General features: G+C 57.7%; 2 protein-coding genes across 12 annotated transcripts; both read left to right on the top strand.

The window, feature by feature from the left end:
• Positions 1-32,202: 32,202 nt before the first annotated feature.
• ALMS1 (ALMS1 centrosome and basal body associated protein) lies at positions 32,203-89,704 on the top strand. 2 transcript variants are annotated; one of them, XM_086890984.1, is made up of 19 exons: positions 32,203-32,519; positions 46,904-47,036; positions 55,752-55,854; positions 56,772-59,022; positions 60,518-60,677; positions 61,395-62,816; positions 63,335-63,465; positions 67,559-69,848; positions 70,639-70,764; positions 71,712-71,873; positions 73,924-75,215; positions 79,083-79,197; positions 80,107-80,445; positions 82,088-82,311; positions 82,765-83,023; positions 83,258-83,321; positions 83,646-83,712; positions 85,119-85,218; positions 89,262-89,704. In XM_086890984.1, coding segments are annotated over exons 1-19 (9,291 nt in total). In that variant the 5' UTR covers positions 32,203-32,468; the 3' UTR covers positions 89,264-89,704. The 2 variants fall into 2 exon arrangements, with proteins under 2 accessions (XP_086747110.1, XP_086747111.1); XM_086890985.1 differs by lacking the exon at positions 83,646-83,712.
• Positions 89,705-97,735: 8,031 nt separating this feature from the next.
• Positions 97,736-129,009, top strand: ADAM33 (ADAM metallopeptidase domain 33). 10 transcript variants are annotated; one of them, XM_086890991.1, is made up of 24 exons: positions 97,736-97,855; positions 100,326-100,408; positions 106,738-106,814; positions 110,481-110,556; positions 110,986-111,062; positions 112,513-112,699; positions 113,477-113,542; positions 113,633-113,704; positions 114,276-114,442; positions 114,525-114,609; positions 115,255-115,397; positions 117,787-117,964; positions 119,317-119,406; positions 119,969-120,164; positions 120,596-120,704; positions 121,186-121,390; positions 122,299-122,376; positions 123,456-123,564; positions 123,881-124,031; positions 125,123-125,213; positions 126,515-126,760; positions 127,029-127,192; positions 127,468-127,485; positions 127,897-129,009. In XM_086890991.1, the coding sequence occupies exons 1-24, from the start codon at positions 97,738-97,740 to the stop codon at positions 127,946-127,948; spliced, it is 2,838 nt and encodes a 945-aa protein (XP_086747117.1). In that variant the 5' UTR covers positions 97,736-97,737; the 3' UTR covers positions 127,949-129,009. The 10 variants fall into 10 exon arrangements, with proteins under 10 accessions (XP_086747117.1, XP_086747113.1, XP_086747115.1 ...); XM_086890987.1 differs by having other exon boundaries at positions 126,512-126,760; XM_086890989.1 differs by having other exon boundaries at positions 125,120-125,213.
• The last annotated feature ends 9,301 nt before the right edge of the window (positions 129,010-138,310 follow it).

Here is a 138,310-nt window from a genome sequence, read left to right as displayed (position 1 = left end):
ATCCTGCACCGTCTTCCAGGGGAAGCTTTCAGAGCTCCCAGGGCTCGGGAGGGATCCTGAGCTTCCAGCCCGAGCATCCCCGGGAGCCGCGCTGGGCCCTGCCGGAGGGGTCGGGATCCCAGCGCTGCTTTGGAGCTGCTTTGGAGCTGCTTTGGAGCTGCTTTGGAGCTGCTTTGGAGCTGCTCCTGGGCAGGCAGGGATGCTCTGGGGAGAGGATTGTCCCTGGCCCCCGGCACGGCTCGGCTGGGGAGGGGAATGCTCTGGGCGTTTTGGCTGCTCAAACCCCTCTGTGAAGGATTCACACAAACCTTTGGGGTGCAAACCTGCTGCCCTCAGCTCAGAGCAGCTCAGGTGACCTCGGTGTGCAGGAGGGAGGCTCGGCGTGCAAAGGAGCTGGGAAAGAGGAGGGGGCCTCTCCCTGGCCTCCCTAAATGTCTCCAGGTGCTCACAGCTCCAGCTGGAAGGCCAGATGTGCTGGGCTGTGTCCCAGATGTGCTGGGCTGTGCCCCAGATGTGCTGGGCCGTGCCCCAGATGTGCTGGGCCGTGCCCCAGCTGTGCTGGGCTGTGTCCCCGTGCCCAGGGCTGTGCCCCAGATGTGCTGGGCTGTGTCCCAGATGTGCTGGGCCGTGCCCCAGCTGTGCTGGGCTGTGTCCCCGTGCCCAGGGCTGTGTCCCAGATGTGCTGGGCCGTGCCCCAGATGTGCTGGGCCATGCCCCAGATGTGCTGGGCTGCGTCCCAGATGTGCTGGGCTGTGTCCCAGATGTGCTGGGCTGTGTCCCCGTGCTCAGGGCTGTGTCCCAGATGTGCTGGGCCGTGTCCCAGATGTGCTGGGCCGTGCCCCAGCTGTGCTGGGCTGTGTCCCAGATGTGCTGGGCCGTGCCCCAGCTGTGCTGGGCTGTGCCCCCGTGCCCAGGGCCGTGCCAGGCCAGGCCCCAGCTGGCAGCAGCAGGTGAAGGGCCCTGCTCCTGAGCTATTCCTGGCACCAGGATGAGTCACGGCGTCACCTTGGGCAGATCCCTGGGATTTGTCTCGCAGCACCTCCCCTCACTGGGGGCAGCTGCTGCCTCTGCACACAGCAGAGCCCTGGCACAGAGGCCAGGAGGCAACAAAGCCCCCTGGGCACTCAGGGAGAGTCAGGGAATGAGCCCTGAGGGCCAGGCTGGAAATAAAAGAGGGGCTGGAGAGACCAGGCAATGATCAGAGTGTGGAAATGCTCACATTTCCACTCCTTTATTCCCCATTTGTTTCCTCAGGGGAGATGGGGCAGCCCAGAGCAGTGGCCAGACCCCGGGTTTCAGTAAATCAAAGGCAAAACTTCACCCTGCAGTGCTCGGTGACCCTGGAATTTGAAGCTTGGAGACATCATGGGGAGCAGGATGCCCGGGTTTCAGTAAATCAAAGGCAAAACTTCACCCTGCAGTGCTCGGTGACCCTGGAATTTGAAGCTTGGAGACATCATGGGGAGCAGGATGTCCAGAGCGATGTTCCCCTGTGGCCACTGAGCACAGCTCAGTGCTGGATCAGCAGCACGGGGGGCTCCCTGCCACAGCCACAGCCACAGCCACAGCACAGCCACAGCTACAGCCACAGCCACAGCCACAGCCACAGCACAGCCACAGCACAGCCACAGCTACAGCACAGCCACAGCACAGCCACAGCCACAGCCACAGCCACAGCACAGCCACAGCCACAGCCACAGCACAGCCACAGCCACAGCCACAGCACAGCCACAGCCACAGCACAGCCACAGCCACAGCCACAGCCACAGCACAGCCACAGCACAGCCACAGCCACAGCCACAGCACAGCCACAGCACAGCCACAGCCACAGCCACAGCCACAGCACAGCCACAGCACAGCCACAGCCACAGCCACAGCACAGCCACAGCCACAGCCACAGCACAGCCACAGCCACAGCCACAGCACAGCACAGCCACAGCCACAGCACAGCCACAGCACAGCCACAGCACAGCCACAGCACAGCCACAGCCACAGCACAGCCACAGCCACAGCCACAGCCACAGCACAGCCACAGCCACAGCCACAGCCACAGCACAGCCACAGCCACAGCACAGCCACAGCACAGCCACAGCACAGCCACAGCCACAGCACAGCCACAGCACAGCCACAGCCACAGCACAGCCACAGCCACAGCCACAGCACAGCCACAGCACAGCCACAGCCACAGCCACAGCCACAGCACAGCCACAGCACAGCCACAGCCACAGCACAGCCACAGCCACAGCACAGCCACAGCCACAGCACAGCCACAGCACAGCCACAGCACAGCCACAGCACAGCCACAGCCACAGCCACAGCACAGCCACAGCCACAGCCACAGCACAGCCACAGCACAGCCACAGCCACAGCACAGCCACAGCCACAGCACAGCCACAGCACAGCCACAGCACAGCCACAGCCACAGCACAGCCACAGCCACAGCCACAGCCACAGCCACAGCCACAGCACAGCCACAGCCACAGCCACAGCCACAGCACAGCCACAGCACAGCCACAGCACAGCCACAGCCACAGCCACAGCACAGCCACAGCCACAGCCACAGCACAGCCACAGCACAGCCACAGCCACAGCCACAGCCACAGCCACAGCCACAGCCACAGCACAGCCACAGCACAGCCACAGCACAGCCACAGCCACAGCACAGCCACAGCACAGCCACAGCCACAGCCACAGCCACAGCCACAGCACAGCCACAGCCACAGCACAGCCACAGCCACAGCACAGCCACAGCCACAGCACAGCCACAGCACAGCCACAGCCACAGCACAGCCACAGCCACAGCCACAGCACAGCCACAGCACAGCCACAGCCACAGCCACAGCCACAGCCACAGCACAGCCACAGCCACAGCCACAGCCACAGCCACAGCCACAGCCACAGCACAGCCACAGCACAGCCACAGCCACAGCCACAGCCACAGCACAGCCACAGCCACAGCCACAGCACAGCCACAGCCACAGCCACAGCACAGCCACAGCCACAGCCACAGCCACAGCACAGCCACAGCCACAGCCACAGCCACAGCACAGCCACAGCCACAGCACAGCCACAGCCACAGCCACAGCACAGCCACAGGCACAGCACAGCCACAGCACAGCCACAGCCACAGCACAGCCACAGCCACAGCACAGCCACAGCCACAGCCACAGCCACAGCACAGCCACAGCCACAGCCACAGCCACAGCACAGCCACAGCCACAGCCACAGCCACAGCACAGCCACAGCACAGCCACAGCCACAGCACAGCCACAGCCACAGCCACAGCCACAGCCACAGCCACAGCCACAGCCACAGCCACAGCACAGCACAGCCACAGCCACAGCACAGCCACAGCCACAGCCACAGCCACAGCACAGCCACAGCACAGCCACAGCCACAGCCACAGCCACAGCACAGCCACAGCCACAGCCACAGCACAGCCACAGCACAGACACAGCCACAGCACAGCCACAGCACAGCCACAGCCACAGCCACAGCACAGCCACAGCCACAGCACAGCCACAGCCACAGCACAGCCACAGCCACAGCCACAGCCACAGCACAGCCACAGCACAGCCACAGCACAGCCACAGCCACAGCACAGCCACAGCCACAGCCACAGCCACAGCCACAGCACAGCCACAGCACAGCCACAGCACAGCCACAGCCACAGCACAGCCACAGCACAGCCACAGCCACAGCCACAGCCACAGCCACAGCACAGCCACAGCACAGCCACAGCACAGCCACAGCCACAGCCACAGCCACAGCACAGCCACAGCCACAGCACAGCCACAGCACAGCCACAGCCACAGCCACAGCACAGCCACAGCCACAGCACAGCCACAGCCACAGCACAGCCACAGCCACAGCCACAGCACAGCCACAGCCACAGCACAGCCACAGCCACAGCCACAGCCACAGCACAGCCACAGCCACAGCACAGCCACAGCCACAGCCACAGCCACAGCCACAGCACAGCCACAGCACAGCCACAGCCACAGCCACAGCCACAGCCACAGCACAGCCACAGCCACAGCACAGCCACAGCCACAGCCACAGCCACAGCCACAGCCACAGCACAGCCACAGCCACAGCCACAGCACAGCCACAGCCACAGCCACAGCACAGCCACAGCACAGCCACAGCCACAGCACAGCCACAGCCACAGCACAGCCACAGCACAGCCACAGCCACAGCACAGCCACAGCCACAGCCACAGCCACAGCCACAGCCACAGCCACAGCACAGCCACAGCACAGCCACAGCCACAGCACAGCCACAGCCACAGCCACAGCCACAGCACAGCCACAGCACAGCCACAGCCACAGCACAGCCACAGCCACAGCCACAGCCACAGCACAGCCCAGCCACAGCACAGCCACAGCACAGCCACAGCACAGCCACAGCCACAGCACAGCCACAGCCACAGCCACAGCACAGCCACAGCACAGCCACAGCCACAGCACAGCCACAGCCACAGCACAGCCACAGCACAGCCACAGCCACAGCACAGCCACAGCCACAGCACAGCCACAGCACAGCCACAGCCACAGCACAGCCACAGCCACAGCCACAGCCACAGCCACAGCCACAGCCACAGCACAGCCACAGCCACAGCACAGCCACAGCCACAGCCACAGCACAGCCACAGCCACAGCACAGCCACAGCACAGCACAGCCACAGCCACAGCCACAGCCACAGCACAGCCACAGCCACAGCACAGCCACAGCACAGCCACAGCACAGCCACAGCCACAGCACAGCCACAGCACAGCCACAGCCACAGCACAGCCACAGCACAGCCACAGCACAGCCACAGCCACAGCCACAGCCACAGCACAGCCACAGCCACAGCCACAGCCACAGCCACAGCCACAGCCACAGCCACAGCCACAGCACAGCCACAGCACAGCCACAGCCACAGCCACAGCACAGCCACAGCCACAGCACAGCCACAGCACAGCCACAGCACAGCCACAGCCACAGCCACAGCACAGCCACAGCACAGCCACAGCCACAGCACAGCCACAGCACAGCCACAGCCACAGCCACAGCACAGCCACAGCCACAGCCACAGCCACAGCCACAGCCACAGCCACAGCACAGCCACAGCCACAGCCACAGCACAGCCACAGCACAGCCACAGCACAGCCACAGCCACAGCCACAGCCACAGCCACAGCACAGCCACAGCCACAGCCACAGCACAGCCACAGCCACAGCACAGCCACAGCACAGCCACAGCACAGCCACAGCACAGCCACAGCCACAGCACAGCCACAGCCACAGCCACAGCACAGCCACAGCCACAGCCACAGCCACAGCACAGCCACAGCCACAGCACAGCCACAGCACAGCCACAGCACAGCCACAGCCACAGCCACAGCCACAGCACAGCCACAGCACAGCCACAGCCACAGCCACAGCCACAGCCACAGCACAGCACAGCCACAGCCACAGCACAGCCACAGCACAGCCACAGCCACAGCACAGCACAGCCACAGCCACAGCCACAGCCACAGCACAGCCACAGTCCAGCCACAGCCACAGCCACAGCCACAGCCACAGCACAGCACAGCCACAGCCACAGCCACAGCCACAGCACAGCCACAGCCACAGCCACAGCCACAGCACAGCCACAGCACAGCCACAGCACAGCCACAGCACAGCCACAGCCACAGCACAGCCACAGCACAGCCACAGCCACAGCACAGCCACAGCACAGCCACAGCACAGCCACAGCCACAGCCACAGCACAGCCACAGCCACAGCCACAGCCACAGCCACAGCCACAGCACAGCCACAGCACAGCCACAGCACAGCCACAGCACAGCCACAGCCACAGCCACAGCACAGCCACAGCCACAGCACAGCCACAGCACAGCCACAGCCACAGCACAGCCACAGCCACAGCACAGCCACAGCACAGCCACAGCCACAGCCACAGCCACAGCACAGCCACAGCACAGCCACAGCCACAGCACAGCCACAGCCACAGCCACAGCCACAGCACAGCCACAACCACAGCCACAGCCACAGCCACAGCACAGCCACAGCACAGCCACAGCCACAGCCACAGCACAGCCACAGCCACAGCACAGCCACAGCACAGCCACAGCACAGCCACAGCCACAGCCACAGCACAGCCACAGCCACAGCACAGCCACAGCCACAGCACAGCACAGCCACAGCACAGCCACAGCACAGCCACAGCCACAGCCACAGCCACAGCCACAGCACAGCCACAGCACAGCCACAGCACAGCCACAGCCACAGCACAGCCACAGCCACAGCACAGCCACAGCCACAGCCACAGCCACAGCACAGCCACAGCACAGCCACAGCCACAGCACAGCCACAGCCACAGCCACAGCACAGCCACAGCACAGCCACAGCCACAGCACAGCCACAGCCACAGCCACAGCCACAGCACAGCCACAGCCACAGCACAGCCACAGCACAGCCACAGCACAGCCACAGCCACAGCCACAGCCACAGCACAGCCACAGCACAGCACAGCCACAGCACAGCCACAGCCACAGCCACAGCACAGCCACAGCCACAGCCACAGCCCTGTCACAGTCACAGCCCTGTCACAGCCCTGTCACAGCCACGGGGCAGCTCTCACAACCCCCTCATCCTCCGAGCTGCTCCTGACACACTGGCACTGGTTCAGCTCCCCAGAGGGAAACCAGCCCTGGTTGTGTGGCACACAAACCTTCAGCTGCAAAGGTCCTGCCTAAAGTCCCCTCCTCCCCTGGATGAAAGCTTTCATCCTGGAAGCCTGATATAAATAGAGGCTCCTGTGAAAAAGCTTTTTATGCTGTGTTTTTCTGTGATAAAACCCGAAGCAGTTTGAAGTGACCCTCCAGGACCGGGAGGAGAGCGGCTGTGGAGGTGACACCACGCATGAGGTAATGGGAAAACGTGACCAGGGCTGGAGCCAAGCCCTGGATCAGGTGCTGGCACCGCATTTCCCGAGCCAGAAGGGCTCCTGGCTGCCGAGGATTGCCTTCCTGGGGGGAACTGTGGCGTCACCAGGAGCAGGGAGGAAATCCGTGCCGTGTCCAGGGGCACCGGGCTCAGGCTCTGCCCGGCTTTGGGCTCTCTCTGCCCCCTCCCCAGGGTGCTGCAGGAGCCTTTGGAGCCTCAGGGGTCTGGAAAGGGCTGGGGCAGCTCCTTCCTTCCTTCCTTCCTTCCTTCCTTCCTTCCTTCCTTCCTTCCTTCCTTCCTTCCTTCCTTCCTTCCTTCCTTCCTTCCTTCCTTCCTTCCTTCCTTCCTTCCTTCCTTCCTTCCTTCCTTCCTTCCTTCCTTCCTTCCTTCCTTCCTTCCTTCCTTCCTTCCTTCCTTCCTTCCTTCCTTCCTTCCTTCCTTCCTTCCTTCCTTCCTTCCTTCCTTCCTTCCTTCCTTCCTTCCTTCCTTCCTTCTCCCCATTCATCTCCCTTTTCCCATTCCCCATCTCCCATCTCCCGTCTCCCTTTTCCCATTTCCCTTTTCCCACCTCCCTTTTCCCATTTCCCTTTTCCCACCTCCCTTTTCCCATCTCCCATTTCCCATTCCCCATCCCCCTTTTCCCATTTCCCTTTTCCCACCTCCCTTTTCCCATCTCCCATTTCCCATTCCCCATCCCCCTTCTCCCTTTTCCCATCTCCCTTTTCCCATTCCCCATCTCCCATTCCCCATCTCCCTTCTCCCTTTTCCCCATCTCCCTTTTCCCATTCCCCTTTTCCCATTCCCCATCTCCCTTTTCCCATCTCCCATTCCCCATCTCCCTTTTCCCATCTCCCTTTTCCCACCTCCCTTTTCCCATTCCCCATCTCCCTTCTCCCATTCCCCATCTCCCATCTCCTTTTTCCCATCTCCCATTTCCCACCTCCCTTTTCCCTTTTCCCATTTCCCACCTCCCTTTTCCCATCTCCCTTTTCCCATTCCCCATCTCCCATCTCCCTTTTCCCATCTCCCTTTTCCCATTCCCCTTTTCCCATTCCCCATCTCCTTTTTCCCATTTCCCATTTCCCATTCCCTGCTCCCAGCTGGGGTTTCCCCACGGAGATCCATCCCCATCTCCTGTCTTTGCCGGCTTTCTGCCCTGGATTTCCCCTCTGGATTCTGGCTTTGGCTCTGCGCTGTTATCCGGCAGTTTTTGGCAGGGGCTGGACGCTCCCGGGAGTCCCGGCCGTGTTTGAGGGAGAAGCTGCCCTGGAAAAGAGAAGGATCCTCTCCCCGCTCCCTCTCCACCAGCCGGGCAGGAGCTGGGGAAGGTCTGGGAACAGCTTTTCCCTCTGGAACACGAGGGCAAGGGCAGAGACGGGCTGGTGTGAGATTGGAATTCATTTTCCGGAGGGATGGGCTGAGGTTGGTTGGTGGCAGCGCTGCCCGGGCAGCCCACGGGCAGCTGGGGAATGGAAATTCCAGATGTGCTCCCCCAGCCCCGAGCTGGCTCGGGCACCTGGCAGCAGCCGGCGCCCCACATCTGGAGCTCCTCAGGGATCTGCCCACGCCTTCCCCTGGGAGCCCTCTCCCTTCCCTGGGCCGGGAGATGATGTTTCAGGTGCAGGAATCCCCGTTCCTGCGCCTTTGGAGCTCCAGAAGAGCTCCAGGCACGGGTGAGCGCTGGGTCCTGGGGCTGGGTCCCCTCCTGGGGACCCTGCTCGGGGACAGAGCCGCAAAATCCCCTGCTGGGAACACCGAGCCCTCCCGAGGCTTCTCCCGCGGGTGAGAAAGCTCCGCTGGCTCCCCAGTATTCCAGAAGATGCTCCTGGAATTCCAGAGTGGTTTTTGAGCCCGGAGCCGAGGGCAGGAGAGCGACCCGCAGCACTTCCAGCCCTGGCGTCCCTCCCGGGGCTCAGGCTGGCGCTGCCCAGGGCAGGAGCAGCCGATGGAATCGGGGATTTTAGAGGAGCCCCCTGAAGTGCTGCTGGAGTTGGGGTGTCCGAGGGGCCCTGCAGCACCCACGGCTCCCCAGGCGCTGCCGCAGCAGCCCCAGCTCCCCTCCCACCCCCGGCCCCAATGAACCAAAGCCAAGCCCAGAGCCCGCACCCGTCAGCAGCTCCCGGAGCCCCCTGTGCCCTCCCCGGGATGGAGGAGAGAACAGCAGCACCCCAGGATGGAGGAAGGAGCAGCTCCCGGAGCTCCCGGTGCCCTCCCCGGGATGGAGGAGAGAACAGCAGCACCCCAGGATGGAGGAAGGAGCAGCTCCCGGAGCTCCCGGTGCCCTCCCCGGGATGGAGGAGAGAACAGCAGGAGCTCCCGGTGCCCTCCCCGGGATGGAGGAGAGAACAGCTCCCGGAGCTCCCGGTGCTCTCCCCGGGGTGGAGGAGAGAACAGCAGCACCCCGGGATGGGGAAGGAGCAGCTCCCGGAGCCCCCTGTGCCCTCCCCGGGGTGGGGAAGGAGCAGCAGCACCCCGAGTTCTCTCTGCCAGCTCTCCAGGATGGGGAAGGAGCAGCAGCACCCCGAGTTCTCTCTGCCAGCTCTCCAGGATGGGGAAGGAGCAGCAGCCCCAGCTCCCGGAGCTGCCCAGGATCTCCCAGGTCTGGGTGTCTCAGCAGCGATTCCTGCTGGGGTGGCCACGGGGAGCAGGGATGGGACACCGAGAATCCCTGAATGGATTGGGCTGGGGAGGGACCCCAAAGCCCCCCCAGGGCCCCCCCAGCCATGGCAGGGACAGCTCCCCCTGTCCCAGATCCAATCCCGGGGCCCAGCCTGGCCTGGGACACTGCAGGGATCCAGGGGCAGCCCCAGCTGCTCTGGGAATTGCAGCCCAGGCAGGAATTCCTTGCCAAGATCCCATCCATCCCTGCCCTCGGGCACTGTGGATCTCATCTCCTTGCCCTTCCTCTCCCTCTCCCGTCTCTCCATCCATCTCCCCTTCCAGGACTTCCAGGAGAGCTCCGAGCTCCGCATTTCCATGGAAACCCGAGCGGTGCCGCCTGCCTGGGTTCCTGCTCCTGGTGCCCCAGAGGATGCTCCAGGGGCTCAGGACGGCCCTGGGCAGGCGGGGCAGGGGCTCCGGGGCTCTTCCCCAGGGAGGATTTGCTCAGCAGATTGAAGCAGCTCGTGTGGCTCTGTGAAACCCCTGCCCAAAGGGGATCTTCGTTTTTAATTACCGGGCACGAGGCTGGAATTTCAGAGGCGGTGCCAGGGTCAGGCTCGATGGTTATCTCCATCCTGCACCTCCACATTCCCCGGCTGCTCCTCTGGCCACCACAGCCCTCCCTGCCCTTCCACCCTTCTCCTGCACCCCTTTTCCCCCCAGGCTGCCGGGTTTGGGGTGAGAGCCCCGAGATGCGGCTGCTGCCCGCAGCTCTGGGCCGGCACCCAGGGCAGGAGAGGCAAAGCACCCAAAAACAGGAGAGAGTCAGAAATCATCTCTGCTGCCCCCCAAAGAGCCAAACCGCAGCCCAGCCTGAAGGCAAGGCTGATTCCGGCAGCTCTGGCAGCAGCCGCAGGGAGCAGGAGTGGGGTTTCTGTTCTCTCCTTCCCCACACGCCCTAAACACGGTATTTTTAGTCTGCTTTGCACACAGCAGTCAGGCCACGAGGATTCACCGGGCTCAGCTCGGGGCTGAGGCCAGGGCTCCCAGGAACGCCAGGATTTGGCTCTGACACAGTCAGAGAAGCAGGAGAGAACCATTTTCTTACCTTCTTCCTAAAATTCATGCCATATTTAAAAATCTCCTTTTTATCCTAGGGGTTTGTGTGCCTTGATATAATGACTGGGAAGCTGCAAACATTCCCGTGGCTTTCAGTTTGAATGAAATGATTCATTGAGCCCCAAATAGGTCTTTCTTCATTTATCTCACGCTGCTTTTAATCACCTCTAAACAAATTGTGCATATTTTTAAATAAAACATGTTTTACACCAAATTACTGGACCGCTTTATTTAGAAAAAGCCTGGAGCAAAACACTGAACTTGAATTTTTTTCGTTTTCAGCTGAAGCTCCCCAACGAGCCCTGAGCATCGTTAGGATGGAAATTATCTGCAGGGCACCCCAGGGCTGGGCTGGGTGACACTGGAGGGGCTGGGTGACACTCGGGAGGGGCTGGGTGACACTCGGGAGGGGCTGGGTGACACTCGGGAGGGGCTGGGTGACACTCGGGAGGGGTTGGGTGTCACTGGAGGGGCTGGGTGACACTGGAGGGGCTGGGTGACACTGGAGGGGTTTGGTGACACTGGAGGGGCTGGGTGACACTCGGGAGGGGCTGGGTGACACTGGAGGGGCTGGGTGTCACTGAGGAGGGGCTGGGTGACACTGGAGGGGCTGGGTGACACTCGGGAGGGGCTGGGTGACACTGGATGGGCTGGGTGTCACTGGAGGGGCTGGGTGACACTTGGGAGGGGCTGGGTGACACTGGAGGGGCTGGGTGTCACAGGAGGGGCTGGGTGACACTGGAGGGGCTGGGTGACACTCGGGAGGGGCTGGGTGACACTGGAGGGGCTGGGTGTCACAGGAGGGGCTGGGTGACACTGGAGGGGCTGGGTGACACTGGAGGGGCTGGGTGACACTCGGGAGGGGCTGGGTGACACTGGAGGGGCTGGGTGACACTCAGGAGGGGCTGGGTGACACTGGAGGGGCTGGGTGTCACTGAGGAGGGGCTGGGTGACACTGGAGGGGCTGGGTGACACTGGAGGGGTTTGGTGACACTGGAGGGGCTGGGTGACACTCGGGAGGGGCTGGGTGACACTGGAGGGGCTGGGTGACACTAGGGAGGGGCTGGGTGTCACTGAGGAGGGGCTGGGTGACACTGGAGGGGCTGGGTGACACTGAGGAGGGGCTGGGTGACACTGGAGGGGCTGGGTGACACTGGAGGGGCTGGGTGACACTGGAGGGGCTGGGTGACACTGGAGGGGCTGGGTGACACTGGAGGGGCTCGGTGTCACTCGGGAGGGGTTGGGTGACACTCGGGAGGGGCTGGGTGACACTGGAGGGGCTGGGTGACACTGGAGGGGCTGGGTGACACTGGAGGGGCTGGGTTCCCTCTGCAGCTCCTCCTGCTCCGGCCTGGGCTGGGATTTGGGGGACACAGGGGAGCTGGGGAGCCCTCGGGACCCCTGGAGAGGAGGGGACAGTGTGGGGATGGCACAGGAGGAGTGTGGGGACACTGGGGCTGTGTGGGGACACTGGGGGTGTGTGGGGACACTGAGGGTGTGTGGGGATGGCACAGGAGGAGTGTGGGGACACTGGGGGGGTGTGTGGGGACACTGGGGGGGTGTGTGGGGACACTGGGGGTGTGTGGGGACACTGGGGGTGTGTGTGGGGACACTGGGGGTGTGTGGGGACACTGGGGGTGTGTGGGGATGGCACAGAAGGAGTGTGGGGACACTGGGGGTGTGTGGGGACACTGGGGGTGTGGGGGGATGGCACAGAAGGAGTGTGGGGACACTGGGGGTGTGTGGGGACACTGGGGGTGTGTGGGGACACCGATGGCTGTGGGGGGACACTGGGGGTGTGTGGGGACACTGGGGGTGTGTGGGGACACTGGGGGTGTGTGGGGACACCGGGGGTGTATGGGGACAGTGAGGGTGTGTGGGGACACTGGGGCTGTGTGGGGACACCGATGGCTCATTCAGGCCCCCCCGGAATGGACACCCCTGGGTCGGGACAGGCACAGGAGCCGGGCTGGGGACAGGGAGGAGCCGCTCCCTCACCTGGGATGGGAAAAGCCTCCAGGTGGATTTGGTTTGTCCCCACCCCCTGCCCGGGCACCCATCCCGTTCCCACAGCCGATCTTCCAGGGGGATGGCTGCGAGCAGGCAGGGAGCTCCTGCAGAGACCGAGGAGCTTGGGCCAGGTCCTGCAGGGTGCTGAGAACATCCCCAGGTCCTGCAGGGTGCTCAGAACATCCCCAGGTCCTGCAGGGTGCTCAGGACATCCCCAGGTCCTGCAGGGTGCTCAGGACATCCCCAGGTCCTGCAGGGTGCTGAGAACATCCCCAGGTCCTGCAGGGTGCTGAGAACATCCCCAGGTCCTGCAGGGTGCTGAGAACATCCCCAGGTCCTGCAGGGAGCTCAGAAGATCCCCATGCAGCACTGGGGGCTGGGGCAGAGGGGCTGGGAAGGCCCTGGGGGTGCTCTGACAGCTTCTGGACAATGAGCCCACGTGGGCAAGGGGCCACTGGAGGCCGCTGGTCCCTGGGCTGTGCCAGCTCTGGGGTGGCAGCAGGACCAGGGCAGTGCCCGTCCCCTGTGCTGGGGCACCTCCAGTGCTGGGACAGCTCTGGAGATCCCTGGAGGGGCTGGAGCGTGGCCAAGGAAGGGAACAGAGCTGGGAATGGGCTGGAGAATTGCTGAGGGAGCTGGGAAAGGCTGGAGAATTCCTGAGGGAGCTGGGAAGGGGCTGGAGAATTGCTGAGGGAGCTGGGAAGGGGCTGGAGAATTGCTGAGGGAGCTGGGAAGGGGCTGGAGAATTGCTGAGGGGCTGGGAAGGGGCTGGAGAATTGCTGAGGGAGCTGGGAAGGGGCTGGAGAATTGCTGAGGGAGCTGGGAAGGGGCTCAGGCTGGAGCAAAGGAGGCTCAGGGGGAATTTCTGGCTCTGCACAAGTCCCTGGCAGGAGGGGACAGCCGGGGGGGATTTGGGAACAGGGCCAGGAGGAGAGGGAACGGGCTCAGGCTGGGATTCTGGGATTCAGTTAAGTTCTGGGATTCTGTGTCTGTGCACACATGGGCTGCCCAGGGGTGTTCAGGTCATTCCATGCTCCCTGAGCCCTTGGTGCTTTCCTGCACCTGCAGTGGTGTCCGTGGCCCCCTCAGCTCCTGCTCCCTCTGGTCTCCAGCAGGGAATGCACACCCGGCCCAGCCCCCTCTGAAATCAATTATCCAAAAGCTTTTCATTTGTGGGAGTTATTTGCTTCCTTGACCAGCTCATTGCTCCTTCTCAGGAAAGCTTCCAAGAATGTGGAGAGACTCTCCAGAATCGTTAATCAGAGCAGCAGGGAGATTTATTAACTCTGCTCTCCGTGCAATAAACCCATCAGGCTCCAAAGGCAGCCCTGTGCCATCAATTCCTCCTCTGAATTTAAAGGCAGCTCCAAGCAGCCAGCCCTGATTTATTGTTGGTGGCTGCAGAGCTGTGATCCTGACCCAGCTCCAGAATCCAGGAGTGAAATGAGAGCAGTCCTTTTTTTCAGCGTTAATTACCTTAATGAAAGCCAATGATGTCCATGCCAAAGGCTGGGAGCGCAGGGAGATCCATGGAACTCTTCAGGTGAGCTGCTGGGGAGTGTTGGGATGTGACTGGGAAAGCCCTGAGCTGTGGTGGGGGATGTGAATGAGCACAAATGAAATCTGTTCTGGGCAGCAGAATGTGCCCCCTCGCTCAGCTGGGAGAGGGGAACAGCTTCAGCCCCAGCTGGAAATGCCACAGGGCTTTTCTTACCCCAGAGCACCACGGCTGAAGGATGTGGTGGATCTGTGCTCAGCTGGACTGGGGTGAGGGACCTGGAGCAGGACACGACCCCATCGCTGTCCCTGGCTGCTCCAGCAGCTCCTGCTGCACTCACACACGCTCTGCCCCTTGGGGCTGCAGCCAGGGAAGGGTTCTGCTGGAACCTGCCAGCCCCTCCAGCCCCTCCAGCCCCTCCAGCCTCTCCAGCCCCTCCAGCCCCACCAGCCCTGTGAGACCTTCCAGCCCTTCCAGCCCTGTGAGACCTTCCAGCCTCTCCAGCCCCTCCAGCCCCTCCAGCCCCTCCAGCCCTGCCCCTCGTCCCCAGGCACCACAGCCAAGGGCTTTGGAACCCCCCAGGGTGGGGAGTCCCTGTCCTGGGCAGCTGGGCCAGGGCTGGACAAACCTTTCCATGGGGAAATTCCTGCTGCTGTCCACCCTGAGCTCCCCTGAGGCCGTTCCCTCTCCTCCTGTCCCTGTTCCCTGGCAGCAGATCCCAAATCCCCCCCGGCTGTCCCCTCCTGCCAGGGACTTGTGCAGAGCCAGAAATTCCCCCTGAGCCTCCTTTGCTCCAGCCTGAGCCCCTTCCCAGCTCCCTCAGGAATTCTCCAGCCCCTTCCCAGCTCCCTCAGCAATTCTCCAGCCCCTTCCCAGCTCCCTCAGCAATTCTCCAGCCCCTTCCCAGCTCCCTCAGCAATTCTCCAGCCCCTTCCCAGCTCCCTCAGCAATTCTCCAGCCCCTTCCCAGCTCCCTCAGGGATTCTCCAGCCTTTCCCAGCTCCAGGGCTCTCCCATCCCAGGTGCCCTCCAGGACTCTCTGGGCACAGCTGGAGTGACCAGCCCTGACCAAACCCCGCAGGAGTCAGAAGGAATTGTCCTGGTCCCTTTCTCTGTGCCCAGAGCTCTCCTGGATGATCCCCAGGGAATCCTGGGCAGCCCCACAGGGACAGAGCAGGGTTGGCCCCTCTGACAAACAGAAATAAACTGAATTAGCAGAAGCACAAAGTGCTGCCAGGCCAGGGCAGAGTCTCCACAGAAAGCCCTGGAGAGGGATTTGGTGCTGATTTTAGGGCAGCTGTGCTGTGAGGTTCCTCTGTGAGCTCTTTTCCCCAGGAGAGGGATGTGAGGGCTGGGGATGCTGCGGGAAGCAGGGCAGGGCACGGTGCCTGTGCTGATGTGACAGCCAGGCATGACAGGCTCAGCTCACGCTGGTTCCTCCTGCCCTGCTCCAGTTCACCACTAAAAATAAACAGCAGAAGGAGCTGAGTCTGCTTCAAGGAATTCTGGGGCAATAGATAAATAAAAATAAAAAAAGGTGTTCCTGAGGGGAGACACTTCTAAAGCTTGATCATCTTTTTCAGTGCTGGGCCTTTAAACCCCTGCCCAGGAAAAAAAACATCAAATCAATGATTCTCTGTGAAAAACAAACATTTCCTTCCTTTACAGACAGGAAAAATACCCAGAAATGAGGATTCAGTCAGAGATGTGTTCAGGTAACACAGAGGTGACTGCCCAGACTGCTGGGTCTGCACATAAAGAGAAGGATTTTATTTCCTATTTTGTATGAAATGTTTTCTGCTTTCAGGTCCTGGAGCAGTGCTCGCCCTCAGCCCTGGCTGCTGTGATTCCCAGAATCTGGGTTAGGCAGTTCCCCTGTGCCAAACAGGAGCTATATTTTAACTGGGAAACCCTCTGGAAGCGCTGGGTCGTGTCTCTCCCACGCTCTGGCTCCATCCCAGCTCCTTTTCCAGGGAATGGTGGCCAGGCACTGCCCCATCCGTCTGCTGCTCCTGATCCCCGGGCACCGGGCAGGGCTGGGGGGCTGGGAACGGCCAGCGGCACCTGCAGCTTCTCCTGCAGGGATTTCAGCTCTGGGATCACCCTCCCAGCAGGGCAGGACAGCGGGAATGCGTCGGGAGTGGGTCGGGATTGTCTCCTGCCCTGGCCATGCCCCAGGGGAAGAGACCTGGTTCAGCATCCTCACCCCACTCTGGCCACCCCTGGAGAGGGAATCAGGGGGTGGCACAGCCTGGGGGGATCAGGGAATGATTTGGGGGGATCAGGGGATGCTTTGGGGGGGAAGGACCACGTTTAGCATCCTCACCCCACTCTGGTCACCCCTGGAGAGGGAATCCGGGGGTGGCACAGCCTGGGGGGATCAGGGAATGATTTGGGGGGGAAGGACCTGGTTCAGCATCCTCACCCCACACTGGTCACTCCTGGAGAGGGAATCAGGGGGTGGCACAGCCTGGGGGGATCAGGGAATGATTTGGGGGGATCAGGGAATGATTTGGGGGGGAAGGGACCTGAATCCCATCCCACCCCTGCAGGGACAGCTCCCAGTGCCCCAGGGGGCTCCAGGCCCCATGTCCAGCCCTGGACAGGCTGGGGGTGCAGGGACAGCCCCAGCTGCTCTGGGGGGCTCCAGGCCCCATGTCCAGCCCTGGACAGGCCGGGGGTGCAGGGGTCAGAGCATGGACATGCCAGGGGTGCAGGGGTCAGAGCATGGACAGGCTGGGGGTGCAGGGGTCAGAGCATGGACAGGCTGGGGGTGCAGGGGTCAGAGCATGGACAGGCTGGGGGTGCAGGGGTCAGAACATGGACAGGCTGGGGGTGCAGGGGTCAGAGCATGGACAGGCTGGGGGTGCAGGGGTCAGAGCATGGACAGGCTGGGGGTGCAGGGGTCAGAGCATGGACAGGCTGGGGGTGCAGGGGTCAGAGCATGGACAGGCTGGGGGTGCAGGGACAGCCCCAGCTGCTCTGGGCCAAAGCCAGCAAGGTTTTCCGATGCAGAGGAGCACGGTGAGAGTCAATTCATGAATTGGAGAAGTGTCCCAGAGGGGACTGCAGGGTGAAAATCCCCAGCCAGGGGGATGGGGGCTTGTCTGGAACTGGGCTGGGTGATGCTCAGCGTCCCTTCCAGCCCTGTGTGACTGCACACACACACAGCCTGTGCACAGTTCTGCGTCCTCGGTGACTGACTGGGGAAATTCTCCTTCCCTCTTTTCCCAGTGGAACACATAAAGTTCACTTCTCAGGAAATACCCTGAATTTCCTGGATTTCCTGATTTATCCAAGGCATAATCCCTGTGTCCTCAGGGTTTGAGTATGCTCATGACTATTTACCCTCAGCTCTGAAACAACCAGTTCTGATACAGAACATTTAAATATTTTCTATTTTAACCTCCACATGGCATTTTCTTTTTTTTCCCCCCCATTTTTAGACTTCACCTTCAAACCCTGGCAGTAAAAGCTGTAAAGGCCAGGTGTAGGAGACCCTTTCTGGGGACGGTCTGAGACATGGCAAAGACCTCTACAATCGAGTTGGGTGTTAGGAGTTTATTTCAGGGCGTGGGATAGAGACAGAGCCTGCTCTGAGCCAGCAGCTGGAGCTCAAAGCAGGCTCAGAGGGAACAATACAAATGGGGGTAAAATACGAATCCAGGAGCTCAAGTTAAGATTGCTAAGAAAGAGAGGAACAGAACAGAAGTGAGAGAGCTGGGAAAAAAGAGAGAGACCAAGAGAGCTGAGACAGCCAAGAGAGACTGAGAGAGATAAGAGATAAGAGAACCAAGAGGACTAAGAGTGTTAAGAGAAACCAAGAGAAGCAAGAGTTAAGAGAGACCAAGAGAGCCAACTCTCCTTTACAATTACTTATATAATCTATACATTTGAATATTCTATTCCTAACCAATCTTCCTAAGTACACTAATACAGGAACATTTGTGTGTGACCTATAGAAATCACTGCTTTTGCACATTTTCAGTTATCTCAGGGTCCTTCAGGCCTTTCCTCATGAGGCTGGGGAGAGGGGTCTCAGTTTTATTGGGGGACAGAATGTGTTCTGGCACACCAGCCTGGTTCCTTTGAATTATTCAAACCCTGCTTTCATTTGTATTTCTTCCTTAGCCTTTCTGGCTACAGAGTCATATTTACAATTCCTTTCTAATTCTGCCTTCCCAACAGGCTCCTGAGCTCGGTGCCAGCCTGGCTTTGCTGCTGGGCACTGCCAGGACTGGCAGAGATGGCTCAGCAGGGACCTCAGAGCCATCCCAGCCTCAGCCCTGCCAGGGCCACCTTCCACTGGAACATTCCAGAGCTCTCCAGGTGGATTTTCCTGGGACAGGCGTCTCCACCTTTCCGAGCACTCCAAAGCATTTTCTAATTTGGCAAAACAACTTTTATTTATTTATTTATTTTCTGCTCCCCCTGATTCCTGGAAAACCAGAGAGCTGTTTTATCAGAAACTTCACACAAAAGCTCAGGTGCAGAGGAACATTTGTCCCAGAAAATTCTTGTCCAAACAGTTCCAGTTTGGCAAAAGTTCTGAGCAGCTGAAGGGAGGTGCTGGAGAAGGGAAAAGCCAGGATGCCTCAAGGAGCAGCAGGAGCAGGAGGCAGCAGATTGTCCATGGGGGCACAGCAAAACTGCTTCACATCCAGGAAACTTCTCTGGAAAACCTTCCCTTCTGCACCAGCACTGGGGCTTTGCAGGGCCTGAGGGGCTCCAGGAGAGCTGGGAATGTTCCCCTGGAGAAGGGCAAAATGCAGGGAATGCTGAGAGTCCCTGCAGGGGCTCCAGGAGAGCTGGAGAGGGACTGGGGCCAAGGGCTGCAGGGCCAGGAGCCAGGGAATGGCTTCCAGTGGGAAAGGGGAGATTGGGCTGGGATCTTGGCAAGGAATTCCTGCCTGGGCTGCAATTCCCAGATTTGCTGTGGATCCCTGGGAATGCCCAGGGTCGGGCTGGACACTGGGATTGGATCTGGGACAGTGGCAGGGCTGGCTGCAGGGGATTCAGGTGGCTGTGCCCAGCGATCCTGGCTGATCCTGGCTCTCCCCAGCTCTGGATGTGACTCCTGAGCTCTGCAGGGAGCAGTTCTGGCTCAGGGGTCCCAAACCCCCTCCTGCCCACCCCACACTGCTCAGGGGTGCTCCCTGCACTCTGTTCCCAGGGATCTGAATTCCCTGCAGCCCTGCCAGCTTCCCTGCCTGTGGAATGTGCAGCAATGACAGGAGATTGGATGTGAATTCCCATCCCATGCCTCACATGGCTGTTCTGGGCTTTAATCAATACTTACAAACCACTTAAAAAGCCACATATAGGAGCTGTTATGTAAGCAGGAGTTATTATTATTAAAAAAACATTCTGAGCGAGTTATCAGTCTGACAGATGGAATTATCAGCGGAATTATATTTTTATCAATCAGCTCCCGTTTCCTTTCCTCTCATCTTTCTTTTATCACCCTTCAGCTCGAGGCTGGCAGCCCAGCACGGAGTGTTTGAAGGCCGGGGTGGGAACTCTGGGATGCAGCTGGGGCAGGAATGGGCAGGAAGGGTTTGGAAGGAGGAGGGCAGAGCCCTGGAGATCACTGCAGAAGGATCTGGCTCTGGGCTCAGAGCAACACGGGGAGCTGGGGATGTGGGGAGGAAACCTGCCAGGGGAAACATCCCCCCTTCCCAGAGGGAATTCCCTTCAGGAGCACTGGGAGCTGCTGGAGAAGGGTGATCTCCTCTCTTATCTTCTGGAGACACTGGAGAGTTAATGGAGCTACCCTGGAAATGTTACCTGAGGGATGGGCAGGAAAAGCCAGCTCAGGCTCCCAGTCCTGGCTCTGGGCTCCAGGAGAACCCAACCCTGCAATGCCCAGGGACTCTGCAGAGAGGAGCTGGAATTTGTGAGGGTGAACTGCCAGAGGGCAGGGCTGGATGGGATTTGGGCAGGAATTGTTCCTGGCAGGGTGGGCAGGCCCTGGCACAGGTGCCCAGAGCAGCTGGGGCAGCCCCTGGATCCCTGGCAGTGCCCAAGGCCAGGCTGGACACTGGGGCTGGAGCTCCTGGGACAGTGGGAGCTGTCCCTGCCATGGCTGGGGGGCACTGGGGGGATTTGGGGTCCCTCCCAAGCCAGGCCATTCCCTGCTGCAATAATTAGGAACAGCTCCCAGAGGAGCCCTGGATTCTCCCACCGTGGGAATTGCAGAGGAAGCTGCTCCCAAGAAGTTGGTTTGGTGGTGATGCAAAACCTCCCAGGACTGTCCAAGAGCCAGAGCCCCTGGAGAGGCTCCTGTCCCCATCCCAGGCTGGAGCTGCCCCCAGTCCTTGGTGGATAACTCAGAGGAACAAACCCCTCCTCCTCCCCTCGGACTCAGCTCAGCACTTTGCTCCTGCCTGGGACCTTCACAGCCACAAGACATAAATATTGCTTTTGACTCTTGGATTTCTCTGGAGTTAATCTGTATCCAAAATGTGAAACATTTCTGGGGTATGTATCCTATAAACAGGGAATAATGGAATGGTTTGGGATGGAGGGGACCTCAAATCCCAGCTCCCCCTGTCCAGCCTGGCCTTGGGCACTGCAGGGATCCAGGGACAGCCCCAGCTGGAATTCCTTCCCAATATCCTGTCCAAACCTTCCCTCTTCCAGTTTAAAGTCATTACCCCTTCAAGAGAGAATCAAATAAACAATCCATGTAGGAAACATCTAGGGGTAACACAGTTGTAACTTCTGTGCAAGGAAATCCCATTTCCCTCTTCCCTGCACTGGGAATGTCCAGCTGGGACCAGAGGCTCCTCCAAAACCCCTCCCTGCTTTCTGCTGCTGTCCTTCCAGACCCCTGTGAATCCCTTCCCACCTTCGTTATTGGCTCCACCTTTGCTTTTAATTGCTCTGTTAATTCATGATGCAGTCACAGACTGAAATAGATAACCTGCTTGGCAGCCTGGCTTCCTAAAATAATCAAGTTCATTAATATGATTAAGAGCAAAACCTTTCACGGCTTCAGGTACTCAGGACTAAATTGAAGAATGAGCATTGAAAGCAAGGGTAGGTTTCATTTTTACAGAGTACAAAAACTCAGTTAATTTTAAAGGTTTCTGTCCCAAAATAGCCCTGTACTGTACTTTAATAGTAAAGCAATAAAAAAACCTTTGCATGAAGTGAGAAAGAAACACAATGTAAAATATTACAAGTTCCCAGACACCCAGGGCATGACTAATACTGGCATGAGGATTCTCAGACTGGTCAGACACCAAGAAATAATAAGAGGATGCTCATGCAATTAACACGGGGCCATGGTTTGTGATTTGTGGGATTTCAGTTTCCAGGCTAAATTTAAACCCTTAATTTACCTAAATTAAAATTTCTCCGTCTGCTTCCAGCCTTTTCTCAGCCAAGTCTGAAAATGAGCTCCAGTTGCACGTTATTGCTCTTACTTTGGAGGTTTTTAATTATAACTTCAGTAATTTGAGGATGATCAGAGGCAGGCACTCGTTAGGCTGGGCAGGATTTGGGGAGGGCAGGGCTTGGTCAATCCCCCAGCGGTGCCAGTGCCAGGAGAGGGATTTATTTCTGTTATTTATGTGGAAATGATAGAAAGGGTGTTTTTTGTGGTGCTTGTGCTGAAGGGAGGGCCCTGCAGCCCCGCTCGCAGCCGGGCCAGGCTGCGCAGAGCAGAAAAGCGCAGTCGGTGTCTCAGAGCAGATGGGACAGGACAGATGGAGCAGGGAGGGGACAGCGAGGGGAGCAGCTCCTCTCGCCGGGATCCCTGCGGGAATGGCAGCAAAACTCGGGAGAGGAAGGGCAGGAAGGGGCTGGGAGCAGCACTGGAGGGAAGGGAGGGAGCTGGAGCTGCTGGGGAATGCAGGAGCTGGAGGGGAGCTCCAGGAGCAGCTTCTGCCAACCTCTGCCAACCCTCCAGCGTGCCAGCTGCTCCCAGAGTCCAGCCTGGGACACTGCCAGGATCCAGGGATCCACAGCAAACCTGGGAATTGCAGCCCAGGCAGGAATTCCTTGCCAAGATCCCAGCCCAATCTCCCCTTTCCCACTGGAAGCCATTCCCTGGCTCCTGGCCCTGCAGCCCTTGGCCCCAGTCCCTCTCCAGCTCTCCTGGAGCCCCTGCAGGGACTCTCAGCATTCCCTGCATTTTGCCCTTCTCCAGGGGAACATTCCCAGCTCTCCCAGCCTGGCTCCAGAGCAGAGGGGCTCCAGCCCTGGAGCAGCTCCGGGGCCTCCTCTGGACTCTCTCCAGCAGCTCCACGTCCTCCTGCTCTTGGCCCCGGGGCTGGGGCAGCTCTGCAGGTGGGGCCTGACCTGAGGGGCTCCAGGACACAATTCTCACCTTTCCTTTGGGATCAGCCCAGCCTGGGGGTTCTGGGTCCCAGCACACGTGGCCAGGGCAGCTCCAGCTCTCTTCCAGCTCAGAAAGGGGACAGGAAATCCTCTGAGGTCCACACTGGAGGGGTCTGCCCTGCAGGAGCCACCTGAGAAATAGGAAGACTCCAGAGAAGGACAAGACTTGGAGGTTGGTGTCACTTCTGGAATTGACTCACAGGTCAGGGAAGGTGAGGATGAAGCACTGGTTCTGAGTTTAACTTTTTAAACATTTTATTCATTGAACTTTCACGAGGGACTCTGGAATGAGCATTTCTTTGGAAGGGATGGGCACTGGAAGAACCCTGGACAGGCTTGGTACATCCATCCTTGGGGGTATTCAGAACCTCACTGCACAAAGCCCTGAGCAGTCTGATCCAGGTGGATTTGCCAGGTCCTGGAAGTCCTCAGTGTGGGCAGGGGCTGTTCAGTGAGCTCAGGGACCTTGGAGGGGAGACAGAGGAGGCTGGGGAGGAACGGAGGTGTCAGGGGGGTCAGAGTGGAGGGGTTTGGCCATGAGAGAACCTCAGGTGTGACTGAGGAGGAATTGTCAGTCATGGACGGGGCGTGGGGCAGAGCAGGGAGGGATGGAAGGGAGAGCAGAGGAGAGTGTGAGGAACGTGAGGAGAGAGTGGGGAGCACCAGGAAACTCTCACATCAGGAGGAGAGCGAGGGGGAGGGCGGGGAGGGGTCTCCACACACGCTGCCCATCAGTTCCTGGGAGCTGCGGGCAAGGTCCCGTCCTCAGCAAGGAAAGGCACCTGGAGGAGCCAGCAGCGCCTCGGGCAGGCAGCAGAGCTTGGGATGGAGTGGATCCCTCAAAAGAATGAATAGATAATGGATGAAGTCACCCTTCCCCTTCATTGTTGAGATTCATCTGCCCAAAGATAGACTTTCCTTGCACAGACACCTCCATTCCAGCAAGTCACGTTGGGCTCCCTTTGAAGTCAACAGAGAAGAACAGCAAGTTTGAGGACATGCTTCATCTCCTCCCAAAATAGAGACTCGAACAGATTAGCTGACTCATGCCCTAAAAGACTCTGATTTCCCCCACAGATTACAGAGAGAGCTCACACACCTGGCTTTGCATTAGTCTGTGCTGAGGGAACTGAACTTTCCACAACTCCTGCTGCCAGTGCAGCCCGAGCTCTGCACGGGCCCTGGGGAGGGGCTGGAGATGGGGCTGGGCTGGCACTGGGACACTGGGACACAGCTGGGATGGCACTGGGACATGGGGCTGGCACTGGGACACTGGGACACTGGGCTGGGGTGGCACTGGGACACGGGGCTGGGGTGACACTGGGACACAGCTGGGATGGCACTGGGACACTGGGACACTGGGCTGGGGTGACAGGGGTGGCACTGGGACACTGCTGAAGGACAGGGATGGCACTGGGACACTGGGACACGGGGCTGGGGTGACACTGGGACACAGCTGGGCTGGCACTGGGACACTGGGCTGGGCTGGCACTGGGACACTGGGACACGGGGCTGGGGTGACACTGGGACACTGGACTGGGGTGACACTGGGACACAGCTGGGCTGGCACTGGGACACAGGGTCACTGGACTGGGGTGACACTGGGACACGGGGCTGGGCTGGGCTGGCACTGGGACACTGGGACACAGCTGGGCTGGCACTGGGACACGGGGACACGGGGCTGGGGTGGCACTGGGACACAGCTGGGCTGGCACTGGGACACTGGGACACAGCTGGGCTGGCACTGGGACACAGCTGGGCTGGCACTGGGACACTGGGACACAGCTGGGATGGCACTGGGACACTGGGACACGGGGCTGGGCTGGCACTGGGACACTGGGCTGGCACTGGGACACTGGGACACGAGGCTGGGGTAATACTGGGACACAGCTGGGCTGGCACTGGGACACTGCTGAAGGACAGGGGTGGCACTGGGACACTGCTGAAGGACAGGGGTGGCACTGGGACACTGCTGAGGTGACACAGATGGCACTGGGACACTCAGCTGAGGTGACAGAGATGGCACTGGGACACTGCTGAGGTGACACAGATGGCACTGGGACACTGCTGAGGTGACAGGGGTGGCACTGGGACACTGCTGAGGTGACACAGATGGCACTGGGACACTGCTGAAGGACAGGGGTGGCACTGGGACACTGCTGAAGGACAGGGGTGGCACTGGGACACTGCTGAGGTGACAGGGGTGGCACTGGGACACTGCTGAGGTGACACAGATGGCACTGGGACACTGCTGAGGTGACAGGGCAGTCAGAGGGAGGAGACACCAAAGGGAGGACACCGGGCAGAGGGGATGGCTGAGCACAGAAGCCCTGCTGTTGTGACATTGTGACACTGGGCACACGCTGCCTGTGGGCTGCTGGCCACTGAGCAAAGGGAGCAGCTGGCCCCAAACTCAGGGGAAAGAGCACAGAGTGTGGCCTGGAGCCCTGACCCCAGAGTGCCAGCAGGGCACAGCGGGGATGGAGTGAAGGAGACATTGGAAATGTCTCAGTGTTCTGGGTATTAAACAGATAGAAGAGATGTAAAACAGCTCTAAAGCAGATATAAAAGATATAAAGGAGGTATAAAGCAGATGTAAAGCAGATATAAAACAGATATAATTCAGATTCCGTGGCCTCCCCAGCCCCAGAGCCGATGTTGCTGCAGGTTGGGTCAGGGAGAGCAGATGTGGGCAGTCCTGGCACACCTGGGTCTGAGGCACCTGGAATGCACCAGTACAAATAAAGAACCATGGAATGGTTTGGGTTGGAAGGGGCATTAGGGATCATCCCATCCCCACCCCAGCCATGGCAGGGACAGCTCCCACTGTCCCAGGAGCTCCAGCCCCAGTGTCCAGCCTGGCCTTGGGCACTGCCAGGGGTCCAGGGGCTGCTCTGGGCTCCTGTGCCAGCCCTGCCCACCCTGCCAGGGCACCGGGGGCCGTGGGTGTGTGTGGGGCAGCTGGGGCAGCACAGAGAGCAGGGCTCAGTGTGTGATGGAGCAGCAGCTGGTGGCGTGGCACAGACAGAAAATGTTCTGCAGGAGCTGCACTGCACCTGAGGCTGAGAGAAAATCTCCAGTTCCCAGCGCTGCCATTTTTCATCTCCACGAAATTCAGTTATTTTCTTGTTTAAACTTAGCACAGAACTCAGGGAACGCAGCGTTTCAGCTTGACAAGTGGTTTATTCAGGAGCTGATTTACCAATTCAAAGGCTACTCCCTACAGACTCCTACCAGAAATGTTCACTTGTAAACCTCTGATTTAATTAAAGACTTAGACCTTCAAACATTATCGCAGCTGGAAAATCCATAATTAGCTCTACATTTTTTGAAGGAACTTTCCCCTGATTTGCCTGAAAACCTGAGGAAGGGCTTCATACATCCATCATAATTCCCCACCACTTTCAGCTGAGGCATTAGAGACGCTGTGTGGGCAGATTTAATCGGTTCCTTCTCACTTCCTGGGGAGGAGAGGGGTTGCATAAGACGTGAGTCAAGCCACGGGTCCCGAAGCTGTGCCTGTGGCAGGGGCTGTGCAGGGTGTCAGGCCAGGGAACATCTCAGAGCAGCCCCCAGCCCGCTGCAGGGTCACTGCAGGAGCCCCCAGCCCTCTGCAGGGTCACTGGAGCAGCCCCCAGCCCTCTGCAGGGTCACTGGAGCAGCCCCCAGCCCTCTGCAGGGTCACTGGAGGGGCTCCCAGCCCTCTGCAGGGTCACTGGAGGGGCTCCCAGCAGCTGCAGGGTCACTGGAGGGGCTCCCAGCCCTCTGCAGGGTCACTGGAGGGGCTCCCAGCCCTCTGCAGGGTCACTGGAGCAGCCCCCAGCCCTCTGCAGGGTCACTGGAGGGGCTCCCAGTCCTCTGCAGGGTCACTGGAGCAGCCCCCAGCCGCTGCAGGGTCACTGCAGGAGCTCCAGTGCTCCCCTTCTGTCTGAGCCCGGGGCTCAGGCTGGAGCTGGAGCTCCTTCTCCCGTCCTGAGCCTTCCACACTCCCAGCTGCCCCTGGAGATTGCTGTCCCTGAGGGCACAGCTCCATCTGGGGACCTCTTGCTCCCTGTCTGGGGCTCCCTGGTTGTCCCCAGTCCCCTCCTGGAAGTGTTTTACCCCAGCTCCAGACCCTTCCAGTGCAGCCCTTCCATGGCTGCACATGGAATAAAATATTTAACAACTCACAGCACTCACAGGAAGAGCCCCAAGCTTTCTCCAGAGGCAGGTTCCCAGCACCTGGGTGTGTTCAGCCCAGTTTTGGGCAGGGTACCTAAAGCAGGAGTGTGGTTCCCCTGGGTGCTCTCTGGGCTCACTGGGAGGAGCTGTGTCCCCTCTCTGCACCTTCCTGAGTCACCTTCCCCATGAACACACAGCTGGGGCTGCCCCTGCACCCCTGGCAGTGCCCAAGGCCAGGCTGGACAGGGCTGGGAGCTCCTGGGACAGTGGAGGTGTCCCTGCCGTGGCACTGGGTGGTTTTTAAGGTCTTTTCCACCCCAAACCATTCCACGATCCCATCCCTTGCTCTGGACTGTGAGGCAGCCACCATCACCACTTAAACATCCCAGTCTGAGCTTTGGTGAGGGATGCTGAGCCCAAGTCCCTCAGATCATTCTATCCCATTAAATTGTTTTCCTGCTCTAATCCTGAGCTGCTCTTTTTGGCTCAGAAACCACAGCTAAGCCCAGATCCCGTTTATCCCTCAATCTGATTTAGCCAGAGCCAGCCAATAAAGCCTGCAGCTCTGGGATTTCAGCAGGCACCTTGCTGGTGCTCTGCCAGGGGACAGATCTGTCCCCAGCCCTGCTGGGAGTGCTGTCCCAGCCCGTGCTGTCCCTCTGCAGCTGCTCCCTCCCCATTCACGCTGTGCTTCATCCCCCTGGAGCCTGCGCTCTGCTCAGGAGCTCTGCCTCGTCATCACCATCCTTCTCCTAATTCCTGCTTCCATGTCCTGCAGCCTCACACTGAACTCCTTCCCTGGCACTAATAATACCCATTCCAGCTCCTCTTTTAGCTGGGAACTCCCACTGCCCTTCCCTAATGGAATCACCTGCCTCATCCCTCTCTGGTGTGTCAGCGCCTGCCGTCTCCTCGCTGCCCACCCTGCTGACACACTTTATCCTCACTCACTGCTTCCTCTTCGTTTCTGTCTGCAGCTGGCTCTGGACAGTGCCCAGCTCTCTCCCATTTCTGTCTGCAGCTGGCTCTGGACAGTGCCCAGCTCTCTCTGTTTTCTGTCTGCAGCTGGCTCTGGACAGTGCCCAGCTCTCTCCCATTTCTGTCTGCAGCTGGCTCTGGACAGTGCCCAGCTCTCTCTGTTTTCTGTCTGCAGCTGGCTCTGGACAGTGCCCAGCTCTCTCTGTTTTCTGTCTGCAGCTGGCTCTGGAGCTTGCCCAGCTCTCTCCCATTTCTGACTGCAGCTGGCTCTGGAGAGTGCCCAGCTCTCTCCCATTTCTGTCTGCAGCTCTGGACAGTGCCCAGCTCTCTCCCATTTCTGTCTGCAGCTGGCTCTGGACAGTGCCCAGCTCTCTCCCATTTCTGACTGCAGCTGGCTCTGGACAGTGCCCAGCTCTCTCCCATTTCTGTCTGCAGCTGGCTCTGGACAGTGCCCAGCTCTCTCCCATTTCTGTCTGCAGCTGGCTCTGGACAGTGCCCAGCTCTCTCCCATGGAACCACAATCCTCTCTTCAATCACAAACCAGGGAACAAAGGCTCAGGCAGCTCTCGGTGTTCTTAAGTTACCTGATGCTGGAATACACAGACACCAAAGCAGCTGAGGTTGATTTTCCAGAGCAGCTGAGGAATCCTGGTGATCAGATCCCAGTAATGATGAGTTCCCAGCTACCTTGGAGCACAGAAATCCTCACGTGGAAAACTTGGCAATTAACATGTCACTGGCACCAGCCATGGCCTGATCCTCCAACATTCCTTTTTCCAGGTATTTGTAGTCACGATTGTATTTCATATTCTCCCCTGCAATTAGCACATTAATCAGCCCCTGTATTTTAACATATTACATGTCACCTTTAACAGCCCCTGAGGCTGCCAGAGTTTTGGGGGAAGGCAGATTCTTCTCTCTCCAAGAATCTCCCCCAGCGATGGCCTTTCCAAAAATTCCTCTGCCATTTTCATTTCCAGTGACATTTTACTGGAAAGGATCTGAGCACATTCCATCTCAGCCTGAGTAAGTCTCTGGATATTGTTAGTCAATTAATAAAAATGTGAACGGCTTCCTGAGTGATGTGTGAGCGATAAACATTCAGCAAACCCTTCCTCCTCCCCTCCCTGCCTGTGAATTGCGCTGCTAAAAATAAAGGGGATGACAGAATTTGGGGCTTGGGTGACGAGAGCAGCCCTGCAGTGACTTGCAGCGGGGAGCAGCAGCTGGCAGGTTCCTCACAGCTGACATTTGGAGCTGTTCTCAGCACTGCAGCCGCTGCAACCGGGGGGAAACCTCATGGAAATCATCATCATCATCTTCCTCGGACCTGCAGGGATACAAAGCACGGGATTGCTGCTTCTCCCAGCGGGATTTGCTTTTTGGCTGCTGCCTCTCGTGTCCTGTCTCACCCTGTCCCCCCACCCCGTGGAGCTGTCTCCTTTAAATGAGGAGGGGATGATTTTTAAGGATGTGGATAAACAAGCACCGGGACAGGCTGAGCTGGACACATTTAATTGGATTTGTAACAGGAGATGGGTTCGAATATCGAGCTGCATTTTCTTGACAGCTTTTTAATTATTTTAAGGAATGTTTTCCTTGCTGTACTTGAGCGTTCACATTTATCTAGTGCTGAAAAATCCCACCCAAATCACTGCAGAGCCAGGGCAGACTCTGCCTGTTGGGAGAGCTTCTGCTGGATACCCTGCAGAGAACTGCTCCGAGCAGAGAAATAACCCAGGAGACAGGAAATGTTGTGGAAATACCTTTATTTTCCAGTTCCTTCAGCTTCCCTGCTCGCAGAGGATGGAAATTGGGTTATTTATTGTCTGGTTATTTATTGTCTGGGCTGCAGAGAGCGGGGCAGCCTGGAGCTGGTCCATGTGGACAGCTGGGCACTTCGTTAATGCCTCACCAGGAAAGTTTAATTGCTGCTGAGCCAGAGCTCAGTGACCGGGAGAGATGAACTGGGGCTCTGCCACTGGAACCTGGCTCGGGGAGCCCACGGCTCTGGGACTGCTGTCCCTGTCTGGGGGACAGTGTCACAGCACTGCCAGTGTCACAGCCCTGCCAGTGTCACAGCCCTGGCACTGTCACAGCCCTGGCAGTGTCACAGCACTGCCAGTGTCACAGCCCTGCCAGTGTCACATCCCTGCCAGTGTCACAGCCCATGGCTCTGGGACTGCTGTCCCTGTCTGGGGGACAGTGTCACAGCCCTGGCACTGTCACAGCCCTGCCAGTGTCACAGCCCATGGCTCTGGGACTGCTGTCCCTGTCATGGTCACAGCCCATGGCTCTGGGACTGCTGTCCCTGTCTGGGGGTCTGTCACAGCCCTGCCAGTGTCACAGCCCTGCCAGTGTCACAGCCCTGCCAGTGTCACAGCCCATGTCCCTGTCCCTGTTTGGGCAGCACTGGCAGTGTCACAGCCCATGGCTCTGGGACTGCTGTCCCTGTCATGGTCACAGCCCATGGCAGTGTCACAGTACTGTCAGTATCACAGCCCTGTAAGTGTCACAGCCCATGTCCCCTGTCCCTGTTTGGGCAGCACTGGCAGTGTCACAGCCCATGGCTCTGGGACTGCTGTCCCTGTCATGGTCACAGCCCATGGCTCTGGGACTGCTGTCCCTGTCTGGGGGACAGTGTCACAGCCCTGGCAGTGTCACAGCCCATGTCCCCTGTCCCTGTCTGGCAGCACTGGCAGTGTCACAGCCCATGGCTCTGGGACTGCTGTCCCTGTCTGGGGGACAGTGTCACAGCCCCGGCAGTGTCACAGCCCATGTCCCTGTCCCTGTTTGGGACAGCACTGGCAGCGTCACAGCACTGGCAGTGTCACAGCCCATGTCCCTGTCCCTGTCTGGCAGCACTGGCAGTGTCACAGCCCTGTCAGTGTCACAGCACTGGCAGTGTCACAGCCCATGTCCCTGTCCAGCAGTGTCAGGTCACAGAGCTGCTGCCTCAGCTGCCACCTGCTCTGCAGTCTCAGGGGAGCCAGATGCCGTAGGAAAATAAGGAAAATCCTGTTTTTAACGGGAAATTCCTCCTTTGCCCTTGCTGCCAGCAGCTGAAATATGGAATGTTGATCTGTGCTTGGACTGAGTGCCTCAGGGAGAGCGTTATCATGGAATCATGGAATGGCTTGGGTTGGGAGGGACCTTCAAAACCATCCAGATCCAGCCCCCTTTTCAGGGACAGGGACACAGGGCATGGCTGTGTCAGGGAGGGCAGAGCTGCTCCTTCCCTCATGGCACTGCAGGGAACTGAGGCAGGATCGCAGGGATCAGCAAGGCCGGAGCAGCTCATGGATCAGGAGGAGATGCAGGACCCACACCCAGATCTAAAGGTGTCCATGGAGAGCTTCACCTCATCTTCTCCACCTGCCCAGGCTGTGGAGCATCTTCCCAAACTCTGAGTGTGTCCTCCCAGTCCAGCTGGGAAAACGGTTCCTGACGGAGCACCAGAGACCCTGCTCCCACTGGAAAGCTTGGGAGTGAGCAGAATGCAATTCCCAGCAGGAAAATCCCATCTCATGTCCTGCTGACACCAGGACTGCCTCAAAATGCCTGGTGTGGGATCTCAGTGTCCATCATCAACCTCAAAATGCCTGGTGTGGGATCTCAGTGTCCATCATGGATCTCAAAGTGCCTGGTGTGGGATTTCGGTGTCCATCATGGATCTCAAAATGCCTGGTGTGGGATCTCAGTGTCCATCATCAACCTCAAAATGCCTGGTGTGGGATTTCGGTGTCCATCATGGATCTCAAAGTGCCTGGTGTGGGATTTTGGTGTCCATCATCGATCTCAAAATGCCTGGTGTGGGATCTCAGTGTCCATCATCGATCTCAAAGTGCCTGGTGTGGGATTTCGGTGTCCATCATTAATCTCAAAGTGCCTGGTGTGGGATCTCAGTGTCCATCATCACCAAGGGGCTCCAGGAGAGCGGGAGAGGGACCTGGGACAAGGGATGGGGTCACAGGAGAAGGGGAAATGGTTTCCCAGTGCCAGAGGGCAGGGAAAGGACAAGGGGACAAACACCAGGCAGGTGTTGTTCACAGCAGGGGTGACGGGATGCTGGCAGGGGGTTTGCAGTGCCCATCCCAGAGGTGCCCAAGGAAGGGCTGGACGTGGCACCCTGCTCAGGGCTGGGGACAGGGTGGGAGCTGGGCACAGCCGGGACTCCATGGCCTGGAAGGGCTTTTCCAACCCCAGTGATGATCCTGCCGGATCGGATCTTGAGGGAAACCTTTCGTGGCACAGGTTACCGGCTGTGGCTGTCCCTGGACCCGGCCAGTGTCCCGGGCCAGGTTCGGCTGGGCTCGGCTCGGCTGGGCTGGGCTGGGCTGGGCTGGGCTGGGCTCGGCTCGGCTCGGCTGTGCTCGGCTGGGCTCGGCTCCGCTCGGCTCGGCTCCGCTCGGCTCCCCTCGGCTCCGCTCGGTCTCACTGCACGCCCCGCGGCCCCGCCCCTGGCTCAGCCCCGCCCCTGACTCGACCCCGCCCCGGCTCAGCCCCGCCCCCTCCTCCATCCGGGTACTTCCCTTGCCCGCCAAAACCCCCGCGCGCGCTCTCGGAGCCCCGCCCCTCAGCTCCCAGCCTGCCAATCACCGCGCGGAAGGAGGAGCTCGCGCAGCGGTCACGCCCCCTCGCTGACCAATCACGAAGCGGGGAGGGGGCGGTCCCCGCGCATGCGCGCGCGGGGCGAGCGCGAGTCCGAGTGCGAGTCCCTGGCGACGGCGCGGCCCCGGCAGAGAGCGGGACGGGAACGCGGGGACACACGGACACACACGGGGACACACGGACACTGCGGCCCCGTCCCGTCCCGCCGCCATGGAGCACAGCCGGCAGGAGGAGGAGGAGGAGGCAGAGGAGCGGGCTGAGGTGAGCACGGGGTGGGGGGAGCTCGGGGTGGGGCGCGTGGGAACAGCCGCTCACCGTCCGGAGCGGTTGTGTGTGTCCCTGTGTGTCCCTGTGTGTGTCCCTGTCCGTGTGTCCCTGTGTGTGTGTGTGTGTGTGTGTCCCTGTGTGTGTGTGTGTGCACTGTGTGTGTGTGTGTGTGTGTGTGTGCACTGTGTGTGTGTGTCCCTGTGTGTCCCTGTGTGTGTGTGTGTGTGTGTGTGCACTGTGTGTGTGTGTCCCTGTGTGTGTGTGTGTGTGTGCACTGTGTGTGTGTGTCCCTGTGTGTCCCTGTGTGTGTGTGTGTGTCCCTGTCCGTGTGTCCCTGTGTGCGTGTGTATCTCCCTGTGTGTGTGTGCGTGTCCCTGTGTGTGCGTGTCCCTGTGTGTGTGTGTGTGTGTGTGCACTGTGTGTGTGTGTCCCTGTGTGTCCCTGTGTGTGTGTGCGTGTCCCTGTGTGTGCGTGTCCCTGTGTGTGTGTGTTCCTGTGTGTCCCTGTGTCCATGTGTCCGCATGGCCCCGTGTGTGTCCCTGTGTCCCACGCCATCACTCCGCTGCTCCTTATCCTGCTGGGACTGGCACAGCAGGCCCGGTGTCCCCTCCTGTCCCTGCAGAGGCTCTCAGTGGTGTCCCCTCCTGTCCCTGCAGAGACTCTCAGTGGTGTCCCCTCCTGTCCCTGCAGAGACTCAGTGGTGTCCCCTCCTGTCCCTGCAGGGGCTCTCAGTGGTGTCCCCTCCTGTCCCTGCAGGGGCTCTCAGTGGTGTCCCCTCCTGTCCCTGCAGAGACTCAGTGGTGTCCCCTCCTGTCCCTGCAGGGGCTCTCAGTGGTGTCCCCTCCTGTCCCTGCAGAGGCTCTCAGTGGTGTCCCCTCCTGTCCCCGCAGGGGCTCTCAGTGGTGTCCCCTCCTGTCCCCGCAGGGGCTCTCAGTGGTGTCCCCTCCTGTCCCTGCAGAGGCTCTCAGTGGTGTCCCCTCCTGTCCCTGCAGGGGCTCTCAGTGGTGTCCCCTCCTGTCCCTGCAGAGGCTCTCAGTGGTGTCCCCTCCTGTCCCCGCAGGGGCTCTCAGTGGTGTCCCCTCCTGTCCCCTGTGCTCCCCAGCAGGGCCCAGGCTGGCCAGGTCCCTCCATGCCCCGCTCCCCCCGGGAGAGAGGAGCCAGTGACTCTGGATTCCTCCTCCTCCTCTCCTGGGAAAAGGCCGCGAGTTCTGTTATTGTGCTAATTATAGTTTAATAATTATGGATTAATCAGTTCCCTTGGGGCCCTACTCTGCCCTGCAGACAGGTGAGTGCACTGACCCTGCAGGGAAATCAGGGACAGAGGGGCTGGAGTCATGGAATCACAGCATGCTTTCCTTGGAAGGGACCCTCAGGATCACCCAGTGCCACCCTGCCATGGCAGGGACAGCTCCTCCTGTCCAGGCTGGCCTTGGGCACTGCCAGGGGTCCAGGGCCACCTGTGCCAGGGCCTGCCCACCTGCCAGGGAAGGATTTATTCCCAATGTCTGACCTAAACCTCCCAGCTTTTAATTTAAAGCCGTTCCCCCTTGTCCTTTCAGTATCTGGCAGTGTAAAAAGTTGTTCTTTTTTAAAGTCACCTTTAAGTACTGGGAGGTGTCCCTGGAGCTCTCCTTTCTGCAGGCTGGAGTGGCTGTGAGGAAGGATCACACCCAGTGCACTCCTGTCCATGCTGGAGACAGGGGTGAGATCCTGGATGTGCAGAAATCCGTGTCCTGCTGGGCTGGTCCCTTGTGAGAGCGTTGGGCACATCCTGCCTGTGCTGCTGCAGTTCTGGTGATCGCTGTCCCTCTGCTCTCAGAGTGAAAAGCTCCAGGGTGGAGGCGGCTCCAGAGCCAGGAAGGAGCCCAGAGGTGCAGCAGCCATGTGGAAAACAGAGATAGAAACCTTGATTAATCCATAATTATTAAACCTTACCAACTTCTAGAAACATTCCCTGGGAGGAAGGACGGGCTGGTAGAGGCTCAGTCTTACCAGGACAAATGACAAAACCTGGCACAAAGGGTGGAAACAGCCTTGGGAATAACTGGGACACCCTCAAGGCAATCCTGACTGGTGGCTGTGGGAGCTCACTCCTAATGCAGTTTCCATAGACCTGCCCTGTGTTTTCAGGAAAGAAAACTTGCACAGGACAGCAGGGCTGGATCTTGCACTGCTGCTTGTTCTTCCACATGTTTAAACAGAAAGGATTTTCCTTTGAGTGCTGATTTCCAGGTGAGTTCCCCAGGCACGCTGATCCCAAGCTGTGATGTACAGCAGTGAATTTTCCTCCTGCTTCTTGTGTCTCCTTCATTCTGCTCAGCACAGGTCAGGTTATTTGGCTCCTGTTTGGGTCCTTTGCTGGTTCCTGCTGGCCCTGGCTTCCCTCTGTGTTTGTTTTGCCCCAGGGTGTGAGCGCTGCTCTGACAACCCGAGCTGAGCTCTGGGAATGGCTCTGGAGCTGAGCTCTGGGAATATCCCTGGAGCTGAGCTCTGGGAATGGCCCTGGGAATGGCCCTGGGGCTGAGCTCTGGGAATGGCTCTGGGAATGGCTCTGGGAATATCCCTGGGGCTGAGCTCTGGGAATGGCTCTGGGAATATCCCTGGAGCTGAGCTCTGGGAATATCCCTGGAGCTGAGCTCTGGGAATGGCTCTGGGAATGGCCCTGGAGCTGAGCTCTGGGAATGGCCCTGGGAATATCCCTGGAGCTGAGCTCTGGGAATGGCCCTGGAGCTGAGCTCTGGGAATGGCCCTGGGAATATCCCTGGAGCTGAGCTCTGGGAATATCCCTGGGGCTGAGCTCTGGGAATATCCCTGGAGCTGAGCTCTGGGAATGGCTCTGGGAATATCCCTGGAGCTGAGCTCTGGGAATGGCTCTGGGAATGGCTCTGGGAATATCCCTGGAGCTGAGCTCTGGGAATGGCCCTGGGAATATCCCTGGAGCTGAGCTCTGGGAATGGCTCTGGAGCTGAGCTCTGGGAATGGCTCTGGGAATATCCCTGGAGCTGAGCTCTGGGAATGGCTCTGGGAATATCCCTGGGAATGGCTCTGGGAATGGCTCTGGGAATATCCCTGGAGCTGAGCTCTGGGAATGGCTCTGGGAATATCCCTGGGAATGGCTCTGGGAATGGCTCTGGGAATATCCCTGGGAATGGCCCTGGGAATATCCCTGGAGCTGAGCTCTGGGAATGGCTCTGGAGCTGAGCTCTGGGAATGGCTCTGGGAATATCCCTGGAGCTGAGCTCTGGGAATATCCCTGGAGCTGAGCTCTGGGAATGGCTCTGGGAATGGCCCTGGAGCTGAGCTCTGGGAATATCCCTGGAGCTGAGCTCTGGGAATGGCTCTGGGAATGGCCCTGGAGCTGAGCTCTGGGAATGGCTCTGGGAATATCCCTGGAGCTGAGCTCTGGGAATGGCTCTGGGAATGGCCCTGGGAATATCCCTGGAGCTGAGCTCTGGGAATATCCCTGGAGCTGAGCTCTGGGAATGGCTCTGGAGCTGAGCTCTGGGAATGGCTCTGGGAATATCCCTGGAGCTGAGCTCTGGGAAGGAGCTGAGCTCTGGGAATATCCCTGGAGCTGAGCTCTGGGAATATCCCTGGAGCTGAGCTCTGGGAATATCCCTGGAGCTGAGCTCTGGGAATGGCTCTGGAGCTGAGCTCTGGGAATGGCTCTGGAGCTGAGCTCTGGGAATGGCTCTGGAGCTGAGCTCTGGGAATGGCTCTGGAGCTGAGCTCTGGGAATGGCTCTGGAGCTGAGCTCTGGGAATGGCTCTGGGAATATCCCTGGAGCTGAGCTCTGGGAAGGAGCTGAGCTCTGGGAATGGCTCTGGGAATATCCCTGGAGCCAAGCTCTGCTCCCTGGAGCTGCTCCCTGGGGCTGCAGGTGCAGACCCAGCAGGCAGGAGCAGTTTCTGCTGCCCCAGGAGCCCTGCCCTGGCACCTCTGCCCTGTCCTGTTCCATTCTGAGCTGATTTCAGCTCATTCCACAGAATCCCCTCTGCTGCTGACTGAGGCTGGAGCGTCCCAGGGGAGCCAAGGCTGGAGCCCAGCAGGGACCAGGGGCCCCCTGAGCTGCAGTGCCCTGCTCAGCTGTCCTGGCCTCTGCTGGGGTGTCACACCTTGGCACAGAAACCAGCACGGATTTCTGCTGGATTGGGGTTCAAATGGGCTTAAAAATCTTCTGCTCAGCACTTCCCTCAAGGTTTTGCTGAGTGAGGAGAGGCTGGGAATGATGTCCCAGCCAAGGTAATTACCCAGGCTCTGGTAAATTAAAGGTGTTCTGGGCATCAGAGTGTAACAGTGGGGAGGAATTCCATAGCCCACAGAGCTTCTTGCTGTTTATACCACTTCTAACATCAGCTTTATCAGCTTTGTCCATTTCCTCTTTCAGCTGATTTTTGATGCTGAGGATGATTTAAGCCCTGCCCTACCAGGTTCTTGATTCTGCATTTAACCAGTGGGACATTTGAGGCCCAGAAGGATCAGGTTTATGGTTTTCATTCTTAAATGCTGCAGATTGATGGTTATGTTCCAGAGTGTCCAGAATTCCTTGAAATTCTGGGTTTTTTTGGTTAAAGTTAAGTAGGAATAGCAAGCTAAGGTACCCACTGACAGAGGTACCTTTTATTTCAGTGGTGGAAATGATACAGGAATGAGCATTTCCTTAAACCCTGGGGGCAGTGGGGTGCAAAGTGCAGCTCCTGTATGATTTAAACAAAGAATAAATGACGAAGCAGGGGACAGTCAGTGCTTTTTCAGTGGCCCAAAGCTGAGTGTGAAGGAGTGGTAGCTCCTGACTCCAGACAATAACTCAGAAATGCTGTTAAATGCTGGAGCTGGGATTTGGGCAGCAGGCAGGTGAGGGAGCTTTGCACAGGAATGAAACTCTGATGGCAGAGCTGCCCTGGGTGACTCTAAATTTGGTTTGCAGTAGCCAGGAGGAGGCTGATGCTGGGGAAGTTCCTGGGTTTGGTGTTCAGCCGTGGCTGCTGCAGGGCTGTGAACTCTGAGTGCTTTTATTTGGGAATTGGGATTTATTTCCCACAAAAGCTTGAACCAGCTGATCTCTCATGGTCCCTTCTGAGTGAGCTGCTCCAGGAAACCCAAAGTCATCAGTTCAGGATGAACAGAAAGAGGAATTCTGGACAGAAGTGGGGTAACCCCAGGTGCTGTGAGATGTTCCTGCCTGCCCTGTGTGCCTGGGGAGGAGTTTGGGGTGAGGATGGAGGCTCAGGACAGGAGCTGCTGGGATAAACTGGGCAGAGCCCAGTGCACAGAGCTGGGCAGTCTGGGGGGGCTGGGATGGTCCCACTAAAGGACCCTCGATGCTCTTTGGAAGGTGGTGATGGGCAGGAGATGTGTCTGTGGGTCCTGCAGGACAGGAGATGTGTCTGTGAGTCCTGCAGGACAGGAGATGTGTCTGTGGGTCCTGCAGGACAGGAGATGTGTCTGTGACAGGAGATGTGTCTGTGACAGGAGATGTGTCTGTGAGTCCTGCAGGACAGGAGATGTGTCTGTGGGTCCTGCAGGACAGGAGATGTGTCTGTGGGTCCTGCAGGACAGGAGATGTGTCTGTGAGTCCTGCAGGACAGGAGATGTGTCTGTGAGTCCTGCAGGACAGGAGATGTGTCTGTGAGTCCTGCAGGACAGGAGATGTGTCTGTGAGTCCTGCAGGACAGGAGATGTGTCTGTGAGTCCTGCAGGACAGGAGATGTGTCTGTGGGTCCTGCAGGACAGGAGATGTGTCTGTGAGTCCTGCAGGACAGGAGATGTGTCTGTGGGTCCTGCAGGACAGGAGATGTGTCTGTGAGTCCTGCAGGACAGGAGATGTGTCTGTGACAGGAGATGTGTCTGTGGGTCCTGCAGGACAGGAGATGTGTCTGTGGGTCCTGCAGGAGGACAGATGTGTGAGCACCCAGCCCTGTGAGCACCCAGCTCCCCATTTCTGCAGCTCATCCCTGCCTGTTTGTTTGTTGTTCAGGACTGGTGGCTGCTCTGCTGGCTCTCATCTCCTGTGGGCCTTGGGCAGCCCCAGGATTGTTGCACAAATTGAAGCAGTTCAGGGTTTAGCAGCTCTGCTGGTGCCTTGGTGGCAGCAGGGAAGGGTTTGGGTGTGGAAAGCTCTGCTGGTGCCTTCATGGCAGGAATGGTTTGGGTTGGAAAGCTCTGCTGGTGCCTTCATGGCAGGAATGGTTTGGGTTGGAAAGCTCTGCTGGTGCCTTCATGGCAGGAATGGTTTGGGTTGGAAAGCTCTGCTGGTGCCTTCATGGCAGCAGGGAAAGGTTTGGGTCTGGAAAGCTCTGCTGGTGCCTTCATGGCAGGAATGGTTTGGGTTGGAAAGCTCTGCTGGTGCCTTGGTGGCAGGAAGGGAAGGTTTGGGTGTGGAAAGCTCTGCTGGTGCCTTCATGGCAGGAAAGGTTTGGGTTGGAAAGCTCTGCTGGTGCCTTCATGGCAGGAATGGTTTGGGTGTGGAAAGCTCTGCTGGTGCCTTCATGGCAGGAAAGGTTTGGGTTGGAAAGCTCTGCTGGTGCCTTGGTGGCAGCAGGGAAGGGTTTGGGTGTGGAAAGCTCTGCTGGTGCCTTCATGGCAGCAGGGAAAGGTTTGGGTGTGGAAAGCTCTCTGTCACACCAGTCCTGGCTGGAGAAAGGAGGTCCAGCTCTGTGTTTCTCACACCAGCCAGCACCAAATCCCTGTTCCATTTCTCTGACTCTTTGAAATGTGTGTTAGTTCCTGGCACGTTCACAGATGAGGGATGTTCCCAGCTCTAGTGCTGAGCTGTGTGCAGACAGTGGGAGTTTTCATTCATTTCACTAGCTGGTCCTAAATGCTAATGATTTTTATCTAATTTGTGCCACCGGGCTTCTGGCCAAAAAAAAAAAAAAGAGATGTAAAACTGGATTGTGCAGTTTAATGAGACTTTGATGATTTTATGAACACCTTTTTGCAGATGTGTCAGGGCTGACAGGGTCTGCAGAGCCACGATGGGTGACATGGTTGGGTTGCAGTCACATCTGCTGGCATGAGGGGAATTGTGTCTGAAGGGAATTGTGTCTGCAGGACCCCTGAAGGGAATTGTGTCTGTGCACAGCCTCTGAAGGGAATTGTGTCTGTGCAGGACCCCTGAAGGGAATTGTGTCTGTGTGTGGCCTCTGAAAGGCTTTGGCCTCCTCTTCCTCCCTGCACATTCCCTGCTGGAAGCTGCTCCAGGAGGGAGCAGGACACAGCCCTGGGGCTGCCAGAGGGATTCCTGCAGTCCCCGGGGGCAGAGCAGCGGATCCCTGCTATTCCAGGGGGATCCAGGGGGATCCCTGCTGTTCCAGGGGGATCCCTGCCGTTCCAGGGGGATCCAGGGGGATCCCTGCTGTTCCAGGGGGATCCCTGCTATTCCAGGGGGATCCAGGTGGATCCCTGCCCTCTCCAGGTGGATCCCTGCCATTCCAGCTGGATTCCTGCCCTTTCCAGGTGGATCCCTGCCCTCTCCAGCTGGATCCCTGCCCTCTCCAGGTGGATCCCTGCCCTCTCCAGCTGGATCCCTGCTCTCTCCAGCTGGATCCCTGCCCTCTCCAGGTGGATCCCTGCCATTCCAGCTGGATCCCTGCCATTCCAGGTGCATTCCTGTCTGTCCCTGCCCAGCAGCAGCAGCTGCTGACTCCCAGTGGCACCGGGCTCTCACTGCACCCCGGGCCAGGGAGAAAGGCAGGACAGGCTGGAGATCTTCCCTGAGCAGCTTCCAGAGCTGGCAATCCTGCCACGCTCACTCTGGACACCGAGGCATGCCCAGCTCTGAACTCTGGCAGTGTCCCACCTCACACACGGCAGGGCAGCAGGGAGCAGCCTCCCTGGGCCAGGGGAGCTGAGCCTGGCTGTTAGAGCTTGTTCCAAAATGGGATGGGCTGCCCAGGGAGTGCTGCAGCTCAGCCCTGGCAGTGTTCACAGCCTGGGATGGGGATGGGCTGGGCTGGGATGGGATGGGGATGGGGATGAGGATGGGATGGGATGAGGATGGGATGGGATCAGGATGGGATGGGATGGGATGAGGATGGGCTGCTCAGGGAGTGCTGCAGCTCAGCCCTGGCAGTATTCACAGCCTGGCTGTCAGCAGAGCTTGTACCAAAAGCTCAGCCTGGGATGGGATGGGAACTGGGATGGGATGGGATCCATGGGCTGGGCTGGGCTGGGCTGGGCTGGCCTGATCTGATCTGATCTGATCTGATCTGATCTGCCCAGGGAGTGCTGCAGCTCAGCCCTGGCAGTGTTCACAGCCTGGGATGGGGATGGGATGGGGATGGGATGCCATGCCATGCCCAGGGAGTGCTGCAGCTCAGCCCTGGCAGTGTTCACAGCCTGGGATGGGGATGGGATGGGATGGGGATGGGCTGGGATGGGATGGGGATGGGATGCCATGCCATGCCCAGGGAGTGCTGCAGCTCAGCCCTGGCAGCGTTCACAGCCTGGGATGGGATCTGGGATGGGATGGGATCCATGGGATGGGCTGGGCTGGGCTGGGCTGAGCTGATCTGATCTGCCCAGGGAGTGCTGCAGCTCAGCCCTGGCAGTGTTCACAGCCTGGTGGGTCTGTGCTCCAGGGCTGGCTCTGCCACTGCTGCCCTGTGCTTGGGCTCGAGGCGTGGGGAGAAGTCAGGGTGTGTTTCTGATGTCCTGGGAAGATCAGCTAGCTGGCACTGGTTATCTGGGGAGATCTCTTTCCCTTGTCTCCCTGCATTTCTACTTTGTTCTCCTGTGTTCTGTTGTGGGAGATTTCCAGTGCTCTGTGGGGCACAATAACACGGGGAGAGCTAACCTGGATGTTGAAAGTACTTCAGAACCCAGTAACATTGATATTTCTATCCATGAACTGCAGCATGAGTTCAGAGCTGCTTTTCCAGCTCTTTAATTCATGGCACTGTGTGGTGTGGGGGTGGCTGGAGTTGTTCAGCTTTATTTTTGTCTATGTATTTAGCAGCAGAACCCATGTATTGGATTTCAGGAAGAAAAACGTTGTTAACTTTTCTTTATTTGATTTAAATGATGAGGGAGCCCTCAGAGATGATTACACTCATTTAGTAAATCTTTCCTTCTGCCTCATTCTGTGCCCTGGTACAGCCAGTGCTGTCCTGGGGCAGTTCCTTTCCCTTTCCTGTGGAAGGAGGATCAGAGCTGGAGAAGGCAGCAGGGTGCTGCTGCTCCCTGGGAAGGAGGGATTGATCCTGTGTGTTTTATCCCTGGGGAGCTGCCCCTGTGAGCCTGGGCTGCTGCTGGGGGAGGGCACAGCTCAGGCTGGGCATGGCAGGAGGAAAGGGATGAGCTTTCCCGAGGGTTGTGCTGGAATCCCATCCCAGAGGTGTCCAGGGAACGCCTGGATGTGGCACTCAGGGCTCTGGGCTGGGACTCCATGGGCTGGGAGGGATTTTCCAGCCTCAGGGATTCCAGGATTCCACAATTCTCCTACTGCAGTGTCTCAAGCGTGGCTGGCTCTTGATCCTCTTCAGAGCATCCCTTTTGGATAATTTGGATTAATTCCTTTGTGTAAAACTCCACATTTCGCTTCCCTTGGAGGAAACTTTGCAAGAGTAAACTCCAAAGGAGTCTTGGCTTTTTCCTGGGATAACTTTATGGAATATATTGGTGAATCTGGTGAATCCCAGAATGGTTTGGGTGCCATGGCAGGGACAGCTCCCACTGTCCCAGATCCAATCCCACTGTCCCATCCTGGCCCTGGGCATTCCCAGGGATCCAGGGGCAGCCCCAGCTGCTCTGGGAATTGCAGCCCAGGAATTGCAGGAATTCCTTGCCAAGATCCCAGCCCAATCTCCCCTTTCCCAGTGGAGCCATTCCCTGGCTGGTTTTTCAGGACTGGGGCCTTCCTGGGAGAATCAGTCACTGATGGTGGCATTTTCTTTCACATGCAGTTTCTGGCTGTAACTCCACAGGTGTTTTCTGTGGGCTGTGGTGCAGCAGACAATTCCTGACCAATTATAAATATATTCCTTTCTCTCTCTATTTCTTTTCATCTCCCTTCCACCACCCAGCCCCAAACCAAGCCCTGTTCCTCTGCCAGCCCCAGGAACAGCTCTGGAGTTTAGGGGTGCTTGGATAAGAAATGGTGACAAACTGAGGTGGAAATGGGAATTAACAAACCTGGATGGAGTTGGAGTGTTCTCAGTTATCCTGTTTTCTCCTTCCTTGAACAAAAAGGCATTTTCCTGCTGAGATCTGTGAGCTGCATGCTGCAGGCCCCCTGAATTCTGTGTGAGCAGGAATTAACTCCGTGAATCCCTCGTGTGTGCAGAGCCCTGCAGGTCCCTGGGGCTCCAGCACGGCTGTGGCAGTGACAGATCAGCTCAGGCCAGGTCCTGCAGCAGGCAGGAGGTTCCTGGTTCTGTTCCACACCTCATTTCACCTGCTCCTTCAAACTGGAGAGCCCCTGGCTCGTGCCTGTTCTGTCTCTCACGGTGTGTGGGCAGACAGAAATGGGAGTGTGGGGTGTGCCATGGGAGATGTGTGTCCTGGTGGGCCTGGGGACATCTGGGGACATGAGAAATGTGTGTCCTGGTGGGCTTGGGGACATCTGGGGACATGAGAAATGTGTGTCCTGGTGGGCCTGGGGACATCTGGGGACATGAGAAATGTGTGTCCTGGTGGGATTGACATGAGAGATGTGTGTCCTGGTGGGTTTGGGGACATGAGAAATGTGTGTCCTGGTGGGCCTGGGGACATTTGGGGACATGAGAAATGTGTGTCCTGGTGGGATTGACATGAGAAATGTGTGTCCTGGTGGGTTTGACATGAGAAATGTGTGTCCTGGTGGGATCAGGGACATCCTGGTGGGATCAGGGACATGAGAAATGTGTGTCCTGGTGGGCCTGGGGACATTTGGGGACATGAGAAATGTGTGTCCTGGTGGGCCTGGGGACAGCTCTGCTGCTCTGTGTCCCTGCAGCCACTCAGCCCTGTGCTCCATCCCGCTGCAGTGCTGCTGCAGTGCTGCTGCAGTGCTGCTGCAGTGCTGCTGCAGTGCTGCTGCAGTGCTGCTGCAGTGCTGCTGCTGCTGCACTGCTGCTGCACTGCTGCTGCCTGCATCCCCTCCTGCTGCTCCTGCTGATGGGCTGCTCCAGCCCTGGGGAGCCCTTTGGGATGGGGCTGTGCTCTCAAGCTGCTGGGAGATTGCTGGGTGGAGAGGTGGCACCATAACTCATTAATAATAACTCATTAATTAGCATTTCCTCACCACTTGCTCCTGGAGAAACCTGCACGGGGCTGGCTCTGCGTTCCCAGAACAAGGCTGGTCCAACCTGGTCTGGGTTCTGTGGGAACTGAATGGGTTTGGGAAGCTGGAAGTGCACAGGGAGTGTTTGGGAGGAGGGAGAGTTTCTGGGGAAGAAATTGCCTTCAAGTAGAATCTCAGCTCTTTATCTTCTGTAATCTCATTCCATCCCCATTTGCCCAAGATTGGCTCAGATGAAATTCCCTCTCCCAGGAATATTCTTGCAGTTGATAGTGAATTATCACTATTATTTTTCATTCTATAATGAAATGCTTTGGTAAAAAGGTTGAAATACAGTTCTATGGGCAGAAGAAACCTGTTCAGATAAACCTGGGGTTTATGACAGTTTTCAACACCAGGTGCATTGAAACACAGAAAAAGGAGCAAGGGAGATGGGTGGAGATTCATTTGTGATGGCTGTAGTTGATTTTATAGATGTTATGTATTAAAAAGAAAATTGCATGAGTAAATGGTCAAGAGTGAGCTGACCATGCTGAAGTTCCAGTGTGGAGGAGCAGTCTTAAAATGGATTTTGTTTTTATTTGCTTTTATTTGCATGCCCTGGCTTTGTAGGGTGTCAGGATGCAGAGGTTAGCTCGTGTGGGAGGGAATATTCACCTGGCAGGAGAGCAGCCTGAAATGCTGAATTTAAATTCCATGGCCATTGGAGCAGCTCTGTGTTCTGCACTTTTCTCATTCATTCTGGGAAATCCTTTTCAGTCTGTGACCCTTTGCCTCTGCTGTTCCCACCTCACTTCCCACTTCATCCTCCCTGATATTCCCCAGTGCCTGTCTCCAGGTTTTTCTGGGCTGCCAGCTCCATTCCTGCTGGGTTTGTGTGTCCCAGGATGAGCCCTGGGTGGGAAGAGCTGCTCTGAGTCCTCAGGCTTGGGCTGATGGAGGGGAGCAATTCCCTGAGCTCAGGGGCAGCTGCCCTGCTCCCTGCTCCAGGAGAAGGTGATCCAGCTGCTTTTCCAGCCAGGAATTCAATCCAATTCCAGCCAGGAATTCCCTCTCCAATTCCAGGCAGGAATTCCCTCTTCAATTCCAGGCAGGAATTCCCACTTCAATTCCAGGCAGGAATTCAATTCCAGGCAGGAATTCCCTCTCTTCAATTCCAGGCAGGAATTCCCTCTCTTCAATTCCAGGCAGGAATTCCCTCTTCAATCCCAGGCAGGAATTCCCATTTCAATTCCAGCCAGGAATTCCCTCTTCAATCCCAGGCAGGAATTCCCTCTTCAATCCCAGGCAGGAATTCAATCCAATTCCAGGCAGGAATTCCCTCTTCAATTCCAGGCAGGAATTCAATCCAATTCCAAGCAGGAATTCCCTCTTCAACTCCAGGCAGGAATTCCCTCTCTTCAATTCCAGGCAGGAATTCCCTCTTCAATCCCAGGCAGGAATTCCCATTTCAATTCCAGCCAGGAATTCCCTCTTCAATTCCAGGCAGGAATTCCCTCTTCAATCCCAGGCAGGAATTCAATCCCACTTCAATCCCTGCCCTCAGGAGTGGCAGATACTGCTCCATTGTAATAGACAAATCAGCCTGGGCTTCTTGGAAGATATTTGCATAAGATGCCTTTAAAATAATCTATTTTAAATCATTAATAGAAGTAAAATCCCGTTTTAATGAAATAAGAGATAAACATGAGAAATAAATGTAAAAGATGTCTCTGGAAACCCCCACGGGCCCTGGCTGTAAAGCAGGCAGGGTGAGTGGTGATTGTGATGGAGGGGCTGAATTTAGAGTTTATTCCAAAACTGATTTTCATGGATTTGGGCATGGGCAGCTCTGTCCCTCGGGAGGGATGGGCTGCTGTGCACAGGATGATGCTCCCAGGTTTTGGGAGCTGAAGTGGGAAAGGAGCCTGCCTGTTTCGGTGCAGTTTGGGACTCTGTGTGCCCAGGTACGTGGGGCTGGAGCCCAGCTTCTCCAGTTGGGAATGGCCTGAGTATTCCATGGATTTCTCTGTCCATGAAGCAAATGAACACCCTGAAATACAGAGCAATAATCTGTGTTTTTAACCAGCAAATGATCCCTTGTAGCCCAGTGCCAGCACTTCCTGAGCTGCAGCAGCACAACCCAGGAGTCCAGTGGGATGTCCCTGGGATGTCCCTGGGATGTCCCTGGGATGTTCCTGGGATGTCCCTGGGAGCAGTGGGATGTTCCTGGGATGTTCCTGGGATATCCCTGGGATGTCCCTGGGAGCAGTGGGATGTTCCTGGGATGTCTCTGGGAGCAGAGGGATTTCCCTGAGATGTCCCTGGGAGCAGTGGGATATTCCTGGGATATTCCTGGGATGTCCCTGGGAGCAGTGGGATTTCCCTGGGAGCAGTGGGATATTCCTGGGATGTCCCTGGGAGCAGTGGGATGTTCCTGGGATGTCCCTGGGAGCAGTGGGGTGTTCCTGGGGTACTCCTGGGATGTCCCTGGGAGCAGTGGGATGTTCCTGGGATATCCCTGGGATGTCCCTAGGAGCAGTGGGATGTTCCTGGGATATCCCTGGGATGTCTCTGGAAGCAGTGGGATGTCTCTGGGATATTCCTGGGAGCAGTGGGATGTCCCTGGATTTCCCTGGGATGATCCTGGGAGCAGTGGGGTGTCTGGGATATTCCTGGCATGTCCCTGGGAGCAGTGGGATGTTCCTGGGATGTCCCTGGGAGCAGCCATCCCTCAGGACACTGCTGCTGCAGCGTGTATACTGAGCTGGTGTGGCTTGGGGTGAGGGTTAATTAGTGACTGCAATTAAAAGGAGGTGCTTTATGTGCAATCCAGAGCTTGCACCGTGGTGCAGTGGCAGAGATCTGCTGGATGTGCTGCCAAATACTGAATTGCTCTGGGAATTCCCTCAGCTGGCAGGTGTCAAAGGCTGAGCGTTATCAGCCTGCTCTAAATTAAAAACCATTGGATTTCTATGTGGTTGTGCAAAAGTCCTGCTGAGGAAGGGAACTGCAGCACCTTGGGAGCGTCTCCAGGGGCAGGAGAGCCCCGGCAGGGTCAGTTCAGTGGGAGCTTTCTGTGTTTATTATCAGTCTGTGATCCTTTCCCGTTCCAGGCCGAGTGTTTGGAGGCAGAATTGCTTTGTTCCATCTCTCAGGGCTGCTTTTATTCCCGCAGGGCTCGTGGCTGTGCCTGGCAGCCCAGGTGGAGAGCGGCTGCACGGACCTGGCCGAGTTCCCCACGCTGGAGGAAGGGCTGCTGTCCCCAGCTGAGGCTTCTCCTGCAGCTCCAGCCCCTGCCTCGCCGCTGGGTGAGTCCAAAGCTCTTGGAATGCAGTTAGGGAAAATGGTGTGACCCAAAAAATGTACCCTAAAAATGTAGAACTGTGAGTTTCTTTCCCTTTTCTTGTTCTCCCCAGTTCCCCTTGTTGGTTGTGTGAATTGCCCCCACCCTTTTCCCCTCTCCTCAAAAAGGAGTGCTCATCCATCCTCTTCCTCCTTCCCTGCTGCCACCTCACCCCGAAGGATCCCAAGGAATAAAGCTGTGGCTGCCATCTCAGCAAGGGAAAGAGCAGCTCGATTTTAGGGTTTTCTTTGGCAATTTAATCTGTGTCCCTGTGTCCCTGGTGCTGCAGGGCACACAGGGTGGAGGGACATCAGAAATGACAGCACAGAGCCATTGCTACACAATCCACATTTTACTGCTCCCCTGCCCTGGGCTGGACCTTGCTTGGGTGAGAAATGAGGTTTTCAGAGTGGATTTGGTGTGGTTTTGTGGTCAGAGCCCCCCTGGAGATGAGCTGAAGGGTTTGTGTGGCTCCCTGGATCTTCTGAGGGTGAAGGGGGTCCCTTTGTCCCGGGGAAAGCTCTGCTCTTGTTTTCCTGTGGAGCTAAGGACAGCCCTGAGTGCAGCTTGCACCCCTGGCAGTGCCCAAGGCCGGGCTGGAGCCCCTGGGGCAGGGAAATGTGTCCCTGCCATGGATGGGGGTGGGATGAACTGTCCTTAAAATCCCTCCCACCCAAACCATTCCCCTGCTTTTATTGCTCTCTGCTGCTTTGGCTGCAGTTTCTGACACTGCTGCTGAGACTTTCCAGTTCTGACAGCCCACTGCAGCCAGCTCAGTGCCTCTGCTGCCCCTTTTCACATCCAACACTCACAGGTGGCTTTGAGAAATTCCAGGTTTAATATTTCACCTTGGTGCTTCCTCGCTTCCATTCATTCTCCCGTGGAGTCAGAGTACCTGGTAAAGCTGCGCCCAAAGCTTGGTAAAGCTCCACCCAAAGCTTGGTAAAACTGCCCCTGGTAAAGCTGCGCCCAAAGCTTGGTAAAGCTGCACCTGGTAAAGCTGCCCCTGGTAAAGCTGCACCTGGTAAAGCTGCACCCGAAGCTTGGTAAAGCTGCACCTGGTAAAGCTGCACCTGGTAAAGCTCCACCCAAAGCTTGGTAAAGCTGCCCCTGGTAAAGCTGCCCCTGGTAAAGCTGCACCTGGTAAAGCTCCACCCAAAGCTTGGTAAAGCTGCACCTGGTAAAGCTGCACCTGGTAAAGCTCCACCCAAAGCTTGGTAAAGCTGCACCTGGTAAAGCTGCACCTGGTAAAGCTGCACCCAAAGCTTGGTAAAGCTGCACCTGGTAAAGCTGCACCTGGTAAAGCTCCACCCAAAGCTTGGTAAAACTGCACCTGGTAAAGCTCCACCCAAAGCTTGGTAAAACTGCACCTGGTAAAGCTGCACCTGGTAAAGCTGCACCTGGTAAAGCTGCACCTGGTAAAGCTGCACCTGGTAAAGCTCCACCCAAAGCTTGGTAAAGCTGCACCTGGTAAAGCTGCACCTGGTAAAGCTCCACCCGAAGCTTGGTAAAGCTGCACCCAAAGCTTGGTAAAGCTGCACCTGGTAAAGCTCCACCCAAAGCTTGGTAAAGCTGCACCCAAAGCTTGGTAAAACTGCACCTGGTAGAGCTCCACCCAAAGCTTGGTAAAGCCCCCCCTGGTAAAGCCCCACCTGGTAAAGCTCCACCTGGTAAAGCCCCCCCTCGTAAAGCCCCCCCTCGTAAAGCCCCACCTGGTAAAGCCCCACCTGGTAAAGCCCCACCTGGTAAAGCCCCACCTGGTAAAGCCCCCCCTGGTAAAGCCCCCCCTGGTAAAGCCCCACCCTGCTCCCCAGCCCAGGGGTTCTTGCCCCGCTGCCCCTGCAGAGGCAGGAGTTCCCTGCCCATCAGGACATTCCTTTTGTGACTCAGTTTCCCGGGGTGAGGATGATGCTGGTGGATGAAGGTGCCTCTAAAGCTGCTGTCCCTCCACCAGTCTGTTCTTCCCAAACAAACAAACAAACTGGAGAGGCCAATAACATAATTGTGTATTTTAAAATAAACCCTCTGTGCTTGGAGTTAACTGCCTGTGCAGTTTGCCATTCCCTGTGTCAGCTCTTGCCTGTGGGTAGCTGCTTTTTGGGGTTTTGTTTGGAGTTTCAAACACCCCTAAGGGCATGGAGTTGAACTTGCCTTGGGAACTGCCCCAGATCCATCTCGTAGCAGCTCCTGAGGGGTTTAGGAATTTAACCCTTTTTTTAAATGTGAAGCTCCTGCTCATTTCCATCAGTTTTTGGGATGGTTTTGATGATGCTTTGCTGCATCCTTGGTGAAGGAGTTTGTAAGAGGAGAAGGAACATCTTGGGTGGGCTGTGGTTCCCCCCAGGCCCCCTGAGGCTCAGTCCCTCGCAGGGTGGGGGTCACCCCGATGGCTGCAGCTGTCCCTGGTGTCTCCTGTCCCATTCACTGCAGGGATTCAGATGGCTTTTGGCAATGTGTGGCTCAGGGGGTTTGTGTTTGAGCCCCTTGCCTGTGGTGTCACACACAGGAGAGGAGAGAGGACAGAGGAGTTCCTGCTCAGTGCTCCAGCACCGACAGCCTGGGCTCAGTCACAGCACCAGGAGCTGCTGCCTGCTGGCTCCAGAGCTGATTCTGGGGTGGTCTTGAGGAGCTCTTCCCCTTCAGGAGATGTTAAAAGCTGTGTGTGCATCACAGGGAGCTGCTGGACAGGGAATAAATCCCGTTTCTGTAGGGAAGTGAGGATCAGGACAGATCTCAGGACATGGGAGGTTGGCTGTGCCTTGTCCCACACTCTCTGGGCAGGATTCTTGTGTTCCCTGCATTTCACAGCCCTTCTCCCCATCGCTGCTATTTGCAGAAGCCATTAAATCAAGAAAAACTTCTTGATATTTGTCAAGCTTTATGTTGCCAGTGCAGCTGGAATTGAGGAGCGAGCAGAAGGCTGAGTGATGTGATCAGGGCTGGGAGAGGCCTCTCCTCTGCAGGTTTCTCTGCTGCTCTCTGGAGATGAGCTTGCTGTGAATCCCCAGGTACAGCAGGAGAGCTGAGAGGGAAGGAAGCCAGAGCTGCAATATTCATTTATTTCTTCTCCTCCTCCTCAAAAAGTGTCTTGGATTTCATGTCAGGAGGGGAGGGATGACAATGACAGTTGGACTGAAGTGCTCTGTGGAACAGCTTGACAGAGCCGAGGCTTTGTTTGTGTTTTGCCTTCCTTTTTTATCCCCCCCAAATGGCAGCTTGACTGTGGCATTCAGACTTGTCAGCAGGCTGGGGGAAACAGGAACAGGCCCAGCTCTGCCTGCTCAGAGAGCTGCACTGAGGAGACTTCTGACCTTCAGAGTGACAGCAGGAAAAATCCCAGCTCTGACACGAGGAGCTGCAGAGAGCGGTGCTGAAATCACTGCAGCTTCCAGCCCAGACACCTGCTCCAGGCCTGAGCCTTCCTGAGCCTCCTCAGTGTGCCCCACATCCATCCTGAGTGTCTCAAATGTGCCTCTGGATCCTTCCTGAACCTCCTCAGTGTGACCAGATTCATCCTGAGTGTCCCAAATGTGCCTCTGGATCCATCCTGAGCCTCCTCAGTGTCACCAGATCCTTCCTGAGCCTCCTCAGTGTCACCAGATTCATCCTGGGCCTCCTCAGTGTCACCAGATCCTTCCTGAGTGTCCCAAATGTGCCTCTGGATCCTTCCTGAGCCTCCTCAGTGTGACCAGATCCATCCTGAGCCTCCTCAGTGTCACCAGATTCATCCTGAGTGTCCCAAATGTGCCTCTGGATCCATCCTGAGCCTCCTCAGTGTGCCCCAGATTCATCCTGAGCCTCCTCAGTGTGACCAGATCCTTCCTGAGTGTCCCAAATGTGCCTCTGGATCCTTCCTGAGCCTCCTCAGTGTCACCAGATTCATCCTGAGTCTCCAAATGTGACCCAGATCCTTCCTGAGCCTCCAAATGTGACCCAGATCCTTCCTGAGCCTCCAAATGTACCTCAGATCCATCCTGAACCTCCAAAATGTGCCTCAGATCCTTCCTGAGCCTCCTCAGTGTGCCCCAGATCCTTCCTGAGCCTCCCAGCTCTGCCCCAGGTCCTTCCTGAGCCTCCAAATGTGCCCCAGATCCTTCCTGAGCCCCCAAATGTCTCTGATTTCTGTCCCCAGGGGAGAGCAGGGAGAGCTTTGTGTGCTGTGAGAAGTGGGGAAGCCACAGGAGGCAGAGCCTGGGACAGGGCTGCCTTGGGGTCATACAAGAATTAATTATTATTAATATTATGTAATAATTGTTACATATTTCTAGAATTGCTGAATGAGGTTTCCAGCCCTGGGAAAATGTCTCTTATTGGGCTCCTTGTGGTGCCTCTCCTCTGCAGGGAGCGAGCATTTCCGTGCTGCATTTCCATGCTGCATTTCTGTGCATTTCCATGCATTTCTGTGCATTTCCATGCATTTCCATGCTGCATTTCTGTGCATTTCCATGCTGCATTTCTGTGCATTTCCATGGCTGCATTTCCATGCTGCATTTCCATGGCTGCATTTCCATGGCTGCATTTCCATGGCTGCATTTCCATGGCTGCATTTCCATGGCTGCATTTCCGTGCATTTCCATGGCTGCATTTCCATGGCTGCATTTCCATGGCTGCATTTCCATGGCTGCATTTCCATGGCTGCATTTCCATGGCTGCATTTCCATGGCTGCAGCAAATCCCAACTTTTCTGCCTCTTCCCTTCCTTCTCCTGTCCCTTCTTCCCCTCACTCTCCTCTCCTGGCCCTGTTCATCTGCTGCTTCCAGGCAGAGCTCACCCCCAGTCCGGAGGGGAATCCCTGGGAAGGAGGGAGCTGTGAGCCCCAGGCAGATCCCGGGAATCCCTGGGAAGGTGGGAGCTGTGAGCCCAGGCTGATCCCTGGAATCCCTGGGAAAGGTCAGAGCTGTGAGCCCAGGGAGATCCCGGGAATCCCTGGGAAGGTGGGAGCTGTGAGCTCAGCAGATTCCTGGAATCCCTGGGGAATGTGGGAGCTGAGAGCCCCAGGGAGATCCCTGCCAAAACTGGAGCACTCCTGGGTGAAGCCAGGGATCAGGGAATGGATCCCAGCTGGGATCAGGGAATGGATCCCAGTTGGGATCAGGGAATGGATCCCAGCTGGGATCAGGGAATGGATCCCAGTGTGGGAGCAGGGAATGGATCCCAGTTGGGATCAGGGGATGGATCCCAGCTGGGATCAGGGAATGGATCCCAGTGTGGGAACAGGGGATGGATCCCAGCTGGGATCAGGGAATGGATCCCAGTTGGGATCAGGGAATGGATCCCAGTGTGGGAGCAGGGGGTGGATCCCAGTTGGGAGCAGGGGGTGGATCCCAGTTGGGAGCAGGGGGTGGATCCCAGCTGGGAGCAGGGAATGGATCCCAGCTGGGAGCAGGGGGTGGATCCCAGTTGGGAGCAGGGAATGGATCCCAGCTGGGATCAGGGAATGGATCCCAGTTGGGATCAGGGAATGGATCCCAGCTGGGATCAGGGAATGGATCCCAGCTGGAGGGCACAGCCCCACAGGTGTTTGGTGTGCAAGGTCTGATCCTGAATTGGGCAGAGCTTTTCCCTGTCCAGCTGCAGCCCCTGTGCTGAACCTGCCCTGCAGAGGGGTCAGGCTCGGGCTGGTGCTTTGGGTCGGGAATGTGGAGCTGGGAATGGATGAGCTGGGAATGGATGGGTCAGGAATGGTTTGGGAATGTTGAGCTGGGAATGGTTTGGGTCAGGAATGGTTTGGGTCAGGAATGGTTTGGGTCGGGAATGGTTTGGGTCGGGAATGGTTTGGGTCAGGAATGGTTTGGGTCAGGAATGGTTTGGGTCGGGAATGTTGAGCTGGGAATGGTTTGGGTTGGGAGTGGTTTGGGTCAGGAATGGTTTGGATTGGGAATGTGGAGGTGGGAATGGTTTGGGTCAGGAATGGTTTGGGTTGGGAATGTTGAGCTGGGAATGGATGGGTTGGGAATGGTTTGGGTCAGGAATGGTTTGGGAATGTTGAACTGGGAAAGGTTTGGGTCAGGAATAGTTTGGGAATGTTGAACTGGGAAAGGTTTGGGTCAGGAATGTTGAGCTGGGAATGGATGGGTTGGGAATGGTTTGGGTCAGGAATGGTTTGGGAATGTTGAGCTGGGAATGGATGGGTTGGGAATGGTTTGGGTCAGGAATAGTTTGGGAATGTTGAGCTGGGAAAGGTTTGGGCTGGAGGAGCTCCAAGCCCATCCATTCCCACCCATCCATGGCAGGGCCACCTCCCGCTGTCCTGGGCTGCTCCAGGCCCCGGAGCCCAGCCTGGCCTGGGACACCTCCCTCCCTTCCCTGGCCTCTCTTGAAGGTCTGTGCTCTGAGGGTTTGCTTGTTTGGCAAATACCTGCCTCATCCTTGAGCTTCTGTGCAGGAGCTTTGGGATTTCTGGAAACTTCTGGATCTCTGGAGTTCCACGTGGGGCAGGGAATGAATGGCTCAGTGCAGAGTTCCCTGTTCTGCCTCTGCTTGCACAATGTTCAGTCACTTCTTCATCTCTTTGAGTTTCTTAATACCAATGTAGTGGCACTTAGGTTTTTGTTGATATAATAGACAAGCGCTGATTTATCAGGCAAATGTTGTGATTTGTGGGGGGTGTGTGTCTGGATATGCACATTTACTTTATTCATCTGTGTACACAAAAGATTGGCAACATCTGTTTTTGACAGCTTTTTTTTTTCCCAATTATTTTCTGTTCCCCCCCTCAGTCCTCTTTGTTTCTTCACTTCCAAAGCACACCCAGGGTTTGGATTTTTTGGTGTGGAAAAACCTTTTCTTTAATCACTCCTGCTTTTCAATTTAGCTTGAAAATACATTTTCACTCCAAGTGGAGAAGTTAATCTGAAATCAGAAAGGATTGTTTTCCTCTTCTCTTGCATGACTGAAAGGGAGGTGCCAGTTCTGCCACATGAAGTGTCCTGATGGCAGCTGATGAGTCTGATTTGATAACTGCAATTAATATTTGTTCACTAATGCCATTTTAAATAGAAAACAAGGTTTGGGAGGGGGGAATGTCCATCTAACAGAGCTGATAGAGTTCAGATTCTTAATGTTTCTTAAAAAACACTGGTTTGCATCTTTAATGCAATTCTGTATCCAAATGCCAAGTGGAACAGTGAAAAATTCTGAGAGAATGTGCACTGAGCAGGCCAAATGCACTGGAAATGCTGTGTGCTCCCAGTTAATGGTCAGGAACTGGGAATGTGGAGTCCAGGCCCCCAGTTAATGGTCAGGAACTGGGAATGTGGAGTCCAGGCCCCCAGTTAATGGTCAGGAACTGGGAATGTGGAGTCCAGGCTCCCAGTTAATGGTCAGGAACTGGGAATGTGGAGTCCAGGCCCCCAGTTAATGGTCAGGAACTGGGAATGTGGAGTCCAGGCTCCCAGTTAATGGTCAGGAACTGGGAATGTGGAGTCCAGGCTCCCAGTTAATGGTCAGGAACTGGGAATGTGGAGTCCAGGCTCCCAGTTAATGGTCAGGAACTGGGAATGTGGAGTCCAGGCTCCCAGTTAATGGTCAGGAACTGGGAATGTGGAGTCCAGGCTCCCAGTTAATGGTCAGGAACTGGGAATGTGGAGTCCAGGCTCCCAGTTAATGGTCAGGAACTGGGAATGTGGAGTCCAGGCTCCCAGTTAATGGTCAGGAACTGGGAATGTGGAGTCCAGGCTCCCAGTTAATGGTCAGGAACTGGGAATGTGGAGTCCAGGCTCCCAGTTAATGGTCAGGAACTGGGAATGTGGAGTCCAGGCTCCCAGTTAATGGTCAGGAACTGGGAATCAGCCCAGCCTCCTCCTGATTTAAAATCAGGATTCAGAGTCTGATTAAATCCCATCCCTGCCCTGGTCTCATCCCTGCTCCAATCCCATCCCTGCTCCAATACCATCCCTGCCCCAATTCCCCAATCCCTGCCCCAATTCCCCAATCCCATCCCTGCCCCAGTCAGAATCCCTGCCCCAGTCCCATCCCTGCCCCATCAGAGGTGCTCGGTTGAGGGCTGGGATCTCTGGGAATGCAGGGCTGGGATCACTGGGAATGCAGGGCTGGGATCTCTGGGAATGCAGGGCTGGGATCACTGGGAATGGGATCATTGGGAATGCAGGGCTGGGATCTCTGGGAATGCAGGGCTGGGATCATTGGGAATGCAGGGCTGGGATCATTGGGAATGGGATCATTGGGAATGCAGGGCTGGGATCATTGGGAATGCAGAGCTGGGATCACTGGGAATGCAGAGCTGGGATCATTGGGAATGGGATCTCTGGGAATGCAGAGCTGGGATCACTGGGAATGCAGGGCTGGGATCATTTGGAATGGGATCTTTGGGAATGCAGGGCTGGGATCATTGGGAATGCAGGGCTGGGATCATTGGGAATGGGATCATTGGGAATGCAGGGCTGGGATCATTGGGAATGCAGAGCTGGGATCACTGGGAATGCAGGGCTGGGATCATTGGGAATGGGATCATTGGGAATGCAGGGCTGGGATCTTTGGGAATGCAGGGCTGGGATCATTGGGAATGGGATCACTGGGAATGCAGGGCTGGGATCACTGGGAATGCAGGGCTGGGATCATTGGGAATAGGATCTCTGGGAATGCAGAGCTGGAATCTTTGGGAATGCAGGGCTGTGCTGCCAGCTCTCACTGCCCTGCTGCTGTTTTTCCCTGTCCCAGATCTCCAGGAGAGCCGCTTCTCCCCGTGCCTGCCCCTGCTGCTGAGCCCGGCGCGGGCCGAGACGTTCCTGCAGGGATCCCAGATGGATTTCCTTCCCTTGAGGTGGGACGGGGTTTCTGGGCCCAGAAATTGGGATTTGGGTGTGTGTGGAGGGACAGAACCTCGGGATTTTGCCTTTGGAAGAGTCTGAGCAAGGGAAAACCAGGAGCAGGCTTTTCTGAGCTTGTCATGCTGAGGTGCCCCAGGAAAACGGGAAAATGAGGAGCTCCACCCTCTTCAACATCTCTGGAGCTTTGAAAAATGAAATTTTGGGGACACAAATCAGGTTTCTGTATTTACAGGAGTAAAATGTCCATGGACAGTGTTGTGGTTTCTGTATGCTGGAGCAATATGTGGAATTTACAATACAAATTTGGGGTTAAAATGCATAAAAAAAGAGCTGTTTCACTAAAAGGCTTTGTCACCTGCATTTCCAGGTGCTCTGCTTGCATGGAATAACATTTATTAGGGTTTGATGGGGTGTTTAATATAAAGGAACTATTAATTAATCAATCCCCAATATGAGTATTAGAGCTTTATAGGAATTTGTTGCTTATCTGAGATCTGGCTGCTTTTATATCCTTTAAAAGAATAATTATTATAATGATATAATGAGCAGATGATTTATATTAAAAAGTCATAGACAAGCTGAGATGTGTAAGTACATACTGCATATTTAATTTATTTAACTAATAACAGTTATTAGTGTGTGAAGTGAAAAATGTTTCAGTCCTAAAGAGATGGAAAAATATTGCTATAGTAAGTAGAAATTGATATTATTGTGATATCATTTTTGAGCTTTATAGGAGAGTTTTGATATTTCTTTGTTCCCTTTGCCCCTTCAGGGGATGCATTTATGGGTATTTGTGTGAATATTGCTGACCCCCAGCTGTCACCTGAAGTTCTTTTGCCTCTGGTTTAAGCCAGAGATGTTGAAATAAGAGAAATGATCAGAAATGCACTTTTCTTGCCCTTTCCAGAGGAATCCCGGATGTTTCTGGAGCATCCCTGGAGCAATCAGAGCCTTTCCACATCCCTGGAAGCGCAGCCCTGAGGGGCCCAGCCCTTCCCACTCCATCCCAGCGTTCCCAGGCCGCGGGACACGCGGATCCCGGAGCCGCTTCCCAGAGCTCCCTGTCTGGGGAGGTGCTGGCCAGGGGGGACGCTGGCACCGAGCAGGAGGCACCGGGGCCCCGGAGCAGGGGACACCCAGCACAGCCAGCTCCAGAGGAGGGGCTGGGAAAGGGGCTGGAGCAGCCCTGGAGCACGGCTGGGGAGGATGGACACCCCTCTGGACACCCCTCTGGACACCCCTCTGGACACCCCTCTGGACACCCCTCTGGACACCCCTCTGGACACCCCTCTGGACACCCCTCTGGACACTCTGGACACCCCTCTGGACACCCCTCTGGACACTCTGGACACCCCTCTGGACACTCTGGACACCCCTCTGGACACTCTGGACACTCCTCTGGACACTCCTCCCAGGACAGCGATGGCCCAGCTGCTGCCTCTGAGCTGTCAGAGCGGGACAAGGAGTCCCCAGGGCAGGAGGAGGAATCCTCATCCTCAGGAAACTCCTCCTATAAAACCGCACTGACCAAATTCTCAGAGAAAAGTGAAAGGGGGACGTGGCAGGAAAAGGTAAAAGTGCTTGGGAGTGGAGTCCTGGAGAAGCAGGAAAAAGGAAAGAAGGTGCCTGAGCTTGGTTTGTTGAATAATTTCTCTGATGGCTGGAGGAAAGAGCGTTCTGGAAGGTGGGGAGCTGAGGGTGCTCCTTGTGCAGCAGCCCCTGAGGCAGGCCAGGGGCCGGGGCAGGAAGGGGGGCTGCAGCTGCCCGCCGGCCCCAGGGGCTGGGGGCTCACGGCTGCTCCCGAGGAGCTGCTCCCAGCAATCCTGAGCCAGCCCCAAGCGAGGCTGGGCACAGAGGAGCCGGCTGTGCCCCCCAGCCAGCCCCAGGACACGGCTGGGGGCACCTCAGGGCACGGCCCGGGGGGAGCAGAGCCCGCCGCAGGCAGCCATGAGCTGACCGGCTCCGAGCTCTCCATAGAGAGGGGACACAAAGTCACAGAGATCTCCCCTTCCTTCAGCCTGGGAGCTGAGGGCTCCTTCTCCCTGCACCTGGCTCGTCCCAACTTCCAGTCCACCCCTGGGCTGTTCCTGGGGAGAACCGGGAGGGCGGAAGGACGCGGAGGCCCGGCCATCCCTGCGGCCCTCCAGGCCTCTCTTTCCCGTTCAGAGGAGGAGGCCTCGGGGGAGTCCCCTGCCCCTGGAGCAGGGAAGGACGATCCTGCCCAGAGTGCAGTGGAAGAGAGCTGTGGGCATTTGGAGTCCTTGAGGCTGGAATCCCCCGGCTGTGGCAGGATGCAGTCCTGCCCGGCGCTGGGTTTCCTGGAGAAGGTGGGAGCCTGGCACGTGAGCCAGCCAGAGCACGTTCCTGACAGCTCAGGGGTCCCAGGGGCGCTTCCCCCTGCGAGGAAAGCCTCCAGCACGCTTCCCAGGGCTGCAAGCTGTATTTTAGCAGGACAGAAGAGCCTTGGGGATCCCAAGGACTGTGCTGCTCCCTCCTCCAGTGGGGCAGGTTCTCTGGGCAGCTGGCATGTCTCTCATGAAAGCCTCCTGCTCGGTCCAGCTCGGGGCAGATCCCACTCTGACGCCTCCCTGAGCTCCTGCAGGGAGAGCAGAGCCTCAGTCAGAGCCAGCCCAGCCTGCAGGGAGAGCAGAACCTCGGTCAGAACCAGCCCAGCCTGCAGGGAGAGCAGAACCTCGGTCAGAACCTCGGTCAGAACCAGCCCAGCCTGCAGTGAGGAGCCTCCAGGACACCCCAGCCCCACCGTGGGACGCTCCCAGAGCTCCTCCATGGGCTCCCTGGCACGGGGGGCTGGAGCTGGGCACGGTGACACCAGGCGAAGCTCAGCCCCAGATGTGTTTGTGTGCGGCCTTGCTCAGCTCCTTACAAAGCACGAGGATTGTGAGGAAAAGGAAAATCAGTCTTTCAACCTGAATATTCCCACTGGACACGATACCATGGAGGACTTTGGAGCCGTTTCCTTGGAGAGTTTGGATTTTCCTGTGGGTTCTGGGGAGCCTCAGGGGGCCCCGGGCTGTGGTTTGGGCTCCCTGGTGCTGCCCAGGCCCTGCCCCAGTGCAGGAGAGAACAGCTCCGTCCCCCCTGGAGCAGCGCTGCAGACTCCTGAGAAAGAAGAGTTGAATATTGAGGAAAGGATCCCGGTAAGTTCTGTTCTAATTTAACTCTGCTTCCAGAGTTACCCACTTTTCCCCAGAGTTACCCTTTTTTTTTCAGTTATACTTTTTTTTTTTTCCAGAGTTTTCCATCGTTTTTCACTTTTCCATTCCAGTTCTTCCATTTTCACTTTTCCATTTCCCCCCACTGCCCTTTTAGGGGAGGATCTAATCACTACAAGGCAAAACAAATGGTTTTACCCAGGGTTGTGCTACAGTGAATTTCATCCCTGATATTGGTTCAGCTTATCTGAAACAGAGGTGGAAAAATAACTTCTGGTAATATTTAACATGGACAGGAAAGGGCTGGGGGTGGGAAAGGTGTCTTGTCTATCCCAGGGGTGTCAGGGGAGCAGCAGGAAAGGGAAGGGAGGGCTGGGGGCTCTCTCAGATCAGGCTCTCATTATCCAAGGGTGAGGCTCAGGCTCAGTGCTGAGTGAGGAGAGCTGAACTCCACCCCCAGCTCTGCACGAGGGGCAAACTCAGCTCCTTGGAAATGAAATTTCTCCTTTTCTGGGATTTTCTCGTTCTGCTCTTTCACGTTGTTCCAGTTTCTGAGGCCTCAGTTGTGAATTCTTGATGTGTTCCTCATAAAGGACCTTCAGAGGCTCTTCACTCCCCCCTTCCCATCCCGTGTGGCTATTCCCAATTTCCTGGGGGCTGGGGGGCTGGGGGCCATGGAGAGCACTGTGCATTAATAGCAAATGAGATGCAGATTTATGGTACTGACAAACAAATTATCCTCTGAGTAAGAGGCTGCTCCTCTCACAGGATGACTCCATAATCACCAGGTCTTTGGGAATGTGCTCTGGGAGCTCTTTTCACTCCGTTGTCTTTGCAAACCCGTGGTGAAACAAATATAAATATTGGAGGGAGGGTGTTTGAAATGAAATTCATGAGACAGAGAGATGACTTCTGTTCCTGGCTATAATTACACATTCTCCAGCCTAGTTCTGAGGAATTCTGCTCCCATAAATCACTGGAAGGTAAAGGAGATCAGGTCACTTATCTGGCTGTTAATGTGGAGGTTTATAACAAAATCGTGGGAGATGGAGTTGGCTGGGATGTGTAAGGTAATTTATTTAATTTTCCTGGCTAGTTTAGGACACAGTGTGGATGAGTTGAAATCAATTTGCTCTATAGGTGATGAAGTCAAGGAAAATGATGGATTTTTTTTCCTGCATATAATACCTGTGTGTAAACCAGCTCTGATAAAAGTCCTCCCGACTGTTTGCCTGGCAGGCTTGAACAAACCTGTCCTCAAAAATGAGGAGATTCCCGGCTGCTGCCTTGAATTCCCAAGCCTTGCAGTGTTTTCTGGGCAGCTTGGGGAGGGAGAAGGTTTTTAAACCAAACCTTTGTGTTCTCCTTCCAGCTGGGAAATGGAATTTTCAGCAGGTGAGGCTGAAGCTGAGGGAGTTTCACTCCTGCAGTGCCCAGGGTCCATCCCTTCCCTAAGCCTTGGTTATTCCGTGTTTTCCAGATCTACCTGCGGAACCTGGGCATCGAGCAGTCCCCTGGCAGCATCCTGGCGCCCTTCGTGCCCCGGAGGCCCCTGTGGGAGCTGGAGTTCTCCCCCTCGGAGCTCAGGAGCCTGCAGGATCCTCTGGGCTGCCCGGCCAGGGTCCCTCCGCAGGCACAGGGTACGGGCAGGGCACAGAGCTCACCCTCGGGGCTGTCCTGGCATCCACCTTCCCCATCCCCAGCAGGAGATGTGGGCACTGGGAGTGTTCAGACCTGGGGGATCGGGGCTGTGGGCACTGCAGGGCACTGCAGGGCACTGCAGGGCACGCTGGCTTTGTTCCCTGCGTTTCTCTTTTCCCAAGAGTCCTTCAGAAGGAAACGGTTCAATTCCCTTGAGATTGAGGGAATGGGACTGGACCTCTCCTTCCTGGGAGAGGAATAATTCTTGGTTCCTTTTGCATTCTGGGATTTGTTCAGTGTGTTTTTATAACTGACCAGATCTGTTCCTAAATCCATCCACCCATCATCATCCTCAGCCAAGCTGGTGTGGCTTCCTAACACCCGACTGTGCCAGAGCTCCAGGAGCCTGGACACTGCTCCCAGGGCTGCAGGGTGGGACTCTGCAGGGCCAGGGGTCGGATGGATCACCCCATCCAACTCAGGATATTCCATAATTCCTCAATAAGTTTTGTATTTTCTTTGATATTTATGTGAAGTACTCCTGAGATTTCTTTCAGGAGACAATTCTCACAGAAATCTTAGCCCAAGTCTCATCCTAAGAACATCACCTTAAATATTTTCCAGTATTTGAATTTTTCCTATCGTTTCTGTGCCCTGGAGCACAGCAGGGATGTTTCTGGAGCCTGCAGGTGACTGAGTGTTGTGTTCCTTTGCAGGTACTCTGCTGCCAGCCTTCCAGATGTCCGAGGCCGGCTTTGGCAGGGTGACATCCCCGGGGAGCGTGTCCCTCGCCGGGGGCTCTCAGGCGGTGCTGTCCCCCCGGGAGCTGTCCGGGGAGCACCCGGAGAGCCAGGGCAGCGTGCCGTGTCCCCAGCCGGGGCTGGCTGTCCCCGTGTCCCCAGCCCGGGGTGCGGAGGGTTCCCCGGGATCTGCTGGAGCGGAGCAGGCCGTGCCCAGCCGCTCCTCGGGCAGGGACAGTGCCCGGGATGGGGGGACAGGTGCTCGGGTTCCCTTTGCTGGCCGGGAGCCCGGGAGCCCGCAGGGATGGGCGGCTGGGGCTTTGTCTGGAGCTGGGAATGGAGTGGAATTAGACAGAGGGTCCCAGAGCTGCAGCGGGGGGAGTGAGAGCGGCCAGGGGTGGGGAGGAGATTCCCCGATGGGCTCCGGGGCCCTGCGGGAGCTGCTGGCACGGGCCGAGGGTCTGGCTGCGGGCTGGGGCCGGCCTGCCTTCCCCTCAGCTTCCCGCAGGGAATCCGGGGAGGCTCCCCCGGCACTGCCCGGGAGGGAGCCCGATCCCGGGGACCCCAGGGTGGGGAAGGAGCGGATCCCTGAGCCCGTCACCCAGAGGGGTGTGCGGGGAGAGGGGCTGGGGTCCCATCCTCCGGGTCCTGGCAGCTGCCACCGGGGACGGGGAGATCCCTCCAGCCTGCAGCACCGGGAAGGGCTGAGGGGAGCGGCCCAGCGGCCCGGGCCGGGCAGGGCAGAGCCAGAGGGGTGCAGCGCTGTGCCCAGGAGCCAGGCTGGCCTGGTGGGGCTGGCACAGAGCGGAGCCGGCAGCGGCCTGAGCTCGGCCCCACAGCCGGGCCCGCCTCCCCCGCAGCCCCCGGGCACCATCCCCGCTGTCCCGGGCGGCTCCCGGGGCTCTGTGGGCCGGGCCGGAGGGGCGGAGGGGACACGGGGCAGCAGCAGCAGCGAGGACAGCAGCAGTGGGGATTCACTGGGTGCCCGTGTCAGGAGCCTCCTGGGCAGCACCGGGGGGCACCTGGGCAGCACCAGGGGACAGCCAGGCACGTTCCAGAGGGCTCTGGAGGACAGCAGCAGTGGGGATTCACTCAGTGCCCGCGTCCGGAGCCTCCTGGGCAGCACCGGGGGACACCTGGGCAGCACCGGGGGACAGCCAGGCACGTTCCAGGGAGCCCTCCAGGACAGCAGCAGTGGGGATTCGCTCGGTGCCCGCGTCCGGAGCCTCCTGGGCAGCTCCCGGGCACAGCCAGGCACATTCCAGGGAGCTCTGGAGAACAGCAGCAGTGGGGATTCACTCAGTGCCCGTGTCCGGAGCCTCCTGGGGCCGGCAGCCCCGGGCACCGCCGCCCACCAGATCCTCAGGGACGCCGAGGAGCAGGAGAGGAAAATCCGAGGTGAGAACGTGGCTCGGGTGGGTTTGGCACAGCCCAAATTGTGGGATCGTATCAGGGTGTGATGGGAGGTGGCTGCTCCCTGCCTCCGAGGGGATTGTTTGTGGTTTAATTTAATTTGTGCCTTAATGGGACAGGGCTCTGGTGAGGGACGCTCTCCTGTAATCTGTGCTGTGGTAGAACTGAGCTTCTCCGGTTTGAAAACCTTATTTTCCTGACATCACTGTAAGGAATTACTTTGTCCACACAGTTATTAAGTCAGGAATGTGGGGAAGGATTGTGTGAGTGAGCTCTGACTTGTGTCTGTAACTATGAAGATGACAGACCCAGGAAAGAGTCTTGGATTCAAGGAGCCATTTTACACTGTATTATTCCTGCTCATTCCAGGAGCTCTGCAATTTGATGTGGTCCTTGTTCTCTCAGCTGGGGTAACTGGAAATGCACAGCTTTGATTTAAGTTAAAAACTCTTGTCATACACTAAATGGGAAAGGAAACCTCTCATGGTTTGTGTTTTTGGCAGCCTGGGTGAAGCTGAAACTGGCCAGCCAGTCCCAGGAGTCTGGGCCAGGCAGGGATGAAGAGACCCAGCACAGGATGGAGGGGATGAAGGCAGAGCTGCTCCCAAAGACCAGGGAATCCGCACAAGCCAAGGTACAGACCAGCTCAGGCTGGGGGAAATGCTGCTGCACCTGCCCTTGGGGTGTTTATGGCTCTTCTTGTGGTTTTCCCAGGAATTTTGGGGTGATTTGGCTGTGGGGTGAGACTCAGCTGCAGATGTCCCAGAGGAAGGTGTGAAGGAAGAGATGTGGGGGGAGAGTTGCTGTGAGAAAGTGCCCAGAGCTCCTGGTTCTGGGTTGGCTGGAGGAATTCTTTCCACAGAATATTTGTGGAGGTGCAGATTGTGCCTGTGGCAGGAGTTGGGTGTCCCTGGAACATCCTCGGGCACTGGGAGGTGTCTGCTGGGTGCTGCCCACGTGGAGCTGGCCTTGAGAGGCTCCTGGGGCAGGAGGGAGGGAATTGTCCCTGCTGGCTCAGAGGGAAGGGGCTGCTCCAGGATTCCTGCAGGTGAGGATGCCGGGGGAAATCAGAGTGGTGGGCACAGGATGTTCTCCACAAGAGCCTGGGAAGGGTCTGGGAGTGTGGAAGTGTCAGTGGTGGATCAGGATCAGGGCTGAGGAGGTTCAGGCTCTGCAGCTCTGATCGTCTGGGAGAGCTTGCCCCGGAATTGCCATGGTTTGTGCATCTCTTTGGAGTGTTTCCAGCTCATGTATAAAATGCTGGAATTGGTCTGAGCAGGAGTGTGGTACCTTTGTTTTCATTTAAATGTCCATTTTTGGCCCTGCTCTGCTGCCCAGGGTGGTTATGGCAGGATTTTTAGGGGCTGGTGTTTCAGAGAAGTGCCCTGAGCTTTAGGAAGAGTTTCTTATTTTTCCCTTGTTTTTTTTCCTGTTTGCTCGTGCAGCCTGCCTGCCTCCCAGGAAAAGCAGCAGGGGTTGGTTTGTTTGTTTTAATTAAAAGCCCTGCATTAGCAGGAGTGACAGTCAGTGCTTTAGGAGTACTCTGTGTTTAGAGCTTCTCTGGAAGCAGTGCTGGGAGCAGCTCCCAAAACCCATCAGGCCAAACTTCCCAGGTATTCCTGGACTGCTGGAATCTGGGCAGCTGGGGGAAAAGAAAGGGACTGTTTTATTAATAATCATTTATAAATGAATTATCTAAATATTATTTAATATTTTAGAAATTCACATTTCTTAAAATTCAGATTTCTTAAAAGAGATAAACAAAACACAAATACAAAACCAGAGGCATCAAAGCTTTTTTTCCCCCCCAGCTTTCAGATCTTGCTGGGTCACAGCTTTGTCCCTGAAATGAACTCTGTGCAGTGTGGAGCCAAGGATTTTACCTTTGTGTGACTCAGTGTCAGCTGGGGATTGTTTTATCCACATTTAGAGTCAGAAGAAATTCACCTTAATTTTGCAAACCAAGCTGCCAAGAAATTGCTTTCGTTCAACCACAGCACCTCCTGCTTTGATCTCGAAAATATTTTTTGCACTGCAATGTTTTTAATTTGAGATAAAAAATGGTTTGAATTTGCAGAGGGAAGGTGACTGGGTTTTTTAAATTGTACTTAAGATAAATGTATTTTTCCCTCCAAGCCAAACACTGTCACTGAAAAATACAGATTGTTCAAAACTGCTGCACTGAAAAAAAACACAGCCAGGCAAAATAATCTGTAAATTTAATGGGAGCTGTTGTGTACAATAAGTGGGGAAGTTTAGAGCCTAAGTGCTGTGCATGGACTTAAAAAGAACACAACAAAGATTAGGAAAAGATATTTTCCTTCTACTGAGCTTTTCAGACTGAGAAGGACAAACTGTTGCTACAGCTCCAGCAAACAGTTGCTCCAGTGGGATCTTTGGCATCTCTGTGTGGGGCTGTTGGGGTGGATGTGCTCTGGGAATGCTCAGACTCTGCCTCTCCTTCCCAGAGGTGTCAGCTCCAGGAGTTCAGGTGCCACTGAGGCATTTTCCTGTGTGCCACGGGAGTGTGTGAAGTCTGTGGGCAGAGAAAGGAGCAGGACACCTCGGGGAAATTCTCTGGGATGTTTTTCTTGGGAAGGTTTTCCATCTTTTGAGGCAGTTGAGGGTCTCTGAGAAATGTTTGTCACCGCAGGAGAAATCCTGGGGGTGTCCCACCTTGGGCTGGCAGAGGGTCCAGGAGGGGCTGCAGATGTGGCCTCCAGGGCTCTGGAGAGGCTCAGAACCCCTGGAATATTCAACCTGAGCAGGCTGGGAGAGCTGGGGGTGCTCACCTGGAGAGGGGAAGGGTCTGGGGAGAACTTCAGCCCCTTGCAGGGTCTGCAGGGGCTCCAGGAGAGCTGGAGAGGGACTGGGGCCAAGGGCTGCAGGGACAGGAGCCAGGGAATGGCTTCCAGTGGGAAAGGGGAGATTGGGCTGGGATCTTGGCAAGGAATTCCTGCCTGGGCTGCAATTCCCAGATTTGCTGGGGCTGATCCCTGGATCCCTGGCAATGCCCAAGGCCAGGCTGGACATTGGGATTGGATCCAGCTGGGATAACAGGAGCTGTCCCTGCCATGGCAGGTTTGGAGCTGCTGTTGGATGTAAATACAATTCCAGCATCTTCAGCCTCAGGATTCTCCTCCTAAATTGAAAACCTGATCCCCCACCTGTATTTTAGGCTGCCAGATGCTCCCTCTTCCCTTTCCTGTGAGCTCCTTTCCCCCTGGTGCAGTGTTTTCCTCCCCTCCTTGCTGTACTTTTCCACTCCTTGTGCTTTCTCACTTCTCCAGGAAGTTCACGGAGTTGTAGCTCTAAATTTGCTCTGCAGGCTCCTGTGGATCATATGGCACAGGGAGCTTTTTTGGAAGGATGACACATAACAGGCACAATAAAACATGTGAAAGGCTTGGGAAGATGAGTTTATCACAACTTCTGTGCCTGCTCTCGCTGGTGGGAGTTGCTCTGGATTACCTCAGGCCGTTGAACTGGCACGTGGTGCAGGGAGGAGAAGTCTTGGGATCATCCCTGTGCTGGCACAGCTCTGCTCCGTGTCCCTGTGCTCTCCCACAGGCCCTGGCTGTCCCTCCTGGCTGGAGGAAATGCCAAAGAAACTGATTTGTTGCCTTAAATGCATAAAACTTCCCCTAAGAGAGGTGGGATAATGATCCAGGCCCTAGTTGCTGCTGTCATGACATCTGGGATGGAGAAAGGCTGGGAAAGCTGTTGTGAAATACTTGTTTGTGTGTTTGGTTTACACCAAAAATGTTTCCCACTGCTGTTTCTCACCAAATTCCCAGCGGTTGGTGGGGATGTAATCACCCAGGGACCCGTGTTGCTTCATTACTGGAATACACTCTGCTGCTTCCACAGTTGTCCCAGTCAGTAGGAAAAAGTAAATATAACCCAGATTTTTGTGTCTCTTTTCCCTAATTAAGCTTATCTGGCCCATCTCCATGGCAGCACATTTATCTCAGATTTGCTCTCTTCAGTGGAAGTGGTGGAATTTTGGATTACACTTGAATTTATAAATTGATGTTGACGGTTGGAATCACAGAATCATTCAGGATGGAAAAGACCTCTGAGATCATCGAGTCCAGCCACCAACCAGCACCACCATGTTCAGCACTGAAGTATCCTCAAATGCCTCATCCACACATTTTTTTAGCAATTCCAGGGACGGTGACATCACCAACTCCCTCTTCCAATGCCTGGTAACCCTTTCCAGGGAGAAATTGTTCCCAGGATCCCATCTAACCGTCCTCTGGTTCAACCTGAGGCCATTCCAGAGGCTCTGTGCCCAGGAGGGTGCTGCCTGAACCCCAGACATGGGCTGGGAGGGCTGGCTCCCCATGGGATTGTCCCTGTCCTGTCCCTTGCCAGTGCCCCGTGGCAGCGATGGCAGAGGTGCTGCTCCCTGGCACGGGCTGTGCAGGCTGCTGTGGGGTTCTGTCGGGGTGGGGACAGCTCTGTGTTCCATCAGTGCAGATCCAGGTGAGATCTCAGCTCTTGGTGTCCTCCAGGGCAGCACCTCCCATGGATTGGGGTCAGCACAGCTGGCAATGGTCACTTGGCACTTAGAAAGGATAAAGCTCTAATTAGGTCATTAAGAGCTGAGTTCCCTCCCTTCCTGATGATAAACTCCTAGTTGGTGACAGCTCTCAGCTTTGGCTTTTCCCATCCAGCTTTTGGCCAGGAATGACCTCTGGGAACTGTGCTCTGTTTTTCAGGATCCGTGGCTCTGTGGTTTGGGAGCAGGTTCTGAGTATCTGAGGAAGCAGAAACAGGACCTGGAGCGTTTCCAGGCTCCCAGGTTTCCCAGGGACAGGCACAGACAGACAGACAGACAGCTCTTCCCGTCCAGCTCCCCACCAGCAGTGCCAGTCCCTAGAGCTGATCCCTGGGATTGCTCCCTGCTGCAGGACGTGCAGCTCAAACTGTGGGGTGCTGCTGGGCTGCAGGACATGCAGCTGGAGACTCAGAGAACAGATGGGCTGCAGGACATGCAGCTGAAGCCCCAGAGCACTGCTGGGCTGCAGGACATGCAGCTGGAGCCCTGGAATTCTTCTGAGCTGCAGGACATGCAGAACATGCAGCTGAAGCCCCAGAGCACTGCTGGGCTGCAGGACATGCAGCTGGAGCCTCGAAGAACTGCTGAGCTGCAGGACATGCAGGACATGCAGCTGAAATCACGGAGCACTGCTGGGCTGCAGGACATGCAGGACATGCAGCTGAAATCACAGAGCACTGCTGGGCTGCAGGACATGCAGCTGAAGCCCCAGAGCAGCACTGGGCTGCAGGACATGCAGCTGGAGCCCCAGAGCACTGCTGGGCTGCAGGACATGCAGCTGGAGCCCCAGAGCAGCACTGAGCTGCGAGTGTGTGAGCAGCACCCAGCCGTGGAGCACAGCAGTGCCGTGGCAGAGCTCTGTGGCCCCCTGGCAGGGGATCCCTGTGCAGGGAGCGGTGCAGCTGCCCCCCGTGCCCACGGGCAGCGGGGCGAGCCGAGCTCCTCCGTCACCCTCTGCTCGTGGAGGCGGGCTCCAGCCCCGCTGGGACCCCGGGCACGCAGCCCCAGCCTGGCCAGGGACAGGATCCTGCCGGGGGAGGCTCCCTGTGCTCGCCCTGGGGAGGAGAGGCTGGCCACAGAGCCCTGGGAGAGGATCCAGAGCTGTCCCCCCAGCCCCACGCTGGCCCGCTCCTGGGAGGCCAGGGATGCTGCAGAGCTTCCTCCTGTCCCTGCTGCCAGTGCTGGAGCTGGAGCTCCTCAGGGAACAGCCCGGGGGCCTGGGAGCATCCACGCTGGGCAAACACAGAGCCTGGCTGCACAGCAGCCCCAAATCCACACTGGGCAAACACAGAGCCTGGCTGCACAGCAGCCCCAAATCCACCCTGAGCAAACACAAACACAGAGCCTGGCTGCACAGCAGCCCCAAATCCACACTGGGCAAACACAAACACAGAGCCTGGCTGCACAGCAGCCCCAAATCCACACTGGGCAAACACAAACACAGAGCCTGGCTGCACAGCAGCCCCAAATCCACCCTGGGCAAACACAAACACAGAGCCTGGCTGCACAGCAGCCCCAAATCCCGGCTGCAGGTGTGGCTGGGGGGCATGGACACAGCACGGCGCTCAGCCAGGAAATAAATGCACTGCTTGAACCCTGCTCTGTCAGCTCACCCCAGCAGCAGGAGATCCCAGCTGGGCACACCCAGCTCTGTGGCAGCTCCAAGGGCTCAGGTCCAGCTGCACAGGGGGGTTTGTTGAAGGGCTCAGGTCCAGCTGCACAGGGGGGTTTGTTGAAGGGCTCAGGTCCAGCTGCACAGGGGGGTTTGCTGAAGGGCCCCGGTGAGGCATTAGCAGAGGGCAGGAAAAGCCCCACTGAGGCAGCTCTCGTTCCAGAAGAGGCTGTGAGGGAGCACAAGGCTCCTTCTCACCCTTTACCTGCAGAGGAGGCTTTCTCCAGCACACCTGAGGCTCCCTCATCAGCAGCGAGGAGATTCCTGAGTTGTGTGCACATCACCCTCTCCTCCAGGGCCTATCGCTCCGAGCTGCGCAGGGCCGGGACCGCTGGGGCTGGGATGGAGCTGTGGGACAAACCCCAAGTGAAGGCTTTAAAAGCAGCTCCAGAAGCTTCAGTGGAAGGTGTTCCTAAATTCCCTCCTGCTGAGGGTATTCCGGCTGTGCCAGTGGCAGATCCCAGCCAGGCGGTTTCCCCCAGGCAGGAGCTGCTGCTGCAGGGCAGGGCCAGAGCCACGCTCTGGGGCTCAGGGGCTCAGGGTGCAGAGGGGATCCCCAGCTCTGCCCCTCCTGCAAAACCTGGGAGAAGGACTTCTGATGCTGCCACTCAGATCACCACAGACAGTCCTACAAAGACCAGCTTCTCAGCAGAAATCGGCCTTGGTGCCTGGCAGGGGGGAAATGCTGCCCAGCACTCGTCGCTCCCCAGAGCCCCTGAAGCTCCCGGCGTTCCAGCCTCATCCCACGGGGAGATTCCTCCCTTCCCAAGGCAGCCTGGTGAGCAAATTCCTGTCTTACCTGTGTCTGTGGACTGGGATCTGTACAAGGTTAAGATGTTGATCAATGTTAAAACCCAAACCCAACCCTTAAACTTGGGTTTTTCGGGAGGGATTTGTGTGGATGCAGTTTGGGTTCACTTCAGGTTTCCCTAGAACTGAATTCATTGTGTCCAAGCGTGGTTGGAGAATATTTTCTGGTGTTTATGTGTAGATGATTGGATTTGATTCACTTGGAGTTCAGTGAGAGGTGGATCTGGTTACTGATTACTCTCTAATCAAGATAACACCAAAAAAATCAGAGGGAAATCTGCACATTGCTGCTTTTAATAGAATTAAACAGAAAACTGGGCAGGGTTTGGGGTATCTGTCAGCAGAGGGCTGTGGATGTTCACAGGGGTTCCCACCCCAGTGGTGTTCTGTACTGGGGCTCTCTTGCTGCTTTTATTGACTTGAGGGACATGTCCCCACTCCTTTAAAATGATTCCCTCAGACTGGGAGCTCTGTGGATCCAGGGGATGTTTCTGTAAGTCAGTGGTTGCCACCCTGATCACAATTTTAATATTCAATAGGTGAAGCTGTTTTCCCAGGTAAGTGATGGCAACCTTCTACCTTCGGGTGGGTATTAAAAAACTCAGTTATTTAACTGAATTAATGAAATAGTAGTTGCAATTTGCTAAAGAAGGGGGCATTTCTCAGGCTTTAGCAGCAGGAACACCCTGAGCAGCACCCCCAGGCCCTGCCTTGTTGCACTGGAGGTTTCCTGCTCACTGTTTCCCTTCCACCCCCAGCCCAGCCCTTGCTGCTGCCCTACAAGCCCTTGGGAAGTGCTGGCATGTATTATGTGCCCTGCCAGAGATCAGGAGCCAGCGTGTCCCCAGAGAGCAGCGAGGCCAGCGGAAACAGCTCCCACTCAGGTACTGCATCCTCTTCCTCCAGGGGTCAACAGGGTGCCCTGAATCGGCTGTGACCCCACAAACACAATTCCTCTGCAGCTCTGCCCTCCATCTCTGGGCTGGGAGGGGGGTTCCTGCTCCATTCTGGCACTGGAAAGGAGCCCTACAACCTGACAATCCCTTACTTTCCCCTGGGAATTACTGCTCACCCTTTCACATCACTTGCCCTGGAAAGAATGGATCACTGAGCACTGCGGGTTTGATTTGCAGGTTGATCTCACCCGGAGCTTTTTAATATCCAAAGTTATCTATAGACAAAACTCACGTTAAGAGATGCCCAGCTCTGAATTCCAGCAGTGGTGACCAAGGGATCCAACACTGCCAGAAGTATCCAGATCAGTCACTACAGCCACAAACTGTGCTGGGCATGCTTCAGATGTCCCTGCTCTTGACCTTTTTCAGGTTTATCTGAGGAAACGTGTCCAGAATGAGAGGAACAAATGTGATACAAATCTGTTGTTTTGCAGAAATGATGATGCCATATATAAAAATTCACTATGCAAATGAAGCAGCACAAAGTTCTAGGAAAGCGTACAGCAGGATGAAAAAACACATTTTGTTTTTCCCAGTCCCTGCTGCACTCGGGGCTCAGCTCAGGGGGAGCAGCTGAGGGAGCTGAGAGCAGGAAATCCATGGGATGTAGCCAGGTGGGGCTGGCAGGGGTGAGAAATTGGTGGGGACAGTTGTGGGTTTCTGATGTTGAGATCATGGAGTGATGGAATGCTTTGCTCGGAAGCACCTTAAATCCCAGCCCAGCCCTGCCATGGCAGGGACACCTCCCACAGTGCCAGGCTGCTCCAGCCCTGTCCAGCCTGGCCTGGGACACTGCCAGGGCTCCTGGCTGCTGGCTGAGGGTGGCATTTCTGTGCTTTCCCTGTTTGCACTGCACTGCTGCTGCTCTCTTGCAGGGTGCGAGGATGCGGCTGCAGTGCTCCTGGCCCGAGTGCTGGCCCTGGGGGACGATTCCCCTCCAGCCAGGACAGCTGCCCAGCACAGAGGGACAAGCCATGGCCACAGGGCTAAGCTGGCCTGGGCTGAGGAGCAGAGGACACCACTGGAACAGTCTTCAGGTAATTGCAATGTGGCTTTAATTCTGTAATTGTTTGTGTGCCTTCGTACACGTGAAAGAAGACAGAGGAGAAGATTGACATTTCAGGGTCCGTGGTTCGGTGACATTGCTGACAGTCTGCCAGAAAATGCTAAATTTGACTCGTTTTTCTCTTCCTGGTCTTTCTGCTTCTCCCTGAGAGATAAAATGCAGCTTTCCCTGGGAGGCTGTGGGCCCTGGCAGTGTCCCAGGCCAGGCTGCACAGGGCTGGGAGCAGCCTGGGGCAGTGGCAGGGGTGTCCCTGTCTGTGGCAGGGGTGCCACTGGATGGGATTTAAGGTATCTCCAACCCAAACTATTCCATGATTCCATGGAATACTTGGCCATCAGTACTTGCTGGCACTCTGTGTCTCCAGGGCTGTGTGGGATTGTCAGGAATTCCCTGGGGCTGTCCCTGCCCACGGCCCTGTGATGTCACATCAGGTTCCTCTGTCCCCTGGCTGTCCCCAACCTCTGGCTGTGGTTTTGCTGTCCCTGTCCCTGCCAGGCTGGCCTTGCTGGAGGAGCCTGCCCCGGCAGGGGGGTCGGGGTTTGCTCCTCCAGGGGCCACCCCGAGCTCCATTTGCTGAGGATGCTGCCAAAGTCCAGCTGATTTTGGGGGTTTGACTCTGGCTCTGGTGGCAGCAGCTGACATGAATCCTCGTGGACACGTTTGCTCAGCACAAATACTGACTGTGAGTGGCTGATGGCCGGGTTTCCATCCCTGGACACGGTGACAGTTCTGGGTGGCTGCCATCTGTCCTGCAGCAGCTGCTCTCCTGATGTTTCCTGTCAGGAAGTTGTCCTGCTGTGTTGATAGAGGTTCCATCTGATTATTTTCATTTTTTCCTTCAGGTGGGGTTTTATCTTTGGAGTTTTTCCTCTCAGAATTGAGAGATTTTGGTGTTGCCAGAAGCCAATTTTTATTTGCAGAGGAAAATTTCAGTGGTTATTATGTAAAGCTATCAGTAACCGGGATAAAAATGAGAGGGGAACAAAAGTGTTAATATAAAATTATCTTGTAACAGTTTTTTATAGCTGTGATGGTCTAAAGGCACAGGTAAGAAAAGAACTGTGAGGAGAAAGACTTTTTTGTGAAGGCAGCCAGTGCAGCTGGAACTTTAAAGATGCTTTCAGAAGAAAGACTTGTCTTAAATCTTCCTTGACTTCTTCAACCATATTTTTAGATGATCTAATAAAAGATTACCTCTACCCACAGAGCTTGTCTAGAGCTTAAAATTATGCAAGTTATGTATTTTTTTTAAAAAAAGTTTCTCTCTACAAACTTATTTTTATTTTTTGCCTGTTTACATTCCTTCCATTTCTTGGTAACTTTCTAAAAAGCCAGGAATAGCAAAGTTCTGCCTGGCATTCCCAAGCCTGATCTCATTTGTCAGGAGGATGTGGAGGAAGCCTCTTACACAAGTTTATAAACATTGCCCTTGTATGGGAAGAAAGATTCCTGCACTTGCAGGGTTGGTGAGGCTGGGGCTGGCTGCAGCGTCCGTGAGCTCTGTGTCCCTGTGCTGGGGAGGGAGGAGATCCAATGGCCCAGCCCTGTATGAAGAAACAGCACAGAACACACTTTAAAACTCAGTTTTACATTATATTAATAGCTACTTTAAAGCTGTTTTGGAGGGTGGTCCTGGCATGTGCTGTGTGTGCTTCAGGGATGGCCAGAGCATCCCCATCCTGGGTGGGGCCAGGGGACCCGGAGGGGCTTTGGGCTCTCTTCCATCGCTCTCAGGAAAGGCTCAGTTCGGTGTTGGTCAGGGCAGTTCCCTGAGGTGGAATCAAATTCCTCCCCAGATTCACTTGGATATAACGTTCTCTGGAATTCCATTTTACAAATGACAGAAAATGCTGTTTATGTGATTTTAATAATGCTCAAAGTGCATTTCCAAGTTCACTGCATTTGGGAATGAGCTCAGTGATCCCCCTGTTAATCCTTCGATGTGTTTTGGAAGTTTTAGGATGGAAATCCTCCACTTGAAGTTGAGAAATGAAACATTTGAGTGTTTTGTTCTCTTGCAGAGCTCCCGGATGGCTCTGGGCGTGTAGAACCCTCCGGTTGTGCCCCTGACCCCGCGAGCGGCGGCTGCTGCCCGGCTCCCCGGCACTTCTGTGGGGTCTCTGCTGGAGCAGGACCCGCTGTCCCCTCCTCGGGGGCTGTCCTGGCCGGGGCACAGCGGCAGGGTCCCCGTGTGCCCCCCGGGCCGGGCCGGCAGCTCTGGGCTCTCCCTGCGGAGGCCGATGACAGCGGGAGCGAGGAGCCCGGCGCAGCCTTTGGGAGCGGGATGGAGCCGCAGCAGGACGCTGCTGGAAGGGATCCTGCAGCGCCCAGCCCAGCAGCTCGCCCCGCTGGGAGCCGGGGGAAGGCAGCACGGCAGAGGAGCCGCCCCAGGGGCAGCCTGGGGGAGCTGTGGGTGACGTTCCTGGAGCGCCAGAGCAGACAGCAGCAGCATTCCGGGGAGAGCCGAGAGCTGTCCCTCGTGGAGCGCCTGGAGCGGCTGGCCAGGCTCCTGCAGAATCCCATCAGGCACACCCTGGCACCGGCAGCGGCTGGGGAGAAGGTTCCTGAGGGGGGAACACAGGGAAGGGAGCGGCTGAAGATCCGCCTGGCAGGAGGAGGCAGGTCTGGGAGCGGCGCGGAGCCCCGGGGAACGCGAGCGGGACGGAGGCCACAGGTGATCCAGGAGGAGCTCGGGGCACACAGGCCGGGGCAGAAGGTGATCCAGCACCTGAAGAGGATTCTGGAGCAGCAGCAGCAGCTGGGAATTGCGAGTGACAGCTCCTCAGAGGCCAGGCTGAGCGCAGAGCCCGGCGGCTGCAGCAGCTGCAGCACCTCGGGGTGGGACACGGGGACCCCGGCAGGGCTGGACACCTCCCCGGCCTCCGGGGACAGCAGCTCCCTGTCCCTGGCCACCATCGACACGGCCAGGCTGCTGCAGGCCTTTGGGCAGCACAGGCTGGGGCTGGGCTCACAGCTGGGCTCACAGCCTGTCACACAGCTGGGCTCACAGCTGGCCCCACAGCTGGGCTCACAGCCTGTCACACAGCTGGGCTCACAGCCTGTCACACAGCTGGGCTCACAGCTGGGCTCACAGCCTGTCACACAGCTGGGCTCACAGCTGGGCTCACAGCCTGTCACACAGCTGGGCTCACAGCCTGCCCCACAGCTGGCCCCACAGCCTGCCCCAGAGCTGCCCCCGAGGCTGGCCCAGCTGTACTGTGCCATCAGCCAGCAGAAGAGCCGCTCGGAGCGCTGGGATGAGGAGAGCGAAGGAGCAGGGGCTGAGAGCCTCGGGAAGGGGCAGCAGAGCCAGGTGAGAGCTCCCTGAGCCCAGCTCGGAATGCTTCCCAGGGAATTCCCACTGCTGGACGGGCTCCCTTAGCTGGGAGGCGCTGAATGGTTTCTAGGGGAGTTCCGTGTTCGTGGGACCAAGGCTGGCCCTGCAGGAGCCGGAGCAGCAGCTCAGGAGGGCAGGGCAGCACCTGGACACCCCCTGGGCACCCCCTGGGCACCTCCTGGGCACCTCCTGGGCACCTCCTGGACACCTCCTGGACACCCCTGGGCACCCCTGGACACCCCCTGGGCACCCCCTGGGCATCACCTGGGCACCCCCTGGGCATCCCCTGGACACCCCCTGGACATCACCTGGGCACTCGCTGGGCTTTCTTCCCTGGCCTCAGTTTCCCTTGGGAAGCACATCCTGCTCCTCCCAGATCCCTGCAGGCTCTGGCTTTGGCACTGCCCAACCCGAGGTTGTAACTTTGGTGTAAATTCCTGCCCGAATATCCCTGGGCAAGGGTCCCTACAATTATTGGAGTTTTCCTACTGCTTGTCTTGGAAATAGTGGGATTGTTTTGTCTGGCTGTGAAATTTTTCTCTTTGAAGAGCTGAGGATTGCAGGTAAGAACTGCAGCTCTGAAAGGGGAGGGAATAATTCCTTCAGGTGAGTTTGGCTGTTGCCCTTTGCAGGAGAAGTGGAAATGTTCTTAAGGAGGGACTCAGCCTGGATTTGGTGATTTTAGTAGAATCACAGAGTTTGGGGGTTCTGTAATACACAGGAATGCTGAAAAGTACAGAACAAGTGAGGAATATTGAATTACTTCTTTCACATTTTGGTATTTCTAGATGAAACTGGAACTGGCATCATTACTGCCAGATTTAATTAACTATTTGATTTTATAGAAACAAATCTAAGTGTGTTGGTCAAATAAGCCAGTGAATTATGAAATAATGAAAAATAATGCAAATAACTAAATACATCTGGGGGAGAAAGAATTTTCTTATAGGTGAAGAATGGTTGAAAAATCTTTTATTTAATATTTTTATTTGTAACATTTATTTAAAGGTAAAAAAAAACTGTCCTGAACTTTGCCATACTAAGATTATTAACCAGAACACCAGCATTAGGATCCAGCATTTCTGGCAGAATCTAGTTTATTTTATTCCACGTTCCATTCACAAGATGAATTTTTCAGGGTCTATTCAACCTTAAGTTACTTGGGATAAACCCAAATCTGATTTTTTTACCTGTTAAATCACCTGTGAGGTGACAAATGGAATTAGTGCCATGGGGAATAAACCCTTTAAAGGCTCATTGAACCCCCATGGCTTTAGAAACTCACATTTTTTATCTGCTGGTGAAATATTCTTTTAAAAAAATTCATCTGAACACACATGACTCCCCACAAATAAGAAGTGGGAGAAAATGGATGTTAAAATAGTAAAATTAATTTAAAATTCCAATTTTGGTCACTTCTGGGCCGTTTAGCTGAGGAAGAGTGAAGATTTATTTGTATTTTTAGTGCAGATGTCTGTGGTTCCGAGGCAGGTCTTCATTCCGAGCAGGAGCCCAGCTCCCAGAGAGATTCCTGCCCCAATCCTGGTGGGAATGCTGCATTTGGAGCCCATTGTCAGCTCTGCTTCCAGCAAACTCTTTCTGTATTTATAGCTCCCTGAGCCATAGGGAGGTTTTTATCCCCCAGGCCCTCCTGGAGCTGAGGCTGGAGAGCTGCAGTGTTCCCATCCCATCCCGAATGTTCCTGGAGAGCTGCAGTGTTCCCATCCCGAATGTTCCTGGAGAGCTGCAGTGTTCCCATCCCATCCCATCCCATCCCATCCCATCCCATCCCATCCCATCCCATCCCATCCCAAATGTTCCTGGAGAGCTGCAGTGTTCCCATCCCATCCCATCCCAAATGTTCCTGGAGAGCTGCAGTGTTCCCATCCCATCCCATCCCCAATGTTCCTGGAGAGCTGCAGTGTTCCCATCCCATCCCGAATGTTCCTGGAGAGCTGCAGTGTTCCCATCCCATCCCAAATGTTCCTGGAGAGCTGCAGTGTTCCCATCCCACCCTATCCTGAATGTTCCTGGAGAGCTGCAGTGTTCCCATCCCATCCCACCCCATCCCGAATGTTCCTGGAGAGCTGCAGTGTTCCCATCCCGAATGTTCCTGGAGAGCTGCAGTGTTCCCACCCCATCCCAAATGTTCCTGGAGAGCTGCAGTGTTCCCACCCCATCCCAAATGTTCCTGGCTGCTCCATGCTGCACGTGCAGGGGAACGGGATATTTGGGGCTTTTCCTCCCTGCTTTTACACATTTCTTGCCGAGCACATAATTCCAGTTCACACGTTCACAATTCCAACGTTCACATGTTCTATTATCTGAAAGAAAACCCACATCTGAGCATCTGTGCAGTGCCTCTCCTGGAGCTGGGATAGCTACAGGAAACCAAAAACTGCTTCAGGAGAGTCAAAACTGCCTCCTTTAAATATAGAAATGAAGTTTTGTTGGTTTAGGAGAGTCAAAACTGCCTCCTTTAATATAGAAATGAAGTTTTGTTGGTTTAGGAGAGTCAAAATTGCCTCCTTTAATATAGAAATGAAGTTTTGTTTTGTTGGTTTAGGAGAGTCAAAACTGCCTCCTTTTAGTGTAGAAATGAAGTTTTGTTTTGTTTTGTTGGTTTAGGAGAGTCAAAATTGCCTCCTTTTAGTGTAGAAGTGAAGTTTTGTTTTGTTGAAGTTGAGTTAGGAGAGTCAAAGTTTTCTGCTTTTATTATAGAAGTGAAGTTTTGTTGAAGTTGGTTTAGGAGAGTCAAAATATTCTGCTTTTAGTATAGAAATTGCCTCCTTTTATTATAGAAGTGAAGTTTTATTGAAGTTGGTTCAGTAGAGTCAAAACTGCCTCCTTTAGTATAGAAATGAAGTTTTGTTTTGTTGAAGTTGCTTTAGGAGAGTCAAAATTGCCTCCTTTTATTATAGAAGTGAAGTTTTGTTTTGTTCAAGTTGGTTTAGGAAAGTCAAAATTTTCTCCTTTTATTATAGAAGTGAAATTTTGTTTTGTTGAAGTTGGTTCAGGAGAGTCAGAATTGCCTCCTTTTAGTACAGAAGTTTTGTTTTGTTTGGGGTGACAGAGCTCCAGTAAAAGGGAATAAAGAGGCCTCTGCATTTCCTCGGTGGCTGGTGTTGGTTTATCCCAGTTAATTGACTGGGGGTTGCTAATTGCTGTGAGCAGGGGAGGGTGCAGCTCTGCAGGGCACTGCCAGCTCCTGGTGCTAATGAAGCCCCAGGCCTGGTGTTTCACAGAGCCAAGCCCTGGGACAGGATTCCTGCTTTTCAGTGGATTTAGAGATTGAAATGCAGGTGGGATCTCCGAGCTGTGCCCACCCTGCAGCTTCCACAGCTGGCCTGGTGTGACACTCCCCTTGTCCCTCATGCTCCTTCCATGGCCCTCCCGTTTCCTGGATTTCTGGTTTCATTTCTCCCAGCTGGAGGAGCTGCTGAGCATCACAGGCTGAGGGAGCTTCCCTGCTTTGAGAGGATTTTGCCTCCCCACATTCCCAGGGACAATTCCTGCCCAGGATCCCATCCATCGCTGTCCTCTGGCAGTGGGAACCGTTCCCTGGCTGCTGTCCCTGCTCCCTCTGGGCTGTCCCTGCAGCAGGACAGCCCCAGTGCTGTCCTGGCTGATCCCAGCAAGCTGTTCCCACAGAAATCAGGTGTTTTTCCTTCCAGCTTGAGCTGCCAGGGCTGCTTTTGTGAGAGCAGCCTGGGCTCAGCATCACTAACAGCACTTTACAATAGGTACAAGGGAAAAGCAGTGTCATTTTTCTGTTTAAACCCTGGTTTCTGCTCATTGTGGTTGGAATGTCAGGAATTTCTGTTCTCTGGCCTGTTTTTGCAGAGCACCATCCCCTTTTCCTCGGATTCCACTTGTGCCAGCAGCAGCTCCTGGGGACCGAGCTCTGCCCTCAGAAACAAGCGGCGGACACGGATGCTGAACAAAGGGATCCAGGCAGGTGAGACCTGAATCCCAGACTTCCCTGAGCTCCTCCTGCCTTTCCTGTCTTTGGAACCCCTTCTCCACAGTCTGGGAGTTTCTGGTGATGGGCCTGCGCAGGCAGCACTCTCCAAATTCCCTTCAGTGCTGTCAGAGAGGGGCAGTGTGTTCAGTGAACATGAGCTGTTTTAATTGCCATTCTTGGGCTGCTTTAATAACCAATATTCTCACCTGTAAACTGATTAACCTCAGCTCCTGCTCCATTTCAGTGGCAAAGGTGAGCTGCCTTTTTTATCTATTGTTTTTTTTTTCCCCAAGACATCTGTTCCTCCCAGAATGGGTTTGTAGGCATATGCTATTTCAGAAGGCAACTGCAGTGTTCCGTGTTCTTCCTGGGAATATTTTGGGTGTTCAGTTCTATTTCAGTCCCGAGCTGCTCCTGGCCTGGTGCAGTTCTGCAGTTGGGTTTTTTTCTGGTGGCAATTAGCAGTTTCTTCACTGCTTTCATTTCCACGCCAACTCCCCATCATCACATTGAGTAATGGCCTTGGTTTATTCATCAGATACAGCAATTATTTATTTATTCCTGCTTGTGTGCGAGCGGATTGAATCAGGGAAGCATTTTCACAGGGCAGAGTTAATTCCAGCTTCATTCCCACCCCCAGACAAATGTGTGTTTTGCTCGGGGTATTTGGTTTTAATTTCACTCAGATTATCACACAGCCACAATCCCGAGCCACTGCAAACTCTCCTTGGTTTGGGGAGGTGGGGATGGAGAAGGCTTTGGCTGCTGGAGGTGGGTGAAGCACAGGTTCTTGGCTTTTAAAAGTAAAAGTAAACAGCTTTTTACAGGTTCTTCCCTCTGAGCTGGAGCGGGACCGTTCCCTGCACACGAGAGTGAGGGGTCCCCACTCTGTTTCTGTTCCAGGAGACCTGGAGATCGTCAGCAGCGGCACCAGGAGGAACACCAGGGACGTGGGGGTGACCTTCCCCACGCCCAGGCACAGCCAGGAGCCCGTGGGGCACAGCCAGGAGCCCGTGGGGCACAGCCAGCAGCTCAGGGGACACAGCCAGCAGCTCAGGGGGCACAGCCAGGAGCCCACAGGACCCAGCCAGGAGCCCACAGGACCCAGCCAGGAGCCCACAGGACACAGCCAGGAGCCCACAGCACCCAGGCACACTGGCCCTGGCACCTGGCAGCGGGCACCCACGGACAGGCTCCCCATGGACAGACGGACAAGGAGCAGCAGGCTGCACTTGCAGCAAGGTCAGCACCACGGGGAGCTGGGGACAGCCAGCCCTGCCACAGCCACTGGCATTTCACTGGGCTCAGACCCTGCCCAGGGGCTGCAGAGCTGGAGTCTGGTGGTGTTTGCAGGCAGACACGGCTGCAGGAGGTGCTGGGGAGGGGGGAATAAACAAGTGGGGAGGGGGAATAAACAGGCTGGAGAGGGGGAATAAACAGGCTGGAGAGGGGGAATAAACAGGCTGGAGAGGGAGAATAAACAGGCTGGAGAGGGGGGAATCTTGCAGGTACTTTATACCAACTTCTGAGATAGAGAACATTCTGTTAAACTCTCCCTGCTGGTCACCACCTTGTCCTTACTGTCTCATGCCCTGAGGCTTCCCAGATTTTTCCAGAGTACTTGAGTGGAAATTGGGAAGAACTCAACTTGTTTTTGAGAGTTGCATTTTTAGGCTGCTGGTGGAGTCTCAGGAAGTTTTCATTTTTTTGTCTCTCTTAAATTCCTGCCACTCTTCACAACGTCACAATTAAATGTTTAAAAATATTTCCCTTACTCATCACTGTTGTTGTGGGGACTGATCATTCTCTCTCATAAGGGTTTAATTTAGAAAATTCAGAATATCTGCTCAGAATCCCAGCTGATGTATTCACATCATTGTGTGTGTAAACTGTGAGTAACAATTCCTGGAGACACACTGAACATTTGGGTGATGAAAGCATTTATCTTCCAAAATGTGGATAAAGAGCCACAGGCCTTAGGCCTAACACAGAGGCTCCTTAAGAATGTGTGATTGCTGGTAATTAACTGTTCTTTCCATGGAGAGAAACCTGGAAAATGAACAATTCTGGGCTTTTCCAAAGTGGTGTTTTATAAAGATTTGCTGGTTTTGGGACTCCTGAGGAGGGAATTCTCTTGAACCTGCCCAAGGTGTTTCCTGCAGGAATTCCCTCTGCACTGGTTGGGTTCAGCTGCAGACCTGGGCCCTGCTGAGGTTTAACCCCCTGCTCCTTCCCTTCCCAAGGGATGTGGGGCAGGATGGGGAGGGGGAGGAAACCATTGGGATGGAGACAGGTTAATAGGGAAAGGAGCACAGCAGGACAAGGAATTCATTCTCCACTTGGAGAATCCTGGAATGGGTTGGGTTGGAGGGACCCCAAATCCCCCCAGTGCCACCCCAGCCATGGCAGGGACAGCTCCCAGTGTCCCAGGAGCTCCAGCCCCAGTGTCCAGCCTGGCCTTGGGCACTGCCAGGGATCCAGGGGCAGCCCCAGCTGCTCTGGGAATTCCATCCCAGCCCCTGCCCACCCTGCCAGGAACAATTCCTGCCCAAAATCTGGTGTAAACCTGCCCTCCTTCAGCTTCCTCCTTCCCCCTGTCCCAGGTCCCTCTGCAGCTCCTGGGAACCCCCCTGTAGGCACTGGAGGGACTTGGGAGATCAAGGCACCACCATTCCCAGTGTTCCCCTCCCTCTTCACTCAGCTGTCTCCTGCCCATGATCTGGGGTACCCTGGGGTCAGCTGGGATCACCTCTCCTGCCTGTGTCCCCTCCCTGCTCTTTGTTGTCCCCTCAGCCTCTGGGATTCCTCCAGGAATAAAGGACCGTGGATTGGGATGGACAGCAGGAATTGTCTCAAACCTTTCTCTTCCGTGCTCTTTTAACAGGGACTCAGTGGCTCGTCCCAGCAGAGGACTTGAAATGTGAATGGAGGAAAGAAAACCAGTCCAGTGCCGTTCCTGGCCCTGGGCCAGCCTGGTTTGAGCCCTGGAGCAGCACCAAGGCCTGGAGGGAGCCCCTGCGGGAGAAGAACTGGGAGCAGCAGCCCAGCCTGGGCCGGGCAGGGGCTGGCAGGGGGCTGGGGCAGCCCCTGGGGAAGCTGACCCTGCAGGTGAGGGCACCAGGGCCAGCCTGGGAGCCATGGGATGCTCCTGGCAGCAGCCTGCCTTTCCCCACAACAGCTCCACGGTTCATTTCCCCCACAGGGATTAAATCCCTTGGCTTCAGGACACAGAGGGATGTAGCTGGCAGAACATCCCACCACACTCCTTTCCACACAGAAATAATTCTCAGGTGTACATAGCATGAGATCAAAATGAGTTTTTAGTACTCTTTATTATTATTTTAGGTTTTTTATTTTCTGGCCAGTTTATTTCCACATTGTTAAACCTCTTTGTTAAACCATTGTTAAACATTGTGAGCACCTACCCAGCGCCAAGGACAGGAGTTTCATATTACAGCCAGTATTAGGATGGGGTTTTTTCCATGCTTTGGGGTTTGTGGTGGATGTTTTGTGTCTCCCCCACAGCTGCCAGCCCCAGTTTGTGTGTCTGTGTCCCCCCAGGAGGCCCTGGCCCTGCACCGCCCCGATTTCATCTCGCGCTCGGGACAGCGCCTGCGGCACCTGCGGCTGCTCCGCGAGGAGAGGAGGCTGCAGAGGCTGCTGCAGTCCCAGAGGGAGCAGCTGCAGTCCCAGAGGCTGCTGCAGTCCCAGAAGGAGCAGCTGCAGCTGCTGCAGTCCCAGAAGGAGCAGCTGCTGCCATCCCAGCAGCTGTTGCAGCCTCCAGGGAAGAGACAGACCTGCAGGACTGCAAATCACCGAGGTACTTCAGGGGTCTGCCTGGAATTCTTGGATTTCATGGACCCCACATTATGCTTCAGGGTGTATTTATTTATTGTTTGTTTCTCATAAAGGCATTGCAGTTATTTAACCCTGCTGCCTGCAAGATCTTACAAGGAGTTTTTTGTAACAACTTCTCTAAAGCTGATAAAGGACTCACCTTGCTGCAGGAACAAACTTGTTCATTCCTTCACTTACCTCAAAATTTTCTGTTCAGGTTTCCTGGTGAAAGAAAAAAGAAGAGCAATTCCCAAGAGAGAAATGTTTCAAAGATCTAAAAGGTAAAGTTCAGGGAGTTTTATTTCAGGTGGATCAGGGCCCTGGGTAGGGAAGAGCTCTGCCTGCAGCCAAAGAACCGGGTGTGCAAATAATTCAGCTTTTTCAGTGAAAAATGCAGGTGTCTCATCAGAGGGAGGAGAAATGTCCTGCTTAGAAATTCCAAAAAACAAAATCATTTTGGAAAATTGATTTCTGTAGCTAAAGCTGAGGGTTCTGCTGCAGTGTCAGCCACCCACAGCAAACAGGGTCCCAAGTGGAGAGGGAGTGGGGCTGGGGGACACTGGAGCATCTGAGTTCACAAATTAACCAAGTGTTAATTGGGGCAGGAGTGAGGCAGCATTTTCCCCAAAGGAAGAGGCTTTCTACAGCAATAATCACCCCAAGAGAACACAGGTGAATTTATCCAATTTACCCTTGGATAAACCACCCTAGGAAAGGTCTTGTCTCATTTCTGACTTCAGGAATTGATCTCTGCAGTGCCCACTCACGTGGATTTACCCTTTGGAGCAGCTGTGCTGCAGAGGGAGCCTGGGGAGGGATAACAAAAAGTGGGAGTTGATTGCAGCTGAATTTTGCTATAAATGGGATGTGAAGCGCTGGGCCAGGACCCCACAGAGGTGGCAGAGCCATTGGAAATGTCCAGTATCCTTGGAAATAATCACAGCTTGCTGGGATGAGGCCTGAGCAGCCTGAGCCAGCCTTGGAATTAGCCCTGCTTTGAGCAGGAGCTTGGTGACCCCCAGAGTGTTCTGCCAACCTCAGTTTCTCTGTGATCCCACAAAATACCTACTGAAATACATAAAATAAACCCCTTGGTGACTTGTAATTATTTTAATGGTTTTTATGATACATTTTAATGATTTTTAGCATTTAAAAGTATTGTTAGGCTGTCTGGGGAAGGTGTCCCTGCCCAGGGCAGGGGTGGCACTGGACGGGCTTTGAGGTCCTTCCACCCCAAACCATTCCAGGATGCCACAGTTGAAGGAAAATTGATTGGGGCAGCATCAGCACAGGAGAAGACAAAGCAGGGCAGCACCACTGAAAGTTTGGAAATGCCTGAAAAGCCTCAGTGAGGTGATGGCTGTGCTGAGCTCTGCCATGGCAGGGGGACGTGGCTGGGGATGCCTGGGGGTGTCCTGGGCTGGGGACACTGGGGACACTGAGCTCCAGCTGCTCCAGCTGGGTCACCCCAGCAGGGCAGAGCTGCTCTGAGGAGCTGCTGGGGCAGGAAAGGTGTTCAGGGACAGGAGAGGTGTTCAGGGACAGGAGAGGTGTTCCAGGGGCAGGAGAGGTGTTCAGGGACAGGAGAGGTGTTCCAGGGACAGGAGAGGTGTTCAGGGACAGGAGAGGTGTTCCAGGGGCACAGGAGGTGTTCCAGGGGCACAGGAGGTGTTCCAGGGGCAGGAGAGGTGTTCAGGGGCACAGGAGGTGTTCCAGGGGCAGGAAAGGTGTTCCAGGGGCAGGAGAGGTGTTCAGGGGCAGGAGAGGTGTTCAGGGACAGGAGAGGTGTTCCAGGGACAGGAGAGGTGTTCAGGGACAGGAGAGGTGTTCCAGGGGCAGGAGAGGTGTTCCAGGGGCACAGGAGGTGTTCCAGGGACAGGAGAGGTGTTCCAGGGGCACAGGAGGTGTTCAGGGACAGGAATTCCCAGGCTCAGGCTGCTGTGGATTCCATGATTTCCCGGTGGGACAGCAGCACACTCCAAACACGTTTATCAGGGGTGTGCTTGGCCAGCAGTGGTGGGGATGAAGCAGAGGCTGTGGATTTAGTGGCAGGCAGGCTCACCTTGCTCCCTGGTCAGGCTCTACGAGCAGCTCCCCGAGGTGAGGAGGAAGAGGGAGGAGGAGCAGAGGAAGCTGGAGTACAGCTCCCACCGCCTGCAGGCTCGGCTCTACAGAACTGTGAGTGTCCTTCTGCAGGGTGCCAGGGAGTGGGGACTGGGGGCTGGGGAGGGGGAACTGGGGAGTGGGAATTGGGGGAACTGGGGGGCTGGGCAGTGGGAATTGGGGAGTGGGAACTGGGGGAATTGGGGAGTGGGAATTGGGGAGTGGGAATTGGGGGAACTGGGGGGCTGGGCAGTGGGAATTCAGGTGCTGGGCTGCCAGGGCTGTTCCATTTCACCAGGGCAAGGCAGCCAAGCTTTGTGACACCAGTTCCTTTCCTGAAATCCTCCCACTCCATGGAAAAATGACAATGAACACAGTCCTGGTGAAATGATACAAAAAGGGCTTGTGCAGGGCTTTGGGAGGAGCAGAGGGATCTTGGAGCACATTCCAGGAAGGACAGGTGGATGAGGATGCTGGGTTTGCTCTCCTGAGCCCTGGCTGTGGATGGATTTGGCTCAGGGAATTCCCAGCCGACATCCCAGCTGTGCCCAACAAAGCCTGGAGTCATCCTTCATTATCCAGTGCTGGTGGAAAGTGAGCTCAGAGGATTTCAGCAGTTCCTGCTGGCCCCTGGCAGCCCTGGCTGGGGAGCTGTGGGATAAGCCAGTGTCCCTGAGCATGGACAAACAAAACTGGCTGCTTTTTAAACTCTGCACCTTAAACTTGCACTTCAGGTTCAGTGTTGAACTCCTTTCCTGGAGTATTCCAGAGCTGGAATGATAGCCTTGGGTATTTGTTGGGAACAGCAGTCATTGGATTTTGGAAGTCAGCACTCGTAATGGATTCTCCAAAACATCTTCCTACTCCAGTTTGGGGAGTTTACCACTAGACTTTAATTTGTTGCTATACTTGGGCAGGGTATTTTCAGGACATCTTTTTTTCCCTGGTCTGAGAATTCCAGATGCTGATTGAGTAAAGTTTGAGGAATTAATGGATTCTGGCAGTCATTGATAGAGTCAGCTGGAAGCAGGGAGGGAATGGGATCAGAACTGCTGTACATAAATACGGGTTTGATTGGGAGGGAGGTGATGATTCATGGCACTAAATAATTCTGAAGTTTTATTTTTCCCTGCTGGTGCAGAAAAGCTGCTGAGGGGAGCTGTAAATCAGGGAATGGTTTGGTGAGGATGGGTGAGAGCAGCAGCTTCACTGTGCCCAGGAAATGAACCACGGATTTTGTGGAATGACTCCAAACACGAGACAGAGCTTAGGAGGAGGAAGGAGCTGCTCCAGGAGCTCCATGGAGTGTGTGAGGGGGCTGTGGGATTCAGGGAACCCCCGTGCCCCAGGATGCTCCAGGGATCTGTTCCCGTGCTGGGAGGGGCTGTGTGCAGCAGCCCCAGTGAGCTCCTTTAGCAGTGATCCAGGGAAAACAGGGAAAGGGAGGCAGAGTCAGCTCTGGGTGGGGCTGGGCACAGCCCCTGGCTTCCCTGACCCCAGGGCAGGGCCTGGGATGTGCCCTGTCCCAGGAATCAGAGAACCATGGAATCATTCAGGATGGAAAAATCCTCTGATCCCATCCAGCCCAGCCATGCCCAGCTCTGCCAGGGCCAGCGCTGCCCCAGCCCCGAGTGCCACACCCGGGGGCTCTGGAATCCCCAGGGATGGGAATTCCCAACCTCCCTGAGCAATTCCAGATTCCTTTCCATGCAGGAATATTCCAAATATCCACCCTGAGCTGCCCTGGGGCCGTTCCCTCTCCTCCTGTCCCTGTTCCCTGCGAGCAGATCCCAAATCCCCCCGGCTGTCCCCTCCTGCCAGGGACTTGTGCAGAGCCAGAAATTCCCCCTGAGCCTCCTTTGCTCCAGCCTGAGCCCCTTCCCAGCTCCCTCAGGAATTCTCCAGCCCCTTCCCAGCCCCTCAGCAATTCTCCAGCCCCTTCCCAGCTCCCTCAGCAATTCTCCAGCCCATCCCAGCTCCCTCAGCAATTCTCCAGCCCCTTCCCAGCTCCCTCAGCAATTCTCCAGCCCCTTCCCAGCTCCCTCAGGGATTCTGCAGGCTCACAGGGAGTGATTAAACTTTGGGAAAGGAAGTGATGAAGGAATGAATCCCATCCCATCCCATCCCATCCCATGGCAGGGACAGCTCGCACAGGTCCAGCCTGGCCTCGGGCAGTGCCAGGGAGGAACAATCTCAGTGTCCAGGCTGAGGGATGAGATGCAGCTGAGTTTATTTGACCCAAAATAAGACCCCAAACCAGTGAATATATCTGAACAAAATTTGCTTCAGTTTTGTAAAGCAGAGTGCAAATATCCCTGCAGGGCTTTGGGAGGGAAGGGCTGTCAGGGCTGGCTCCAGGCATTTCTCTGACAGTTTGGGGCAGCTCACTGAGGTGAAAAGACAATAATAATAATAATTTTATATAATATTTAATAACAACAACAACAACAACAACAATAATAATAATAATAATAATAATAATAATTTTTATTGGCACTGAGTGAGGATGATCCTGAGGGGAACCACCATGGGCCCACCTAGAACTGGAGCCATAAAAATCCCTGGGCTGGAGTGCACAGACATTCTCAATCTGTGAAATTGTTTAATGCTTGCCTTCATTGAGATAGCAAAGTTATTTTTATCTCAGGGTGCACGTGGATCTGGGCTGATGTTCTGTCCCAGCAGCCCTTTGCTTTTGTACTTCCAGTTTCAAATGGAGCATAAAATCATCCCAGTCAGCTCAGGGGATGGGGAGGGCCCTGGAATTCTGCACACTTTGTAGTGGGAACAGATTCTGATCTGCAGCAGCAATCAGAACTTCCAAGCCCAGTGAAGTGGGAATGGATTTTGTGAGTTTATCAGATGCAGATTGGTTCCATTCCTGAGGATTTCCCGTTGGTGGGGTGGGTGTGAGCCCTGGGGGTGGGTGAAAGCCCCTGAAGGAGCAGCAGGTGGTGGCACTGTCCCTGTGCCCCCAGCCCCAGCAGGGAGGAGGAGCACTGCTGCTGGCCAGGGAGCAGGCTGTCACTGCCCCAGAGGGAAACAGCACAGGGAGCTGGGCCTGGGGGAAGCTTCTGGAACCACCCCTGCTGAAGGGGGACCTGTAGGATCCAAGCCCTGCCCGCAGACCAGGGGTTCCTGTCGGGTCTGCTTTGCTTTGGTATTTTCACCGGGTGTTTTCAGCTCCTTTTGGGAGGAGTTTGCAAATGACTCTTCCCGTGTTGGGTCCCAGGGTTGTGCAGGTTTCCCTCTGCTCCCCTCAGCCAGCCCATCCCTCCCTCTGGAGTCCTGCTTTATCCCACTGCTGATGGTGGAAATCCCTTCCTGGACCTTCCCTGGAGCTGCTGCTGCTCCTGGGGCCTCTCCTGGGCCATCCCAGCCTGGGGCACGCGCGGTGTGCTCGGGATCCTGCCCCAGGGAGCAGCCTCAGCCAGCTGCAGGGATAATCCCTGGCCTGTTCCTGCCAGGGACATCCTGCTGTTCCCTGAGCTGCTGGGACTGTCCTGGAAGGGCTGAATTCCCACTCTGAGCTGCTCATTGTCCTGGCTGCCAGGCTGGACGGGGCTGCAGCCCCTGGGACACTGGGAGGGCAGGGGTAGGGGTTAGGGGTTAGGGGTTAGGATTAGGGATCAGGGTTAGGGTTTAGGGTTGGGGTTAGGGGTTAGGGTTAGGGGTTGGGTTTAGGGTTAGGGGTTGGGGTTAGGGTTGGAGTTCAGGGTTAGGGTTTAGGTTAGGGGTTAGGGTTAGGGGTTGGGTTTAGGGTTGGGGTTAGGGGTTGGGCTTAGGGTTAGAGTTCAGGGTTAAGGGTAGGGGTTAGGGTTAAGGTTATGGGTTAGGATTAGGGGTTAGGGTTAAGGGTAGGGGTTAGGGGTTGGGGTTAGGGGTTAGGGGTTAAGGGTTAGGGGTTGGGGTTAGGGTTAGGTTTAAGGGTAGGGATTAGGGGTTAAGGGTTAGGGTTAGGGGTTAGGTTTAGGGTTAGGGTGGCCCTGGAGGGGCTTGAAGGGCCCTTCCCTCCCAAACCCCTCTGGAGCTGCCTGCCAATCTCTGCAGAGAACCTGTGCTCAGCAGTTCTCATTTCCAATCACTAAAACTCCTCTGTGTCCTTGTTTTTCTCTCAGAAAATCACCAACCGTGTCCTGGGGAAGAAGGTGTCCTGGAGCTGAGGGGAGCCTCTCCAGCCAGCCTGGGCTGCAGCAGCACCTGCTGGGACAGGGAGAAAGCAGTAAATGCTTCTGCAGCTCGAGTTTGTGCTCTTGGGTCACTTTTGTACTGATGAATTCTGCCCTGTGTAAGAATCAGTGATTTGGGGGCAGTGTCAGGGTTTTTAATAAATAGCTGTGTTTTTATAGTGGTGTTAGGCACTTGCAGAGGAAACAGAGTCTGGAAAAACTTGGTTCATAATATATTTATAACTGCCTCATTGGAGTAGCAGTTTTCTATATTTATTTTCAATGGGTTTTAATGAGGATTTTTACATTTTTTAAATTCCTGTCTCAATGTAGAAAATTCCCTTGTTATGTTTTGTACTGCAGAGCCCTTCAATAAAACAGGTGAGTTGTTAGAAGTGGTGCAGCTGTGTTTGTGCAGGGACCAGAGAGGCTGAGCAGGGACAGCTCTGGTGATGTGGGGGTTTTTAGGCCTTTCCTGGGATAATCCTCTTTTCCAGCTGGTTTGTCCTGCCAGGACCCCTGGCTGTGCCCTGGAGCAGCATCACTGAGAAGGTGCAGGGGGTGAGGTTTGTGACATGTCCCAGTTTGATCTGATCATCACAGGATGGATAAACAGGAAGAGACATCTGAGGAGAGCAGAGTGGGTGTGAGCTGTGGCTTCCATCTCTGCCTCCCGTGTTTGTGGCAGCTCAGTCAGAGCAGCTGGGAGGAACAAACAGTGCTGGGAGGGCTGGGCACCACTGGAGATGGAAGGTTCTGGAGAGACCCTCCAGAGCCTGAAAGGGGCTCCAGGAGAGCCTGAGAGGGACTGGGACCAGGGAATGGCTTCACTGGCAAAGGGGAGATTGGGCTGGGATCTTGGCAAGGAATTCCTGCCTGGGCTGCAATTCCCAGAGCAGCTGGGGCTGCCCCTGGATCCCTGGGAATGCCCAAGGCCAGGCTGGACACTGGGATTGGATCCAGCTGGGACACTGGGAGCTGTCCCTGCCATGGATGAGGTGGGCTGGGATTTAAGGTCCCTTCCATCCCAAACCATTCCAGGATTCCCTGATCTGGCCTGGTCTCAGTGCAGATTACAAATAACACCTTCCCATGGCTGGGATAAATCAGCTCAGACTCTACCTGGTCTCCTCAGACCTTCCCACTTCCCAAAATCCAGTTTTACCTGTTGATCAGAGGATCTGTTGCAGGGAGCTGGGAGCCCCTCCAGTGCCACCCCCTGCCCTGTCCAACCTGAGCTTCACCTGGAACTGGCTCCTTCCTCTGCCTCGTCCTTGGGATCAGGTGGGATGGAATTGCTGCCTTGCCCTTGGGGTTTTGTTCTGGGGCTGGCAATGAGCTCTGTGTGCTCCTGAAGGAAAAGGGGCTGGGAGTTGTGGGGCTGGGCTCCCTGCTGGATTCCCTGAGACACAGCAGCAGGTTTGTTCCCTGGGAAGGACACCAGGGGTGTTGGAGCCCTGACGAGATCCTGCCTCACTTGGAGCACGCTCAAGGCCACTCAGCTGCTGCTTTGTGCTTTCCAGGAGACACAAAGGGAGCCTGAGGGCCTTGCTGCCCCCAAATCCCTCTGAGATGGAGCCCAGTGTTCCCCCAGCAGTGCCAGGGCCACCCTGAGCCGTGTCCCCAAGTGCCACCTGCGCAGGGCTGTGAAATCCCCCCAAGGATGGGCGCCCCAGGGCTGGACAAAGCTTTGGGTGATGAAATTTCCCCCCAGAATGGGTGGAGGGGCTGTTCCCATCCCTCCTTCCCTGATTTCTCCGTGGGGGATGCTCCTGGAGTGCCCCTGCCCTGTTCCAAGGCTGGCTGGAGCTGCTGTGGGTGCAGCATCCCGTGTTTCCAGTTCTGGGCAAGGAGGCTGTTGACAACACACCAAACTTCTTCCCAAAAACTCAGGAAATTGTGCTTGTGTTGATTCCAGAGTGTGGAGTCATCCCCTCTAAATCCACTGTACACACAGACTTTTAGGGCAAGTCCTGCAGAGCTCTGGGGGTGGAATCAGGGCAGGACTGGACGTTGATTCAACCCTGTGGGAGCAGGTTTGTGTTTTCAGTTATTCACATTTGTCCTTTGGTCATTGCTGTGTAGGACAGATGTGTGTCCAACAGCCTGACCTGCAGCTGGAACCCTGGATGAGATGGAGAAGGTGTAAAAATTCACCTTTTGCTTTGACATCTGCTTCTTTTTAAAATGAGAGGCTTTTTTTTCCCCTTCAGAAGTGCCTTCCATTCCTTCCTTTATGACCATTCCCACTCGTTCTTCCTTTGTGCTGTGAATTCCATCCCGAGGGAATCAGTCCTGATCCTTCTGTGTCACGGGCAGCCCTGTGGGTGTTCTTGGGATTCCTCACGAGGAGAGCCCCTCTCCAGCAGGGTTGGATGTTTTTGGGATCTCTCCTGAGGAGAGCCCCTCTCCAGCAGGGTTGGATGGTTTTTGGGGTCCCTCCCAGGCAGAGCCCCTCTCCAGCAGGGTTGGATGTTTTTTGGGGTCCCTCCCAAGGAGAGCCCCTCTCCAGCAGGGTTGGATGGTTTTTGGGATCTCTCCCAGGCAGAGCCCCTCTCCAGCAGGGTTGGATGGTTTTGGGATTCCTCCCAAGGAGAGCCCCTCTCCAGCAGGGGTTGGATGTTTTTGGGATCTCTCCCAGGCAGAGCCCCTCTCCAGCAGGGTTGGATGGTTTTGGGATTCCTCACAAGGAGAGCCCCTCTCCAGCAGGGTTGGATGTTTTTTGGGGTCCCTCCCAGGCAGAGCCCCTCTCCAGCAGGGTTGGATGGTTTTGGGGTCCCTCCCAAGGAGAGCCCCTCTCCAGCAGGGTTGGATGGTTTTTGGGATCTCTCCTGAGAAGAGCCCCTCTCCAGCAGGGTTGGATGGTTTTTGGGGTCCCTCCCAGGCAGAGCCCCTCTCCAGCAGGGTTGGATGTTTTTTGGGATCTCTCCCAGGCAGAGCCCCTCTCCAGCAGGGTTGGATGGTTTTGGGGTCCCTCCCAGGCACAGCCCCTCTCCAGCAGGGTTGGATGTTTTTGGGGTCCCTCCCAGGCAGAGCCCCTCTCCAGCAGGGGCTGCTGGGCCTGGCTGGGTGTCTGGGACAGGTTCTCTCCTGGCTGGGATCTGAAGGATTTCCATGGAGATGGATTGTGGTGGTGGTGGTGACGTGAGAACACGGCGCGAGTGTCCCTCAGTCCCTGTGCTGCCCCTCTCCTGGGCCTGGCCAGCGTGGGAGGCTGCTGGGGACTGTCCCAGGGTTTCTGCTGAACCCTGGATTTGTCATGGAGAGCACAACGGGGAGACTTGGGAGAGGAGAAGATGAAGGGTTTGCCCTGTGCCAAAGCAGGCAAGGAAACCATTTCCAGAATTCCAGGATGGTTTGGATTGCAAGGGACCTTAAAGCTCGTGCAGTCCCAACCCCTGCACTGGCACCTAAAATGAGATGGATTATGGATTTCCTACCAGCCCTCCCCAAAGTCCATCTCATTTTTTCCCTGAGTGCATCCTGGATTATAACTCACTTTTCCTGAAACAATTCCCTGCGGAGGACACGACTTCCTGACTGGCTGTTCATGAGTGCAGATCCCACTTGAATCCAGTAAAGCAGATTTTAAATTATTGTTTCCTTTGTGCTGCCTTGACGAGCGCTGGCTGCGCTTGGGGCAGGAATTCAGCCTGGGGCAGGAATCCGGCTGGAAACGGGAGAGACCCGACTCTTTCACACGAGCAAGGTTTGAAAGTCAAGCTTTTAGTAATATTTTTCTCCCTACATCAGCAGATAAAGTGAATTCTCCCGGCCAAATGGGACCCTGAGGGAGGGTGAGCGACCTCAGCGTGACAAATGGAAGCCACGTTGATTAATGCCCCTGGAAGGAGCTCAGATTCCAAGGGGATGAGGACACTTGGGAGAGTCTTCCTAGGGAAAAGGGGGATTTTTACATCCCATGTGTCTCATACCCATGTGCTGCAGCCCTGCTGCTTCACCAGAGGCTCCTCTGAACTCCCCAATTCCAGAGGTTCCCAAGTTCTCCCCACCTGGGACGGGTTTGGAGCGTCCCATGAGTTGTCCTGGCTGGCTCCAGGCTCCGGCCAGTGTCCCTGACCCATCACTGAGGAGCCAGCCCGGACCCTCCTCGGGACAGGGAAGAGCCCCTGGGGCTGAGAGGTGGCACCGGGAGGAGGGTACAGGAGTTCTGTGACCTGAGAGTGACAGAGCTGGGCCTGGGCTGGCTCTGGGGACATCGCCCTGAGGGGGCTTCGTCTGTCGGGGTACGGGACAGACAACACAGAGCTGCACAGAATGGCTGGGGAAGGGAATGGGGCTGGGATGGGCTGGAGAATTCCTGAGGGAGCTGGGAAGGGGCTGGAGAATTGCTGAGGGAGCTGGGAAGGGGCTGGAGAATCCCTGAGGGAGCTGGGAAGGGGCTCAGGCTGGAGCAAAGGAGGCTCAGGGGGAATTTCTGGCTCTGCACAAGTCCCTGGCAGGAGGGGACAGCCGGGGGGATTTGGGATCTGCTCGCAGGGAACAGGGACAGGAGGAGAGGGAACAGGCTCAGGGGAGCTCAGGGGGGTTTGGTTGGACACGAGGGAAAATCCCATGGGAAAGGAGCTTGGGAAGGAGCTGCCCAGGGAGGTTTGGGGTGCCCAGGGAGGTTTGGAGTGCCCAGGGAGGTTTGGGGTGCTCAGGGAGGTTTGGGGTGCCCAGGAAGGTTTGGGGTGCCCAGGGAGGTTTGGGGTGCCCAGGGAAGGACTGGAGGTGGCACTGGGGACTCTGGGCTGGGGACAGGTGGGGATGGGGCACAGGTGGGACTCGGTGATCCTGGAGATCTCCAAGCACACAGATCCCAGTTCTGTGATTGTCACAGCTGAGGGTCCTTCCAGGACCTGTGCCAGGTTAGGGCTGATGGAGCTGCAGCTGCCAGGGTCACTCTGCCCTGCCCGTGTCTGTGTGCCGGGCACAGGGGGTGATCCTGTCCTGCTCTGGATCCCGGGGTGACCCCAGGCCTGTCCTGCTCTGGATCCCGGGGTGACCCCAGGCCTGTCCTGCTCTGGATCCCGGGGTGACCCCAGGCCTGTCCTGCTCTGGATCCCGGGGTGACCCCAGGCCTGTCCTGCTCTGGATCCCAGGGTGATTCCAGGCCTGTCCTGCTCTGGATCCCGGGGTGACCCCAGGCCTGTCCTGCTCTGGATCCCGGGGTGACCCCAGGCCTGTCCTGCTCTGGATCCCGGGGTGATTCCAGCCCCGCTCCCCTGATCCCGGCTGGGCCCAGCTGCTGCCTGTGGGACAGCGCCTGTTCCTGCCCTCACAAAGGCTCTCTGTGGGCTCCAGCTGCTGCTCCCACAGCCCTGGCAGGAGGCAGAGGCACCTCTGCCTGCCTGAGGAGGAGGGGAAGGAGCAGAAATGTCCCATTCTGTGAGGAGCGGCAGGACCCCGCTCTGTGACACCGCCTGGGGCCTGTCCCCTGCCCGGGCTCCCGCTGCCATTCCTTGGAAAGCCCTTCCCAGGCTGTGCTGTCCCTCTGGCCCCGATGGTTTCCTGATGGCTGTGAGCCCGAGCTGTCCCTGCTGAGTGCCAGGCTGCAGATCCCAGCTGCTCCCCTGGGCTGTGCTCTCGGCTTCCACAGGGATCCTCTGCAGGGACCGCGTTTGGAGCATTTCTCCTCTCACTGGTCCTGCAGGGTGACTTAAGGGACACCCGTGGCTGTGCAGAGTGGCCCAGGAAAGGCAGAAATCCATGGAATCCACCCAGTGTCACCCCAGCCATGGCAGGGACAGCTCCCACTGTCCCAGCAGCTCCAGCCCCAGTGTCCAGCCTGGCCTTGGGCACTGCCAGGGATCCAGGGGCAGCCCCAGCTGCTCTGGGCACCTGTGCCAGGGCCTTGTGCCCTCCCAGGGAGGAACTTCTCCCTAAAAACCTCCTAAAGGTGCCTGGGGAGAGCTGGTGGTGACGGGAGGAGCAGCTCAAGGCCACTGCCCCACCCCAGGGAGCGCTGGGGAAGGCCCCACCTCATCCAGATGTTTGCATCTGCAGGGCGCAGCCGAGGGCAGAAGCGTTTGGTGCCAGCAGGGCTCTGGCTGCTGCTGCCATGGCTGTGCTCTTCCAACTCATCTTTTGTGCCAGGAAACCCCAGAGAAGTCCCCTGAGCCCTCCTGGCCCCAAATGTCACCTTGGGCCAGAGGTCCCTGGGGCACTCTGGGTCCAGGCCCAGAAGCTGTCCCCATTTTCAGGGTAAAATCATTTGCAAAGCTTTAATTACCGCTGTCAATCAATATTGCTATTGGGATTTTAATAACTATTGATGAATCCTTGCCCTGAAGGTGGGTGACCTGAAGGTGGGTGACCTGGGTCACCCCTGAAGGTGAAGGTGGGTGACCCCGGGAAGCACCAAGGGGCTGGCAGGGTGTGCAGGAAGGGAAGTGAGCATTCCCCATCCCCACAGAGCTGCTCCGATGGCTTTGGGGGGATGATGGCAATAAAATCCATCCCTGGAAGGGTCCAAGGCCAGCTTGGAGCAACCTGGGACAGCAGGAGATGTCCCTGCTCATGGCAGGGGTGGCCCTGGGTGGGCGTTAAGGTCCCTTCCACTCAAACCAGTCTGCAATTCCACAACTAAAAGCATTGTTACTATTAATTAATATAAAAATACTAATGTCAATCCATATCATTAATAATAATAATAACAACAATAACAATAATAACAGTGGAGCAGATTGAGGGTCACAGAGGTGTCTCTGGTGGGGTAGGTGGAGTTAAAGAATTGCTTTAATCACTTCTCCCCCTCCCCTTGTGCAGGCAGCCCGTGGGAACCCCCAAGGCTTTCCTGGGGCAGGGGAGGGGGAGAAATGGCAGTGGGGATGGATGGATGGATGATGGATGGATGATGGATGGATGGATGGATGATGGATGGATGATGGATGGATGGATGATGGATGATGGATGATGGATGGATGGATGGATGGATGGATGGATGATGGATGGATGATGGATGGATGGATGATGGATGATGGATGGATGATGGATGGATGATGGATGGATGGATGGATGGATGATGGATGGATGGATGGATGGATGATGGATGGATGATGGATGGATGATGGATGGATGATGGATGGATGGATGGTGGATGGATGATGGATGGATGGATGATGGATGGATGGATGATGGATGATGGATGGATGATGGATGGATGATGGATGGATGGATGGATGGATGATGGATGGATGGATGGATGGATGGATGGATGGATGATGGATGATGGATGGATGGATGATGGATGGATGATGGATGGATGATGGATGATGGATGGATGATGGATGGATGATGGATGGATGGATGGTGGATGGATGATGGATGGATGGATGATGGATGGATGGATGATGGATGATGGATGGATGATGGATGGATGATGGATGGATGGATGGATGGATGATGGATGGATGGATGGATGGATGGATGGATGATGGATGATGGATGGATGGATGATGGATGGATGATGGATGGATGATGGATGGATGGATGGATGGATGATGGATGATGGATGGATGATGGATGGATGGATGATGGATGATGGATGGACACGCGGATGGATGGATGGATGGAGGGATGGACACACAGAGGGATGATGGATGGATGGATGATGGATGGATGATGGATGGATGATGGATGGATGGATGATGGATGATGGATGGATGATGGATGATGGATGGATGGATGATGGATGGATGATGGATGGATGATGGATGGATGGATGATGGATGGATGGATGGATGGATGATGGATGGATGGATGATGGATGGATGGATGGATGATGGATGGATGATGGATGATGGATGATGGATGATGGATGATGGATGGATGGATGGATGGATGGATGGATGGATGATGGATGGATGATGGATGATAGATGGATGGATGATGGATGGATGGATGGATGGATGGATGATGGATGGATGGATGATGGATGGATGGATGGATGATGGATGGATGGATGATGGATGGATGATGGATGGATGGATGGATGATGGATGGATGGATGGATGGATGGATGATGGATGGATGGATGATGGATGATGGATGGACACGCGGATGGATGGATGGATGGATGGAGGGATGGACACACAGAGGGATGATGGATGGACACACAGAGGGATGGATGGAGGGATGGATGGACGGACGCACGGACGGATGGAGGGCTGGATGCAGCCGCGGTGGGCGGGGGAAGCCTGGGAGCCGCCGAGCCGCGGGTCTGGTTCTCATTAAGCGGCCGGGCCGGGCCAAGGAACGCAGCAATAACCGAGGGCGAACAAAGCCGCCCCCTCCCCGCCGCCCCCCGGCCGGGCCGGCCGCGCTCGGGGCTCCGCGGCGGGGGAGGGACCCGACGGCATAAAGAGGAGGAGATCGGGCCGGAGGCGCCGAGTCGGGGCGGTGACAGCCCGGGAGCGGCGGCATGGCCGGGCCGGGCCCCCCCGGGCCCCGCCGGGGCTCGCCCAAGGGCTGGGGGCTCCGCCTCGCCCTCCTGGGGGTCCTGCTGGGGCTCCCCCCGCGGGGCCGGGCGGGACCGGCAGGTGAGGGGGCGGGGGGCGGTGCGGGCATGGGGTGGGGATGGGGATGGGGTGGGGATGGGGTGGGGATGGGATGGGGGCTCCGGGCTGCCCTCGCTCCCCCGTGCCCCCCCAGACCCCCCCGGGACCTCACAGACCCCCCCGGGACCCCCCAGACCTCCCCGGGACCCCCCAGACCCCTCCGGGACCCCCAGACCCCCCCGGAACCTCACAGACCCTCCCGGGACCCCCCAGACCTCCCCGGGACCCCCCAGACCCCTCCGGGACCCCCAGACCCCCCCGGGACCCCCAGACCCCCCCGGGACCCCCCAGACCCCCCCGGGACCCCCAGACCCCTCTCCCGGCCGCTCCGCGGGTCCCGCCGGGGTCGGGCTCCGGGACGGGCCCGGTTCTCACCCCGGAGCCCCCCAGAGCCCCATCCAAGGGCTCGGGGCTGCGCTGCCGTGCGGGCTCTGGGTGGGACGTGGCTGTTTCTGCGGCTGAGGAAATGCAGGGTTGATTTTCCCCAGGGGCTCCCGGCGCTTTTTGATGGAGCCAGGGGGGGACAGGGGGGTGCCGCTCTCCCTTCGGCCGCCCGCAGCCTCTTCCTCACCCCGAGTTCCTTCCCCAGGAAGTCAGGGCTGATGTTCCTCTACCCAAAGCAGATTTTTTTGTTATTATTTTTTCCCCTCCGAGCTTTGCCGGGTTCTGTTCTGCTGAGAGAAGTTTCCCAGCGCTCCGGGAGAGGAGCAGGGCGGGCGGTGGGAGCCAAAGCTGTGTTTGGATAAGGAGGAGAAGGGAAAGCTGCCGGCTCCGCCAGGATCCCGAGCTCTGCGGGGCTCCTTCGGGGCTCCCCAGCCCCAGGCTCCCGGTGCCAGCATCCCGGAGCAGCCTCGTTCCCCGCAGCATTCCCAAAAAGGGCTGGCAATGAGCTTTTCCAGGAAATCAGGAGCGGGGGGTGTGGGAAACCCTTCCTGAGCTGCATTTGGCTTTATTTGAGTTAGGCTTTTGAGTTAGGCTTTTGAGGCCCCGTGCTCTGAGTCTGTCAGATTCCCAGCAAAAACTATAAACAAAACAGTGGGAAATTTAAAATATCGGAACTTAAATCTCATCTCCTGGATCTCCTGACGGGGGAATTTTGGGCCGTGGCCGAAGCCCAGCCCCAGCAGAGCCCTGGGAGAGAGCTGGGATGGGGCAGGCAGCAGCTCCCTGCCCTCCAACCCTCGGGAATTAAAGCAGTGGGATTTGTTCCTTTGCTCGGAAATGGGGGCACCAAACCCCGCCGGAGCCGCTCCCCCGGCACGGCTCAGCCCGTGCCTCAGTTTCCCCATGGAAATGAGCTGGTGTGCTGGGGTGGAGGGCCTGGCTCCCGCCCTGGGAGGAGGTGAGGAGAGGGACGCTGGGATGGTGCCACCCCCTTATCCGCAGTTATTCCTGGAATCTGATTCCGTGCTATATTTAATGGAACTGATTAAATTCCTCGGGCGATAGCGGGGCCGGGCGGGGTGAGCTGATCCCATCAAACTCCAGCAGCAATTCCCAGCCCTTGCTTTCCTTTTGTCTTCTCAACAACTGCATCTCCCCTCCAGCCAAAGCCCTGGATTGCTGCACCAGGAACCAAAACAAGCCTATAAAATATAAAGCCCTGAGCCCTGTTTTTCCACTCCCTGAGTAAATAACTTTGCTGGGGAAGATAATTCCATCCAAGCTCTCCCTGACAGCATTTGGCTTGGCAGAGCAGCCCAACCCTTGACATTTTTGTTCAGCCTCGTCCCCTCTCTGCAGCATCTTCAGATTTTAATTTTTTGTTCTGTTGTCATCCAGGCTTAAGTCATCAGTGGCTGCTCCCTGTGCTGCAGTCAAATCCAGCCACATTGTTTAGGAAAAAAATAATCTTAGAAAGTCTGTCTGCCTCTGCTGGAGCCAAGGAATGGCTTGTGCTGCGCTGCCCGGGGGGGCCAGACCAACCCTGCCCAGCCACAGCCCTCCCAGCTCCCCTGCTCCTGCTCCAGCCCAGCCCTGGCTGCATTTGGGGTGATGGAGCCACACACCCCACAGCTCACAGAGTCACGGAGCACTTGGGGCTGGGGGCACCTTGAGTCCCCCCAGTGCCACCCCAGCCATGGCAGGGACAGCTCCCCCTGTCCCAGCAGCTCCAGCCCCAGTGTCCAGCCTGGCCTTGGGCACTGCAGGGATCCAGGGGCAGCCCCAGCTCCCATGTGCCAGGTCTCTGCTGCATCTCCAGGGTGCAGATTTAGGGCATTTAGCCACTCTTCTCCTGGGAGCCTTCTGGGATTAAGGCTGAGCCAGCGATGAGGGGCTGGGCTGGGGAGGGGGTGAGGCTTCGGCTTCGCGCTGTGTCCATCCCTGGAACACCTGAGAGGGGGCTCTGGGTGTTGGTCCTCAGCTCTGTCCCTTCCCAAGTTCCCTCTGATGTGGCTGTGGAGGAGCTCCAGCTCTCACAGGGTCTGTTCACCAGCTCCTCTCTCCCCAGGGCCGCTGTCCCACGGCGAGAGGGTCACCCCACACTGGCTGCTGGGGGGCCGTGCCCGGAGAGCCGTCAGCCTGGAGGAACAGGTAAGGACAGAGCTGCTCCCTCCTCCTGCCCCCTCCTCGGCCTGGAGCCTTCCTGGGGGGACGAGGATGGAGGTGTGGAACTGCAGGATCCACGGGCAGGATCCACGAGCAGGATCCATGGGCAGGGTGTGGAGTTCCAGGATCCATGAGCAGGATCCACGAGCAGGATCCATGGGCAGGATCCACAGGCAGGATCCATGAGCAGGATCCACAGGCAGGATCCATGAGCAGGATCCACGGGCAGGATCCATGGGCAGGATCCACAGGCAGGATCCATGAGCAGGATCCATGAGCAGGATCCACGAGCAGGATCCACGGGCAGGATCCACGGGCAGGATCCACAGGCAGGATCCATGAGCAGGATCCATGAGCAGGATCCATGAGCAGGATCCATGAGCAGGATCCATGGGCAGGATCCATGGGCAGGATCCACGAGCAGGATCCACAGGCAGGATCCATGAGCAGGATCCATGGGCAGGATCCATGGGCAGGATCCATGGGCAGGATCCATGGGCAGGATCCATGAGCAGGATCCATGAGCAGGATCCATGAGCAGGATCCATGGGCAGGATCCATGGGCAGGATCCACGAGCAGGATCCACAGGCAGGATCCATGAGCAGGATCCATGAGCAGGATCCATGGGCAGGATCCATGAGCAGGATCCATGGGCAGGATCCATGGGCAGGATCCATGAGCAGGATCCATGAGCAGGATCCATGAGCAGGATCCATGAGCAGGATCCATGAGCAGGATCCACAGGCAGGATCCATGAGCAGGATCCACGGGCAGGATCCATGGGCAGGATCCATGAGCAGGATCCATGAGCAGGATCCATGAGCAGGATCCATGGGCAGGATCCATGGGCAGGATCCATGAGCAGGATCCATGAGCAGGATCCACGAGCAGGATCCATGAGCAGGATCCATGGGCAGGATCCATGGGCAGGATCCACGAGCAGGATCCACGAGCAGGATCCATGGGCAGGATCCATGGGCAGGATCCACGAGCAGGATCCATGGGCAGGATCCATGGGCAGGATCCATCAGGTCCGTGCAGCAGCCCCGGAATGTCCCGGGGGTGGCCATTCCCTCCCTCCCTCCTCCCTGCCGAGCCGGGGTGCAGCTCTGGCTCCAGGCTCCAGGGTGGTTCTTCCATCCTCGGCCCCTCCCGGGCACCGCGGGGAGGTCCCGGCCCTGCCCTGGAGCAGGAGGGGAGGGGAGGAACAGGCTGCCCGTGGCTTGGGATGTGCTGGGTGCACTTCCCTGCCCTGCTCCCTGCAGAGAAGCCTTCTCCCCTTCTCCCCTTTTCCCCTTTTCCCCTTTTCCCCTTCTCCCCTTCACCCTTCTCCCCCTTTTCCCTTTCCCCTTTCCCTCTGCCAGGTGTGGCTGGACTGAGCAAACCCTGTCACCTTTGTAGTGACCCAAGCCCTGTCCCTGTCCCCAGGGCCTGCCCTGCCTCCCGGCCCCCAGAGATGCTTTTCCAGAGAGCAGCCGGGGCCAGAGGCTCATCCCTGAGCTCCTGGCTGCCGGTGCTGGGATGCAGTGCCCGAGCTGTGCTCCCCAAAGCCTCAGCGCTGGGATCCAGCAGCTGGGGAGGCCCTGGCAGCTCCAGCAGCTGCAAATCCCATCAGCAAATCCTCCCCGGAGCAGCTCCTGCTGCCTTCCATCCCTGTCCTCCCCATCGCATCCGGGCTCCGGGAGCGTCCCGAGGAGCTCAGGCCGTGTGGGAGCTGCCTGAGCAGATGGCCGGGCTGGGAGCTGAGCTCTGGGACTTGGCTCAGGGAGCTTTCCCAAGGAACTCGGTGCTCCCTGAGCCCAGCAGGGCCGGAGCAGCCGGGATGGGGAGCACGGCCGGGAGCTGTGGGCAAGCAGGGAAGAGCGGCTCAGCCCCCTTGGCCCTCTGCAAACAGCGCTGAGGTTTCTGTGATCAATCAAAACCAGACTTGAGCTGCACCTGGAGGGTCCCTGGGCCTCTGGCCAGGGCAGAGTCATCCCAGCTGCAATTCCATAATTCCAGCCCCTCCCAGGCGAGCCCCCGTGGGACCGGCTGTGCTGGGATGTCCTGGAGAGGGGACACCTGGGACACCTCCTGCACGTGCAGCCGGGGCTCAGAGAAGGTGGCTCCTGCAGCCTTGGCAAGGACTGGAGCGCTCTGTTCTTGGCTGCTGGAGAAAGGAGATCGGGGAGCAAGAGCAGCCTGGGAAGGGGCTGGAGCCCAGGAGGATCCTGGAGCCTGGGAGGATTGCAGGGACCCAGGAGGATCCTGGAGCCTGGGAGGATTGCAGGGACCCAGCAGGATCCTGGAGCCTGGGGTCGTGCTGGAGCCCAGGATGATACTGGAACTTGGGATGTTGCTGGAGCCCAGGATGATGATGATGATGCTGGATCTCGGAATGTGCCGCAGCCTGGGAGGATGCTGGATCCTCAAAAGATACTGGAGCTTGGAATGTTCTGGAGCCTGGGATGATGAAGTGTGGGATTATACTGGAGCCTGGGATGATGCTGGAGCCCAGGACATCGGACCCTGGGATGTGCTGGAGCCTGGGATGTGCTGGAGCCTGGGATGTGCTGGAGCCTGGGGCGATGGTGGAGCACAGGATCACGCTGGAGTTTGGGACAAGGCTGGAGCCTGAGACAATGGCAGAGCCCAGGACTGTGCTGAAGCCTGGGATGATATTGGAGCCTGGGATGATGCTGGAGCTGGGAATGTCCTGGAATCCAGGATAATGTTGGAATTTGGGATGATGCTGGAGCCCTGGAGGATGCTGGGGTGCAGGAAGAAGCTGGTCCCGGATCATTTCCAGCGTGCAGCATCCTGGCAGGAGCCCCTGGGGCCGGGTACGGGACTCCTGCCTGGCACAAGGGCTGCCCACATTCCGCTCTCCCTGTTCTCCTGCTCCTGATCCTGCCAGGAGCTGAGCTGGGCCATCCCAGCCGGAGCCAGGATCCATCCCCTGCTCCCCAGCGCCTCTCCAGGAGCTCTCAGGGGAAACTGAGGCACGGGGAAGAGGAGAGCTCGTGGGGCATCCCGCAGGCCGGGAGACGGGATGGGATCACCCTGGACTCGCACCAGTCCCTTTAAGGGAAAGAGAATTTTGGCAGTGACGGGTCCAGGCGGGAGTAATTGCTGGGGAATTTAAACCGGGAAGGAGGAGGAGGAGAGGAGGAGGAGGAGGAGAGGAGGAGGAGGAGAGGGCTGCAGGGAGCGGGTGGTGGGGAGATCAGACGGGGAGAGAAAAAAGGGAGGGGAAGAGGGGGGAAAGGAGGGGAACGGCAGGAAAATTGTCCAGCCCATGTTTGGCCAGGGAGCGATGTTTGTACAAGATCATGTTCCAAAAATACCGCCGGTTCCCAGCGGCGGGCTGGAGGCGCTGCCCGGCTCCCAGAGCCCGGCCCGGGCACCGGGGGCACCGCTGGGGAGAGCCGGAGCCTCCGGAGCCTCCTCTGGCCTCCTCTGCTCCCCCACCCGCGGCTGCTCGCCTTCCTTGGAGCCGGGCACACGGAGCCGGAGCGGGGCTCAGCCAGCCTGGCTGCAGCTCCAGCTCCATTCCTGTTCCCAGCCCCATTCCTGTTCCCAGCCCCATTCCCGGCTGCAGCTCCAGCCCCATTCCTGTTCCCAGCCCCATTCCCAGCCCCATTCCTGTTCCCAGCCCCATTCCTGTTCCCAGCCCCATTCCCGGCTCCAGCTCCATCCCCATTCCCATTCCCATCCCCATCCCCAGCCCCATCCCCATTCCCATCCCCATCCCCATCCCCATCCCCATTCCCATCCCCATCCCCATCCCCATCCCCATCCCCATCCCCAGCTCCATCCCCATCCCCATTCCCATTCCCAGCCCCATTCCCATCCCCATCCCATCCCCATCCCCATCCCCATCCCCATTCCCATCCCCATCCCCATCCCCATCCCCATTCCCATCCCCATCCCCATCCCCATCCCCATCCCCATCCCCATCCCCATCCCCATTCCCATTCCCAGCCCCATCCCCATTCCCATTCCCATTCCCATTCCCATCCCCGTTCCCATCCCCATTCCCATTCCCGGCTGGCGGGACCGGCCCCTCGCTCTCCCCTGAACTGGATCCCCCCACCCATCCCCGTTCGGGTCTCTCCGGGCCGGGCCAGCCCCGGAGCCGCCTCTGGGGTGCAGGAGCAGCACCCCGGGACTGCAGAGCCCAGCGCTGCGCACCCCAGATGCTGTCCCGTGGGAGGGGTGAGGCTGTCCCGGGACCCCCCGGTGTCCCCAACACCCGGGCTGGGGGCGGCTGGCAGGGGGACACCGGCACTGCCAATTCCATAGGAATGAGAGGGATGGAGGTGGGATCATCCCAGGGGTGAATCTGCCCCTCCCTGCTGCATCCCCGCTCCGGCTGCACATCCCAGCCACAGCCGGGGCTGCTCCGTGCCCTGTCCCCTGCCAGGGCCGGGAGAAGCTCTCCAGAGCCGGGAGCAGCTCTCCAGATCCAGGAGAAGCTCTCCAGAGCCGGGAGCAGCTCTCCAGATCCAGGAGCAGCTCTCCAGATCCGGGAGAAGCTCTCCAGATCCAGGAGCAGCTCTCCAGATCCGGGAGAAGCTCTCCAGATCCGGGAGAAGCTCTCCAGGGCCGGGAGCAGCTCTCCAGGGCCGGGAGCAGCTCTCCAGGGCCGGGAGAAGCTCTCCAGAGCCGGGAGAAGCTCTCCAGATCCAGGAGCAGCTCTCCAGAGCTGGGAGCAGCTCTCCAGGGCCGGGAGAAGCTCTCCAGATCCAGGAGAAGCTCTCCAGATCCAGGAGCAGCTCTCCAGAGCCGGGAGAAGCTCTCCAGAGCCAGGAGCAGCTCTCCAGAGCCGGGAGAAGCTCTCCAGGGCCGGGAGCAGCTCTCCAGGGCCGGGAGCAGCTCTCCAGATCCAGGAGCAGCTCTCCAGAGCCGGGAGCAGCTCTCCAGAGCCGGGAGAAGCTCTCCAGGGCCGGGAGAAGCTCTCCAGGGCCGGGAGAAGCTCTCCAGAGCCGGGAGAAGCTCTCCAGAGCCGGGAGCAGCTCTCCAGGGCCGGGAGCAGCTCTCCAGGGCCGGGAGAAGCTCTCCAGGGCCGGGAGCAGCTCTCCAGAGCCGGGAGCAGCTCTCCAGATCCAGGAGCAGCTCTCCAGGGCCGGGAGAAGCTCTCCAGGGCTGGGAGAAGCTCTCCAGGGCCGGGAGAAGCTCTCCAGGGCCGGGAGAAGCTCTCCAGATCCAGGAGAAGCTCTCCAGAGCCAGGAGCAGCTCTCCAGAGCCGGGAGAAGCTCTCCAGGGCTGGGAGAAGCTCTCCAGGGCTGGGAGAAGCTCTCCAGGGCTGGCACCTGCCGGGTCCCCTGAGCCCCATGCTGGGGACAGAGCCAGGGGACACCGCAGGGACACGGCAGGGACACGGCAGGGACACCCGGGCAGGGCAGGGCAGGGCAGGGCAGGGCGGTGCTCTGGGTGTCCCCAGCGCTGGGGACAGGGTGTGGGGACAGGGGAAGGGTGGCACTGTCACTGCAGCAGGTTCCCATTTAACACCCTCCCAAGAGAGGGAATGAGTAAAACCGCCGGCATCCTGGGGAAGCTGACTCAGTGTTTCCTTTCTGTGCCCGCTATTCTGAGATGTTTTTATCGGCCCTTATCCGGTGCCCGGGGGGCTGGAGGTGATTTCCATCCCCCCAGGTCAGCATCTCCTGGTGGGATGGAGCGCACCCTGCTCGGGATGCTCCTGGCGCTGCTCCTCGTCCCGGCTCCCATCCCGGCTCTCCCTGCTGCCTTTCCCCGGGGGAGCTGCCGGCGGGGCTGGGATTTGCTGCCACATCCCTGAATCTCTGTGAATCCCCTGTTATCCCTGCTGGGAACGGAGGGAATCACCTCTCCCCGTGGCAGGGGAGCAGGAGGTGGAGCAGAGCCGTGGAGGAGAGGCTGGGATGCAGCTGGGGCTGGGATGCAGCTGGGGCTGGGGTGCAGCTGGGGCTGGGATGCAGCTGGGGCTGGGGTGCAGCTGGGGTGCAGCTGGGGCTGGGATGCAGCTGGGGTGCAGCTGGGGCTGGGATGCAGCTGGGGCTGGGGTGCAGCTGGGGCTGGGGTGCAGCTGGGGCTGGGATGCAGCTGGGGCTGGGATGCAGCTGGGGCTGGGATGCAGCTGGGGCTGGGGTGCAGCTGGGGCTGGGGTGCAGCTGGGGCTGGGGTGCAGCTGGGGCTGGGGTGCAGCTGGGGCTGGGGTGCAGCTGGGGCTGGGGTGCAGCTGGGGCTGGGGTGCAGCTGGGGCTGGGGTGCAGCTGGGGCTGGGGTGCAGCTGGAGGAAGGTGCTGGCCACAGGGACCTGCCCTGACCCCATTCCCTCCTTCCCTTGCAGCTGCCGGCGCCTGCCCGGGCAGAGGTGGCCGTGACGGCCGAGGGCAAAGAGCTGGTGCTGGTGCTGGAGAGGAACCAGTGAGTGCCGGGCTGGGACAGGGGAGGGGACACTGGGGACCCCTGCCAGGGTCCCACGAGCACTGGCAGAGCTCTGGGCACCCGGGGCAGCAGGGGAAGGGACCCAGTGGGGCTGCACTAGGGCTGAAGTGCTCCTTCAACACCTCGGTCACCTCCTTCCAGAAGGCTCCTCCTCTGCTTCAGCTTGGATGCAGGCGGCAGCAGCACCTGTCCCTTGACCCTGTCCCCTGTCCCCATCCCCTGTGCCCTGTCCCCTGTGCCCTGTCCCCTGTGCCCTGTCCCCTCTCCCTTGTCCCCTGTCCCCTCTCCCCTGTCCCCTGGCCCAGCCTGGCCTCTCCTGGGGCAAGGCCAGACCTTGTGTCCATCTGCCCTGTCCTTGTCCCTCTGCCTGAGACCTGGTGGCATTTCCAGAGTCCCCGAGCGGTTTGTGTTGGGTTGAAGATCCAGAAGGGCAGGGACTCCTTCCCCCAGCCCAGCCCGCTCCAGCCTGGCCTCGGGCAGCCCCAGGTCCCCGTCCCTTGCTGGGTTTGTGTCCCGTGCTGAGCAGGGCAGAGCTGATCCTCAGCAGCGGGGGAGGCTGGTCCTGCAGAGCCCTGCTGCTGCTCCTGGGGACAGCTGGGGGCTCCTGGGGACAGCTGGGGGCTCCTGGTGTGCAAGGAGGGGAACTGGGGGGTCCCTCTGCACATTCTGGGGCTGCGGGAAATGGGGTTCAGCAAAGCTGAGCCCCTGCTGCTGCAGGCCTGGGGACACTGGAGTGTCCCCTCCTGCCCTCGCTCTGCCTCGGTGCCAACTGCTGTGCTGGAGCGGGACAGGAGGGACAGGAGGGGACAGGAGGGACAGGAGGGACAGGAGAGACAGGAGGGGACAGGAGGGACAGGAGAGACAGGAGGGGACAGGAGGGGACAGGAGGGGACAGGAGAGACAGGAGGGACAGGAGAGACAGGAGGGACAGGAGAGACAGGAGGGGACAGGAGGGGACAGGAGAGACAGGAGGGACAGGAGAGACGGGAGGGGACAGGAGGGATAGGAGGGGACAGGAGGGGACAGGAGGGGACAGGAGGGACAGGAGGGGACAGGAGGGACAGGAGGGGACAGGAGGGGACAGGAGGGACAGGAGGGGACAGGAGGGACAGGAGGGACAGGAGGGGACAGGAGAGACAGGAGGGACAGGAGAGACAGGAGGGACAGGAGAGACAGGAGGGGACAGGAGGGGACAGGAGAGACAGGAGGGGACAGGAGGGGACAGGAGGGGACAGGAGGGACAGGAGGGGACAGGAGGGGACAGGAGGGACAGGAGGGGACAGGAGGGGACAGGAGGGGACAGGAGGGGACAGGAGAGACAGGAGAGACAGGAGGGGACAGGAGAGACAGGAGGGGACAGGAGGGCACAGGAGGGACAGGAGGGCACAGGAGGGACAGGAGGGGACAGGAGGGACAGGAGGGACAGGAGAGACAGGAGGGGACAGGAGGGACAGGAGGGACAGGAGGGGACAGGAGCAGGGCAGGGCAGGGCGGGGCAGGACAGGGCAGGGCAGGGCAGGGTGGGCAGGGCAGGGCAGGGCAGGGCAGGGTGGGCAGGGCTGGGCAGAGCAGGGCAGGGCAGGGCTGGGCAGGGCAGAGCAGGGTGGACAGGGCAGGGCAGGGCAGGGCAGGACAGGGCAGGGCTGGGCAGGGCAGGGTGGACAGGGCGGGGCAGGGCGGGGCAGGGCAGGACAGGGTGGGGCGGGGCAGGGGGTGAGCTCTGGGTGAGCTGAGGGGATGGTGAAGGGACCTGAGCAGCCAGAACTGCCCACAGCACCCAGACACCCAGGGCTGGCTGCAGGGACAGTGTGGGGACAGTGTGGGGACAGTGTGGGACATCCAGACTGCTGCCTCAGCCCTGGGAGCCCCTGGGCCAGTGAGGCTGGGCTACACCTCCCATCTTCTCCCCGGCCCTGGGAGATCTGCTCGCTCTCAGGAGTGTCCTGGGGTGATTTCTGCCCTGTTTTGGTGAAGGCTGATCACGTTCCCAGCTCTGGAATGGCTCAGCCATCCCAGTCCCCTTTCCCTGGGCACGGCAGGAGGATTTGCCTTTCCTGTGTCCTCACCCACCTGTCCCCAGCCTGTCCCCGTGTCCCCACGCTGGCCTTGGCAGCCCCCCAGCTGTCCCTGGCAGGAAGCAGAGCCAGCTGCTGTCTCCTGTCTGAGCTGTGCCTGCAATCTCTGGTGCCAGGCACCCACCCACAGCCAGCCTGGGCAGCCCCAGACGTGTCCACAGTGACATTCCTGGGGCCACAGTGGCTGCAGAACACAAAGTGAGAGGCGGGAGGGCTATTCTGGGAGCTGCTTTAGTGCTTCTGCAGAATGAAACCTTTGGGACGGGGCCAAACCCCCAAGAGTGAGGGTTAAACTGAGAGCAGGGGAAAACCCGGCCCTCTTTGTCCTCCTCTGGGTGCCTGAGTCCCCTGCAGGGTGCTGTCCTTCCACAGGGACCTGCCATCCCCACAGGGACCTGCCATCCCCACACAGGGACCTGCCATCCCCACAGGGACCTGCCATCCCCACACAGGGACCTGCCATCCCCTGTAGGGACCTGCCATCCCCACGGGGACCTGCCATCCCCACAGGGACCTGCCATCCCCACACAGGGACTGCAGGCTTCCAGCAGATATCCATCACCCTGGGATCTGGGCAAAGTCACACAGATCTGGGCAATGCAGAAAAGCCATCTTCTCCTTCTCCTTCTCCTTCTCCTTCTCCTCCTTCTCCTTCTCCTTCTCCTTCTCCTTCTCCTTCTCCTTCTCCTTCTCCTTCTCCTTCTCCTTCTCCTTCTCCTTCTCCTTCTCCTTCTCCTTCTCCTTCTCCTTCTCCTTCTCCTTCTCCTTCTCCTTCTCCTTCTCCTTCTCCTCCTCCTCCTCCTCCTCCTCCTCCTCCTCCTCCTCCCCTTTCTCCGTCTCCCTCTCCTTCTCCTCTCTCCTGTCCCCCCCGGGGTCATTCCAGCCAATCCCCCAGCTCCACACCCCGTGTGCTCTCCAGCTCTGAGCTTGGCTCTGCCTCTTTCCTGTGGCAGCAGCTGTTTGTTGGGATGGGATGGGATCCATGGGATGGGATCCATGGGATGGGATCAGGAGATGTGTGGATGGCTCAGGGAACATTTGCATGGCTCAGAGGATGTGTGCATGGTTCAGGAGATGTGTGGATGGTTCAGGAGATGTGTGGATGGCCCAGCAGGGTTCAGGAGATGTGTGGATGGCCCAGCAGGGTTCAGGAGATGTGTGGATGTGTGGATGGCCCAGTGGGGTTCAGGAGATGTGTGCATGGTTCAGGAGATGTGTGGATGGTTCAGGGGATGTGTGGATGGCTCAGAGGATGTGTGGATGGCCCAGCCAGCTCCAGGGGATGTGTGGATGGCTCAGGAGATGTGTGGATGTGTGGATGGCCCAGCAGGGTTCAGATGATGTGTGGATGGCCCAGCAGGGTTCAGGAGATGTGTGGATGGTTCAGGAGATGTGTGGATGGCCCAGCAGGGTTCAGGAGATGTGTGGATGTGTGGATGGCCCAGCAGGGTTCAGGAGATGTGTGGATGTGTGGATGGCCCAGCCAGCTCCAGGCTCAGGGGTTCAGTACATTCGTGTGCCGGGAGCCCTGGAGCAGGTCCCGGCTCCCCAGCCCGGTCTCACCCCGCAGGCTGCTGGCCCCGGGCTACACGGAGACGCACTACAGCGAGGAGGGACAGCCCGTGACGGTGACCCCCAACCACACGGTGGGTGCTGGGACACGGGGGGCTCTCCCCGCTGTTTTGGGGGGTTTGGTGCTCGGGACGGGGCCGAAGCCGCAGTGCTGAGGCCGGGGGAGCTTCCCTGGCAGCAGGAATGCCACAGCTCTGGGCTCCCGTGGCTCCTGGCCCTGGGACAGCACCTCGGGACACAAACACAGGCAGCAGCAGCCCCTCCCCATGTCCCCCACCTGCCTTCTGTCACCCTTCTGTCCCGGGCTGAGCTCCGGCTGCTCCTGTGCCGGGACACTGCTGGGAACGGGAGAGGGAGATGGGGAATGGAAAGGGACCAGGACACCGCTGGGAACGGGAGAGGGAGATGGGGAATGGAAAGGGACCAGCTTTCCTGGGATCAGCACCTGGGGGATTTGCTCCCAGCCCTCTGAGCTAAGGAAGGTCTCCTCTGTCTCTCTCCAGGAGCACTGTCACTACCACGGCCACGTCCGCGGCCACCGCGGCTCCTGGCTCGTGCTCAGCGCCTGCTCGGGAATACGGTACAGGGGAATGGGGAATGGAGCTCGGGAATACGGTACAGGGGAATGGGGGAATGGGGAATGGAGCTCGGGAATACGGTACAGGGAACAGGGAATGGAGCTCGGGAATACGGTACAGGGAACAGGGAATGGAGCTCGGGAATACGGTACAGGGAACGGGGAATGGAGCTCGGGAATACGGTACAGGGAACGGGGAACGGGGAATGGGGAATGGAGCTCGGGAATACGGTACGGGGGAATGGGGAATGGAGCTCGGGAATACGGTACGGGGGAACGGGGAATGGAGCTCGGGAATACGGTACAGGGAACAGGGAATGGAGCTCGGGAATACGGTACGGGGGAACGGGGAATGGAGCTCGGGAATACGGTACGGGGGAATGGGGGAATGGGGAATGGAGCTCGGGAATACGGTACGGGGAACGGGGAATGGGGAATGGAGCTCGGGAATACGGTACGGGGGAATGGGGGAATGGGGAATGGAGCTCGGGAATACGGTACGGGGGAACAGGGAATGGAGCTCGGGAATACGGTACAGGGAACGGGGAATGGAGCTCGGGAATACGGTACAGGGAACGGGGAACGGGGAATGGGGAATGGAGCTCGGGAATACGGTACGGGGGAATGGGGAATGGAGCTCGGGAATACGGTACAGGGAACGGGGAATGGGGAATGGAGCTCGGGAATACGGTACAGGGAACGGGGAATGGAGCTCGGGAATACGGTACAGGGAACGGGGAACGGGGAATGGGGAATGGAGCTCGGGAATACGGTACGGGGGAATGGGGAATGGAGCTCGGGAATACGGTACAGGGAACGGGGAATGGGGAATGGAGCTCGGGAATACGGTACAGGGAACGGGGAATGGAGCTCGGGAATACGGTACAGGGAACGGGGAATGGAGCTCGGGAATACGGTACAGGGAATGGGGGAATGGGGAATGGAGCTCGGGAATACAGTACGGGGGAATGGGGAATGGAGCTCGGGAATACGGTACAGGGAACGGGGAACGGGGGAAGGAGCAGGCTGTGGGGAGCCAGGACTGCAGGAACGCAGGCTCGGGGATTGTGGAGCTGACAAAGGGTGGGATGGACCCGCTGCTCCCTCTCTCGTCAGGGATCCCCTTTGGGACCACCCAGAACAGCACCGATGCCCCTGCAAGCCCAGCTCCAAGTGCTTTACGGGGCTGATTTTCCCCATTGCTCCCTTCTTGTCCTTCTCCCTCCCTTCACGCAGCCCCGGGACTGGGCAGGCTGGGGCAGGGACCGGATTTCAGAGCTGTCCCAACCTGAGCTCAGTGCCCGAAGGGGAGGTTTTGGTGCCCAGGGTTTATTTGCCCCTGGGGCTGTTTGGGCAAAGATCCCCAGCTTGGGTAGGGACCAGGCCGATGTGCCGTGAGCTTGTGGGGCTGGGGGAGCGCCACAGGAGCCATTGGGGCTGTTCCCATTGCCAGGGGCCTCATCGTGCTGAGCAGCAACACCAGCTACTACCTGAGACCCCTGGGGAGCCCTGAGCCAGCCCTGCACCTCATCCACCGAGCAGAGCACCTGCCCATGCCAGGGGGCACCTGTGGGCACGGCCACGACCTCGGGAGCACCATGGCTGGCATTGCCCAGCTCTTCCAGCCACAGCACCCACGGGTAAATCCTCACGGGAAATCCACACGGGAAATCCTCACGGGAAATCCTCACGGGGAAATCCTCACGGGGAAATCCTCACGGGAAATCCTCATGGGTAAATCCTCACGGGGAAATCCTCACGGGGAAATCCTCACGGGAAATCCTCACGGGAAATCCTCACGGGAAATCCTCACGGGGAAATCCTCACGGGAAATCCTCACAGGGAAATTCTCACAGGGAAATCCTCATGGGTAAATCCACTCAGTAAATCCACTTGGGTAAATCCACTCGATAAATCCACTCGGGTAAATCCTCACAGGTAAATTCACACAGGTGAATCCACTCAGGTAAATCCTCACGGGTAAATCTTCATGGGTAAATCTTCACGGGTAAATCCACTCGGATAAATCCTCACAGGATTTACCTCACTCGGGTAAATCCACTCGGGATGTGTCTGGGGATGGGCAGAGGGCTGAGGGGCTCTCAGCACTGCCCACAGCTGCCGTGTCGCAGCAGGGCAGGGCTGTGCAGGCAGGTGGGGTGGGAGGGTCTGTGTGGGTGCCTTGTGTGGCTTGAGTTTGGGCAGGAGATCCCAGAGGACGCGTGGGCTGGGTCTCGGTGCTGCATCCTACGGGGTGGGACGTGACGTGAGGACATCGGGAGCCACCCAAATGTTCCCTGTCACCTCGTGCCTCAGTTTCCCCTCTCAGCTGTCCCTCCCGAGCAGCCCTGTGGTGTCTGGAGGGTGCCCAGAGCCCAGGGCTGCCCCTCTGTGCTGAGCCCTGTGTCTGCCTGCAGGCCAGGAGAGATGCCTGGAGGACCATGAAGTACATGGAGCTCTTCATCGTTGCTGATCACACCCTGGTGAGTGCTGGGGGCACAGAAAACCAGAGCCCCTCTCTGCCCCCACCCTGGATTTACCCCGTGACCCTTCCCATCCTCACCTCTCTCCAGTACAGGAACCAGAACCTCAACCTGGGCCACACCAAGCAGCGCATCGTGGAGATCGCCAACTACGTGGACAAGGTGAGGGACCTGCCAGACCCCTGTGTGGCCCTCAGGGACTGTCCCCGTGTCACCAGGGCAAGGAATCATAGAGTTATGGAATTGTTAAGGTCAGAAAAGATCTTTAAATCCTTCGAGCCCAATCATTCCCCGGCACTGCCAAGGCCAGCACTGCCCGTGTCCCCAAGTGCCACATGCACAGGGCTTTAAATCCCTGCAGGGATGGGGACTCCACCCTGCCCTGGGCCAGGGCTTGGCCGCCCATCAAGGAACCCGGGAGCTCTCAGAGCACACGGTGGGAAGGGCACATGATGTCACCCGTGGGCTGAGCTCAGCAGGGAAGCGTCGCTGGGCCCTGCCTGGGGTTCGTGTGGCATCTCTGGCAAAGAAGGGACACACTGAGGTGTCACTGCACGTCATCGTGCCACCCTGGCCGGCTCCTGTGCCCACAGCCGTGCCTGTGGAGCCCGTGCTCGCAGGTGGGCTCGGGCCAGGTGTGTTCTGGGGTCACACAGCCGGAGGGAAGCCCACCAGGGAGGGAGGTGGCCAGGGAATTGCAGTCCCCAGGCGCTGCAGCTGTCCCCTCCTGCAGTTTTACAGGCTGCTCAACATCAAGGTGGCCCTGATCGGGCTGGAGGTGTGGACGGAGCGGGACCAGTGCGCGGTGAGCAGCGACGCCAACGCCACGCTCTGGGCCTTCCTGCAGTGGAAGAAGTCGCTGAGGGCGCGCAAGAGGCACGACAACGCCCAGCTGCTGACGTGGGTCCCTGGGCCGGGGGCGTGGGGAGGGGGCTCCAGGGGGGCTGGGCACTCTGACCCCCCTGTGCTCCTGCCCGGGCAGAGGGAAGACCTTCGGGGGCACCACCATCGGCATGGCTCCGCTGGAGGGGATGTGCAGCGCCGATAACTCCGGAGGGGTCAGCGTGGTAAGGGAGCCTGGGGTCCCTGCGCCAGCCCGGCCTGCCGGAGCTCTCCATGGGGCTGGAGGAACAGCCCCTGAGGCTGGGCCTGGGGCACAGCCTGCAGGTCAGGGTCGATGCTGACGCTCCTGATCCCCTCAGGTGCTGGCCAGGTGCACAGGGGGGTGAGGAGGGGCTGTTGAAGGTCTCCCACCCCAGGTACAGCCCCAGCTCCCAGCAGCGCTGGGATCTCCTGTGCTGCTCCTGCCCCTTGTGCTGAGGAGCCCCTGCCTGTTCCCTGCTTCTGCCCCTTGGATTTTTGGGATCATCTCTGCCCAGATAAATTCTCCTCCTCCTGATGGCAGCCCTGGGCATCACGGGGTGCTCACAGTGGCCTTGGTGCCTTTAATCCCTGGGCAGGCTGGTGGGGGACACCCAGGTTCTGGGTTTTGGGATGTGCCCCGGGTTTTAAGCAGCTGCCTCCAGCCAAGAGCTTCCCCACAGTCCCACACGGGAATATCAGGAGACCAAGCCCCCCTTCTGCCACGAACCTTCCTGCAACCCCTCCTCCTCCGGGATCCAGCTGCGTCCCAGGGGTTCCCAGCCCCACTCCCTGCTGGCTCAGCCTGTCCCGTGCCCGTGGTGGCAGTGCTGACACGTCCCCCCGTGCAGGACCACGCGGAGCAGCCCATCGGCGCCGCCGCCACAATGGCCCACGAGATCGGCCACAACTTCGGCATGGTCCACGACACCAAGGGCTGCTGCGTGGAGGCCACCCCGGAGCAGGGCGGCTGCGTGATGGCAGCAGCCACGGGGTGAGTGCTGCTGGCCCTGGGACGTGTCCCCACAGCCCCCAGCAGGGTGGGAGTGGGCAGGGAACGCTGTCACCTCTGCTCTGGGGACAGGGCAGCAGAGCTGGGAATGTTCCCCTGGAGAAGGGAAAAATTCAGGGGGAGCTCAGAGCTCCTTGCAGGACTTAAAGGGGCTCCAGGAGAGCTGGAGAGGGACTGGGGCCAAGGGCTGCAGGGACAGGAGCCAGGGAATGGCTCCCAGTGCCAGAGGGCAGGGCTGGATGGGAGATTGGGAAGGAATTCCTGGCTGGCAGGGTGGGCAGGCCATGGCAATGAATTCCCAGATTTGCTGTGGCTGCCCCTGGATCCCTGGCAGTGCCCAAGGCCAGGCTGGACACTGGGGCTGGAGCTCCTGGGACAGTGGGAGCTGTCCCTGCCATGGCTGGGGTGGGATGGGGGGATTCCTAATCCACCTGTTTGGGGCCAGTTTCCTTTCCCGAGTCCTTCTCCCTTTGGAATTTGCACCTCCTGCTGCTACACTCACCCCAGATATCCCCACACTGAGGAACGGCAGCTGCTCATTCCCCAGTTTTTAACCCATCTGCTCTTCCAGTTGGGAAGGAACAGTGGGACCCCACTTGTGGTGTCAGGGCTGCCAGACCCTGGCGTTGATCCCACAGGATTTAACCTCTGCCTGGGCGGGTTGTGCTGGGGAAAAGCACATTTCTGTGTTCAGCCTGTCCCTGTTTGCACAGCCATGTGTATAATGTACATAAATACACGCAGGGTACATTGGCTGGCTCAGCCTCCATAACCCGCAGGCACTTACAGGTCTCCCTCCAGCTCAGGGCATTTCAGAACCACTTTTATAAAATGTCCTCTGAGTCATCTCGAGAATGAAACGTCCTGATATGAAAATATTTTTCAGCTTTAAGAGGAAATGAAACTGTTTCTAAGCAGAAGGAAATGCTTCCTTCTTCTTCATAAACCACCAAACCCCCACAAAGTGTGAAATGAGAGAAGAATCTTGCTCAGAGGTTCTGTAGGAAATGAGTTTCTCCTGTTCCTCAGCTCCTTACACGTTGTAGGCTCTGACTGTTTTATTTCTGCTGCTCTCTGGGTCCTTTTTGGTGTTTCTTTTCCATAATTTTAAGTGATTTTCACCCATCTCAGCTGTGTATGTCAGTGGCCCAGGTGGGTGTTTCCTGTTATGGTTCGGTGAGAACAGGAAGGGGTTTGGTTTGGTTCAGCTTGGTTTGGTTCCGTTCGGTTCTGTTCGGTTCTGTTCGGTTCCGTTCGGTTCCGTTCGGTTTGGTTTGGTCTGGTTTGGGTTTGGTTCAGTTTGGTTCAGTTTGGTCTGGTTTGGTCTGGTTTGGTTGGGTTGGGTTTGGTTTGGTTGGGTTGGGTTTGGTTTGGTTTGTTCTGGTTTGGTTTGGTTCAGTTCGGTTCGGTTTGGTTAGTTTGGTCTGGTTTGGTTTGGTTTGGATTGGTCTGGTTTGGTTTGGTTTGTTCTGGTTTGGTTTGGTTTGGATTGGTTTGGTTTGGATTGGTCTGGTTTGGTTTGGGTTGGTTTGGTTTGGGTTGGGTTGGGTTTGGTTTGTTCAGTTCGGGTTGGTTTGGATTGGTCTGGTCTGGTTTGGTTTGTTCTGGTTTGGTTTGTTTCAGTTCGGTTCGGTTTGGTTGGTTTGGTCTGGTTTGGGTTGGTTTGGGTTGGTTTGGGTTGGTTTGGATTGGTCTGGTTTGGTTTGGATTGGTTTGGATTGGGTTGGGCTGGGTTGGGTTGGGTTGGGTTTGGTTTGGTTCAGTTCGGGTTGGTTTGATTTGGTCTGGTCTGGTTTGGTTTGTTCTGGTTTGGTTTGGTTCAGTTTGGTTCAGTTTGGTTGGTTTGGTCTGGTTTGGGTTGGTTTGGGTTGGTTTGGTTTGGATTGGTCTGGTTTGGTTTGGGTTGGTTTGGTTTGGGTTGGGTTGGGTTGGATTGGGTTTGGTTTGGTTCAGTTCGGGTTGGTTTGATTTGGTCTGGTCTGGTTTGGTTTGTTCTGGTTTGGTTTGGTTCAGTTCGGTTCGGTTCGGTTTGGGGAGCAGAGGGCCCTGCAGGTGTGGGGACCTGTCCTGTGGGTGGCACAGGGGGCAGAGGTGGCACCTGCGGCTGGGGGGTCACACAGGGGGGCTCCGGGCAGGGGAGGACAGAGGCTCTGCCTGTCCCCATCCCGCTCCCGAGGATTTGGGGCTCAGAACTGTCCCCTGGTTGTTGCTCCGGCCGTGCCAGCTGGATGTCCCTGGGCTCACTGAACAGGGAGGAATCCGCTCTTGGGGGGTCTGTGCCGGTGTGTCCAGGTGCCAAATTCCCAGTTCTCACTGATTTCCCACCTTCTCCCGGCCCTGCTGCTCCCTTTTCCCCGCTCTGTCCCACCAGGCACCCCTTCCCACGCGTGTTCAGCTCCTGCAGCAGGAGGCAGCTGGAGAACTTCTTCCAGAAGGGAGGGGGAATGTGCCTCTTCAACCTGCCCGACACCAAGGACCTGGTGCTGGCACGGAAATGCGGCAACGGCTTCCGCGAGGAGGGAGAGGACTGTGACTGCGGGGAGGTGGAGGTACAGTGACACTGGGGGGGTACGGTGACGTTCTGGGGGTACAGTGACAATGGGGGTACAGTGACACTGGGGGGGTACAGAGTGACACTGGGGTGTACAGTGTGACCTCCTGGGGGTACGGTGACCCTGGGGGGGTACAGTGACACTGTGGGGATACAGTGACACTGGGGGGGTACAGTGACCCTGGGGATACAGTGTGACCTCCTGGGGGTACAGTGACACTGGGGGGGTACAGTGACACTGGGGGGGTACAGTGACACTGGGGGGGTACAGTGACACTGGGGGTACAGAGTGACACTGGGGATACAGTGACAGTGGGGGTACAGTGACCCTGGGGGGGTACAGTGACACTGGGGGGGTACGGTGACGTTCTGGGGGTACAGTGACAATGGGGGTACAGAGTGACCCTATGGGGGTACAGTGACACTGGGGATACAGTGACAATGGGGGTACAGTGACCCTGGGGGGGTACAGTGACACTGGGGTGTACAGTGACACTGGGGGTACAGTGACAATGGGGGTACAGTGACCCTAGGGGGGTACAGTGACACTGGGGGTACAGTGACACTGTGGAGGTACAGTGACGGAGTACAGTGACACTGGGGGGGTACGGTGACGTTCTGGGGGTACAGTGACAATGGGGGTACAGAGTGACCCTATGGGGGTACAGTGACACTGGGGATACAGTGACACTGGGGGGTACAGTGACACTGGGGGTACAGTGTGACCTCCTGGGAGTACAGTGACACTGGGGGTACAGAGTGACACTGTGGGGGTACAGAGTGACACCGGGGGGGTACAGAGTGACACTGGGGTGTACAGTGACACTGGGGGGTACAGTGACACTGTGGAGGTACAGTGACGGAGTACAGTGATGCTCTGGGGGTACAGTGATCCTCCCGGGGGTGCAGTGATTCTCCTGGGGGTCCAGAGTGATCCTCCTGGGGCTGGGGGTACAGAGTGACCCTGTGGGGGTACAGAGTGACCCTGTGGGGGTACAGTGACCCTGTGGGGGTACAGAGTGACCCTATGGGGGTACAGTGACACTGGGGGTACAGTGACCCTCCTGGGGGTACAGAGTGACCCTCCTGCCGCCCACCTCAGCTGAGGGAATTCCTGCACAGAGCATTTCCAAGGGTAGGGCTTGCTGTCAGCACAGGGACTCCATCCCAAGGGCTTTTCCCATTTATCCCAGTCCTGACTTTCTCCTTGACTTTTCCCTTGAGTGCCCAGTTCTTCCTCACGCCCTCCGTGCCTCAGTTTCCCCACGTGCTGTGACGGGTGGAGAGGGGCTGGGGCGGCGCTGGGGAAGGGATGGAACCACAGCCCACAGAGTTCTCCTCTCCACGCAGGAATGCACCAACCCCTGCTGCAACGCTCATAACTGCACGCTGAAGCAGGGAGCCCAGTGTGCCCACGGGGACTGCTGCCACAGCTGCAGGGTGAGACCCCCACCCTGCCCCCCCTGTGCCCCTGGGATGAGGGGACACCCGGCCCTGCCGCTCCCTCCTGTGCTGCTCGTCCATCACACCCCAGTGTGAGCAGGGTCCAGGTGTAACCTCGTGTCTGCAGGAGAATCATGGAATGGGCTGGGTGGGGAGGACCCCCGAGCCCCCCCCAGTGTCACCCCAGCCATGGCAGGGACAGCTCCCAGTGTCCCAGCTGCTCCAGCCCCAGTGTCCAGCCTGGCCTTGGGCACTGCCAGGGATCCAGGGGCAGCCACAGCTGCTCTGGGCACCTGTGCCAGGGCCTTGCACCCTCCCAGCCAGGAACAATTCCTGCCCAAATCCCATCCAGCCCTGCCCTCTGGCACTGGCAGCCATTCCCTGGCTCCTGTCCCTGCAGACTCCAAACTCCCTCTCCAGGAGAATTCCCTCTGGCAGCTTTGTGGCTGGGGTCCAGCTGAGGGATGTGTCCCTGTACAGCCCCCAGCAGTCTCCAGGGCCCCTGTGAGGTGCCACCCTGTCCCCTCGGCTCTGTGCCGATGTTCCCTGTCCCCTGCAGCTGAAGGTGGCAGGGACGATGTGCCGGGAAGCCGCGGGATCCTGTGACCTGCCGGAGTTCTGCACCGGCGCGTCGCCGTACTGCCCAGCCAACGTGTACCTGCTGGACGGCTCGTCGTGCGCGCGCGGGGAGGCCTACTGCAGCAACGGCATGTGCATGAGCCACCAGCAGCAGTGCCTGCAGCTCTGGGGACCAGGTGTGTGCCACTGCCCTCCAGCACAGCCCTGGCGCTCAGAGCTGGCTCCCCGCGGCTGCCCGTGGCCCCTGCCCGGGGCTGGGTGTGGTGGGGCTGGCACAGGAGCCCAGAGCAGCTGGGGCTGCCCCTGGATCCCTGCAGTGCCCAAGGCCAGGCTGGACACTGGGGCTGGAGCTCCTGGGACAGTGGGAGCTGTCCCTGCCATGGGTGGCTCTGGGTGGGCTTTAAGGTCTCTTCCAACCCAAATCATTCTATGACCAAAATTTTCCACAAGACTCCAGAGAAAAGGGAGTTTCCTCCCTGCTGTCCTCGGCCCGGCACCTGCAGCAGCAGCTCTTGGGAGACCTTTCCACAGCGCTTCCTCCACGAGCACCCAGCTGCTGCTGTCGGGATTGCTGTCCCCGTGCCCCAGGACTGTCCCCTGTGTGCAGGAGCGTGGCCAGCACCTGATGCCTGTTTCCAGGACGTGAACATGGCCGGGAACACCTACGGCAACTGCGGCAAGGACAGCCAGGGCCGCTACGTCAAGTGTGACAAGAGGTGAGCGCGGGGCTGGCTCCGGGGCTGCCCCGTCCCCCTCCCGCAGCCACGGCTGCCCCTGCCCAGCCTCCAGCCACCAGCCCCTGCTCTGGAGCCAAGGAAGCCACCAGGCCCTTCCTGGCTCTGGCCCCATCGCTGCTGGGAGGTTGCACTTGGTGATCTCCGGGTCTTTTCCAACCTCAGCCATCCTGGGATTCCTTTGTCCCACCGCCAGCACCTCCCAGCCCAGGCTGATGGAAAATCAGTGCCAGATGGAGGTGATTTTTAGGCAGTGTGTGCTCCCCGGTATTCCCAGAGATTCCAGGGGTGTTAGAGGCTCCCTTGGCTGTTTCCCTCCATCATGGCTGTCCATGGTTTAACCCGCTGAGCCTCTCCAGCGTGGCCATAAATTCGGTGGGAATGATCCCAGGGGTGTGGGATGGTGGGGCTGGCAGGGTGAGGGGGTGCCCCACGTCCCCTCTGTGAGCTGTGCCCACTCCAGGGATGCCATGTGTGGGAAGATCCAGTGCCAGAGCTCTGCCAAGAAGCCTCAGGGAACCAACACGGTGTCCATCGACACCACGATCCGCTTCAAGGGCCGGGAGGTCAAGTGCCGCGGCACCTTCGTCTACAGCGCCAGGGACGACCAGGAGGACCTGTCCGACCCCGGGCTGGTCCTGACGGGCACCAAGTGTGGAGAGGGGATGGTGAGTGCCCCTTCCTGCGTGGGCTCTCCTGTGGGTCACCATCTCTGGGCTCTGACCCAGCTCCAGGGCACACACGGCTCTTCCCAGCGCCACAGCCAGGGATGGGATGTGGTTCCTCCCACGCCTGCAGACGTTGGCTCGGTGACACCTCGACTGCTGTCACCAGGTGTTCACCAGATTCTTCTCACCTGGGGCATTTGTGGGCATCACCGGGTGCTCAGTCATGTTTAGGCCACCGAATTGTTCTCTCTGCCCTCTAAGCCTCTTCACCAAATCAGTTCAGAGTGGAGCAAACCCAGCGGGAATTGCCCCAGCATTTGATGGATGTGGCTTCCTCCTATGAAGAGATTGTTTCCCAGAGGAAACAGGAAATCTGCCAGGAATCAGAGGGACAGATCCAATGCTACCTGGGCTAACTGGGCATCTCCTCTGCAGCTCCTGCATCTCCAGGGACTTTAGAGGGGGTCCCTTGTGCTGAGAGAGGGCAGAGGCTGGTGGAGGACACGGAAGGAGGGATGTTCCAGAGAGGGCTGGCTGTGCAGACACAGCCTTCCCTGTCTGGCTTTTTAAACGTGATATTTTCATTGGGAAGGCCAAAACAGTGACATTTTCATGAGGAAATACGGCCAGTTTTGAAATCCAGCATTGTTTCTGTTGGCCAGTGCCTGGGTTTTAGGGCCAAATGGGAAATGGTTTCTCCAGGAGCTGGCAGGTGGAGCGGGCTGGGAGCGGCGGGGCTGGGCTCTGCTCAGCCATCCTGGATAGGGAATGGGAGCAAAATCCATTGACTGGAACAATGCCATTTCACCACCCTGCATTTCCCAACATCCTTTGGAGACCCCCCAGCAGTGCCAGCAGTCCCCTGTCCTGGGTCCCTCTCTGACCTCAGCCCCTCGTGTCCCTCCCAGGTGTGCAAGGACCGGCGGTGCCAGAACGCGTCGCTGTTTGAGCTGGAGAAGTGCGTGTCCCGCTGCCACGGCCACGGGGTGAGCGGCTGCTGGGCCCTGCAGGCAGCTCCTGCCAGGAGCTGCAGGGCTTCCAGCCAAACCAAGTGTCTCCCCCAGCGATGGGCCCCGTGACCCAGTGGATTTCTGCCTCTCAGACCTGTCCCACGTGTCAGCTGCAGGAGGGGCTGGGCTGGGACCTCTGCTCACCCACGCCCAAGTGAGAGGAAGGAGATGGTTTGCGGTGTAAGCACCATCTGCAAAACTTGGATGAGGGTCTGATTTGAGCTGGAGAGGAGCTCAGAGCAGGTGCCTGGTCCCCCTGAGAGCAAAACAAGAGTTGGAAGGAGAGCTGGGACAGTGGGAAGGCTGGGAATGGTTCAGGGAACGGAGGAGATGCTGCTCTCCAGAGCTGAATACAGATAAGAGAGGTTTGAGCTCTCTGGAGTGCAGGGCATTGCCAGATGAGAAAACAGAAACTGCTGTGGGAATTCCTGCTGGGTCATGGAAGGGATGTGACAGACAAAACATCTGATTTACCTTTTTGTGACAGGTAAAACATCCACATCCACCCTTTTGTTCTGCCCAGCGTGGTTAAGGCTCTCAGAGCTGGAGTTGGTCAGCCTGGAGAAGAGAAGGTTCTGGGGAGACCTTCTGGCACCTTCCAGCACTAAAAAGGGCTTACAAACAAAACAGAGTGTCTTTTTTCATGGGCAGATACTGACAGGACCAGGGGAACGGCTTCAGAGTGAAAGAAGAGGTGTAGATGGGATATTGGGCAGGAATTGTTCCTGGCAGGGTGGGCAGGGGCTGGGATGGAATTCTCAGAGCAGCTGGGGCTGCCTCTGGATCCCTGCAGTGCCCAAGGCCAGGCTGGACACTGGGGCTGGAGCTCCTGGGACAGTGGGAGCTGTCCCTGCCATGGCTGGGGTGGCCCTGGAGAAAATTTAAGATCTCTTCCAACCCAAACCATTCCAGGATTCTGTGATGTCCCAGGGGGAGCAGTGTCCGGGGTGAAGCTTCTTCAACCCAGACTTCTGTCACCATCTGTTCATTCCCGCCCTGTGGACCATCATTCCCACACAGCCCTGGTGGTGTCCAACCCTCTCCTCTGTCCCCAGGTCTGCAACAGCAACAAGAACTGTCACTGTGACCCCGGCTGGGCCCCCCCGTTCTGCGAGAAGCCGGGCCTGGGTGGCAGCGTGGACAGCGGTCCCGTGCAGAGCCACAGTGAGTCCCAGCTTGTCCCCAGCGCCCCGGGCTGCTCCCGCCTGCAGCGGTGCCAGGGGAGGGCTCTGTGCTGCCAGGGTGGCTGGGTGGGGTCTGTGCAGGCAGCCCCACGGTCTGTGGCCAGCTCTGGCTGCTTGGTGGCCACCTATTGTCATCAGAGGCCACTGAGGGCCTGTTCCCTCCTGGAGGAGTGACCAGCAGGGGTGACCAGCTTGGGTGACCAGGAGTGGGCAGATGGGGTCACCACGTCCACTGAGTGAGGCCAGAGGCTGGTGGCTGTTCCAGCCCTCACTCCTCCCTGTGCTTCCCCTGCCAGACCACGAATCCATCCTGATCGCCCTCCTCGTCATCTTCCTCTTCCTCCTGCCCGCCCTGATGCTGAGCATCTACTACTGGTACCGGCGGGAGAACTCCCTCCTCAACAGGTGGATCAAGGAGACGAGGCACAGGGGCCAGGAGGTCTGCAGGTGTGTGGGGCACCCCAAACCCCAAACCCCAAACCCCAAACCCCAAATCCCAAACCCCTTCTGTTCCATCACACACTGACCATCCCTGTCCATCACACACTGACCATCCCTGCCCATCACACACTGACCATCCCTGCTGTCCATCACACACTGACCACCCCTGTCCATCACACACTGACCATCCCTGCTGTCCATCACACACTGACCATCCCTGTCCCATCACACACTGACCATCGCTGCTGTCCATCACACACTGACCACCACTGACATCACACACTGACCACCCCTGACATCACACACTGACCATCCCTGTCCATCACACACTGACCATCCCTGTCCATCACACACTGACCATCCCTGCTGTCCATCACACACTGACCATCCCTGTCCATCACACACTGACCATCCCTGCTGTCCATCACACACTGACCACCCCTGTCCCATCACACACTGACCATCCCTGTCCATCACACACTGACCATCCCTGTCCCATCACACACTGACCATCCCTGTCCCATCACACACTGACCACCCCTGTCCATCACACACTGACCATCCCTGCTGTCCATCACACACTGACCATCCCTGTCCCATCACACACTGACCATCCCTGTCCATCACACACTGACCATCCCTGCTGCCCATCACACACTGACCATCCCTGTCCATCACACACTGACCATCCCTGTCCCATCACACACGGACCATCCCTGCTGTCCATCACACACTGACCATCCCTGCTGTCCATCACACACTGACCATCCCTGACATCACACACTGACCATCCCTGTCCATCACACACTGACCATGCCTGCTGTCCATCACACACTGACCATCCCTGTCCATCACACACTGACCACCCCTGTCCATCACACACTGACCATGCCTGCTGTCCATCACACAACTGACCATCCCTGTCCATCACACACTGACCATCCCTGTCCATCACACACTGACCATCCCTGCTGCCCAGCAGTGAGGGCTGGCTGCTAATGAGGTGTTAATTGAGACAGGAGCTGATGGGCAGCGTTTTGGAGGCAGCTGGTGCTCCCCTGGTTGCTTTATTTTGCCATATCCTTCATCCCCAGCAGGAATAAATCCATTGGTCGGAAGTCAAGCAGTGCCCATCACAAAGCTGCTTTCACCCTGAGGAACGTTTCAGCCTCCAGCCACCCCACCAAGGTCAGTGATAACTCACCAAGGTCAGTGACAACTCACCCAGGTCAGAGATAACTCACCCAGGTCAGTGATAACTCACCCAGGTCAGAGATAGATAACTCACCCAGGTCAGAGATAACTCACCCAGGTCAGTGGTAACTCACCCAGGGCAGTGATAACTCAGGTCAGTGATAACTCACACAGGTCAGAGATAACTCAGGTCAGTGATAACTCACCCAGGTCAGAGATAACTCACCCAGGTTGGAGATAACTCAGGTCAGTGATAACTCACCCAGGTCAGAGATAACACCCAGGTCAGTGATAACTCACCCAGGTCAGAGATAACTCACCCAGGTCAGTGATAACTCACCCAGGTCAGAGATAACTCACCCAGGTCAGTGATAACTCAGGTCAGTGATAACTCACCCAGGTCAGAGATAACACCCAGGTCAGTGATAACTCACCCAGGTCAGAGATAACTCAGCTGCCAGGTTAGTTTTCCCTGCTGGGATGTGAAGCCTGTGGATATCACACCTGCTCCCAGGAACTGGGCGAGGCCTGGTGCCTGTGCTGCTCCTGCCTCGTGTCTGCCCTGAGCCCATGGCTAGGTGTGCCCATCCCTCCTAAAACTGAGTCTGGTGAGCTCAAACTCCCCTGGTGATCACCAGGAGCCTCCACTGGGAAATTCCCCAAGTGGAAATGGGCTAGGTGAGAGTGAGGGATGATCACAGCCCGTGCTGGGGTGGGGAGGTGTTTTCTGATGTTAATGAGCCCAAAATTCAAACAAAGTTGGTCTTTGGCTTTGTAGTTTGATTTATGGATTTGATTTATTACCCCTGCTCTTCCTCCTCGGGTCATTGCTCTTTGCTCGTGCAGGTTTGGTTATTCCTTCATTTGGTTATTCCCTCATTTCCCAGAAGTTCTTCTATTTATCCTGCACCATGCTTCAGTGAACTCTTAACTTCTAACCCTCACTGGTGCTTTTTGAGCACCAGGGCTAAATTTAGGAGGAATTCAGATTTTTTGGATGATGTTTCCCATCTGCTGGAAATCTGGTGTGGATTCACCAGAGCTGGCCCTGCTCTGGATCTGCAGCACCTTTCCCATCCCTGTGTCTTCTCACGGGGTTAGTGAGGATCAAACATGGAATCACAGAATGGGAAAGGTTGGAAATGCCCTCTGATGTCCATATCTAAGATAAATCCAACCATCAGCACTGCCAGGTTCACCACTGAGCGTGTCCCTCGAGGGGACAGCTGCTGGTCAGCACCCAGGAGAACCTCACCCAAGGATCTCCCCCACTTCTGCTTTTCTCCTTGCAGCAGGGCCCACGGACCGCGTTCCTCCCCAAATCCAGCGCTGCCCAGCCCGGCTCTCAGCCCATCAACGTCGTCCACCCCCTTCGCCCGGCCCCCCATTCCATCCCCCCCCGCCCCAGAGACCCCAAACCCGCCAGGCCCCCTCCCCCAGCCAGCAAATCCCCCCTGGTGCCCAGCAAAGCCAGCGTCTCCCAGGCCAAGCTGCCGCCTCCGAGGAAACCTCTTCCCTGCAGCCCCGTAAGGACCCCGCAGGTGAGCGGCACCCCTGTCCCCTTCCAGACTCGGGGAAACGCCCGGGGTCTCGCCTGGCTCTGGGTGGGCTCTGTTCAGGAGCTGTCCCAGCACCCCGAGGGCTGCACCTGTTCTAACAGCGCAGGGAGCCCGTCAGATCCGAGGATGCTGTAAGGTTTTGTGGGTGCTCCCTGAGGCATCTCAGCTCTGCAGGGGGAGGGAGGTTTGTAGGAGCCCCCTGACGTTCCTCTAAGGGTTTTGTCTCTCCCTGTGCCCTTTGTGGTGCCAGGTGGTCCCAAAGCACCAAGCCCCGCGCCGGCCGCTGCCGGGGAGTCCCCTCCTGGCCAAGGAGCTGCCTCCTGCACATGGACAGACCCTGCTGGTCATGGTCCCTCCTACCAACTTCAAGGTGTCGGGGACGAGCGGCTCGAGCCACCCCACGAAGCCCCAGAAGTGAGTGGGGGAGGAGCTGGGTGTCCCCACCTTGGGTGCAGCTGGGGGGGCACTGGGGGCCTCGTGGGAGGGACACCCCAAAGGGCTGCAGCCACAGAGTGACACCCCAGGTCTGGCCAGGACTGGCAAACGGTGACCAAGGCTGGGTGGGGAAAGGTGCTGGGATGAGGGAGGTGTCACCCCTTGGGGGTGCCCGTGGTGGCCTGGGGGGAGCTGCTGGGGATGAGGGAGTGAAGGGATGGACGGTGATGCTCTCTCATCTTTCCTCCCTGCAGACCGACACCACCTCAAAGGTGAGTATAGAGCATTGCCAGACCCCGTGGCGGGGTGGGGAAGCACTGGGCTGGGAGATGGGGATCAATCCACCTTCCCAGGGGCTCCTGGATGAGCAGGACATGGTCACTCTGGGCACCCCAGCAAGGGCTGGGGCACCTGTGTCCCAGGGAATGGAGACCTGGGTTTTCCAGGTCAGCGTTGGGAGATCAAGTCCTTTACAGTGTCACTCCTGCTCCCAGCTCTTCTGCACTGCTGAATCCTCTGGGTATGGGGGCCTCAAGGGATCCTCTCCTGCCAGCCAGACCTGGGGGCTGTATCCATGGAGGAATTCCTGAGCTGGGGAAGGTGGTGGTGGAGCTGGTGGATGTCTGGTGCCTGCACTCAAATCAGTTAATCAGCTGTCTCCTTTCTCTTTCCTCTTGCTCCAGGCCAGTCCCAGCCATCAAAGTCCAATCCACCTCCTTCTCCTCAAAGAAGTGACAACCCCAGGACACCTGACCCACCCTTCCTGAGCTGGCTCTCCTCATTTGCACTGCTGTGGCCACAGGGCTCTCCCGTTCCTCTTGTTTTAGTAACCCTTTTGATACCAGAGGACTATTTTTGTAAGACAAAATTTGTATTCAGCACACAAACTGTAGTGGTGGGGGTGGACAGGGGACATTGGTTCCACGGCTGGGCCAGGTGTTGGCTGGAGGTGAGGTTTCCATGATGGAGATCCCACCACAGCTCTTGGCACTGCTTCCTGGCCAATTTCCCTCCCAGCTTTAGTTCCTTTTGACATTGCACATGGGCTGGGATGGAGCAGCCCGGGGGAAGTGAACATCCCCACCCATGGAAGATGCTGGTGACAGTGTGATGTCCTTGTCGCTACCTCCTCCTTCTCCTCCAGGCCGTGAGCCCCCAGCCGCTGCCGCCGCAGCTCCACGCTGGCCATGGTCTGGGACACGTTTGCCGTGACAGAAGCGTGGTGCCCAGTTTGGACTGGGCCACGCAGTGCTGGGACGTTTCCATGAAGGATCCGAGTTCTCAGGCTCCTGCTGACCTCCCGTCCCATTGCACCAGGAAAAGCGGTGACGATCCTGGGCTCACCTGGAAGGAGAAACTGTCTGGGAATGTCTGAATGCCCCAAGTGCTGGTGGCAGCTGCTTCCCAGGGTGCTTTTGAGGGGCTCGGGAGCCCTCACAACGTTGCCTGTTCTCTGCTCCTGGGCCAAGCCCAGCAGTGGCTCCGGAGCCGCTCGCACTCCGCCGGCCAAGGGGAAGGAGCCGCAAGCCGGGAACCAGAGCAGGAAAACTCCTGCCCGAGTTATCGGCTTGTCCGAAGCCTTGGCCAAGCCACTGCATTTCTCTGTGCCTCAGTCCCCCTGTCGGGGGTGTTTCCTACCTCACAGGGCTGTTGTGAGGTTTGACAAAGGGATTCTTGAAGGGCTTCCCAACCCTCCATCCAAGGTGCTGTTGACCTGCACAGTTTGTGCCACTTTCCTGTGACTTGACCTGCGGCTCGATCAGGGTCTGAAATGACAACAAAGATTTCGTAAAGTCCCTTGGCTCCTCTGGCTCTTTTCTTGCTCCTTGTCCCCTGAACCTTCAGACAGAGGACCTCCAGGGCTCTGACCACACCAGAGTAAACAGATCCCAGGAGTCCCAGGGATCTGGCTGTGTGTGACCTGTCAGCTACACTGACCTGGGGAAAATCCTCTGGCATGTGTCCAGCCACGATACAGGCTCAGGGACAGCCCTCAGGCTACTCTGGAGCTCCATTGTCCCCAGTGTCACACAACAGGTGGCTGCAGGTTGTGGCTGAGGCCACCTTAAGCTGAGCTCTCCTTACCCTCGGGCTTTGTTTTGAAGATGTTGGTCTCTCTCTCTCTGAAGCATCTTCAGGAGGAATTTCTCCATGAAGGGCTGGTCAGGCACGGGCAGGGGCTGCCCAGGGAGGTTTGCAGTGCCCATCCCTGGCGGTGTCCAGGGAAGGTCTGGACGTGGCACTCAGGGCTCTGGGCTGGGGACAAGGGGGCATCGGGCACAGCTGGGACTTGGTGACCTTGGAGGGATTTTCCAAGCTAAATGTGTGGGGTTCTGTGATCCCTGGTACCTCCGTATCTTTCTTGGTTCGTGGATATGCAGCTGGGATCAAGGATCCAACATCTCTTACTCTGATAACAAAATCAGAAAACCAATGTCATTGAGGTTGGAAGGGACCTCTCAAGATCATCCTCAGATGAGCACCAGGACAGGATTAATGAACTGATCCCTAAACATTCCCAAAGTCCCATTTTTTAGGGATCTCCCAAGGACTTCTGACATGGTCAGACTTGAGGAAGAGCCTACGGAGCTGCTGGAGAGGGAGCTGTGCTCCCTGTGGATGTCCTCCCTTCTTCTGCAGGGGCCAGGAGGGGGTTAAACAGCTTCAGAGGGTTTGGAGAAGTCTCTGCAGAGATGAAGTGGTTGGAAAAAAGCGTCTCTCAAGGACCAGACCATTCAGCTCAATGGCAGAGTGTGGGGGGACAGTGCTGTGGTCACCAGCCCGAGGGACGGGGAGCTGACCGGCCCCAGTGTCCCGACTCTTGGCCATCAGTGGCACCTTCCTGGCCACCGCGGGCCCTTCTCCTGTCCCCAGCGGTGCAGGGTGGCCCAGCTGGGGCTCGGCCTGAGCTGCCCAGCCCGGGCAGGGCCGGCAGGAGCCCTCGGTGTCCGTGCAGCACAGCGGGGCTGGCCCGGGGCTCTGTCAGCAGCACCGCCCCAGGGCCCCTCCGCCTCGGCAAGGCCCTTCCCGGGCCGGCCCGGGCTGTCCCGGGGCAGAACCGGGCGTGCTGGGCCAGGGGAGCCCTCCGGAACCCGGAGCTGCCCGAGACCGAACCCCGGGCCGGCTCCGTGCTCGGAGCGGGGCGTGAGGCCCGGGGGCTCTGCAGGGCTGGGGGCCTTCAGCTGGACCGGGGGCTCTGCAGGGCTGGGGGCCTTCAGCTGGACCGGGGGCTCTGCAGGGCTGGGGGCCTTCAACTGGACCGGGGGCTCTGCAGGGCTGCGGCCTGAGGGCTTCAACCGGGCGGGGACTCTGCAGGCCCGGGTGGGGCTCTACCGACCCGGGGAAAGCTCTGCAGGGCAGGGGTCTCTGCAGGCCCGGGGGGGAGCTCTGCAGGGCAGGGGTCTCTGCAGGGCAGGGGGGCTCTGCAGGGCAGGGGGTCTCTGCAGGGCTGGGGGGGAGCTCTGCAGGGCTGAGGGGTCTCTGCAGGGCAGGGGGTCTCTGCAGGGCTGGGGGAGCTCTGCAGGGCTGGGGGAGCTCTGCAGGCCCGGGGGGGAGCTCTGCAGGGCAGGGGGGCTCTGCAGGGCTGGGGGAGCTCTGCAGGGCAGGGGGGCTCTGCAGGGCAGGGGGGGCTCTGCAGGGCTGGGGGGTCTCTGCAGGGCAGGGGGGCTCTGCAGGGCTGGGGGGGAGCTCTGCTGGGCAGGGGGGCTCTGCAGGGCTGAGGGGTCTCTGCAGGGCTGGGGGGTCTCTGCAGGGCAGGGGGGCTCTGCAGGGCAGGGGGAGCTCTGCAGGGCTGGGGGAGCTCTGCAGGGCTGGGGGTCTCTGCAGGGCTGGGGGAGCTCTGTAGGCCCCGGGGGGGGCTCTGCAGGGCTGAGGGGTCTCTGCAGGGCTGAGGGGTCTCTGCAGGGCTGAGGGGTCTCTGCAGGGCTGGGGGGTCTCTGCAGGGCAGGGGGGCTCTGCAGGGCAGGGGGAGCTCTGCAGGGCTGGGGAGCTCTGCAGGGCTGGGGAGCTCTGCAGGGCAGGGGAGCTCTGCAGGGCTGGGGGGTCTCTGCAGGGCTGGGGGAGCTCTGCAGGGCTGAGGGGTCTCTGCAGGGCTGGGGGAGCTCTGCAGGGCTGAGGGGTCTCTGCAGGGCTGGGGGAGCTCTGCAGGGCTGGGGGGCTCTGCAGGGCTGAGGGGTCTCTGCTGGGCAGGGGGGCTCTGCAGGGCTGAGGGGTCTCTGCAGGGCAGGGGAGCTCTGCAGGGCAGGGGGGCTCTGCAGGGCAGGGGGAGCTCTGCAGGGCAGGGGGTCTCTGCAGGGCTGGGGAGCTCTGCAGGGCTGGGGGGTCTCTGCAGAGCTGAGGGGTCTCTGCAGGGCTGGGGGGGCTCTGCAGGGCAGGGGGTCTCTGCAGGGCAGGGGGAGCTCTGCAGGGCTGGGGGGTCTCTGCAGGGCTGGGGGGTCTCTGCAGAGCTGAGGGGTCTCTGCAGGGCAGGGGGAGCTCTGCAGGGCTGGGGGGGCTCTGCAGGGCTGGGGGAGCTCTGCAGGGCTGGGGGGAGCTCTGCTGGGCAGGGGGGCTCTGCAGGGCTGAGGGGTCTCTGCAGGGCAGGGGAGCTCTGCAGGGCTGAGGGGTCTCTGCAGGGCAGGGGGAGCTCTGCAGGCCCGGGGGGGAGCTCTGCAGGCCCGGGGGTCTCTGCAGGGCTGGGGGGGCTCTGCAGGGCTGAGGGGTCTCTGCAGGGCTGGGGGGCTCTGCAGGGCAGGGGGGCTCTGCAGAGCTGAGGGGTCTCTGCAGGGCTGGGGGAGCTCTGCAGGGCTGAGGGGTCTCTGCAGGGCTGAGGGGTCTCTGCAGGGCTGAGGGGCTCTGCCGGCCCGGGGGTCCCAGCGGTGGCCGTGTCCATCCGGGCCCTGGCAGGGCCCGTCCCGGAGGGACAGGGAGGTTTGGGGTGCTCGGTGGCACTAGATGGCCGCAGAAGGCAGCAGATGGCAGCAGAAGGCAGCAGAAGGCAGCAGAAGGCAGCGGATGGCAGCAAAAGGCAGCAGAAGGCAGCAGAAGGCAGCAGATGGCAGCAGAAGGCAGCAGAAGGCAGCAGAAGGCAGCAGAAGGCAGCAGAAGGCAGCAGAAAGCAGCAGAAAGCAGCAGAAGGCAGCAGATGGCAGCAGATGGCAGCAGAAGGCAGCAGAAGGCAGCAGAAGGCAGCAGATGGCAGCAGAAGGCAGCAGAAGGCAGCAGAAGGCAGCAGATGGCAGCAGAAGGCAGCAGAACGCAGCAGAAGGCAGCAGAAGGCAGCAGAAAGCCGCCTATCCTCCCTCAGCCGCTCCTCGGAGGTGCTGGGATTTCCAGGGTCCGGCTCCTCAAGCGCGGCTTTTCCCCTTGATCTTTCTCCCCTGCCCCGTCATTTACAAATCCATTAAATCATCAGCTGGGCATGAAAGCTGCTGAGTGTTCCTGATGGCTCCTTGAGCTCCCAGTTTGTCTGTGAGGACCTTTCCTTTTACCAAGTGAATGTGTGAAAGGCTGGGGGAGCTGGGAATGCTCCCCTGGAGAAGGGGAGGCTCCAGGGAGAGCTGGGAATGCTCCCCTGGAGAAGGGGAGGCTCCAGGGAGAGCTGGGAATGTTCCCCTGGAGAAGGGAAGGATCCAGGGGGAGCTCAGAGCCCCTTGCAGGGCCCAAAGGGGCTCCAGGAGAGCTGGAAGGGAATAGGGACAGGAGCCAGGGAATGGCTGCCAGTGCCAGAGGGCAGGGCTGGATGGGATTTGGGCAGGAATTGTTCCTGGCAGGGTGGGCAGGCCCTGTCCCAGGTGCCCAGAGCAGCTGGGGCAGCCCCTGGGTCCCTGGCAGTGCCCAAGGCCAGGCTGGACACTGGGGCTGGAGCTCCTGGGACACTGGGAGCTGTCCCTGCCATGGCTGGGGTGACACTGGGGGGGGTTTGAGGTTCCTTTCCCACCAAACCACTCTGTTGTTCTGTGACTGCACCTCCTTGGCCATTCAGGGGTCTCTGACACCCACACAACCCCGGTGAAGCTGTTCAGGATCTCCTCCATCTCAGGCAAAGCCTCCACACCTCGGTTCCCCTCTGCACACCTCGGTTCCCCTCTCCACACCTTGGTTCCCCTTTTCCAGGTGGCTCCCCTCAGATGTCAGATGGAGTCTCCAGTCCTGTCCCAGCTGTGCCTGTCCTGATCCACAGCAGGGACCTGTGGCAGGCTCAGGCCCCTCAGGGCTTGCCGAGGCTGTGGTGGGACAGGTGACAGGGCCAGGTGATGGGACCTGTGACAGGGCCAGGTGAGGGGAGCTGTGGTGGCAGGGCCAGGTGAGGGGAGCTGTGGTGGCAGGGCCAGGTGAGGGGAGCTGTGGTGGGACAGGTGACAGGGCCAGGTGATGGGAGCTGTGGTGACAGGGGCAGGTGATGGGAGCTGTGGTGACAGGGGCAGGTGAGGGGAGCTGTGGTGGGACAGGTGACAGGGCCAGGTGATGGGAGCTGTGGTGACAGGGGCAGGTGATGGGAGCTGTGGTGACAGGGGCAGGTGAGGGGAGCTGTGGTGACAGGGCCAGGTGAGGGGAGCTGTGGTGGGACAGGTGACAGGGCCAGGTGAGGGGAGCTGTGGTGGGACAGGTGACAGGGCCAGGTGAGGGGAGCTGTGGTGGGACAGGTGACAGGGCCAGGTGAGGGGAGCTGTGGTGGGACAGGTGACAGGGCCAGGTGAGGGGAGCTGTGGTGGGACAGGTGACAGGGCCAGGTGAGGGGAGCTGACAGGAGACAGCCCCAGCCCTTGGAGGCATTCCTGGGCGTTTTGGGGGAGCCACCCTGGGACAAGAAGTTTCCTCCTCCAGGTTTGCGCAGTGGTGACCTGGCCCAGGCAGGCTCTGTCCCCTGGGGTGCAGGACAAGGTGACATTGCTGATGGAAACTGTAAAACCATGGAATATCCTGAGCTGGAAGGGATCCACTGGGATCATCCAGTCCAGCCCCAACAACCCCACCCTGTGCCTGGGTGTGCTGCCAAATGAATTTTGAACAATTCCTTTTATTTTCTCATATTTATTTGTTTGTTTGTTTGTTTTCCCTTTTATTTTTCTCCCTTCCTGCAGCACCCTGGGCTGGAGGAGATGAGGGGGACACCTGGAAGAGGAGCACACCTCACACAGGGCACATGGAGCTGCAGGCAGCCAGACACACACAGAGCCAAAGGAAGAAAATCAAAGAGAAAGGGGGGAAAAAGCAGTGGAGCAGTTAATGAAGAGGCTCCTGCAGCTGGGGAAGCTGGGCCATTTATCAACTTCCAGTCCTGCTCGTTCTTTCTGCTGTGTCTGGCTTTGGCAGGAGGGGATTCTCTCTCCAGCCGTCCCTGCCATGCACTGTGGATTGGAGAACACAGGTGAGGGAGGGCAGGGATGGCCCTGGGGAGCACAGGGGGTCCCTGGGGAGCACAGGGGGGTCCCTGGGGAGCACAGGGGGGTCCCTGGGGAGCACAGGGGGTCCCTGGGGAGCACAGAGGGGTCCCTGGGGAGCACAGGGGGGTCCCTGGGGAGCACAGGGGGTCCCTGGGGAGCACAGGGGGGTCTCTGGAGAGCACAGGGATGGCCCTGGGGAGCACAGAGGGGTCCCTGGGGAGCACAGGGGGTCCCTGGGGAGCACAGGGGGGTCCCTGGGGAGCACAGGGGGTCCCTGGGGAGCACAGGGGGGTCCCTGGGGAGCACAGGGGGGTCCCTGGGGAGCACAGGGGTCCCTGGGGAGCACAGGGGGGTCTCTGGGGAGCACAGGGGTCTCTGGGGAGCACAGGGGGGTCTCTGGGGAGCACAGGGGGGTCCCTGGGGAGCACAGGGGGTCCCTGGGGAGCACAGGGATGGCCCTGGGGAGCACAGGGGGTCCCTGGGGAGCACAGAGGGGTCTCTGGGGAGCACAGGGATGGCCCTGGGGAGCACAGGGGGGTCCCTGGGGAGCACAAGGGGTCTCTGGGGAGCACAGAGGGTCCCTGGGGAGCACAGAGGTCTCTGGGGAGCACAGGGATGGCCCTGGGGAGCACAGGGGGTCCCTGGGGAGCACAGAGGGTCCCTGGGGAGCACAGAGGTCTCTGGGGAGCACAGGGGGTCCCTGGGGAGCACAGGGATGGCCCTGGGGAGCACAGGGGGTCCCTGGGGAGCACAGGGATGGCCCTGGGGAGCACAGAGGGGTCCCTGGGGAGCACAGGGGGTCCCTGGGGAGCACAGGGATGGCCCTGGGGAGCACAGAGGGGTCCCTGGGGAGCACAGGGGGGTCCCTGGGGAGCACAGAGGGGTCCCAGGAGAGCACAGAGGTCTCTGGGGAGTACAGGGATGGCCCTGGGGGGCACAGGGGTGTCCTTTAATCTAATCTAATTCACCCTAATCTAATTTTAGTTTAAACCATCACCCTTTGTCCTGCCCAACAGCCCTCCTGAAAGGTTTGTCCCATTGATGAACCTGACTCAGATTTGGGCTGGTTTTCCAGCAGGGTGTGGATTTACCTGTCTGGACTCCCAGCAGGGCTGTGCTGACAGGAAGGGGGCAGGGAGGGGCAGGCAGGGGTGACAGTGCAGGACAGGACGTGGGGCAGGGCAGGGAGGGGCAGGCAGGGGTGACAGTGCAGGACAGGACGTGGGGCAGGGCAGGGAGGGGCAGGCAGGGGTGACAGTGCAGGACAGGATGAGGGGCAGGGAGGGGGGACAGTGCAGGACAGGACGTGGGGCAGGGCAGGGAGGGGCAGAGCAGAGGGGACAGTGCAGGACAGGATGAGGGGCAGGGCAGGGGTGACAGTGCAGGACAGGACATGGGGCAGGGCAGGGGTGACAGTGCAGGACAGGACATGGGGCAGGGCAGGGAGGGGCAGGGCAGGGAGGGGCAGGGCAGGGGGGACAGTGCAGGACAGGACATGGGGCAGTGGCAGGGAGGGACAGTGCAGGACAGGACGTGGGGCAGAGCAGGGAGGGGCAGGGCAGGACAGGACGTGGGGCAGGGCAGAGGGGACAGTGCAGGACAGGATGAGGGGCAGGGCAGGGAGGGGCAGAGCAGAGGGGACAGTGCAGGACAGGACATGGGGCAGGGCAGGGAGGGGCAGAGCAGAGGGGACAGTGCAGGACAGGACGTGGGGCAGGACAGGATGAGGGGCAGGGCAGGGGTGACAGTGCAGGACAGGATGAGGGGCAGGGCAGGGAGGGGCAGGGCAGGACAGGACATGGGGCAGTGGCAGGGAGGGACAGTGCAGGACAGGATGAGGGGCAGGGCAGGGAGGGTCTCCAGGGCCCTGCTCTCGTGGGGGTCCATCAGGGCCTGTGCTGGGGTGTAGGGGATGCTTTGGGGTGTGGATGGAGTGAGACACCAACAGACACAGTCGAGTGAGGTGTTGGCAGTTTGTTCCAGGGCGTGGGAGAGAGACAGAGCCTGCAATGAGCCAGCAGCTGGAGCTCAAAGCAGGCTCAGAGAGAACAATACAAAAGGGGGTAAAATACGAATCCAGGAGTTCAAGAGTTAAGATTGCTAAAAAAGAGAGGAACAGAACAGAAGTGAGAGAGCTGGGAAAAAAGGGCCGAGCTCTCCTTTACAGTTACATATATAATCATTTGAATATTCTATTCCTAACCAATCTTCCTAAGTACACTAATACAGGAACATTTGTGTGTGACCTATAGAAATCGCTGCTTTTGCACATTTTTAGTTATCTCAGGGTCCTTCAGGCCTTTCCTCATGAGGCTGGGGAGAGGGGTCTCAGTTTTATTGGGGGACAGAATGTGTTCTGGCACACCAGCCCAGTTCCTTTGAATTATTCAAACCCTGCTTTCATTTGTATTTCTTCCTTAGCCTTTCTGGCTACAGAGTCATATTTATAATTTCTTTCTAATTCTGCCTTCCCAACACTGGGGGAATGTTGCTGCTGAAGATGAACACATCACACGCACACAGCTCGAGGTGTGGTGAAAAGAAAAGAGAGTTTATTTTTCCTCCCAGGATTTATGGCCTGGCCCACAGCCAGGGATTGGAGGGTCAGGATAACACTTTCTCACTGCACTGGCCATGAGAGATGCCCATCACAAGATGTGGAACAGAAAGAATGTACACATATCTATGTTTGCAGTTCCTGTCCTGGGAAAGGCCTTAGAAAACCATGGCAGCAGGCTCAGAAGCTGAGTTTTCAGGGTGACAGGGGAAGGTGCCCTGGGATGGGTCAGAGCTGGGTAAATCCACGGCTCAGTGAATCCAGCAGCTCACACACACAGGACAGGGACACAGCTGGGACCTGGTCCCCACCCGAGGTGACCAAAGAGCTCTGCTGCCTGGGCTCAGTGAATGCAGAACCAGCCATGGATGTGTGTCCTCACACAAACACAGGTGGGTTTGTTCTGCTGTTTTTCCTTCTGGGTTTTGTGCCCTGGCTGCCCTTTGCAGGAAGAAAAGCCGTGGCTGTAAGACAAAGCTCAGTTGTTCTTTGAGCTCCAAATCATTGCTGGCAGGGTTTTTCACAGCGCAGGTTCCTCAGCAGAGCCTTTCCCAGGAGGGTTTAGCACAAAGTGAAGCTTTTGTGTTGCAAACATCTCAGGCCCGAGTGGAGCCCTGTGCAGGGCTCTGTTCCCGGGCACTTTATTATCTTCACTCGTGCAGTTTGCTCTTTGCGTGATTTTCGTTTTCACAGCAGCGCCCAGAACAGCTCCGTTCCTTTGATGTTCCCTTGGCTGGAGCTCTTTTTGGGTTTTATTTTGTTGTGTGCTTTTCTTCCCTTCCCCTTTTTGAGCAGAAGCAAAAGAAAATCAATTGAAACAAGATGCAGGAAGGTTTCAGAACACAGCGTTACTCAAGTCAGCCGTGCCTGCGCTCTGCCCGCGGCTCAGCTCGGGGCAGCCTCAGGTGAAGCCAGGCAGGGAGGGCAGCCCGTGCAGTCCCTGGCACCGAGAGGGTGGCACAGGCTGAGTGCCAGCCCCTCTGGACAGCGGGCAGGAGACACCCCTGGGATGGGAACTGGGATGGGAATGGAGCTCTGCCTGCTCACAGGGGCTGGGACCTGCTGCAGGACCTGGGCAAACATCCCAAACATCCACGGGCTCCTGCCCCTCTCATGGAATCTGGGAAAGGTTTGGGTGCCAAGGGACCATAAAGCCCAGCCAGCCCCACCCCAGCC

Source organism: Cyanistes caeruleus, chromosome 5 (genome assembly GCF_971803275.1).
Source record: "Cyanistes caeruleus chromosome 5, bCyaCae1.hap1.1, whole genome shotgun sequence".
NCBI lineage: Eukaryota > Metazoa > Chordata > Aves > Passeriformes > Paridae > Cyanistes > Cyanistes caeruleus.
The sequence above is the reverse complement of the archived record's forward strand: the minus strand, read 5'-3'. Positions and strand labels throughout refer to the sequence as shown.

Excerpts from the sequence above, each read along its gene's own strand:
- ALMS1 (XM_086890984.1), top strand. The coding sequence starts at position 32,469 with ATGGAGCACAGCCGGCAGGAGGAGGAGGAGGAGGCAGAGGAGCGGGCT. Across the intron at positions 32,520-46,903 it reads AGGCAGAGGAGCGGGCTGAG|GGCTCGTGGCTGTGCCTGGC; the intron begins GTGAGCACGGGG and ends TTATTCCCGCAG. Across the intron at positions 82,312-82,764 it reads TGGGGAAGCTGACCCTGCAG|GAGGCCCTGGCCCTGCACCG; the intron begins GTGAGGGCACCA and ends GTGTCCCCCCAG.
- ADAM33 (XM_086890988.1), top strand. The coding sequence starts at position 108,573 with ATGGTGAAGGGACCTGAGCAGCCAGAACTGCCCACAGCACCCAGACAC. Across the intron at positions 109,109-110,480 it reads CAGTGGCTGCAGAACACAAA|GCTGCTGGCCCCGGGCTACA; the intron begins GTGAGAGGCGGG and ends CTCACCCCGCAG. Across the intron at positions 123,565-123,880 it reads CGGTCCCGTGCAGAGCCACA|ACCACGAATCCATCCTGATC; the intron begins GTGAGTCCCAGC and ends TTCCCCTGCCAG.